The 144,179-nt window shown below is 42.8% G+C and overlaps 1 protein-coding gene across 1 annotated transcript; it reads right to left on the reverse strand.

Annotated features, from left to right (window-relative positions):
* Positions 1–10,566: 10,566 nt before the first annotated feature.
* LOC128823298 (amine oxidase [flavin-containing] A-like) lies at positions 10,567–61,544 on the reverse strand. The gene is made up of 15 exons (XM_054005535.1): positions 61,304–61,544; positions 42,002–42,096; positions 40,965–41,102; positions 26,603–26,707; positions 25,261–25,352; positions 22,271–22,412; positions 21,557–21,706; positions 21,020–21,179; positions 20,106–20,202; positions 17,850–17,903; positions 16,894–16,951; positions 16,357–16,454; positions 14,762–14,873; positions 12,816–12,878; positions 10,567–12,307 (listed from the first exon to the last, which is right to left on the reverse strand). The coding sequence occupies exons 1-15, from the start codon at positions 61,347–61,349 to the stop codon at positions 12,152–12,154; spliced, it is 1,566 nt and encodes a 521-aa protein (XP_053861510.1). The 5' UTR covers positions 61,350–61,544; the 3' UTR covers positions 10,567–12,151.
* Positions 61,545–144,179: the final 82,635 nt, after the last annotated feature.

Here is a 144,179-nt window from a genome sequence, read left to right on the forward strand (position 1 = left end):
CCTTATTTGTTTGCTTAATGTTAATTATATGAGAAGTCCAGTTTCGAACTGGGACCAGGAGGAGAACTAGGCTCCTGTGGACCACTAACAAGTACTCAGCAGACCTTGGTTTGTGAACAGTTGATTTAAGGTGGCAGTGGCTTATTTTAAATTTATGATTTTTTACTTGATAGTGGCCCTTTAAAAAAATACCTCCAAATGCTTCTATAAGTGCCACAAAATTAATAGTAGAATAATTCCAATAATTGACCTTTCAGTTGTGTTATGTAGTGTGCCTTCTGTGAGGATATGCTGGTGTTGTACAGTGTACCTTCTCTGATGGAAGACATTTCTGTGCTATACATAGGGCCCTACCAAATTCACGGTCCATTTTGGTCAATTTCATGGTCATGGGATTTTAAAAATCATAACTTTCATGATTTCAGCTGTTTAAATATGAAACTTCACAGTGTTGTAATTATATTGTTGGGGGGGGGGTCGCAAGGTTATTGTAGGGGAGGTTGCAGTACTGCTACCCTTACTTCTGCGCTGCTGCTGGTGGTGATGCTGCCTTCAGAGCTGGAGAGCGGTGGCTACTGATCCAGAGCCCAGTTCTGAAGGCAGAACCACTGCCAGCAGCACAGAAGTAAGGATGGCCTGGTATGGTATTGCCACCCTTACTTCTGCGCTGCTGCTGGCTGGGCACCCGGCCAACAGCCGCCACTCTCCAGCTGCCCAGCTCTGAAGGCAGCGCAGAAGTAAGGGTGACAATACCGCAACCCTCCCTAAAATAAATTTGTGACACCCCTGCAACTCCCTTTTAGGTCAGGACCCCCACTTTGAGAAATGCTGGTCTCCCCCCATGAAATCAGGTAAAAGCACACAAAAGACCAGATTTCATGGCGGTGGGGGGGGGAGGGGGAGACCAGATTTTACAGTCCGTGACATGTTTTTTTTATGGCCATGAATTTGGTAGGGCCCTAGCTATATAGTGTACCTGCTCTGTGGGAGGATATCTCTGGACTATATAGCATATCTGCTCTGTGGGAGGATATCTCTGGACTATATAGCATATCTGCTCTGTGGGAGGATATCTCTGGACTATATAGCATATCTGCTCTGTGGGAGGATATCTCTGGACTATATAGCATATCTGCTCTGTGGGAGGATATCTCTGGACTATATAGCATATCTGCTCTGTGGGAGGATATCTCTGGACTATATAGCATATCTGCTCTGTGGGAGGATATCTCTGGACTATATAGCGTACCTGCTCTGTGGGAGGATATCTCTGGACTATATAGCGTATCTGCTCTGTGGGAGGATATCTCTGGACTATATAGCATATCTGCTCTGTGGGAGGATATCTCTGGACTATATAGCGTACCTGCTCTGTGGGAGGATATCTCTGGACTATATAGCATATCTGCTCTGTGGGAGGATATCTCTGGACTATATAGCATATCTGCTCTGTGGGAGGATATCTCTGGACTATATAGCATATCTGCTCTGTGGGAGGATATCTCTGGACTATATAGCATATCTGCTCTGTGGGAGGATATCTCTGGACTATATAGCATATCTGCTCTGTGGGAGGGCATGTCAGTGCTATCTAGAATATTTGCTCTGACGGAGGATATGTCTATGCTGCATCGCACACCTGTAGGCGGCAGTGTCTGTGCTATTTAGTACACCTGCTGTGAGGATATGTAGCTGTCTCTGAGCCCTTCAGTCTCTAGAGCTGTCATGCTGGAAGCTTTAGCCACTCCTAACATCTTTCATTCTTTCTTTCATTATTTTGTAAAGACCCTGGGAAGATTTTCACACACTGTGTTTTATTAACTTCTTGTCCTCAAATATTTTAATAATAACAACTGGGATTTTCAAAGGGACCTGAGGAAGATAGCTACCCAATTCCCATTGAATTTCACTGAGATTTAGGCTCTAAATCCCTTTGGTCATCAATGTCATTTCATTTTAGATGAGTAGACCCTTGTTTTTACAAAGAGTGACGCTTTTGTCTGACCTATGCCAAGAAAGAGTTTGAGTGAATAAATGTCAACTTCATTTGCTTAGAAACTTTATTTCATTGAACTTTAATATCAACTCTGTGTGTGGGCTGGTAAACACAATTTCCACACAGCAAATGAAAAGCTGTTAAAGAAATAATGGAGCCAGGGAGTAGCTAATCAGCAGGATACACAACTTTCAGGTGATTAGGTTTGTCAAGTGGATCTGCATGTCCTGTGTTTTGATACCATTAGTCGCTGCACCTTGGATGTAGTTTAATGGTAAGAGGGGGGTGGGAAATCTAAGCATATTCATAATGCACTAAGGCAGTCCTGTCAGCTGTCATGCTGTTGGCTTTCAATTTGCATGGCTCTAAGTTGTAAGAAAACACTTTTCACAGCAGTGGTGCACTTAGCAGAAATGACATTATAATTTTAGATGTGGAAGTTAACATTGCAGAGCTGAAGCATTCAAATGTCCCAATGGATTTTACAGTCGTTATTCTAAACACTTGAAATGCATGATCATGCTTAAACAAAATCAAGTGTGACAGCTATTCTAGCTTATGCTTCCCAGTTCAGTCCAGAGGATAATGAAAATATTAAACTAAAATAGAAAGCATGTTATTTCCTACACATTTCTTTAATAAGTAGCACAGAGTGGAAGCTGGGCGAATCCCAGTTTTGTAAGAGGTGGTGTACTCAAGCAGAAATGACTTTCTGTTCCTGTAACTCAAACATGACATCAGAAGAACTCCTCCCCCCCCAGGAGGATGCACTTAATACACATGAAGGGCCTGATGCTCACTTCCATTTTGGCTGTTTTACATTGCTCCAGTGGCGTAAAGCAGCTAGAAAGGTGGCTTAATTGTATACAGGTGGATTCCTCTGATGTAAGGGGAATCCTTGAGTGGCATAGAGATGGCAGAGCAGCTTTTGAGTTGCTCTAGCTTGCACCAGAGATCAGCTTGTCCCAGAACTCCAAGGTTGCAAAAGTAGTGGACAGCTCCCCTTTCCCTCCTCGATTTACCCAGGCGGTACTGAGTGCACCTTGGACTAGGGTGACCAGACAGCAAATGTGAAAAATTGGGACATGGGGTGGGGGGTGATAGGAGCCTATATAAGAAAAAAAAAACAAAAATCGGGACTGTCCCTATAAAATCGGGACATCTGGTCACCCTACCTTGGACCCAGCTCTGATTTAGGGCCTGAGATGCCAGTCTAGCTCTCCTGCTTCCCACAATTTGCTGCTTCACACCTACAGTTTCTGTTTGTTCTAATTTTATAGGTAGATATTTTGGATACGCAGGAAGGCTGTGAGAACTAGCTCCCCAAGAGTCAGCAGGGAGCGGGGTCACTGTTCTGGTCATCTGAGCTCTCAGCCTTGCTGGGGTTTTGTGAGTGAGCTGGTGAGATGATATTGTCAATTAGCCAGGACATGGTACTTTTATTTCCGTGTTAGACTCTGCTGTGCTGCGTTTTTATACAGAAGTGGGTCTGCAAGAACTGTTTAGTCACAGCTGCTGTCGCTGCGACTAGCATATAAAGAACAGGCTCTTTCGAATTCTAGATGCTGCCTTTTATTATTCCGCTGGACAGCACAGGTTTAGTCAACATTTTTGACCAAGCTGATTATGCCTGAGCTATAATCCAAGGAAATCGGTCCCAAGATGAGGGTCTGACCGTCCAGGTCCAAGCCCTAGCAACAGCAATAATTAAATCCATTGCTTCACTTTCAATACTATTTTGAATGGAAGCCACTATAACACATTATGAGTGAATCAGCTGGGGTGACCGTCTGTATTTTAAGAAAATAAAGGACACCTGCGTGAAAATTACAGGCCAAAGCTTATATTTAAGGGAGAGCATTCCACATGCTTTATGCTTGATAAAAATAATATAAAATGCAAAATTATACATCTGCGTGCCAGTGTAGTGTCGTTTGCATGCTTGCTGCTGGAATACTAGACGGAGTGCATCCCATAGCACCAAGTAAGGGAATCCTATTAAAACAGAGGATGGGCAGTCATTTTAAGACATGGATGACTTTTTCAATGACTCAGTAAATTGCAGGTGTACCCTGCTTAAACTACCTGTCAGTATCGTCATGTTCTCTTACTCATTAATAAAAAACTCCAGCTTTTGATGACCTTTTTATCTTACTGTGCCTGTGTTAGATGGGGGTGGGAAAACATGAAGTAGAACAGAAACTAAAAGAGCGAAGTGCTATGAATAACAGCAGAATGGCGAATACAACCAAAGGCAGGAAAACCAAGATAAATAGTGTAAAGTTGAGGAACTGTGTGAAAAAAAAAAAAATTACAGGGGTCACATTTATGTGCCCTTCCTATTTTCCATTAAATTGAAACTTGGCTTTTGCAGGCAGAAGACAATAATTTTTGCATCAGGTATTTACAAAGCCAAAGCTAGTCATTCTGTACAGAGGAGAAACGGGCGAGGGGGAGGGAGCGGGGGGTGGGGGGGAGAAATGCCACCACAAAACCAAAGTTGATTCCTGTTTCCCTCACTTATATATTTTGGCTGCTGTTATACAGCTTTATTTACTTTGTCCTCTCCTCCAGGATCCAGGTAATGGAAAATGACAGCAGCAACAGAAATACTCCAACCCACACACACTTCATTTTTGGTGTGGTTTCCTGGCTACAGAACAACACTTACATGGTAGTGGCTCGAGCATAGGAATCAGGAGCCTTGAGCGCTGACCTTTGGTCTGCCACGGACCGGCTGGGTGACTTAGCTCAAGTCACTCCATCTCTCTCTGACCTTTGTTTCTTCTTTCTAAATTTGGGTCTGTCTACACTGCAGGCAGAGGGGTGATTGCAGCACGTGTGGCTGTATGTGAGCTAGCGGTGATCTAGCTAGCACAAGTACCAATAGCAGTGAAGCTGGAGTAGCATGGACTTCGATGTGGGATAACCACCCGCATAAGTATCCAGGGTCATGGGTGGGTTTGTATGATCCGCACTGAAGCCCATGCCGAAGTAGCTTCTCTGCTATTGGTACTCATGCTACCTAGATTAAACCTAGTTCAGGTGTGTCTGCATGTGTTGCAATCACACCTCTGAAGTACAGACCTACCCATTGTCTGTCTTGCCTATTTAAATTGAAAGCTCTCCAGGGCAGGGACTGTTTCTCACAATGTGTTCATACAGTGCTGAGGTCAATGGGGCTCTGAAGTCAATGGGTTTATAAGAAGGATGAATTTGACCCTGTGACGTTGCACCCCATAATGCTCTATTTAAATATTCTTATGAATGTATATATGACATAACTGGAATATGCTATATCCTACATATGCCATGTAACATATCTCTGCAAAGATTATGATCTACTGAATATATTCATCCTATTTGTATGCATGTATCATTTTTATATTCGAAGTTATGAATATTGGCTGTGTACTTGTTTGATTTTAAGTAGCCTTAGTAAGGCATTTGGTCAGCTTCTTAAGAAAGGAATTTGCAAGTTAACTGCCCACTCAAGAAACACTTAACAGACAAGTTTCAGAGTAGCAGCCATGTTAGTCTGTATCCGCAAAAAGAACAGGAGTACTTGTGGCACCTTAGAGACTAACAAATTTATTAGAGCATAAGCTTTCGTGGGCTACAGCCCACTTCTTGCATCCAAAGAAGTGGGCTGTAGCCCTCGAAAGCTTATGCTCTAATAAATTTGTTAGTCTCTAAGGTGCCACAAGTACTCCTGTTCTTTTAACAGACAAGGGAACCTTGGAAGACTCCAATCCACATAAGGAGTCTACCTGGGGATGTTCAAGGTAGCATGTGAGCAATGGCTGCCACCTGTAAAGTTCTGAGTCATGCATGGACATGTGACTTGCTCATGTGACTCCAAAACTCCATCTTGTAGCTGGGTTTCTACACAGGGGAAGGGGTGTCCACCCACAAGTGAGGAACTATATAAAGTCCTGGGCAACCCCTCCGTTTTGTCTTCAGCTGGCTCTCCACCCCCAAAGGATACCTGAAAGAAACTGGAACACAGGACAGTGACTACAGGGGTGTGAGTGATTGCTGGACCCAGACTAGAAGGAGGTTAGTCTGTAAAAGAGGCTTATTGGAACATCTCTGAGGGTGAGATTTTATCTGTATTCAGCTTCTTATCGTATTAGGTGTAGACTTGTGTGTTTTGTTTTATTTTGGTTGTAATTCACTTTGTTCTGTCTATTACTTCGAACCACTTAAATCCTTCTTTTTGTATTAAATAAAATCACTTTTTACTTATTAATTAACCCAGAATATGTATTAATACCTGGGGGAGGGGGCGGAAAAAGCTGTGCATATCTCTCTATCAGTGTAAGTTTTATACAGAGTAAAACTTTACTCTGTATTTATTTGGAGTTTGGATCCCATTGGGAACTGGGAATCTGGGTGTTGGAGACAGGAACACTCCTTAAACTGTTTTCAGTTAAGCCTGCAGCTTTTGGGGGACGTAGTTCTGATCTGGGTCTGTGTTTGTAGCAGGCAAGCATGTCTGGCTCAAACCAGGCAGGGCACTGAAGTCCCAAGCTGGCAGGTGAAACAGGCTCAGAGGTAGTCTAAGCACATCAGGTGGCAGTCCCAAAGGGGGTTTCTGTGATCCAACCCATCACAGACCCTTTGGGAAGTGACTAGTAAAGTGAAATCAAAAGTTAGAGAGCACAGCCTGGAAAACATTAATAAAGTTTAGAAAGAATAATAAATACAAATATTTAAAGAAGTAGTTAACAAGATGCTAATAAGTAATTCAGTAAGTTTGTTTATCAGTCTATAGTATTTGGGGTGAACTTGGCCATATGTCTTTATTGTCCAATGGAAATTAAACAATATAAGATGGATGTGATGATTTGTGGGATCTATGTTCAGTTTATGACTTCTGTTTGAGATTATGAATGCTCTGTATATGTCTTTATGAAGCTGCAAACTCCAATTTGATTGTAAGGCTGGTCTTCGCTTTCCTGCATCCTTTACCTTCATATTGGACTAAAATGCCAAGGGTTGGTGGCACAGGGCTAACAATGGAAGGTCATTCAACTTTGCTGATCATCCATTAAATGGAGTACCTTTGGACAAAAAGAGCTGGCTGCCATGCATGGAAAAGCAATTTTTCAAGTCTCAAGTTAACTCTAGGGGCGGTGACTAAGCAACAGGTCCCCTGGTAGGGGATTTTGATGACCTGATGAGGCTGATCAGGGAGTCAGATGACAAGGGGGCTGGTAGTTATGGTATCTGAGATAGACAATAGAAGAGATGTTAGGGATCTGGACACTTTGGCTACTTTTCTTTGTTATTTTAGTTCATTGATAATGTGTAGCTTTTTCTTTTCGCATTTGTTCCCTCAATCCGTGCTTGCGCTGATCTCTGTTTTACTTCAACACATCAAATATCAGTCTTTCTCCTTGATTTCCCTCCCCCATACTTTTAAATGGGATTTTAACCTTAACTGTTCCCTCTTTGGAGATTTTATTTCCCCCTTTTCTCTTAGTCTCTCCTTCACTAGCCCTTATTTTCCTGTGGTGAGCGCATAGCATTCCCTGCCTTTACAAGAGTCTGGGGGCTTGTTCCATCATGTTCCACAGGGGGCTAGACCATGTGGTATGTAGTTGGAGCTAAGTGTTGATGCAGAGACACTTGGCCTTGCTGACTGAGTCAGCTCAGTCTTCTACAAAGACAAACCTCACACGGGCCATTCTGAGGGGCCTAGCGCCAGGCTTAGTGCAGTCACTCCATACTGGTAACTTGATACTGTACTTGTTCTTACAGACAGCACACCGTGGAACCATCTGCGAGGATAACTGTTGAGTGTTTCCTTGGGCTTTCCCAGCGGGTTAGAACATTGTCTCCTTTCTTTTAATCAGGAGATTATGTCCCTGGAGAACTACAGGTCACTCCTGTTACCCATGCATTCCTCAATTCAGTACAATAACCACCTAATTCCACTCCCTCCTTATTGCAGCATTTCCGGGGCCCAGGAGCGTTCTGGGGTGGCCTGAGGGAAAGGCATTAGAGGGAGCGTGGCTGTTCTGAGGCTCTGCACTAGCAACGGGGTGCAACGTAGGGCAGCTCTGAGGCTGCTGTAGTCTGTGCTGGGGGACCACATTAGCACCTGGCAGTCCTTGATAGAGGATGCACAATCCATTTCCCTTCTGTTGTAGTACTGATGCTTGTATTAGAGCAGGGATGAATCTGGCTCAATCTGTCCAGGGGTTTGGGCCTGCAAGATGCTGAGCACTCCAGCTAAATCCAGTGCAGACCTTAAGCACATGCTTAACTTTAAGCATCCATTGACTTCATAGCCTTAAAGTCAAGCATGTGCTTAGGTATGTTACTGAAATGGGCCAGGATGCTCAGCGAGAGCGCCCTGGTGTGGGGATAGTTGCACAGGTGGGCCAGTGCAAGGAAGTGTGTGTTACTGCTGCTTGCCTGTGCTTATCTACTCCTCTTGGCAAACTGACAGCCCTGGAGAGTGAGGGCCTCTTTTGACAGATCTTTCATGAGCGCCAAAGTCATGTGTCAAAATAGCAACAAGAAATAACAGAATATGCACGGCCAACTTCTGATAAAAGGCTCTCAGTGGAAAGAAGTGCTTCCACTTTTGTTTTAACAGTAGTGCTTGTAACGATGGGAATGGCTCAATTTGAGCCCAGGCAGAGATGATAGAATAGGATGGAGTTTATCTTAAAACTGGTTTCAGAATATAATAATATTAAAAACCAAATGTTTAAATAGTAACGTTGTTCTGATCATCAAAAGGGTATTTTACCAGTTTCCCTTCTGCTTCATAATCTCTGCTCCAACCACAACTGCTGTCCTTTTTCAGCAGCAGCATGGTGCCTCAAGGCAGCAGGAGATTCTAAAATGCCAATTTTAATCAAACACTTTTATTTCAAATACCATTTACAGTCTCCAGGGGAGTGGAGAGCACTTTTCACTGTGCTGTTTTGGAGCACTCACTGGGTGATGTTAAATTATTCAGGACAGGTTCCACTGAATTATTCCATCACTGAAGTATGTTGCAAGCATTGCCTGTGTTTAGCTGGAAAAACTAAAAAAGAAAAATGTCCACCCCTAACAATACTGGTGTCTCTTTGCTTTAGTCCCACTTTAGCTATGGGTATCGTTGGGTTATTTCCCTTCACTTCCAGTATGTGCATAAAAGTTGTCTTAAAAGCAAAATGTAGAAATCGATTTCAAATCAACACAGACAGATGCCCTATATACACAAACCAGTGAATGTATTTGAGTGGATAGATATATAATGTATTAAGTCAGTGAAATATTCAACCCCTGGTGCAACTTAGAGCAGATCAAGGGTGCTTTAAGTTATGCCTGTCTGCAGCAGCCCACAGGGCCATTCCTGCAGCCAGGGATTGCCAGAGTGTGGCACCACTCAGGCCCTATTCCCTTCCCCGGGCCATGCCCCTGACATATTGCCCTTGTGAGGCGTGGTGGCATAGGATTTCTCTGCTGCTTCTGTACTACCTCTGCATTGCTGGAGGATTCCCCAGTGCATGGGAATCCTCAGCTGGCCACTGCTGGAGTGGTGTAAAGAAGACTTACCCATGTCTGGCAAATAACATGGGTAGCTGCTGTTCTTCCTTCACTGAACTAAGCAGAACTGAATTCCCAAATGCTCCATTTTAAAATACTTTCTGCAAGGAGACTGCCACAAACTCCGTTTGAATAAGAGTTTGGCACTGCCACTGAGAACATAAGAACAGCCATACTGGGTCAGACCAGAGGTCCATCTAGCCCAGTATCCTGTCTTCCGACAGTGGCCAATGTCAAGTGCCCCAGAGGGAATGAACAGAACAGGTAATCATCAAGTGATCTATTCCCTGCCGCCCATTCCCAGCTTCTGGCAAACAGAGGCTAGGGACACCATCCCTGCCCATCCTGGCTAATAGCCATTGATGGACCTATCCTCCATGAACTTATCTAGTTCTTTTTTTGAGTGTATTAAAAATCCAACATTTCCAAGGGGCTTCCTTGCTGGTATTATTGTGTCCTTCCCCAACAACTAAATTCAAGAGAGAGAATGTGTGCACGCGCCAAATGGATAGGGAAGTTGAAGATGAAAACTCTCCAGATCATCTTATAAATAGTTGGCTGGCTTCTGAGAAAATGGTGCAGCTTGGATGATTCTCATGCAATGGGTTTGAGTGAAGAGGTAAATAGTTTGGTGCTCTCTGCTGAAGAGTACCTTTCTGACTGTGGTAGTTGTGATCATCTGAGTGCTGGCACTAACAGTGCCCACTTTTTATTGGAAGGGGACAGGTAACAAGCTGTCTCTTTGGAAGTAGCTTCCTGCCTTAGTTCACCAGAGCCTACACTGAGTTTACTCCAGGATGAACTACATTCATGTGTTCTATAAGGGTTGGGAGAGAGGCCACATGGGTTGAGAAGACTTCTCTTTCTGTGTCTGGTGATTAAGATCAATTGGATGTGTTTTGGCTTTATTGTATGTGATGTACCGAGAGCTTTAACATAGGTGCAGATGGCAAAGTCTAAAATAAGAAGAACACTGGGCAAACTCACAAAAATGATGCAAGTGAAAGAATCTGAAGAAAGCTTTACAAAATGGATCCTTTTATCAAGATTTGAGGAATACTGAAAGGCACATTTCACTACTGTTGAATTACAATGGAATTCCTGGACATACATGCAATATCCACATTCTTACAAGCAGTTCATAACAATGGCACATTTTGAAATGCATATATTCCATTTCAGTTAATAACAGTGATTATTTGGTTAATACTTTTGGAGAACACACCACACCAACTATAGTCCAGCACCTGCAGAAAACAAGTTGTAAACACAGAATTAATTTAATCAGTGGATGCACTCCAGCTTCTCTGAGCTCATCATTTAGCATGAGAGAACTGCAGAAAGCAGCTGAGTGGTTTTATGCATCCCAGGCTAGAAGACAGCCTTGATTCAGTTTTGCCGAGAGGTGCAGATTCATGTTCATTCAGGGCCTGCATCTGCTCCCCTGGATATCAATGGCTTCCGTGATGTCAGGATCAGGCCTTAAGCACTATTAAATCATTCTGTTTGTACTCTAAATGAACACGCTGAAAAGTGTTTATTTGGCAAACAAACACTCTAAAGTTCCAAGTGCAAGAAGCATTCTTGGAATGTAGCAATAAATGCCTCCTGTACAACAGAGGGACAGGCCGAAGCATCCAATTAATGGCATTTACAAGGCAGTAATTCCAGCCCCACATGTATTTCCCCTGAAAGTAAGAAGGCAGTACAGATTATATGTGAAGGGAAACAGCAAATTAATAGGGAGACAGGAAACTGCCAACATTCTGGAAATAATGTCTTCAGCATCCTAGGTCAGTTGGTCTACAACTTCGCTAATTCACGTCTGTCAATTTTAATAGTAGGCCAAGCAGCATTACATGTGTACGGGACAGAAGGTGACAGATCCATAATGTGTCCACATTATCCATTGCAAATGGACAACTGAGATACAGATCTCCACTGTTAGACAAGTGTGGCCATTTGTTCAATAACATACAGTCAAAAAGTTCACCTGCATTCCTTTTTTCTGGCTATATTGAACTAGTGGGGCCGGGATGCTAATTATCTTTATTCATTCAACTCATGGCTAAGTTCTGTATCTCTAGCTAATAATCAAATATGTTTTTAATTTTTTGCTATTGTAAATCAGATTTGCTGGTCAGTCTTATGCGCAGCAGGGATTTTACAAAAAAGCCCTCTAACCTACTCAGCCTCTGCACAGAGATGGGTTTAAAACAAAGATACATATTAATTTCACTTAAAAAAACCCCCATCAAATGGAAGAAAATATATTATCCAAAGGCATCTTGCCCTTTGCAAAGTTTCTGCTCTGGATTGTCCCCTCCAGATGTTAGGAAATATATGCAATTGATTTTATGCTGTCAATCAAGACAAATTAATGTAGAAGGAAACTAGAAATGCCACTTCTTTCACCACAATTGATCTTTTTGTTGTTGAACTGACCCTGGTTTGAATGGTTTTGGTGTGTTAATGCAGGTGTTCAAAAGAACATCTAAAGGTCTCTTGCCCTTTCCAGCCTTCCATGTGACTCCTCTCCAAAGATAACCCTTGGACTGGGAAGGGGAAAGCAGCAAGTGTGCAATTTCCCATGGACACTCTTTAGTTTTGAGCTAGCAGCCCCTTTTTGTAGGCAAACAGCCCAACGGCAGCCACTGAAGTGAAGAAAGTGGAAAATCCAACGAGCTTCAGCAGTCCTGGTACAGATGGCAAGTTTCTCTCCCAAAAGGTATTAGTGATTGGCTGGGCTGGGACATCCTAGAGGAGCAAACATTCAGTATTAGTGTAGGGTCACCTCTGCCATGAGAGGGGAGTACAGAGCTCACTGATGTATTATATACAGCATAGGCTTCTCTTTCTTTCTAACCAAATGGGGGGTCCCAATATACCTTCTGTTGTAATTTGGTCACAATATGGAAAAGGCTGAGAACCACTGATGTAAATCAGACAACAGGCTAGGCAAGAAGGGTGGTCTTGTGGTTAAGGACCTGGGCTGGGAGTCAGCAGAATCAGGTTCATTTCCTGGCCATTCCAAGACTCCCAGTAGTACCCTGGGCAATTAAATCATTCTCTGTGGGCCTTAGTTATCCATGTGCAAAATAGCGAACAATATTTTCCTCCCTCACAGGGGTATTAGGAAGATGAATTCATTCATAGTGTTAGGTGATCCGAAGCACTCATATGACTATAAGAACTTAGCTAGGGCTAGCAACCAGAATACTGTGTTTAGCTATTGCTCTACAAATACATAGGCGATAAAGCTTGCCTCGGACTCTGGTTCAGGCATCCAGATTTCATCCTTTGAGATCTTTCCCATCTTGAACAATATCTGGAAGAAAAATGAGACCACATGAACATTCATGTTTTCCTTAATAAGCACAGGCTGGTAACATTAAGTAACATGAAGAAAATGAAAGGTCAGAGAGACTTGTGCAGCTTTCCCACTTGAGAGAGTTGTCATAGGTTTCATCCCACCAGGCACAGGCGAAAAGGTTCCCTGACAATCTATTACCCAGCCTGAGGAATATCAAAGTAAGTTTAATCTTGCGTCACTCATGAGATTGAAAATCTATTGGCAGTGATGCTGGCTGGATTGCCGATCACAGGGACAGGGGTGTAAATTTGTACCTCTGAAGGTTCTCGATAGTGGAGTTATCCCTTGGCTTTTTGGGGAATATAAAAATCAGTGTTTTTAAAACAAACAAAAAACCAAAGTGCTGTAACAAGGGCAGAGGTTTGCAAGGGCATAAAGTGTCTGCAGCACAATAGGTAAATGTCTTTGTAGCCACCACTGTTAAGGTGTGTAGCGGGAAAGAGAAGGAGGGGTGATCTGAAACACTTATGATTATTAAAATAATATATTAACACATCAAATGGAAGCCATGGACCCGATTCTCAGTCCCACTACGCCTCCTTTACACTGCTCTGCCAGAATAAAGGAACAGTGTGGATAAAATATAATCTGTGCCCACTTTCAGGTCCTTTTATCCTGGGTATGTCCACACTGCTGCTGTAAGCCAGCCTTCCAGTCTGGGGAGACAGACTCATGCTAACTCTGCTCTAGCTATCACACTAAAAATAGCAGTGAGGATGTTGCGACAAGGATGGTGGCCTGGGCTCGCTAGCTGAGCCCAGACCCAGGGGGTCAGGCGGACTGGGGACTCGAGTGGCTAGTCCATGCTGCCACCCATGCTGCAGGGTCCACACTGCTATTGTTAGTGTGTTAGCTCAAGCAGAGTTAGCGGGAGTCCGTCTATCTGGGCTGGGAGGCTTGCTCCCAGCTGCCGTGCAGACATACCCGGTCTGACTGAGAAGCAAGCCCTGGATGTGCTATTTGTTTGCTTGTGGTTTTTTTTTTTTTTTTTTTTTTTTTAAAAACAGACTGTTCGTTGCCCAGGATGGATCAACAGAACTTAGCTAAGTGTTCCCTGTCAGAGAGAAGCAGAAGGGAGTGATCACTTGTACTAAAAAAGGTCAGATTTTAAGGGTCTATACCTGGAAATAATAGCTAGTGCAACAAATACATAATGAGCTAAACCAAATAATGGACTCTGCTGGAAGTTGCATGGGTATATCTGAGGGCAGAGTTGGGCTTGAGGAATTTATTTTTAGGCAGAAGACAGATTGCACAGGCTTGGATTTAATACTTCAGTGATGAATTTGGTAACATTCTGATTTGTCTGAGACTTCAACTTGTAATGCCTCAAAGGATTTCATAATATACAGAATATAGTTAAACTTTGGCTCATGGTGTTTTGGAATCTTGCCACTGTTCATTCTAGGAGCTCTCTTTCATTAGTACAGTTACCGTAGCTAACGCTCCCAGGGTATGCTCTACACTTTGAGCTGGGCATATGATTCCCAACTCAAGGAGACCCACTTGTGCTAGCTCTCAGTGAGGGAGTAGGCTAAAAACCAAAAGTAGCTGCAGCAGCGTGGGAGGGGCTGCTAGCCCTGAGTACGTACCTAAGGTCTCTGACAGGCATGTACTTGGGGCGGCCCTGTCACTCACGCCAGGACAGTTACACTCTATTTTTAGTGCATTAGCCTCATGATGGCTAGCGTGGATATGTCTCCTCCAGCTGGGAATCTCAGCCCCAGCTCCAAATGCAGACATACTCCAAGTCCGATATTAAGATTGAAACTTCCATGAAACATCTGGCCTCTTTTGGTCTTCAATAGCCACGATCAAGGAAAAGTGGCTATCCGTACCTCTCTTGCTGCTCTCTCTCCTGCCTGCACAGCCCCCTCCATGTACCCGCTCCATTGAGTAGCGGTCTCCGTGCCAGCAAAGTAGATCCTGCCGAGGGGCTGGCGAATGGTCCTTTAAAACAAATGTAAAATGTCAAAGGCCACTAACAGAAGGCTGACAATCATTCTAAAAGCAATTATTGCTCTTGACACTAGAGCTTGTCAAGTTTCTCAAGAATTCCTAAAGGGCTGGTATGGAGAGGGAAAGAAATACATTAGGTTTTCCCTTAGAATAGCATCTTACCTGCTGCTATGTACAACATGTTACCATTAGTCAAGATAGAGCAAATCCAAGACATAAACTGATCTCTCAGAAGATGTCTCCTTTTAGTGCTTGAATAGGGAACAATCCTAAGAGGCTCCAGAAATGCACCGTGGTTAAATGGATTTATTTCCCCTATATGGCTGCTTTGCTTTTATTCTTCCATAACAACTGGGTATGAATGATGCCTTTGCAGGGGTGGGTTGCTCTTACATTTTGAGATTCAGCAGAACTTTCCCATTTGTAGGGCTGCATGCTAAAGGGGGAGAGAGCGAGCGAGCGAGATGCCTCTGTATGCAGAAGGGAAAGCTGCATCTCCCCCCTCAGGACCCTGCGCTGCTATAGTTCAGATGCTAGCTGCAAAAACTCCATAAGCTTTTTGGGCAACACAGCCACAGGAATTGCACTCCCTTTTCATAGAGAGAGAGAGAGAGTCTCTAGTGGTCACAGAGAAAACACTGGGTTAGACTTTAAACAGCTGCCGGAGACTAGCTCAGACTGTGGGAAACCTCCCCCATCACTCCACGGCATTCAGGCTAATAAAATATAGCACCCACATGCTCACGGGATCCCCAGCACCCTGAAACATGGACAGGGTATTCCCCAGACGACTGGCAGCCAGTTTGAGAAAAATCTTAAAAGGGCCACAGAGTGCCCCTGCCAAGGATGTATGGGTTGGGTTGTTCCCATTATGTGCAGGAAGGAGTATCATGTTCGCAGCAAGTACTTCAGTAATAGAACTAGAGACTTTTAATCACTAGTAGCTGAAGTGGACCATATGGAACAAAGCAATTTTCCTGTGCTCCTAGTTAGGTGTAAGAACTGTATGTCGTCGTTTGTGGGGTTATAAATAAGAATTTTACTTATATCCCTATTTATTTCTTCCCTGTGACTAACTGAATTAGCTCTGCCTGAGCCTGACCTTGCAGGTATTGAGTTAATGGCAACTTTCCCATTGATTTCAGTGGTCACAGCATCACTCTTTTAGAAAGAACTGAAGGAACATATTAAACATTTTAAGCAGCAAAAACTGGGCAGTGACCTAGTGAGAAGAGCTCTTGTATTGCTGACATAGGTCCATTAGCCTGTGTGTTCTGTTTCACTGAAGATTGTGGGTGAAATCCTGCTTCCACTGTTGTCAACAGCAAAATTCACGTTGACTTCAGTGGGGCCAGGATTTCACCCATATGCTGTATGTTCAATGTGTTTTGTATGGAAAGAATATTGTAACAATTACAAAGAAGTTACCAAAACAAAAACAAACAAACAAAAAGCACAATGTTATCTGGTTTACCTTCCATATTGAGACATGATGCCTGGTGGGAAGTAGGCTGTATAACATCCCCCTGAATACTGTTCTTCACTCCAGTTCTTTTCTTCATAATGCACTGGCTGTAATAGTTAACAAGACATGAAAGAAAGAACAAGCCCTTGGCTAGGATATTGGAAATAAAATAAGTAAATATTTGGCATTTAGGAAACAAAACTAGAATTATTATTTTTTTACAATACTGATACAGGACTGACACCGCATTCTGTTAATACTATCCAACAGCACAAAATGAGCAGGTTTCTACTTCTCTGGAGCATTGCTCTCCCATATAATATAGACAACTTTGACAATTCTTATCCTCTTTTCTGGTATAGAGAAAGAGTTCTTGTCTCTCTCTAGTGTTTGGGGTTCACCAGCAGCTGGGGAAGTGGGTATCATATGGCATAACCTGCATTGCTTTTGAGAACTAAAATGTAAATGTTGTCCTTGCTTCACCATTCAGAAGAAACAAGTAGTACTACCACCATGTAAATAAAAGAACAGGCAGTGGTTTCTCACATGTAAAGCCTCTTCTGAGCCCATCACTTTGGCATACAGTTCACAGATTTTTCTCTTCCTAAACACAAATATAAACAGTGATCAGAAAACAAGTGAAAGAACCTCATTCTTTGCTGCTGTTCTTAACATTAAAATCTGTTTCAATACACGTTAAAATTATTTTTGTATGTGCAACAGATTCCAAGTTCATACTCTTAGGCCAAATTTTCAAACACCGATGCCTAAGTGTTAAATCCTGATATCACATTTGGGAGGCTCATGCTGGACTGCATGCCATTAAATGAATGTTTGTACAGTTATCTGAGGATGTAGAGTCAAATTATACTCAGGTTCACTGGTATAAGTCTGGAATAGCTCCAATGAAGTCAATGGAATCACTCCAGATTTACAACAGGGTAGCTGAGAGCAGATTTTGACCTGTAAAATACTCAATGGTATTTTATTTATTATGAATAACAAAATAGGCTTCAAACTGGACTCTTCTTTCATATATGGTTGTGGAAACAGTACTGTTGTAGACACAGATGTTTATACATGTATGTAAATAATAATAAATGTTAGAATATTTCTGTCTGGCATGTAGGGGAAGGACACCAAAGGTTATGTACCTCAGCACTCCCTTCATTTCACTAATGGACCAGCTATGTGAAAATGGTCAGGATGGAAGGAAGCATTTTGGAATCTTTGCAGTAACCAGCAGTTGTCACAGACAAAAACAGTGCCCCAAGACTATCTATGAAAGATAATGTGCTAGTGATAACAAGAAAAAACAGATAGCATGTGGACACTTTAAAATATCCTTAAAGTGGATTCACTGTGGGCTGTGCCTGCTTACGCAAGCTGAGTTTGGACCTCGGAGTTTGGGGAATACTATTATTTGTAGTTACTCTATGTGTATATAAAATTACTCGGTGAAGCATCCTAAAGAACAACTCTTTGAAATTGTAAGTTCTTACCTCTCTTCTTTGCTGACCTTTGCAAGTCTATAGGCCTTTCTTGTAAGGATAAAACTAAAGAAAAAGAGGGCATAAATATTGTGCAGTGTCAATACACAGACTGATTTACAAAGCATGGGCATAAAGTCTTTGCTTAAAAAGACTTTACAATGAGTGAGAAAAACACACTACTGGTAAGTCTAATTCTTTTATCATATAAAAAGCGTAATTATCACAGAATACATTTATCCATATTCAATAGCTTCTTGCATTATATCCGGAAACGATCAGCTTGTACAGAGAGCGCAGGAGTAAAGTGCTCCTTGCAGGAAGCTAACAAAACTGATTACCACGTGCTGTGCTAGCTGAAGCTTCCTAATGAGTTGTAGGTGTAACCCCAGGTACAGCACAGTACAACAACTCAATCTTAAGGTGATGGAGGCATGGACTACTGCCAAGGGAAAGTCTGGGGGAGATCTCAGAAAGGGGCCGAGCCCTTTAAAAGCAACTTCATCTACCCCTGTTAGGAACTGGTATCAAAGAGCGCTCACAGTTCTAGAAGACTCAATAGACACCCTGTAGTGGAATTTTCACAATTGCTTTGCATTGGCCGAATTGGTGGGGGGAGGGATAGCTCAGTGGTTTGAGCACTGGCCTGCTAAACCCAGGGTTGTGAGTTCAATCCTTGAGGGGGCCACTTGGGGATCTGGGGCAAAATCAGTACTTGGTCCTGCTAGTGAAGGCAAGGGGCTGGACTTGATGACCTTTCAAGGTCCCTTCCAGTTCTAGGAGATGGGATATCTCCATTAATTATAATTATTATAAAAAAGAATTCTCCTCCCACTGCAGTGGGCAGGACAATGCCCATTGACTTCAGTGGGAACGGAATTAGGCAACGCCCTGATCTTCATCCAGTGTGAGGAGAGAATCAACCAACACAACACGTGCAGCCTCTCTTTCCGTATCGAGATCTAAATCCGAATTGGCTAAGATCGAGACCTGAGTTTCCTTGAACTGGGCTTTAGTTTTCTTGTCCCTCTAAATTCCCAGGCAGCTGCCCCTCCCACAAAGCCAATATAATTTATTTTATTAAAAGATCCATGATTAGGTCAGCTACAGGGCAATTGCAGGGGAGTGAGGCTACAGTATACACAACATATATTTTATGACAAGCAGTTTAGAAGGCTACAGTCACATTCCTATCAGTAATTGCTCTAAGATGTTTTCAGCTAGAGTCAAAATTGATTCCTGGAATAATTCCACTGACTTCCATGGAGATGCACCTCCGGTGAATTTGGCTCCTGGAATCCTTTATATAGTTGTGCATACTAGCAAAGAGATGATCCCAACATTGATTTTAGTAGTAAGAAAAAATATTTACATTCCTGTTGTTGGCAGTAACTTGAGAGGAATGTTAGGGAGTTTCATGGTGTCCAGAACAAGGACATTTTAAAACTTTGTGTCCATAATGTTACACAATTCAAGAGGAGTGTTAGGCTCTCCCTGTATGGTACTGTACATGCAATTATTTGGTGTATATATACACAAGTGTTTTTTCAGCTTGTTTGGAAGGTTCGCCTTGTATTTAAAATGGAAACATTTTGTAAAGTTTTTTTTAAATTTATATTCACTTAATTCACTCTTTTCAAAAGCCACTAAATGCTGTTACACATTTTCCAGCTCTCCTTCCAAAATGAAATGCTAAATATTTGGCAGTTTCTCCAGAATTCTAAATCTGTCACTGAACAGCTGTGCTTTGACCGAATTACAAGATGCTGTGAGGAACAGTTCTTCATCTCTTCAATGCATTGCAGATTCAAAACAAACAATGGCTTGTCAAGTGCATTTTCAGTATTCAGCATGGCCAAAAGAGAAGGCCCAGTATAGCTGGAATAAGATGGTTGGTAAATCTGACTAAGAGAGGTTTAATTTCTATGGGCCCAATTCTGCAAAACCCTTAAATGTGTGCTTAACTTCAACCATGGGAATAGGCACATTGGACAATGTATCTCCCTTCCCACCAGCCTTCTCGGCACTGGCCTACTTACAGCTGGTGCAAAGCCTTGCTCCAAGGAATGCAGAGGCTTGAAGGGGCTGCATACCTACTTTATCCCACACAAGAGGATGCCCAAAGACTGCAGCTGGCCCAGAGTGCCTTGCATGCATCCTCATAATGGGTGAATATCACCTATAGTGATTTGCATGCTTCCCAATCCCCTCTGCAAGTCCTTTCACAAGCATCTATAAATCTAGGAACATGGACTAGGGGTGCCTTACCCTATAATGGCAGGCACAGATCCATCAGGTTTGGAATCATCTAAGGTTATTGAAATTGGAGCTTCTTCGTCCTCAATAAGCATGCAGGCACAGTAATCTGCCAGGAGAAAGGAAACGGATATAACAACTGCTGAGTGCTATTTACTAGTAGTAATGAAAAAACTTCAATAAAAAGTAAATGCATAGCTGTTCTTCATTCACTGATAATACCTAGAAATCTGGAACCTTCTTCTAGCATTCTCTCTCTCCCTGTCAGTACAGTTTCCCAAACTGCGTATAGACACACATCCTAATTTGTTTTTAAATGGGGACTTTGTTGCTTTGTATGAATTTATTTGTGACTTACAGAAAGTTATGGAGACTTACTCTTATCAAATAACAGAAACGGCAAAAAAAAAAAAATTCAGACTCTAATAAAAAAGTAGCTTGCCCAAAACAACACCAGAACCCTATTCTTGGCAAGTCTACTCAGTGGAGACTCAATCTTGTACTCCTTGTGGAATTCTCAATGGGGATTACACAGAAGTAGGGTAGAAACAGAAGGGTAGGACAGAACATAGGAATTGCCATAGTGGATTGGACCCCTGGTCCACCCCAGTCTAGTATCTTGCCTCTGACAGTGATCAGATGCTTCAGAGGTAGGTGCAAGAAACCCTGTGGTGGACAATGGTGGAATGACTTAGTGGCTAGTTGAAGAGATATAAATCCTCATAACATTAAAAAAATCCACCTGTTTAATGCAACAGTGGCTGTTCTGATGTTGGAAATGAAGCATCCTCACACACAAAGTTTAGGAAACAATTTTTTTTGCCCATTCTCAAACACTTAAAGATGATAAACCCACGACTTTGAAGTTAGTGTAGCACTAAACTCCCAAGTTCTTCATTTCCCCCCCGTAGTTGATACCCACGTACCCATCTTCTTCCAGAAGGCCTCTTTATAGTACATCATACATTTAATGACAGAACCCATAGGAAGACGATGAATTAACTGGTTTCTCTCTGATGGTAGTTCTGGGTTGAAATGGATCTTTGTAGTCAGGCCTGGGGGGATGGCACTAATCACATAACTGCCCTGAAACATAAGGCACTGATATATAACACACACACACACACACACACACAACTGCAATCTTAGGTATGAACAGAAATATTATTTTCCTTTATTTAAGATGACCTCTGTGGGTGCTATAATATAAAATAACACAATAAAACAAAGCAGAGAGAAGGTAGACTAATGTCAGGAGCCAATTAACAATATACTAATATGAGACCCAGTCATAAATAGATCAGTAAAGTAGATTCAAAGACTTTCAGGGGAATTGGAGAAGCACAGACACACAAATGTGTGTTGCTGATTACATTTGGCTAAGAGCTGCAGTGGACATTCCCTCCCTCCCCCCCCCCCCCACACACACTAAATGCAAACTACTATTATTTTTATTGAATTACCTCATATATCTCATGGTTTAGAGTCTCCACGATGACATTATCACCTGACTGATCAATGCGAACTACAGGACTCTCCAGTTTAACTCTGCCTTTGAGGATGTCCTTTATCCTTTCTGTAATCTGACTGGAACCCCCAACAAACTTCCGCTCCTGGAAACAAAAAACCCCACCAAGGAATCATCATTAGAGTAGAGTCTATAATAAATTCTATTAACACATGAGAAGATCAGGGTCAGATTTTCAAGTGCACAGAGCCCACAAAAAAGGCCAGATTTTCAAGAGTTGTTTTGAGTTAACTAATCAAGTTATCCAAGTACACTTTTTACTACACTTATATTTAGTTTGAAGTACACTTGCTTTGTATGCTTGAAAGATGCTCATACATTCAATGATAAATGACCATGGAAACCAAAATGGCAGATATTACAACAGCAGCAAAAAAAAAGAACTATGTTGAAGAGATGTGGGGAGGGAAGTTAAATAAATTGTCCTGATTTAACTTGAGGCCTAGATTGATTAGATGCCACATTGTACAGAGCTCCCATAGATGATAATTTGACACCTTCAAACACATATTGAACTCTTGCACCGTGTAAACTGATTATTCATCTTTTCATTAACTGCAGAGAATGTGTTAAGTTTGTGCAATGGAAAGGGAACACCACACTTGTTCATTATGGTCTCAAGAAAGGAAACATGTATGACATTCTGTACCTGCCCCCCATTGGTTACGGAAAATATCCTAGTTGTCCCCCCACACAGCTTCAAGTACCACAGGAACCAGAGAGCCGAGACCTCATGTGGCTCAGAGGTAACATTGATGTTCACAAAGAGAGTAGCAAACTCTCTGGCAGTTCTGTATGCAAAATAAAAGCAAAGACAACAGGGTTAGGAAGTAGATATTAGAACTGGGTAAAAGTTTTTGGATAATTAGTACATTCACCAAAAATGCATTTTTCAGGACCCTGAACCAAATCACAAATTCAGGTTGAACTTAATAGTTTCAGCTGAAAAAAAAACAATTTTTTTTTTTGCAAATGTCAAAATGTTTTGGTTTTGACGTTTTGTTTTGGAACTACACTTTCAAAATGAAATAGGATTTCAAAACAATATTTAAAATATTTAATTGCACCTGAACAAAATGTCTGCATTTTTTTTTTTGTTTTGGTGAGAAAAACCATAACAATTCTGTTTTGGTTCAAAACAGGGTTGTTTGTTGTTAGCCACTGAACTTAAATTCAATTATTCACTAAACTCTAATACATATTACTTTGCTGTTGGCTATTAGTTTTTCATTATTATCTTTAAACAAGGTTATTACCCAAAAGCGCACAGATCATTTTTGCTCAATTCAATTTTTGGCCTGTAGAAAGGACTATTTGAATACGTTTATATGAACCTCCCTACCATTTACCCATTCTTATTTACCCTGCTTCTTAACTAGTTTCCCAGTTGCCACTATTGCCACAAAACAACTATTTTTCTCAACAGGAGATGCATTTGATAGCCAGTTAGTGGAGGTCTTCTGCCTTTCTCCTCCATGGGGAGCTCATCAAGTACACCACTCCCATGGTTTGATACGTCCCTGGTAGTTTAAGGAGTACATTTCCAAGGCCACTCCTTACTCTCCCACATCTCACTGCAATAAATTTTATTGCCTAGTCAAATTTAAGTTCTGCAATGTACAGCAACGGCAGCAATCATAGTAAATATATAAACACAGGGACAAATTCCCTGCTGGTGTAACACCACTGAACACAACATTCACCTGTATTTCACTTGTGATTTGTTAATTAGTATATACTAAGATCATTTATGAAAGATAGTCAAAGTGCTTCCAGATAAAGTTTCATTAACAGAGAGAATCTCTATTGATTTGCTGAGGTAACCAACTTAGCAAGCTATCTCTGATGGAATATGTAACTTTTGAACTTTTACAGCCTTTTCTTCCTTTGGCTCTGAGGGTAGATTTATTTTCTTAGGCATGCACTTTACTTGCCTTTATAAGTTATTGGTGTGGATCTGAAAGCACCCAGCATGCAGAAAGATCAGTTTCCTACTTATAATACTACCATTCTGAACAGCAGCTAGGAAACTTTGATTGGTTTGAAGGGAATAAAGCAGAGAGAGTTTTGAGTTTTTGAACATATCTCAGCTCAACATCCCTATTAAGATTACAAGAATCAGCAATAGAATCAGTTTTGTTCACATTGCACAGAAGCACCGTAGCATACAGATTATTATAAATCTAGTACTGCTTATACATCTGTGAGTTATTGACTTAGAAGCAAGTCCATTTGGTGTAGAAAGGGTTGCTCAGAATTACTTGTATAGACTATAACAGTGGTTCTCAACCCATTATGGGCTGCATAAGCAGCTCTCTGTGGGTTATGTGGGCCACATCCACACGTGTGTGTGTGTGTATACACACACACACACACACACACACTGTATGGCCCTGGGGATATCACATGGGCCGCAGCTGTGTGCTGATTGGGCTGCGGGTTGAGAACCACTGGACGACATGCATGGGCAGACAAGTGGCTTATAAAATTAACTGTATGGAAAATATCATGCAATAATGATCAGGACAGAAACCAAGTGGCCATATTCTGTAAGACTTCGAGCAGGAGAAGGATTCGGAGAAGCACAATACCTTGAGGGAGAAAGTAGTCTGAAATCCTTGATATAGTACTAAAAACTAGTAAGAAAGAAAAGGCAAACAGTGCTGAGCTGCCTAAATAAAAGGTACTGTACTAAATACAGAGGAGGAAGCTATTCTAGTACAGTGTAAGGGAATGGCACAACAAGGTGGGATATGTTTAATACAGTCTACCTGGTTCTGTTTGCTTTATTATAGTGAGGATTCTATGAAATGGGGAAGGAAGAGCAGACCACAACTGGAGGTGTTGACTCCACATCCATGCAGTGGTGTTTTTATTCACATAGCACCTGGAATGTGCATAGCATTTTATAGACAAGGAAAAGACAATGCCCATTCCCACAAAAGCTTACAGTCTAAGATGGTGCTGCCAGGTGCCGAACACCCACAGTTCTCACAGGAGACGCTCAGCTCCTTGCATGTTCAACTCTCTTAACCTGCCCTCATAGACCATCTGCTGTAAAACCCATATATCATTTTTATTTATGATGTTTGGGCTTGCTCTAATTTGTCAATTTTTTTATATACCACACCGCCAAAAACTACCCTAGTTGTGGCCTCACTAATGCTGAACAAAAAGAAACAATCATTTAACTTGTTTTACATGGGGACTTCTGTTGAGACAATCCAGTATCACATTTGCTGCCTTTGTGACAGCACAGCACTCTTAATGCGTTCAATTTATCATCCACTATACCTTTACAACCTTCCCTCTTCCTACTGTCTATCCAATTATCCTCTATTCTTTGCTTGAGCATTCAATTATTTCTTCATAGATTAGCCACCTTGCCTTTGCCCTTACTGAATCTCATTTCAGTGATTTCAGAAACTTCTAATTTGTCAGGCTCATTCTATATTTTTAACTCTCTCCTCTTAAGTGATTACAATCCATTTTCCCCTTGTGTCATCTGCAAAACTGCAGTCTGACCTGACCCACTTGAAGTCAATAGGAGCATGATCAAGACCTCCGTAAGTGCCCTTTACACCCCATCATATAACGTGCCAAGGAAGCTAGAGGATTTTAAAGTAAAATGTTATCTACTTGGTCCAGCAAATTTTGTCAGCCAGCTCTTTCATTGTCATTTTGTCCCATTCTGCAGCATGTGGGGCCGTCCAGGGTGCATCAGCAGGGATCTACAAATGAAGTCAAAATATTAAACTTAGTGCATAGTATATTACTACCTAGTCATATTTAGTTTGCAGCCCCAGGCCTGCTAATATAGTGGGTCAAATTTGCCCCCACCTACTGGTACACTGGTGTAAATCTGGACTTCCTCAATAGATACACTCTTGCAAACCCAGAGTATACGTGAGGGCAGAATGTGGCCTTTTATGAACACTGTAAAACTGAACAACACATTTAATGATGATCTGCTGCCTACAAGTCTCAACATAGGAATGCACTACTGTTTATTTGAATCTTGTCAAAAGAAAGGTATTAGAGATTTCTGGGAGAAAGCATGCAGTATAGGTACATCATAATGCATGTACCTGATCGTGCAAAACCTTACACATGTGAGTAACTTGTCCTTGTGTTAGGAAAGTTATAGATGTGTGTAAGTCTTTGCCAGATTGGCCCCCCGTTCAGTAGTAGGGTTATGGAACAGTTGACAGATATTTGAAAGTTTGGAATCCTCTGCAGGGATTTTTTTGCACAGTGGATGGTCAAGAATTTTAAAAGTTCCATTTCTGAAGCATTTACAAATTTTGATTTTAAAAATATCACCACTCTGAACTAGCCATCTTACGCAGCTGCCCATGAACATCAATATAATCATAACAGGTATTTCTAGGGAGAGATAGTAAGCCTCCACGCCCCTTCCTCCCCGCCCCCAACTCCTGGCATGGCCTTCCTGGATCTTCAGTAGGGATAAGCAAGTGCTAAGCACATCCGCTGCTTTGCCCCATCCTTGAGCATGTGGGCAGAGTCTTGACTTTGCCTCTTTCCCAATACATTGGACAACACAGCTGCGCCACCACAGGAGGTAGTACTCCCCTACTGGTCTGGATTAGTAACATATTGCTCCCCAAGCCAGGCAGGAATCTTACCTCTGTGACGTACAGTGCTTTTCCTGGGGGCCCTGCAGCTATACCTTTTATAAAGGGTAGACTGTCTAAACACAGTCTAGTCTTCCATGGTCCAGGGTTTGACATTTTTAAAAGTCCTTTAGTAAAAGAGCACATTTCAGCCTCCAATCTTTAGCCATAAAATCACTTCTACCCTTTCAGTGTACGTGCCCTGATATTGTTCAGTGTTTGTGGTTGTTGTCTGACATGCCATATGGGAATTCTGAAAGGGTTTTTCTGAACCTATTCCCTATGACACCAAGACCGATGGTGTAATCTCATAATAGATATATATGCAGTCCGCATTTATATCATACCTCTTTCCCCATTTCATTCATTGTCCTCCACAGATTGTTATAATCCAGGTAAATTATGGGATTCCATACTGGAGGGAATGCACCCTGGAATGGGTAGGACTTCCCCTGAAATGCACAAATAAAGGTAACTAACTGAGATACAACACAGAAAATGGATCAAGGCTTCGCGGCAGCACAAATTAAACAGAAATTGCAATTACCAAAGCAATATTATAATTAACTTTCAACCCAAAAATTCTTTGTAAATGAATCCTGGGCAAATTTCTGCTGTGAGAAATGCTGATCAACAAGTAGGTCAGGTGACAAACAAGAAAACCAAGTTGTCTTAATTGGATCCCAAAATTCAGTTTTTGTAGCATCTGGTTTCAGATAATAGAGCAGATTTCAGCCAGGCCTGAGGGTTTGTCTACACATAAAAATAATCTGGAATAAGGTAGGGTGTGACTTTAAAATAGATTAGCGATTCCTGATTAACTCCATGTATGGATGCTCTTACTCCAGAATAAGACTGTCTTAATGCACAAAATAGCCACACACCAGAAATAGCTATTCTGGAATAACTCCTCAGGAAGACAAGTCCTAAATGTTAAGTATTCCTTGCTGCTAAGCCTGTTACTGATGGTTGAAACTGAGACGATTTGGTGGTTCACACTGAGCAAGCAACCAAAAGTTTGGATAAACTCTAACTAAGCTTCAGAACTATCTGAATATCTTTGACTGCAGTCACCAATCATCAGTCACTAGGCTTAGAAACTTGGCCATATTCCTTTGTGATATGATGCATCCTGAGACAACACTAGCATCAAACAAATTCTATACTAAAAACAAACCAACACAAAAAAACACCTCTAGATGTTTTTGGCTTCAGAAAATAATTCTTGTTATGAATACATACAAAAATGGATATGCCAGGAAACTGCTGCAGCTATACAGGCTACTTCAGATGACCCCGGGAAATAATTAAAATGAAAGTACATACAGGAAATGAATTTGAACAGCTGGTTCTCTTGACAGCTCTTATCTGGAGCTGGATCAACAGCCAACATTTTTTCCTCACCAAATCATTTTGAACCTGCTCCTGCTCCTATTGAAATCAATGGCAAAATTCCCACTGACTTTGTGTTGTATGGGTGTGCCCCCTCCTAACACCAAAACCCTACAAAAGGCCATTTCACCATCCGAGTTGGTGAGACTAGTAAAGAAGCCAAACCTCAAGATTTAGGGTCAAATTATGGCTGTCCTAGTGTAGATGTACTGAGATGGGAGGGTACAGGAGGCAGCTATAGTACTGCACAGGGAGGGTGGAGTGAGCTCTCCTGGCATAGCCAGTAGCATTTTATCCCTCAGTAAGGTGTAGCCATGATCCTTCTATCTCCACACAATGACTTGAGGCCAAAAGGCTGCTCTGGGATGGGATGGGGAATGTGGGCTATACCTTTGCCCCAATTGTAGCAAGAGCTGGTTAGTGAACGTGCTCTCACAGCAAATCTAGGAGGTACAGTGCCAGCTCCTGGCCCAGCTAGGTATAATGCCTGGAGCCACTGTCACCTCCTCCCACTCTCAGTGCTGCTCAGGCTCCAAAAGTCCTTAACGTTTTGATTTTTTTTCCAAATTATGTTGAGCAATTGAAACAGGGCTCACTCCCTCTGGGTACTGATATGAAACTTGTTTAGCTCAGAGTTCTTTTGTACACATTCTCAACCATCTGGGCCACAATTTCTCTCCCATCTTTTTTAGGAGCGAGTGGGGTGGGAATTGCTGCCCATAATCTCTTCTCCACATCCCTCCAATGTGGCTGCAGTATGTGCACTTGCTGCTACTAGAATAGAATTAATGCTCCCATGAACCAGCTGCAAGGTAGTTATTCGGATCAAGACAAACTGCTTCCTCCTCTTTGGGCAGCAGCTCTAAAGTGGAATTTGGAAGAGAACAAGCTGTGCTGTAGGATGGAGCAGATACAAATGGATGGAAGCTGAATCATGATGTACTGGCTAGTACAGCAGAAGTCCTAGCTTGGTAAATTTATACTATTCATAATGGATAAATGCGATAGGAAGTATAACCACAGTTATTTGATTTTTTTAAAATCTTTCTCACTGCTTTGTTTAAAAAAAAAGTTATCATATTCTGCATTTGTGGAGCTTAACTATCATTAATCAGGACTCTAGATGCCTCTCACACACATACTCTTACCATAAAACAAAGTGATTGCAACTGAAAGGCAAAGGGCAAGGTCTAAGTTCACTATCTCACTACCTTAAAGATTAATTATTACTGAGGCTACAAAGCCAGGTATTGCAACGCAGAGGTCACAGCGAGGGAACGGGCAGAAATAAACTCTCCCTTCAGAATGAATGACAATATGAAAACTTCCCACAGCTCTATCTGCTGCCCGAATAGAAGGTGGAACAAACCTTACCCAACTCTTAGCTACAGAAAGTCAAGATAGAGACAAGAAGGAGGTACTCTCTCTTTGAAAGAAGCTCAGTTTCTGTTTACCGTGTAATAAAGACCCCTCTTCACACAACCTGGCAATATGGGTACTGAACTTCCATTGGGAATGGATTAGCAAACATACAACACCTCACATTTTAAGCCTATTTTACTCAATCCCAGAAAGTGTGTGTTTGTTTTTTTAAGTGGTAGAGTCACTTTTGTGTTCAAAATAAATCCCTCCCATCCCTTATTTAAACCAAGGCACTCCTTTATCAGTGTCCACTGCAAGAGCCAGATAATACTAGCTCACAGTAACTCTAGTATAGGCCTTTTCCCAAAGCAGCTCTGCCAATGTTAGCTGTTGATTCAATTGAATTAGGCAGCAAAATGCTCAGATACTCCAAAAACCTCTGCTCTGATTTACAGCAGTTAACTCTGAACGTGACAGAGAGAATCTGCACGCTCTCTAGCCATACTGGCTACGTCTACACTAGTGTTCTCCTGCACATTTCCCACGGCTGCACTAGCCCCGGTTCAGCTCCACTGGTAAGCACACTGGTGCTAGAGCTAGTGCTGACCGGCTGCCAGTATTTTAACCACCATGTAATGTTAGCCTGCTCAGAGCAAGTCTAGAAATGTTTAGCGTTATTTCTGACACTCATTTCTTCTTTTATTATCTACTATTATTGGTATTGCAGGATAGTGCCTAGGAGCCGCAGTCTCAGACCAGGACCCCATTGTGTTAGGTGCTGTACAAACACAGAACAAAAGGATAGTAGTCCGTGCCTCACAGAGCTTACAATCCAAACACTGAAATTATTGTGCTTTTATTTATTTTCTGTTGCTAAACTAAGGCAATAGCACTGGCTTAATATTGAACAGCTTTTGGTAACTGATTGGAATTTTAATGGTATTTGGGGGGCCAAATCCTGGGCCCTACAAAGTCAATGACAACATTTCTATTGACATTGGTGGGCTGAGGATTAGACTTTGGGTGAGGTTTTTGATCAGCAGCTCTGAAGACTAACTTCTTCTGCTGACCTACAGCACTGAGAGCCTGAGCAGGGAGGTCCAGCTACACCAGCACAACTAACACCTATGGTGTGTGTGACTTGCCTTTGAATCCAGACAGAGCTCTGGCACAGAAGGAATGCTTCCATGCCCTACCCCAGATGTGACAAACTGGCTCTCTAAAGAAAGTAGCAGAAAGGATCACTGGGGTTCTTTATTTACTTCCTTTCACCTGCTAAACTCTAGCGATTCTAATCACAGGGGCTGGATCTTTCCCTCAGAATTACTCCATTGTTCCCCACAAAGAAAGATAGAGGTGTGGCTGGGTAGGTGTGGTGCTGGTGACTTCTACAGCAATAACCTTCCTGGCCGGCCTGGACCCTGTGGAGAGACCTCAGGGAAGTCTGGGATCTGTAGATGGCGAAATGATGTGCTGTGTTCAGGGCGGGGGGGGAAAGAGTCAAGCGGGATGCACCTATTACTCCCCTCAAACCAATGAATTAGAACAGTGGACAATTAATACAGTGTGAGGCTGCGTTCTTCTGTGCCAGGGAAAGCAAGTTCAGGAGGAGTTAGATCCTGGAGAAAGCAGCAGCTGGGGAAGTCCTTGACTACATGGCTCCAATGGAGCCACACTGCCAGGGATCTAGATGGTAGGGCTGGGATTAGCGGTCCCTAAATCTGGCATGTAGACTCAGGACCTCCATGCAGATGGCCTGGGCCTATTGGAGACCTCAGGAGATCTGTGGAGCATGCGTGACTGGGGGGGGAGGGAAGCTGCTACTTCAACCCAAAGGACTGATGCTAGGAAATCTCCAAGGGGGAAATCATTGATCTATCTCTGCAGATGCTTATCCTGGTGCCCATCACTGTAGTTTCTGAACATCTTCCATCCCCATGCCACCTTCTTGCATGGGTGTTTCCAGGGGAAGGGGGGAATCCAGGCTAAGTGGTTATTGGCCCAAGAGTTTACATAACTGCTTTTAAAATTTGCCACATCCCAAGCAAGGCATCAGTGGAGTCTTTGTTCTTTACAGAAAGGTTCATTGCAGTGAGCAAGGGTTGAAATTCTCATTTTTATACTAGTTATAATGTTCTGGGTGGATTACCTTGAACTACTGTTTCCTTAACTGAAAAGCAAATAACCTACTGGCTTGGCTCCCATGCTAACAGTCTGGCTGCCTGACTAACCCACAGAGTTTATTTAATTTTTCTTTCCCTAGGGTGTTGAGCACTTTCCTACTGACTTTTAATCCTGCTGCCTGCCTGACTTAGCTACCTCACACCAAACAAAAGAAAACAATCTGATGCTCCACAGCTCAGTGCTTAACAAAAGCAATTTAGAGAGAAGGTCTCTGTTAGAGCTGCACTGTGCACATACAGGGCTAAACGGTGGCATTTAGCCCTGGGTAGAATGCACTTTGGAGCCATCTCACCCCAAGCAAAGTTCAGGGAAATGCAATCCCACCCTGAGCTTCAAGATGTGCAAGGGAAGTGCATAGCTGCACCCACCTTGAGGATGGCACGGCCTACTCCTGTCTGCTGATCTTGGGGGGGGGGGGGCGCGAGGGGCGGCGGGCAGAGGTGTGTGTGTTTGTGTGTGTGTTTTGAAACCTGTCTCCTCCCCCACGCCTCCTTTGCGGCAATGTGCACCCCGGTGGTACCTAGAAGGAGCAGCCCCTGTGCTCCCCTGAATGCAGAGACTGAGACTGTCCTTGGGCCTTGCACAATGCAAAACAGGTGGGGCTGGAGGGGTGGCTCCTTACGCCATCATGCCCTTCTTCCCAAGTGCTCATGCATAAGGGACAAGGACATTCAGATTTAGAATGTCTGTCGTTCCCCTTATTGGATCGGATTCTGCAGTTCACAAATCTCTACACAGACTTGCTCACAACCCTCACAGGCTGCACTTTCATCTTTTATTCTTAGGATACATCCACACTGGTAGCATGCTTCCCCGTGTATGGAAACAGACATGCTAGTTCTGCTTGAGCTAGTGCACTAAAAAGTAGCTAGGGCAGTTTGGGCTGCGATTTGAGCAAGCTACCAAAGGATGTACCCAAAAGGTCTGGGAGGGTTTGTATTCAGGCAGCGAGCCTGAGCTGCCACCCATGCTACCCCCAGCTACACGCTATTTTTAACGTGCTAGCTTGAGCAGAGCTAGTGTGTGTCTGCGTACCCGAGTTGGGAAGCATGCTCCCACTGCAGTATAGACGTATCCTTAGTGTGGAGGAAGCAGCTCTATATAAGACACCATGCTTTACATACAAACGATTGCCATTTGCCAGAAGTTCATATGCCTTGAAAATGCTGAGTAAATGCAGCACAACCAAATTTAAAAAAAAACAAAAACAAACCTGATTTTGTATATCAGTGTGAATGCTGCAGACAGACACAAATAAGTTGCACATTTTGTAAGAGGAGCTTCATTTAACACCACAGCAAGGCACCAACTGTTACGATTTCTAGAGGCTCCTGTTCTACTGACATGAAAGTGAAAATAGAGGATAATGGGACTTTCAAGGAAAGTAACAGATATCAGACCAAAAGAAAAAAAAAAAAAAAACACTGTCAACCAAATCTGTGAAGGAAGAAGTCCCCCTATTCCCCCTCATTCCTAAAACACTCTTAATGTCGATGGGGGACAATAAATAAAGAACAATCTTGCTGGAAAGATAGCCTAGTAGCTAAGCAAAATCTACATACCAAAACCAAATATATTTAGTGTTTCAGGATATGAACTGGCTTTTGACTCATGTTGGTTGACATGGTAACAAGTGGCGTTATTTCTATAGAAAAAGGGAGAACAAAAAATGGGAAAAGACAGACAGGTTTGGATTTGGATTTTTCAGGTACACCGTGGCTGCAAAGGAAATCCATCTACCAGTGAAAGCTCATGGTTCTTTAAAACTGCAATTAGTATAATACACTTTAAAAATTCCTCCCCCAGAAAGAAGTTCACAGAATGTCTTGGAGTACTTTAAATCCCTTTAGTTGCTTCCTAGCTAAATTCCCTTGCTTCTAAATTAAATGATTCCAAGCGATATCCTAGAGCAAAGCCTCCTGACTCATGTGGGAAATTACCGAATAAAAAAAATCTCTGAATCTGTGGTGGGGCATGAATGGTTGAAACAAAGTCTAAAGCTGGCTTGGGCTTCTTGAACAATCTGTCCATTCCCCTCTCGGATCTCAGCACAGTTGGAATGTGAACTTCAGAGACAAGCACTTGGGAATAGAGCTCCCTGTTTAACCACAACTAAACAAACAGTGCGACAACCCTTAGCTGATAGAGATACTATATTATAGTTAAAGAGAAATGTTTTCAATCTTTCCTCTGAGTGCTTTCCATTCAAATGTGGAACTTGGTAGCAAACCCACAACTGACAATTAATTAACCTGGTAATTTACATAGCAAATATTTTCCAGATGAATAAAGGAATTTCATGCCCATAATTCTATGTATCAAATAGTCTGCTGACCAACTCTACATTTTCTGGGATTTAGATTCCAGTAGTACCTACAATGTGCTAGGTGCTGTCCACACCCATGAAGACACAGCCCCTACCCTGAAGAGCTCATAATTTAAGAACCCAAGAAACATATGAATGGGAGGGAGAGGGATAAAACATACAAGCAATATATATATATTAGGGTGACCAGACAGCAAGTGTGAAAAAACGGGACAGGGCGTGGGGGGTAATAGGAGCCTATATAAGAAAAAGACCCCCAAATCAGGACTGTCCCTATAAAACCGGGACATCTGGTCACCCTAATATATATTGCCTTGAATGCCCCTCAACCTAGTCAATATTAGGTAGCTAACTTCTTGTACACATCACAGGAGAAATGGATTTTGAGAATGGATTCAAAGGGAGATAGTGTAGGTGCCATCTGAGAATGTGATATAACACAAAATACCAAGGGAATAAAGAAAGAGAGTAATGGATATCCCAGGGGAAAAAGCAAGCAGTTGAGGGCTTGAATTGCGGGGAGGGAGAGAGAAATAGACCAAGCTGTCAGGTTCTGTCCTAGTGTTTATGTGCCTCCCACAAAGACAAGGGGGATATCGGAGATTGATATGTCTACTCTTGGAGCTTGGGGTATGATTCCCAGCTCGAGGAGACATACTTGCACTAGCAGTCATTGAGCTAGTGCACTAAAAATAGAATTCAACCACCGCAGTGCAAGTGGCAGGAGGGGCTAGCCACCCTGATTATGTGCCTGTCAGAGACTCATGGTATGTACTTGGGGTAACTAGCCCATCTTGCCACTCTCACAGCCACAGCTACATTCTACTGTTAGAAAGCTAGCTCGATGAGAGCTAGCACAAATATGTCTCCTTGAGCTGGGAATCACATTCCCAGCTCCAAGTGTAGATGAACCCAAGGTTACATGAGACAACCAGTTATGGGTGGGATCTTTGTGCTACAGTGCAACACTGAATGATGATACACTGAAGGAGGACGAGGAGGAAGGGGAACCACTGATAGAGAAAGGAAGCAGCTTCTGATGGTTTTCTCTTTCCAGCCCCTGGAATAGCAATCCTACTGGAGAAAGGGAGGCTTTATTTATTTAGCACCTAAGGCAGTCGGCATGTTAAGAACTTAATCTGCTTTCTGTTGCTCTGTTCTGAGATTTCAGGAGCCTCACATATAGAAGAAAGGTAGCTCAGCAGGATTGCAAGGCCAAATCCAGGACTAGCCCACAGCATGTAGGATAGTTGACAAACTTGTAATTCTGCTTCTTATTCAGGAACACATTTCTATAACAAAGAAAGCTTATGGGAGAAGCATGGCCATTAGCTAAAGCAAGCATAATGAAACCTGGGATGAAGAAATCTGGATCTAAAGTGTCAAAATGGATTTAAGATATGAATTCATGTATCCTATTAGAGGCTCTTAGCACACAGAGGACAGGCAGAGCCATTTAAGAAGCAAAGGGGCCCATATTTGAGTTTAAATTAAACACAGTAGGCTAGATGGCCAAATAGTGCCATCAGCATAGCTTGATTGAAGTCAGTGGAGCTACACCAATTTACAGAGGCTGAAAATCTGGTCCAATTTATTTTGTAAGCACTGTAACAGAAGTGGAGCTGCTATGTAATAACCTAAGAATATTGAGATGTAATAATGCTATAAATACTGTAGGAACTGATATGTAATAATCTAAGAATATTGAGATGACAGTTTTAGGAACACTGTATGTGAGCTGCTCAGTGAGGGGAAGTTATTGTGCAATTGGGTTAAGACTTTCCTGTATGAATGTACTGAGCTAGCTTAAGTGGGGACTGGGGGGAAAAATAAATAGGAAGAAGACAATGGCCCAGATATGGACACTCCAGCACACACTTGCAAGGCAATGGGCAAAGCTATCTACTTCAAGGACTTTGAATCCTTCTCCAACAAAGTTGCAAGCCTTTTTCTGCCAAGACTAGGAATTAATAGATCAAAGAGCTACAAACAGTTAAAAGATGACTTGGTCTCTGGGACTTGGGGTGATCACAAAGACTAAGCAGCTTTTAAAGGAGACTCTCCATGAAGCAGGGGGAAAGAAATGGATTGAGAGTTAAGGGAACAAATTATGCAAACCCTAGAAGTCTCAGGAGACCTTTAGAAAGCTTAGAAACACCAGCATCCCCTTGGAAAGATGGTAAATGCCTGGTAGGCTAGACATATACGTAGTATGTTTTATAGTTTTTAAGATCTGTTTTTTCTTAAATGCTTTGGTTCTAAATAGGTAATATTTTGCTTTAAGGAAGCTGCCTGGTCATTGTTTACTACTGTCACTGCTCCCAGAGGGAACAGAACTGCAGGGTGTGAGCCTAAGTCAGGCCTGCTGAATTAATCATGGTGGATCACTGGGGACTGCAGCTAAGGCCTGATATGAGAATGAAGGAATCACGTGATTCCACCCCAAGAGAGAGGTGATGGCTAGAGGCTTGAGACCTGAGAGGAGGTGAGCTCAAAGAGATCAGAAGGGGTCAGAAATGCAGTTAGCCTTGTGTCATAACTATAAAGGGAAGGGTAACAGCCCTCCTGTGAACAATACTATAAAATCCCTCCTGGCCAGAGACTCCAAAATCCTTTTCCCTGTAAAGGGTTAAGAAGCTCAGGTAACCTGGCTGACACATGACCCAAAGGACCAATAAGGGGACAAGATACTTTCAAATCTTGGTGGGGGGAAGGCTTTTGTTTGTGCTCTTTGTTTTGGGGGGAGTTCGCTCTTGGGACTAAGAGGGACCAGACATCAATCCATGCTCTCCAAATCTTTCTGAACAAGTCTCTCATATTTCAAACTTGTAAGTACAGCCCGGCAAGGCGTGTTAGTTTTATCTTTGTTTTCTCAACTTGTAAATATACTTTTTGCTAGGGTGTTTACCTCTATTTGCTGTAACTTTGAACCTAAGGCTAGAGGGGGTTCCTCTGGGCTCTTTAAGTTTGATTACCCTGTAAAGTTATTTTCCATCCTGATTTTACAGAGATAATTTTTACCTTTTTCTTTAATTAAAAGCCGTCTTTTTAAGAACCTGATTGATTTTTCCTTTATATCCAAGGGGGTTTGATCTGGATCCACCAGGAGTTGGTGGGAGAAAGGAGGGGGAATGGTTAATTTCTCCTTGTTTTAAGATCCAAGGGGCTGGATCTGTGTTCACCAGGGAGTTGGTGGAAGAGTCTCTCAAGGCTACCCAGGGAAGGGAGTTAGCCCATTTGGGAGTGGTGGCAGCGGACCAGATCTAACCTGGTAGTTAAGCTTAGAAGTTTTCATGCAGGCCCCCACATCTGTACCCTAAAGTTCAGAGTGGGGAAGGAGCCTTGACACCTTGTTACTGTGACAAGCATGTTATATCTGGTAAAAAGAAGAACAGGAGTACTTGTGGCACCTTAGAGACTAACAAATTTATTAGAGCATAAGCTTTCGTGGACTACAGCCCACTTCTTCGGATGCATATAGAATGGAACATATATTGAGGAGATATATATATACACACATACAGAGAGCATAAACAGGTGGGAGTTGTCTTACCAACTCTGAGAGGCCAATTAATTAAGAGAAAAAAAAAAAAACTTTTGAAGTGATAATCAAGCTAGCCCAGTACAGACAGTTTGATAATAAGTGTGAGAGTACTTACAAGGGGAGATAGAGTCAATGTTTGTAATGGCTCAGCCATTCCCAGTCCTTATTCAAACCGGAGTTGATTGTGTCTAGTTTGCATATCAATTCTAGCTCAGCAGTCTCTCTTTGGAGTCTGTCTAATGTGATATATGCCATCATGTGCCAGCAATGCCCCTCTGCCATGTACATTGGCCAAACCGGACAGTCTCTACGCAAAAGAATTAATGGACACAAATCTGACATCAGGAATCAAAATACTCAAAAACCAGTGGGAGAACACTTTAACCTGTCTGGTCATTCAGTGACAGACCTGCGGGTGGCTATATTACAACAGAAAAACTTCAAAAACAGACTCCAAAGAGAGACTGCTGAGCTAGAATTGATATGCAAACTAGACACAATCAACTCCGGTTTGAATAAGGACTGGGAATGGCTGAGCCATTACAAACATTGACTCTATCTCCCCTTGTAAGTACTCTCACGCTTATTATCAAACTGTCTGTACTGGGCTAGCTTGATTATCACTTCAAAAGTTTTTTTTTTTTTTTTCTCTTATTAATTGGCCTCTCAGAGTTGGTAAGACAACTTACACCTGTTTATGCTCTCTGTATGTGTGTATATATATCTCCTCAATATATGTTCCATTCTATATGCATCCGAAGAAGTGGGCTGTAGTCCACGAAAGCTTATGCTCTAATAAATTTGTTAGTCTCTAAGGTGCCACAAGTACTCCTGTTCTTCTTTTTGCGGATACAGACTAACACGGCTGTTACTCTGAAACCTGTCGTTATATCTGGTATTATCCTACATGTTCTTTATAGGATTTTATTTATATAACAATGTTCGGCAAATCATTTACATGTAAGTATTTTCATAAATAGCATATTTTGAGTGCCATTAGAAAAATAAAATGTGTTTTAAAAATAATTTAACACACAAAACTGTTTTTGTGCTTCCATGACTGGGTCTTCCAGGCATTTCATATCAGAAACTCTGTTTCTCAAGGCCCACTTCCAATTTTCAGCTGTTATGTGTTTTTCTTCAGCGAGGAAGAAATAACATTCCATAAAACTGCTGTTTGTTCAATGAAAATGGCCACATGCCCAAGCAGCAGGCAACTTACAGAACGGATCAGCCATTATCTTGGTGTCACTTCATTTAAAGGGAAGAATTTATGCAGAAGTTCAAGGAAATAAAAAAAGTAGGTAGTGTGGCCAAGTAGTCATGGGAACTGTCATTTTGTTTAGATGTGGACATAGCTAAAAATGTAAATTGTTGTCAGAGAAGTAGCTCTTTGTTTGGCATTTACTCTTTGTAGGGCTCTTTGGGGCTCAAAACCTATATGAGCATTCCCCCCCACACACACACACTTTACAAGGTTATATCAGAAGATAAAAAAATTAAAGAGCAAAGAACTTTCACATAATGCTGCTTACAGATGCTATAAATGCTTCTGATTAGATTCACAAGAGTTTCTGAAAGCATGATGCAAAAGATTGGACAGCCATCCAGAAATATTGAAGCTCTATAAAGCATATTTTCAAAAATAATTAAGTACCAAATGTGTCCTGTCTTAAAATTGCAACAGTCTGACTGAATCATGGGTGCTGGAAGGACGTCAAAAGTGGAGAGGCAACATGGGGTAGAAATGCCACTCAAATTTGGCATGGCCATCCCTCTATCATGACAATAGAGGAGGTGTGCCGCCGTTACTACACCCATCTCCAGTCAGGAGCCAAAAGGGGTTGGTGGAGCCCCTGAGCCCTTGCTGAGGTCAGGTTCTCAAAAGTGTGTGTGTGGGAGGCATGGTTCCCCTTGTTTAAAGGGGGGAGGGTGGCAATGGCCATTTGCTCCCCCCCAGCACCTGTGGACTGAATATATTTTACACATATTAAGAACATAATTGATCTCTCTCCTGCCATCCAGCTCCACCCTCTGACAAACAGAGACTAGGGACACCATTCCTTACCCATCCTGGCTAATAGCCATTAATGGACTTAACCTCCATGAATTTATCTAGTTCTCTTTTAAACCCTGTTATAGTCCTAGCCTTCACAACCTCCTCAGGCAAGGAGGTCCACATGTTGACTATGCGCTGCGTGAAGAAGAACTTCCTTTTATTTGTTTTAAACCTGCTGCCCATTAATTTTATTTGGTGGCCCCTAGTTCTTATATTATGGGAACAAGTAAATAACTTTTCCTTATTCACTTTCTCCACACCACTCATGATTTTATATACCTTTATCATATCCCCCCTTAGTCTCCTGTTTTTTAAGCTGAAAAGTCCTAGCCTCTTTAATCTCTCCTCATATGGGACCCATTCCAAACCCGTAATCATTTTAGTTGTCCTTCTCTGAACTTTTTCTAATGCCAGTATAGCTTTTTTGAGATGAGGAGACCACATCTGTATGCAGTATTTAAGATGTGGGTGTACCATGGATTTATATAAGGGCAATAAGATATTCTCCGTCTTATTCTCTATCCCTTTTTTAATGATTCCTAACATCCTGTTTGCTTTTTTGACTGTCGCCGCACACTGCGTGGACATCTTTAGAGAACTATCCACGATGACTTCAAGATCTCTTTCCTGATTAGTTGTAGCTAAATTAGCCCCCATCATATTGTATGTATAGTTGGGGTTATTTTTTCCAATGTGCATTTCTTTACATTTATCCACATTAAATTTAATTTGCCATTTTGTTGCTCAATTACTTAGTTTTGTGAGTTCTTTTTGAAGTTCTTCATAGTCTGCTTTGCTCTTAACTATCTTGAACAGTTTAGTATTGTCTGCAAACTTTGCCACCTCACTGTTTACCCCTTTCTCCAGATCATTTATGAATATGTTGAATAGGATTGGTCCTAGTACTGACCCTTAGGGAAACCACTAGTTACCCCTCTCCATTCTGAAAATTTACCATTTATTCCTACTCTTTGTTCCCTGGCTTTTAACCAGTTCTCAATCCATGAAAGGATCTTCCCTCTTATCCCATGACAACTTAATTTACGTAAAAGCCTTTGGTGAGGGACCTTATTAAAGGCTTTCTGGAAATGTAAGTACACTATGTCCACTGGATCCCCCTTGTTCACATGTTTGTTGACCCCTTCAAAGAACTCTAATAGATTAGTAAGATATGGTTTCTCTTTATAGAAACCATGTTCACTTTTTTTTTAGCTATCTTCCAGTCATTGGGTACCGAGGCTGATTTAAAGGACAGGTTACAAACCATAGTTAGTAGTTCCGCAATTTCACATTTGAGTTCTTTCAGAACTCTTGGGTGAATGCCATCTGGTCCCGGTGACTTGTTACTGTTAAGTTTTTCAATTAATTCCAAAACCTCCTCTAGAGACACCTCAATCTGTGACAATTCCTCAGATTTGTCACCTACAAAGGACGGCTCAGGTTTGGGAATCTTCCTAACATCCTCAGCCGTGAAGACTGAAGCAAATAATTCATTTAGATTCTCCACAATGAATTTATCATCTTTAAGTGCTCCTTTTGTATCTCGATCATCCAGGGGCCCCACTGGGTGCTTAGCAGGCTTCCTGCTTCCGATGTACTTTTGTTATTACCGTCTGAGTTTTTGGCTAGCTGTTCTTCAAACTCCTTTTTAACTTTTCTTATTACATTTTTACACTTAAAAAAGAAAATCTTTGTTTCAATTGCCAATAAATCAAAATGGAAAAGCAATAACTACCAAAGAGGCACTTTAGACAGGACTTTTTTTTTTTTTACAAATGCCAGTACTTTTCAAAGTTCAACATTCTCATTAGCTGTGTGCAGAAAAGAAGCTTTAAATCTTACCTTCACATAATGGATAAGACGCTCTGCTACATTGACTTTATACGTCTCTATACCCAGTTCCTTGGCCAATCGGAGGATCCGGTTTTGTGTAGGTCCTATATACGCTCCACCAACGTCTACATAGTTAACTTGCTTGTTCTGTCAAAAGAAAAATGGCAAGAATTAGAAAGGCTAGAGGATGGCCTGCAACAGAAAACTCTTGGAACTGGAAGGTGGTCTTAGATATTGCAAAATCTCCTCAATGACCTCTGTCCTGCACCCACTGTGGTCAATGACAAAACTCCATTGACTCAAATAGGTACAGGATCGAGTCAACAACAGAATTCAAGAGGCCCTATTGTCTCACTGTTCATTTCCTGCCAGAGCAAAAGAAAGTTAGCGCCTGATTCTCCACTGCGGTCTACATTATGTAATTATTTACACTTGTGCAAAGCTGGTGCAAAGTGAGTGTCAAACACAGCTAAATTAGAATTCTCCACGCCTTAACACAGTCGTGCCCAAATGTCAATGAGTAGACAAGGTGCAAAGCAGTGGAGACCCAAGCATGTAGAAAGAGTGCCCATTTGCCCTAAAACACCACCTTTGGTTCTTCCAAACATACATCTTTCTACAATATGATCCTGGCTGCATACGGCATCTATAGCAACTCTGTATTTTCTGACATCATAACAATACCCAATGAGAACTAGCTATTATTGTATTGGCCTGGCAACTTCCTTCCACCGGCACATGTATATAAAGTAATAATGATTTGACTCTCCTCTGCAATGGACAGAAGTCTAACTTGTATGTGAAGGAGGAAGGGAATATTTTCAAATTCAGTGTCTGATATATGTTAAGCACATTGGCAACCACTGTACATGCCACGTAATCCAAATGAGATGTAGTGTTTAATAAGCAACCTTTACATTTATACCCATTTTGAAGATCCACATTATTCAGAACCTCTTCCCATCCTTAACCCATTTCTTGGCAATGGCAGAAGTGGCACTATGTGCCCACAAAATCAAGTGTTACTGCTGTCAAAAAGCACTTACCCTAACCGTGAAAGTCCGTCCTCCAACTCTGTTACGGGCCTCTAGAACCAAAACACTAAGCCCAGATTCATCCAGCAGCTTGGCTGCTGACATACCTACAGGAAAAAGAGACATCATCATTTTAAAGTATAAGACCTATACAGAGCAAGAAGAGCTTTTTAAAAATAACAAAACTGTGTGGTCAGAACTTTCCATTCGGTCTCCAGAAGCCTTGAAAAGGCCTGCAAGCTTTAGCACCCTATTAAATGTGAAATGCATTTTTACTACAGAATCATCTGGTTAACATTAACTTTGAGTGCTCTGTGTAAAAAACACTGGGAGAGATAAAATCCCAAAGACTCAAGCTTCATTCTCCAAGGTTTTAAAAACTTAAGATTTTAGACAACAAGATATCAGCTATTCAGTGCAGGTACTGTTTCCTTCTATGTGTTTGTACAGTGCCTAAAGAGATAGGCCCCCAGTGTTGGTTGTAGCCACTAGGTGCTACAAATAATATACAATAATGATATATAGAATGACATCTCAGGAAAACAGCCTTTCCTATTTCTTCTCTCTCCCATCAACTCTCTGTCTCACTTCCGGCCACTACCTCCCATCCATAGTCAGAAGTAAACAGTATATTTGATGTAGGGATTTATTTTAATGCAGCAGGTTTTGGCCCTGACAATCGAATTGGCTGAATGTGGATGCTTTGCAAGATAAATTATTTTCTCTTCCAGGTGATCTAATTATGAGAGCACATGATGGAGATCAGAGACACAGAAAAACCAATAGGACAGCAATCCTCTTTACTTTTATGAATGTGAACCAAGATTGTAAAAAACAATCACAAGTTTGTCAAACTAGATTATCCCATTGTTCCTTAGGCCAATTTGGCATAGAGCTTCTTTTTTTTGGAAATATCGGAAAGACAGTCTTAGCTTTCCAAAAAGATACCCTGCAGTAAGGAACAGTAATTTAATATTCATGCTGATCATACTCCTTAGAGATGTGATTTAAAAAACCACTGCTTTTATATATACACACACACACACACACACACACACACACACACACACACACACACCTCTACCTCAAAAGGCCAGATCTCTCTCTCTCTCTCTCTCTCTCTCCAAAAGGCCAGATCATACATCATTCTAAGGCTGTGGACAGCGTAACTGTGTGTTTGCATTTATTCTGAAGACAAAATGGAATAATCCCTATAGCCCTTGTGCAGATGATCCTTTATTACATAGGTAGGAAAAACATTCATAAGAAAAAAAACATCGATCATTCTCAGAAACTGAGAAAGTTAAAATGCCCTGTTGTTGCATATATGAAATACGGGATTACTACAATTTCTTTCTTTCATAAGAATTGTTGGATTACTAGCAGATCATAGGGTGCAGTTAATTCTTTCATTCTCTTTCTATTCAATACTTAAAGTTTTTGAATGTAAGACGTATGCTAGAGGAACAAACATCTTCCAGACCTACTTCATTTCTTTCAACATTTGGTTTTTTTTTTTATAAACCACGTACAGCTTTTCTGCATGTCAGAGATTCCAAAGAACATTTTCATTTTTATTAGGAGCTCCATATTTTAAGTGCCAAAGGCTTTCTTCCTCCCCAACAGAGATACAGAAAACACAGTGTAGTGTTGGAAACAAACTGAATCTTCCTCTGTGTAAATATTTTTTGTATCAAGGGAGAAAGCTGTTCAGTTAAATAGATAATGGCTTCTGGGTTATCAGAAGTGGATTTTTTACATTCATGAAAGAGAAGAGGGAATTAACCTATACACAATGACATTAAAGAATCAAAAAAGTATCAATAATTCTTTTTTGGAGATTTATCCTGTAGTCATAGTTCTGAGAAGAAAAAAATGTGTGCTGTGTTCTTATGTTACTCTATGACATAATAGTACGCAAACACTTGGTATTCGAAGTATTGTGCACCCATCATGTACCTAGAAGTTGTAATAGTTACACATTTATGCCTACAAAGACTTGAAATATTAGGACTTTCTATGTGGTTACATAGTATGTACAGGATAAAAGCAATTGCTAGTTAGGAAGAATTATAGTTAGAGTGGGTTGGCTGCTGTAATTTTGTGGGCTAATTGCGTGACAGGTACAAATCAATAAGGAGTACAAATATTAACCCTCTGTTCAGCAGGGAAGATGGGTAAGTGTGGCTGAGGAACTGTAACTCATTTAATCTTGTTTAATGTTACGCCTTTGCGCGACAGTCTTATATATAAGTTTCACTATTTTTAAAGCATGTGTCTATGTATATTTGAGTCCATTAGATGGTTTCATGAGGCGGTATGGACTGCCCTGCATCCATGTTTCATGGAAACAGTGACATAGATGAGAGCTAACTGGCTGAGACAAAATTCAGATAAAGCCAAGGCAATGCCGATAGGGCATGGGAAGAAGTTGGATAAACAGCAGAGTTTATAGCAGCAGCCAGGGGTTCCCCAAGAGTGGAGGAGGCCCCCGCTTGGCCCTGACCAGAGCTGGGGATTTGGCCTGGCTGCCCCTTCATCATGACAGAGCTGTAGCCAGACGGTGCTACAACCCTGTGTACAAGGTCTCATAGACTCATAGACTTCAAGGTCAGAAGGGACCATTATGATCATCTAGTCTGACCCCCCGCATGATGCAGGCCACAAAAGCTGACCCAACCCCTTTCCTTTGACTCTGCTGTTGAAGTCCCCAAATTCTGTGATTTAAAGACTTCAACACCACGCATTCAGATTTGACCTGGCTGCCCCTCCAGCAGGATGGGGTAAGGGGAGTAGCTGGGCCAAATTTGGGTGACACTGTGACCCCATGCACCTGCTTCCCTCCTCCCCCAAAAAAATCTTTGCAGTTCTTCCGGAGCCCATGGGTCACTGGGCATCCCCAGTCCCCAGAGACAAGCAGAGCAGGGGACACTGGGAACCCCCAGTCACAGGAGGGTGGGGTGATTAGATATGGGTTTTTGGTGCTTCATGGGGAAGCAGAAATAGGATGGGGTCTGGGGCTCCCAGAACTGCCTGGCCCCTGCTGATTCCTAGATTCAAAGGCCAGAAGGTACCATTTTGATCATCTAGCTTTATCTCCTGTATATCACAGGCCACAGAATGTCACCAAAATAATTCCTAGGGCAGATCTTAGGAATTATTGGATGAAAAACATCCAATCTTGGTGGTGGGGATAGTGCTCTTCAGCCTGACCACCTCTCTGGATAACAGCTCCGGACTAGTTGTGGAGTAGGGACAGAAAGGAGAGCTCAGACCTGGTGCAGGGGAAGAGCATGGGGTTGGGTGTGGGATGGGGAGATCGTGGGGCTGTGCGCAATGGGGAAAGCTTGGAGCTGGGCGGGTGGCAGTGGGAGTGGGGGGGGGAAGTGTGTGTGCAGCTGGGTGCAGAGGAGAGTGTGAGCGCTCAGGACTGGATATGGGGAGCAGTAGGTGGAGAGCTCAGGGCTGAGTGTGGGGAAAGCAGCGGAGGTAGTGTGAGGCTGGGAGCATGTGGAGAATGCAGGGGAGAGAGCTTCTGGCTGAGTGCAGGACAGAGGATAGAGAGCTTTGGGCCTCCTCCTTAAGAAAATTCGGGTGGCACCCCGGTAGCAGACATGACTGCATGGGTCTATGCCCATCTTTGGTTACTGAGATTCACAAACGAGGGATTTATATTATTGGTGCTGGACTACTAGGTTGCATCCTTTCCTTTTGGGTTTGGGGAGCCCTGCCGTTGTCACCTAGAGGTGAGCGAAACACCTCTAAGGAGTTCCATACTGCTTCCTTTTTCTCTTTTTCAAGTTAGTCAGAGACAATCCCATCCCACCTTCTCCTTCCACTCCCCAGTCCTGCAGCATGCCTCAGTCAGACAGCTGGCAGAAACTGGGCAAGGGTCAGAGACCCTCTTGGTCAGGGCTGGCTCACTGGCAATGGGCAGAGAGCCCACCGGTGGAACAGAAACAATGCCAAGAATTTCAAGTTTACAAATATTTAACACCTGATGAGAGAGTGAGCAGAGATGACCGATTTAAGCTCCCTCTTGAAGTTTGGGTGAAGAGCCTTCATGTCATGTAAACAGGGGTGCAACCCGAGGTTTCCTAAGGAGGGAATTCAGGTTACCTGCCAAGTAGCAGAAGTCACCGCAAAAAGGTGTGCAGGAGGTGGACAGTGGCCCAGGGGAGCTGAGTCCCAGAAGAAAGAGAAGGCTGGGGGTGGAGAGAGACATGGGGAGGCAGGGGTGAGGGGTAGGGTGCTGGGGTGCAGTGGGGGAAAACTGGGAGACAATAGGGGCAGTGTGAGGCATCCTAGGGGAGCAGGAGGTGACTCCTCACAGAGGCTGTGCCAGTCTCACCTCCCCACACCTTGTGCCCAGTTCTTGCTACCCATGGGAGGCACCGCTATTCAGGAGTCTCTGCTGTCTAGCTCCCAGCATCACCTGACTCTGGCTCTGCCCTGGCTCCTGGTGGCTCCAAGCCCTGACCTCTCAACTGCACTGATCCACCGTCGAGCACTCCCACCCAGGCCTGGCACTTGCCAACTCAGAGGAAGCCCCTCCCGTTCAGGCCTAGCACTAGTACTGGGCACTGGCACTGGGACCCCCAGACAGCAGCCTATTGGGGAGGAGGTTGCCTTGGCCCCATCCCTTTATAGTCCCAAGTTTGCCCCCACTCTGGGCTTGTGCCTCAGAAGCTCAGGGAGCAAAGGGGACCCCCAGCTGCAGAGGTCAGGGCGCAAAGTGCACAGGAATACATAGTGTCTATGGCCAAGGGTGGGGGGGTCTGGGCACTCTGCCTTCCCCTCCCCCTTCATTGTGCCTTTGCATATAACCACAGCATGGGAAATAAAGAGGAATATCCTACAACTTCAAGCAGCAGATTGGTGGATGATTGCCTTCCTGAATAGGTCAAAAATAGACCCCCCCCCATTTGCACTTCTTCTCCTCTTCTGCCCATTTCTTTCTCTTCCCCCGTCCCTTGACATATACTATAGGGCTATACGTTCTCAGCTTAGGGCGCCATGTCTGTGCATGGAGGGGAAATGAATTCTCCCTCTGCAGCCTGCCCCTCTCTTCCCACACTCTATTCTATTGCAGCCCCACCACGCACAGTACAGTTAGAAATCAATTGGGCTTCTCTAGCTTTTTCCCAACATGCAGGGGAAAGCAGCAAAAATGAATACAGCTTCAGTGTTAATTTCAGACAGTTTAAAGAGACATGGTTTCTTTTCACAATATGCAATGGACCTGTAAAGAAAGGAAAAGAAAAACAATCCCCCTTTAAAATATAAGTCAGGGAGAAGACAGCAAAATACTAAACCCAGCTCCTTAGGTCAGCTCCTGGTGCAAATCTGGGGTGCATTAGACAAGAGCGTTATGTAATTCTGCCTTAAATATTCTGCAATATTTGGAAGCGCACTTTTTTATTTATGGGTATAATAATCAAAAGGGATTGAAAAATTTCCCACTATCTTTTCTGTAACTTGAATTTCTCATTTTTTTCTAATATCCTGCATTGAAAATTGGAGAGCGCATTTATTTCAATTTTATTACTCTGCATACTGAGAATGAGAGAGAGGTGTCCTAAAATGAGATCTTTTTTCTTCCAGTGTTTCTCACTTTATCTTAAATTGTTCTATTTCTCAAACCATTCACTGAGCGTCTCACCTTCACTCATCTATTTCTCAAGGGCCAGATTCAAGCTAGGGGCTGTGCATAGGTGCATGCCTTAGAAACCACTTGAGGGATGGGGAGCAACTTTTGTGCCTTGCCTCCAACTCCCCACTTAACTGTGTGGTTCACACTCCAGAGAGCCCATTTTAGAGAAAACTCTGAAATTGGCCCTGTGTATTTTTTTTAGCCTTATGTCTCAAATGCTTCCCTGAACTTGCCGGGGATATAGCTTTGAGTGGTGCAGCATCACACACATTGTGTTAGAGTTGTGCAGCTGCGCCGGTAGAAGACTTGAAATGCTATATAGAAAAAAAATTGTTAGTGAGAAGCTTGCAAAAGTGTCTAACTGTTTTGGAGGCTCACCTGGGTGTCTCCAGTTTTTCCTTTTATATTCCACTTCCCATTGTCACCACATAGTTTCTCATTACTGCTCATAATTTGGCTCATTTGAGAAAATGATGAGAAATGCTAGCCCATTAAAGAGGATACATTTGAGCAACAACAACATTTATTGCATAAGGAAAGTGGTGATATCTGAGTTAAGGAGGAGAAAGAATATTCCCTTCTGGTGTTTCCAATGTATTGTCTCTAAATATCAGCTGTGAGGTTCATCGACACATGTTGTTCCTCGCTCCCCTGGTCAGTGTCAGAATTATGCCGGTTTAGCTCAGTATAAAGGGAAAGAAAAAGGGGAGACCCTACATAGGTGGCAGCTGAATAAAAGGTTTCAAAGTGGTAGCCGTGTTAGTCTGTATCAGCAAAAACAACGAGGAGTCCTTGTGACACCTTAGAGACTAACAAATTTATTTGGGTATAAGCTTTCGTGGGCTAGAACCCACTTCATCAGATGCATGGAATGGAAAATATAGGAGCAGGTATAAATACATGAAAAGATGTGAGTTGCCTTACCAAGTGTGAGGTCAGTCTAACGAGACAATTCAATTGACAGCAGGATACCAAGGGAGGAAAAATAACTTTTGTAATGGTAATGAGAGTGGCCCATTTCAGACAGTTGACAAGAAGGTGTGAGTAACAGTAGGAGGAAATTAGTCCCCAATACTGTTGTTGTTTTAGCTGAATAAAAGGTATCATAGAGCTAAAATGTGCCTTTAATGCACAGCTCTGCAATGGAGGCAGCACAGAGACACTGACTGCCTCACAGGGAGCACTAAGAAAGGGATCTCAGAGATACAGATGTCTCCTTGATCAGCCTGGAGTATGCCTACTGCTAATACCCCTTAACCTGGCATAGCACACTCTGCACTAGACACCTTTGGGGTGCTGTGCTTGGCCCTATATATAAATTGTGTGTAATCTGGCCCATAACGAAAAGCCAACAAGACTGGGTGCAGAACAGGGAAATGGAACACACTGTTTCCGAGTCTGATTCTCCTTACTCATGCTGAGTAGCACCTTCCTTGCACACAAACAGCCTCATAGACTTCAGTGGAAGCACTCCTGTGACTAAGGTACTAGTCTTGCTTCCTTTTGCGCCCTGTAGTGGCTGGTGGCCAGCACAGTGAGGAGCACATGCTGCACCTTTTCCAGGAGAATAGTAGCTGCTGCATCAGTGTGTTCCCCCATCACCCTTGCAGGGATTCTCTCTACTTCTCTCCGCCACAAACAGTACGCCTCCAGCAGCAGGTGCTGGAGCAGTGCACCACTGCATCCTCTACCCCCACTAAACACAGCTGAGAGTATAAAAGCCACCACAGAGACCATAATTTGGACCATATTTTTCTATATGCCACTTTTTGGGGGGTGCCAAGTTTAGAAATTAGCGGTGCATTAGCTGGTCTAATGAGCCTGCCAAGAACATGCCTTGTTTATTGTCTCAAGCTGTAGAAGTCCACTTGTTATTAAATCAGGATAAACAAGGCAAGACAATTTGTACAGCCTCCACAGGGGTTTCTATGGCAACCTGAAATCAAGCTCCATCCATTTGAAGACACTACAAGACAACTGTATTCCAGTTGATTTTTGTAGTGCTACTGGAGGTCCTAAATGACTCCTGTTATTGCCTTCATTTCAGAAGAAATAGCAATAATATCAGCCAAAGCAGTCATCATATGTAAAACACAAGATGTACAGTGAGTACATTGTGCACTAAACAGTAAAACTAGATAAGAGGAAGAGAAATTAACATCAGACTGCAGAATACAAACCAAGTCTAATTGCCAAAAAATACAGCTGCTTAGGAAGTATATAGCTGTCAAGTAACACTGTATTTGGTTTGCAGATAGAAGTCCAGAAAAAGCTATTTGCAAGCACAATAAAATTAACCAGGCCTTTTAGCTCATAGGAAGAATGATCTAGTAGATAGGGCATAAGACTCAGACTCAAGAGATCGGAGTTCAATCCTGGCTTAGCCACAGACTCCCTGTGTGAGTTTGGACAAATTGCTTAGTGCCCTTTGTGCTTCCGCTCCCTGTCTGTAAAATGGAGGTAATACTTTCCTACCTCACAGGACTGTTGTGATGATAAAAATTCATTAATGACTGCAAAGTGCTCAAATGCTATTGTGATGAGGTCCATGTAAGTAGACTATTCAATGTAGCTCTATACGGAAGTATTCATTTGATCTGAAATTTGTATTAGACTGTCGAAATCAGTATATGTTGTGGACATTCCTTTAATACCTTCAGAGTTGCTGGTGCATCAAAGCATCAAGAGTTAACCAGAAGGAATAATTATTATTTTACATACAGACAGCACTTTTTGCCCCGAGAGACCCAAAGCACATCCCAAGTGATATACACAGAGGACCACAAGAATGCAGCCACAGCAAGAACAGACAGCAGCATCCTGGTGGACTATTAGCACACAGCACACTGCAAAAGTTTGAGGAACAGTGGGGGGCAGAGGTAACTATATTTCTAGCTCTGATATCACAGCACCAGGCAAAGTATATATCTGAAACCATACTATCAGATCCAGAATTATTGGAGGACATCCTGACCCTACTGAAATCAATAGGAGTTTTGCCATTGACATGAATGGGGCCAGAATTTCACCCAGTGTTTTCAAGGTTACTTACATCAGGAACAACTGTAAGCCTGGTGACCAGCTATCTGAAGTTAAAGACCCTTAACCTGAAAGAGCAGGCATTGCAAGTGCCTTGCCTCATTGCTAATATGCCAGGAGTGGCCAAACTTACTGGCCTTCCGAGCCACACAGGACAATCTTCAGAAGTTAGAGAGCTCGGGCACACCTGCCAGGAGCCAGGTCTTGGGGCTTCAGCCCCACTCCTGCTGGAGCCTTGAGCCCCAGCAAGTGAGCCCTGCAAGGCTGAAGTCCCGAGTCTCCCTCCTGCTGGAAAGAAGCCCCTACCCCACTACCAGGTAGAGGTCCTGAGCCCTTCCCCACCCAGTCTGGTAGGTCGAGAAGGGTGGGCACTTGGGGGGCTTGCAAGCTGCACTTTAATGGTAAAAGAGACACATGTGGCTCACGAGCCACAGTTTGCCCACCCCTGTAATAGGCTGAGAAGCAAAGTCTTGTCTCAGTCATGAATCTCTTTCTTTCCAATGGCAGTGCAATAGCCTATTGCTGTATGCCCCCATGTCAGACTATTTTCAGCCTAGCTTCTCTGCAACCACTGTGACTGTGAGCTTACATCATTGGAAATCTTTTTTTTTAAATGTTAAGGCAAGACAAGAAATTTAACTACTGTATTTTGGGTGGGAAGGGGCATATGGTTATGGATGTAAATTTTCAAAGAGTACTAATGATTTTAGGTGCCAAACTTGAGGAACTTTAAACAAGTGAGGTTTTCAGAAAATGCTGAGCACCCACCCTCCCAAATCAGGCCCCTTTAAGGTTTTCCAAACTGGGCACCTAAAAATTAAGACACCCAAAATCAATAGTCACTTTTGAAAATTAAGGCTATGTTTTTGTTTTTTAAATACACCAAGATAAATTCTTTCACCTGTCAACCCCTTTGTCTGTTCATTTGTTTACTATAGGCAACAAAGAGACCAGCTAAAAACAAACACTGCAGGATAGTACTTTTTAAAGTACTATCGCAATTCACATATTCTACTTAAAATTAGCTACTAACCCATTATAGCAGTAGCCTGGCTGAATCTGAATGAATAATAAAAGAAAAAAAAACAAATTCTTTAGGGGGCTGTCTCTGCAATTTTTCCTGACCTTAAGGTGTGCATATTTTTCTTTTTTTTATTCTTCTAAGACACATCAGTTAGTAGTAAAGTAAGGCAATTATCAATAAATCTTTATTACATTAAAGTTCTACTATAACAATATGCTATTGCTGTGATTACTTTTACTGCTTCAATGATGGGAAATCTAATTATTTCCACACACAATTGAGAAATTAAATCTGGCAATGGTCACCTTAAACTCAGCTCTCATTAGTCTAACAGGAATCTTTGCCAAGTAAACGTGGATGTGCCAATATGAGCTGAAACACATTTCCACTATAGCCTCAGGGAGAAACTCTTTCTTCCACTCTCCCCACCCTCATTTCCCTTTTAATGGAGATTTGTTAGGTACCACAAATATAAGTTTAAGCAGAGGCGGATTTACGGTAAAACACAGGGTGCCCTGGCATGGGGCGCCCCAACAATACGGGGCCCCAGGGCCGGGCAGCTGTGGGGGCAGAAGCTTGGTCCTGAGGGCTCCTGGGGCTCCTGCTGCAGACTCCGCCCCCATCGGCAGCCAAGATCCCTCCTCCCCGGCCTCCTCCTCAGACCGTGTGGCGTTCCCGCCCTTCCTCCCCCCGCCCCAAGCTTGCCCCGCCGCAGCGCGCTCAGGGGAGGAGACGGAGAAGAGGTGGGGGCAGGGCCTTGGGGAAGGGGATGGAATCGGGGCAGGGCGGAGCAAGGGCGGGGCCCTTGCACTCCCCTTACACATACCCCTCCCCAACCCCCTGCCATGAGCTGCTCAGGGCAGGGGGCTGGGAGCACCCCGATGACCCCAGTCCTGACTCCTGCACCCCCTCACACTCCCTCCAACCCCCTGCCCTCCCTGATTCCTGCACCCCCCCACATACCCACCTGCACCCCTCACAGCAAATGGGAGCCATCCCAAGTAAACGCTCCACAGTCCAACCTCCTGCCCCAACCCTGAGCCTTCTCCCGCATCCTAACTCCTTCCCAGACCCTGTACACCCTGAGCCCTTACTCCTGTACCCCCCTCAAACGCCCCCAGCCCTCCCTGACTCCTTCACCCTCTCAGACATGTCCAACCCCCGCCCTCCCTGACTCCTGCACCCCTCCACATCCCCACCCCCACCCTGAGCACCAAATGGGAGCTCCTGCACCCCTCCCCGCATCCCCACCTATACCCCTCGCACCAAACAGGAGCTGCCCCAGGTAAGCGCTCCACACCCCAACCCCCTGCCCCAGCCTTGAACTCCCTCCTGCACCCAAACTCCTTCCCAGACCCTGTACCCCCAGCCCTGACTCCTGCACCCTTCTCACACACCCCTAGCCCCCTGCCTTCCCTGACTCCTGCACCCCCTCACACACCTATCCCCCTGCCCTTCCTGCCTCCTGCACCCCCCACACATACCCAGCCCCCCCAACCATGCCCTGACTCCTGCACCCCTCCACACCCCCCAGCCTGCTCCTGCACCCTAATTTCCTCCCAGACCATGCGCCCACAGCCTTGATCCCCCTCCTGCACCCTGAGTCTTGGCCAGACCCCGCACCCCAATGTTTTTTTAACTTTTTTTTTTAAATAAAGCGCTCTTATCCAAAGCACTTAACAACAGTTAGCTAACGGTACAAACAATATTTGGAAAGATCATTAAGTGGCCTGCCAAGACCCTCAGTGATTTTCAAGTGGTCTGTCGAAAAATAAGTTAGACTACAAAAACAATCAAGGTACCTCACTTTATTTTCATTTACTTCCTATTACTTATAGAAGGAGGATGAAGAAAAAAAGCATGAAAAACAGGGGTGTGTGGGGGGATAAGAGAGAATGTTCTTTTTCTTGGCTGCATCCCAAGGAGGGCCCCCAAAAATGAAGCTGAGTACAGGGCCCCACTAACTCTAAATCTGCCACTGAGTTTAAGTGTGTTGGGCCTGATGCTCTTCTCAGTTACACTGCTGTAATTTGAGAGCTACTTCACACCAGTCAGGTTACATACAGGGCCGGCTCCAGGCACCAGCTTACCAAGCAGGTGCTTGGGGCGGCCACTTCGGAGAGGGGCGGCATATCCAGCTGTTCGGCGGCAATTCGGCGGATGGTCCCTCACTCCCACTCGGAGTGAAGGACCTCCCGCCGAATTGCCGCCGCAGATCGCGATCGCGGCTGCTTCTTTTGTTTGTTTGTTTGTCTGCTTGGGGCGGCCAAAACCCTGGAGCCGGCCCTGGTTACAGAGGGTATAAAGGATTGCAAATGAGAGGAGAATCAGGCCCATTTTTCTTTTCAGACTGTAAAAGGATCCATTTGAGGTCACTGGAGAAAAATAACTGAAACAAGAATGAAATGAATAAATACATTCATTTCAATCACTAAACCTTTTTCACAAGACAGCAAAGAAATTTAGTAGCAAAAGAAAATAATGCTAACTACCATAACTAGGCTAAATTCATTTCCTCTTTTCAATCTCCCTTCACACAGAATGCTACTAGCTTTCTATTTGTCTAAAACTTTACTTGTTCTTCCTTAGATGCAGTGACAGTCTTTAATATTAAGGACGAGGGTTCATTCAGTTATTTTGTAATTTTAAGATCACTGGTTTCTATGTTTGCCAGTGTTGTTTTCTTGATCAACTCATTTCTCTCAATTAAAAAAACCCACTCTCTAATTGGTTCAAGGCATACTTTTCAGAACAATGCAGAATAAGTGATCTCCATTTCAGGATGCACTTTAACTGGAGGCACTCTACTCCAATAAATTTCAATAGCACTACTGTCTAAACCATTTAAATAGAGGAAGACCCTACTTTGAGTTGGGCAAAGACAGTTTCCCTATGGGCCTCATTAGAAAAATCTCAATGGATAAAGGAAAAAGAGAATTCTATTCCTACAATGCCTTCTTTCTCACATCGTCATCCACTGACATTTAAAGTCCAAATCACCCTACACTAAATACAGTATGTTCCCCTCAGCACAAAAACAAACAGAAATGAATAAACTGATATGAAACTTAGTATGGCAACATGGAGTTAAAATAAAAGTGTTATCAGCCAAAAAAGATATTGGATCTAACACAATGTGGCTTGTGGGATTTTCCAGGGTATTTTGTGGATTTTCTACAGACACTTGCTAAATGTCTTACTGAACACACAGAGTCAATCCTGCATATTAAATGATACCCTTCAGATGAGTATTTATCCAAAAAACTTCTATTGCAACATTAATGATTGAGATCTTAGTTGCAAAAAAATCATGTAAGTCAGAATCCAAACACCCAAAATAATGTGCCTTTGACTGTATGGATTATTCCAGGGGTCGGCAACCTTTCAGAAGTGGTGTGCCGAGCCTTCATTTATTCACTCTAATTTAAGGTTTCGCGCTCCGGTAATACATTTTAACGTTTTTAGAAGGTCTCTTTCTAGAAGTCTATAATATATAACTAAACTATTGTTGTATGTAAAGTAAATAAGGTTTTTAAAATGTTTAAGAAGCTTCATTTAAAATTAAATTAAAATGCAAAGCCCCCCGGACCAGTGGCCAGGACCCAGGCAGTGTGAGTGCCACTGAAAATCAGCTTGCATGCTGCCTTCAGCACGCGTGCCATAGGTTGCCTACCCCTGGATTATTCTATGGTATTTGCGGAATATTTCATAAGCACTGGATACTTAATGTACTGGCTGGGATAAATAATACACAGAGGATTCCTCAGATAGTTAACAGGAATATATATTCCTATGCGGAAATTTAAATAACTTTCAGCTAATACAAAGGTACAGTCCAAAATCCAGAACTCAGGGACATAACATAGGTTTGTGAAATTCTGTTAGGGACTTTGAGTCCATTAACTAATAAATCCAACTCACCCATATGCATAACTTTAATCAATCATATGACAGATTTAATGGGTGCAATAATCTTCATTTATAAGTAATCCAAGATATTTCAAGTTACAAATGCAGGTCAGATGTATTCTCCCTTTTATGTAATTATTTTAGAACAGTGGTTCTCAACCTTTCTGGAGGCTGATTTGTCTTGAGTACCCCCAAGTTTCACCTCACTTAAAAACTACTTGCTTACAAAACCAGACATAAAAAATACAAGTGTCACAGCACACTATTACTGAAAAATTGCTTACTTTCATATTTTTACCATATCATTATAAAATAAATTGATTGGAATATAAATATTGTACTTACATTTCACTTGTCTGAAGCCCGAGCCCCAGGTGGTGGGGCTGAAGCATTTAACTTAGCTTCGTGAGGCCACCTGTTTATGGCCCCAAGCAATTGTCCTGTTTCCACCCCCAAATGCTGGCCCTGCACTTGCGACCCCCCTCAAGCCCATCCCATGACCACCCTGGAGGCTACAACCCCCAAGTTGTGAAACACTGATCTAGATGAGTTGAGTACCACGTGGAAGACCTCTGCATACCCCATGGATATACATACCCCTAGTTGAGAACCACTGTTTTAGAACACCACATGTTAGAGAACGCAATTGCATGAAAACTGCTGTATGAAGAACATTTGGAACATTTCTTTGTCTCTTGTAGGGAAAACCATATCAATGACATTTTCACCAAGGAGTGTATTTTTCTTAACTGAGAAGCATGCCACATGTCACAAAATGCTATAACCAATTTACACTAATTAAATATTATTACTGGGCTTTGCGTAATTTGTGACTACAGCAGTTCTGAATAAGATATGAAAAATGGAATCAAATATTATTAGCACTTCTGCCCATACTGAACATGTGCAATATGTTGGATAGAGCCATTTGATTCTGCAGTTTCTGCACTGTTTTTCATTTTTCCATAATGATAATCATATTGCTAACTGAACACCATCAGAACTAATTTAGAGTGATTATCACCTCTGAACTATTGTCACTTATTTGGGTATCTAAACACAGATTTAAGTGCCTAACTTTAGGTACCTAAATTTGAAAATGTTCACCAATAACTATAAGGATCTATATTCTGTTTAGTAAAGAATGATCTAGGAGCATGAGCTGAATTGAATTGCTACAGCAAAGCACATGTTAGATGGAAAAAAACCCACAGAAGTTGCATGCATCCGGTAATAGGAGTTAAATATTATGGGCTAAATTCTGTGTAAATCCAGAAGTAACTCCAAAGAAGTCAGTGAAGTTAATCCACATTTGCGCAGGTGTAACCAAGAGAAGAATTTCAACCAGTAACTGTGCATCTGACATTAGCATTGACCTAAAATTCCCACCCACAGGCAGGTCTGCATACAAAGATCTGTTAAAACAGACAGACACATATACAGCATTAGTTGTGCTGCCATGATAGCATGCAGGGATACACATACAATTCCCAACTATTCAATATTTCACGCAGAGATCAAAGTTCTTGAATATGTGGTTCCATTGGAAAGTCTGGTGATCATATATATTGGAGTGGAAGCACAGTTAAGTTTCTTCTTTTCTGTAGCACATTGTGTTGAATATTAACCTAAAATATCCATGCATGTGGGTTCATCTCTTTGATTTTTCATATTCCTTCTACAACTTCTGTCTATATTTGTCCATCTCTGATCCATGTCCTCTGTGCAGAATGAAAATCAGCCTTTTCATAATTCTGCATACGTTCTTGTGATAGACTGGGATTCATATGTTAGATATATTTGAATTTCTGGAGAAATATGAAATTACTGAAGTGTGATACTTTTAAAGTAATGATCAAGAGAGAGACTAACTTATGGTCTAACCCTTAAGCAAGAGAAAGCATAGACTCCTAGAGAAAAGGATCATAACTATGCAAACTATCTTTAGTCTGATGTAGGTAGGCTAGCAAAGGCTGTGAATGATTAGAGGGTACCTTCACAAGTTCAAAGACCCTTTTGAAATAATAGGAGGCAGGGTTAAGTCTGTTTGTCCAGGACATCAGATACTTACTCTATGTTCGAAATTTATTGAAAATAGTATTATTCCACAATAAGAGGGCCACAATAATCTTATGTATGGTGTCAGCAATGAGTCTGTCAGAGTTGCTTACCTGCTTGGCATACAAACAAGCACAGTATTACCTTTACTTCAAAAGACTCTCAAGAATATAAAGGCTGTCACCTTGTGACCAAATGCACCTGTATATTCACACCCTACTCACCACTATAATAATCTTTGTACAAAATATGCCTTGTGAGTTATCATTTGAAAACCAGTAACTTGCTGATTGCTAATATCATGGTGAAATGTACATAGCAACACTATATGTAAAGGTATGACATAAGCTGAAATTCTGACTGAAGCGTGTAGTTAAATAAGCTTGTTTTGTTCTTTAATCATAACGAATCCAGCCTGGTGTTTAAACTGAATTGTTTGGTAACTCCAATTAAAGTAGCAAACTTTTGTATATTGATCCCTTACAGGGGCAACAGACCTCTAGTATCTGAATTGTCCAGGAGGCACTTTTGTGAAAATCCGGGACTGGGAGAGAGTTGGAGTCACCTTGCAAGAGGTAACCAAGGCTGGTGGAAGCCAGAGTGTTGACTGGAGTGTTGCTGGCAGGCTGCAGCTGTACACAGACACTCAGGGTGTGACCTGCCTGTGGTCTGTGAAGGGCCCAGGTTGGGGCCAGACAAACAGGCAGTCAAGGCTTGCATCAGATTCATAGTGAAATCCTAACCCTATTGAAGTCGGTGGGAGTTTTGCCACTGAAATCCTGACCCCACTGAAGTCACTCAGAGGCTCTAAAGACACAATGGATCATTACGATCATCTAGTCTGACCTCCTGCATAACACAGGGTATAGAACCAATAATGGAGCACAGGGGGTGAAGAGAGGGTGGTCAAGCAAAAAACCTCAAGAGCGGATAAGAAAGGTGGAGCACAGCTGTGAATGGTCTTGCAATTAATGTACAGTTTCAATGAATGGGACATTATTAGCTCTTCTAACACCACTTTCTTATTTTGATGTTGGTTCAAAATGAAAGTAATAAGAAAGTCAATGAGAAAGTAAACACCAATTCTTATGAAATTGGCACTGCCTGAAGAACAGTTTTCATGGTCAATGAAAGTGTTCTTGTACCCACAGAGTGTCATAGTCTTATGTTTATTCATAATTTTTTTTCATTTCACTGATATGTTTTCAGAGACTATTAACATCTTGATGTTTCCTGATTGGTTCTGTTAGGCTTTAATCCTATGAATAAGCATCTTGAAGCAAGTTATGATTGCTTGTTGTAGTTAAAATGACAAGGAATAATTAAAAACGTTCACCACACTTCAAAACATCTTTATAAATGGAGAAATCAGAACAGCCATGTACAAGTTGAGACCCATTTCCTATAGGGAACTAGTGCTTAGAACTATATCAACTTTATAAAGAATGTCATACCTCCAACTGTACATAATAAGGTTTTTAGTTCCATCAAAGGATTCTGGAGATGAGCTAAACCTTGAGAATGATACTTGAATGGCCCATGTTACCAGAACAACAATCAGGCAACAATCAGGTGGGTCAGCCCTTGTTTTTTTGCAATCTTTAGTATTTTTGTTTAAAAAATACACAAACACTTTTTTCCTATTGGAGGACACTGTATGTAATTTCATATAATAACAACTGAATATTCCTGTGTCTGTGTAGTAACACACCATATCTGGGGTACTTGAAGGAAGCAGGATCATTTTACTGCAAACAAAAATTTAATTTTCATGAAAGTTTCTCAATTCTGGTTGAAATTGTTACTGTATTTGTACGAATACTGCTGTCACTCCTTCACATAATTTCCAGAATTCTCAAATATTTTCATAACAGATATCTGAAAACTCAAGGTACTTTATTCGGCATATAAGTCAGGCTTAAACGATTTATACAAAGCAAACCCAAACATTCTAAAACAGTGTTTAATTATGATCCTGTGCAGCTCTCACTAAAGTAAATGGGAGTCATGCACAGGTACATGGAGCAAGAATTTGCTTTATCGTATAAAAATGTGTGTTCAGAATATTGTAGCAGGTGAAATGTGAAAAGCCCAGAATTCTGAGGGACCCAGGCTTCTAGCAAGGACATCTTTTCTCAAAGAAAAAACCCCTGTTTTAACTGTCACACTGTAATTTGGAAAAAGAACAGGAGTACTTGTGGCACCTTGGAGACTAACAAATTTATTAGAGCATAAGCTTTCGTGGACTACAGCCCACTTCTTCGGAAAGATCAATGTTAATCAAGAAAATATAAACTACATCTGTGCCACAACCATTTAAAAATAGTGTTTGTGTCATGGTTGAATGACAGATTGAATTGAACCCCATCCTAAACCTTGGCCTACACATGTGAAAACAATAACATTAAACAAGAGCAATCTAGTTCACACATACACCGTTTTCTTACTGAGTAACAAAGTGCAAGAGTGAGATATGCATTAAGAAACACCTGAAATGACAATAAGGGCATCTTCTACTTCTCTTCTAACTTCTCAGATGTAAAAGACAAACTCTCCCCATGCTTACGATTCTAGTCCGTTTCAAAAACAAGAAAACCAAGCCAAAACTTTTATCTCCTGGCCCCATTCAGTTTCACTGTACAATGGGGTTTACACTCCATTTTATTACATTGTACCTAACTAGGGTGCTACATTGTTTACTAATATTGACACTGCTGTAACTTTACAGTTCTATGAAAAAGATTCCCAACTTAAAATCAACCGATGGCTGTGGTCAGCCTGTTGGGACATTTGATCATTGGCTCACTGAGTTGCTGCACTGAAAATGACCTCTTTCCTCAAACCAGTACCAAAGATTTCCACATGCACTGTGGCAATCTTCCAAACAGCAGCGTGATAGTGCCAATAGAGACTGTTCCGCTTCCGATGATAGGGGACAACAGGATTATTACTGGTGAGAAGGAAATGGTTGAGACTGTAAAGAAGGAAATAGGAGCCCCAAATGAGAAGTGGAGAGAAAACGTAGAAAGCATCCTGCTCAGACAATCTATTATCTGAGATACTTATTCAAAATAGGTCCCAAGGGTGCTTTACCCAACTCTCCTTATAAAATCAGTTAAGTAAAGAGAAACCTAATCTGGGCTGATTATTGCAAGAACAGACACCGATGCTATAGATCAGTATCAACACAGTTCGGTCAGGAAAACATAACTCCGGACATTGCAACCGTAATAGCTAAAGCGAGACAGCGTGCAAGTTGCAGCATGATAGAGGCAGTTATCTTGCTACCCGACCCACCGGACTGCAATGGGGCAAGGCTTTCACCCACTGCCTTGGGGGACATCACATTTCAGTTTGCACACAAAACTCAAGCCCACCCACAGTGCAGCTGCACCTTTGCTCCTCCGCTGGGCCAGGTCTGAATCAGGGTCAAGGGGCCTATGAGTCTGCGTCGGGCTTGCACTTTCTCGGGTGCTAGACAAGGGCACCCATCAGGTACACAACCCGTTACCCGCCCCGCCCTCCCAGGGCGTGGAACACAGAGGCGGCGGGCGGGGGGGTGTAAATACCAGCTCCAGCCTCTGTAAACGAAGAGCTACAAAGGCAGCGAGCCCCCAGGGGCTGCACTGACCTGAGATGCCGCCCCCAACCACGATCACGTCGCATTTCTGGCTCATGGCGCTGCCTCGGCTCCCGCTCCCGGGCTCTGCGCGGCTGGGGCTCCCGGAGCAGCTGCCGCTCGCGTCTCCCTCGCTGCCCGCCGGAGTCTGACAGCGGCGCTCCCGGCTCCGCCCGCCGCCCCGTCAATCACGGCTCCGGGGAGCCGGGCGCCGCGGAGTTCCGCCCGCTGGAGGGGGAGCCAGCCGGAGGGGTGCGGGGAAGGAGCGCGTAGCTCTGCGTGTCAATCAGGTCCTGGGAAAAGCGGGGCGAGCCTCCCCCGCCCTCTGAAGCGCCACCCCGGCGACCAGTCTCGCTTCCTCTTCCTCCCTGCGGGTTTCTCTGCTAGCGGGGCGCGGCTCGGGTCTCCTGGGGATGAAAAGTCCCTTGCTGCATGTGCCAGGGGAGCGCGCGCCCAGGAGAGCCAGGCCAATGCCCTCCGAGCAGCAGTGCCGGTGAACTGAGCAGATCCTCGGGTGATCCCCAGACACTGCACAGCTTAAGGACTAGACGGGGTGGCCAAACTTACTGACCCTCCCCACCACATGTGACAATCTTCAGAAGTTCCAGAGCCGGGAAGCACCTGCCAGGGCTCACGTGCCCCCGCCCCAGATTTTTGCCAGGGTTTGCTGGCCCTGCTTGGTTACCTGGTGTCCCCGAGCGCCCTCCCCGCACGGCAGCTACTGGAGCCGGCAAGCTGGTAGCTGCGGCCATGGGGAGGGGCAGTGGCAAACAGCTGGGAGCTGCAGGGAGAGCCCCTGCTTTTGCTGCTGCCTCTCCCTAGGGAGCTAATGCAGCAGCACCTCCCTGCCTCTCCATGCAGTGCTAACACCTGGGAGCTGGAGGGAGGGGCTGCTGAGGGTAAAGGGGACCTGCCTTGGGGGTGTGATGGAAGTTGTTGGGGGGGGGGGCAGCAAACCTTTACATTTTGCACACCCCCCCCCATAGCAGATACCAGTTGTATCTGGCAGAAGCCCCAAGCTTCCGCTCTATCCCCCAATTTGCTAAGGGGAGGTGTTCTGCAAGCCGCACTTTAACTGTACAAGAGTCATGTGTGGCTCTGTCAGGGGTTCCTTCCCCACTCTGAACTTTAGGGTACAGATGTGGGGACTCGCATGAAGTTTATTTCTACCAGCTTAGGTTAAATTTTAATACTCTGCCACCACCAAGTGCTTTAACAAGAAACAGGGAAAGGACCACTTGGAGTTCCTCTTCTCCCAAGCGCTTACACCCCTTTTCCTGGGTAGGCTTGAGAAATATCTCCCCAAGCCCCTATACCACTTTCCCTGGGAAGGCTTGGTAATCCCCTCACCAATTAGTCCTGGTGAACACAGATCCAAACCCTTGGATCTTAAACCAATGAAAAATCAATCAGGTTCTTAAAAGAAGAATTTTATTAAAAGAAAAGGTAAACTTCATCTCTGTAAAATCAGGATGGAAAATAACTTTACAGGGTAATCAGATTCAAAGAGCCCAGAGGAACCCCCTCTAGCCTTAGGTTCAAAGTTACAGCAAACAGAGGTATACCCCCTAGCAAAAGGAACATTTACAAGTTGAGAAAACAAGGATAAAACTAACATGCCTTGCCTGGCTGTTACTTACAAGTTTGAAATATGAGAGACTTGTGCAGAAAGATTTGAAGAACATGGATTGATGTCCGGTCCTTCTTAGGCCTGGTCTACACTAACCCCCCAATTCGAACTAAGATACGCAACTTCAGCTATGTGAATAATGTAGCTGAAGTCAACATACCTTAGTTCGAACTTACCGTGGTCCAGATGCGGCAGTCAGGCTCCACCGTCAACTCCACGTACTCCTTGCGCCGAGCAGGATTACCGGAGTCGATGGGGAGCACTTCTGGGTTCGATTTATCGTGTCCAGATAAGACACGATAAATCGAACCCAGAAGTTCGATTGCCTGCCGCCGAGCCAGCGCGTAAGTATAGACAAGCCCTAAGTCCCAAGAGCGAACAACACCAAAACAATGAGCACAAACAAAAGTCCTCTCCCCGCCCCAAGATTTGAAAGTATCTTGTCCCCTTATTGGTCCTTTGGGTCAGGTGTCAGCCAAGTTACCTGAGCTTCTTAACCCTTGACAGGTAAAAGGATTTTGGTGCCTCTGGCCAGGAGGAATTTTATAGTATTGTATACAGGAGGGTTGTTACCCTTCCCTTTATAGTTATGACAGGTTCACATGCTACAGTTTGGCCTCCCTGACCTAGACTAAGAGAGACAGATACTTTGATGTCTTTTCCCGGATAGGCGGGGGTGGCAGGTTTGTAGAAATTTTGGTGGTGCCCAGAACACACAGAGCCCACCCCCCCTCAAACTCTGCCCCCCCGCCTAAGGCTCTGGGAGGGAGTTTGGGTTGGGGAGGAGGTATGGGGTGCAGGCCCCTGGGCTGGGGCAAGGCATTTGGGTTCAGGACGGGTGAGAGGTTGGGCTCTGGGAGGGAATTGTGGTGGGGGAGGGGGTCTGGGGTGCCGGCTCTGGGATGGAGTTTGGGCGCTGGGTATAGACTCTGGGCTGGGGCAGGGGGTAAGGGTGCAGGAGGGGATGAGGGGTGCAGGCTCTGGGAGGGAGTTTGGGCCGGGGGGCCTCTGTGTGCTGCTACCCCCAGGCACTGCCCCTGCAGCTTCCCATTGTTCGCAGGAGCACTTGGGGCGGGACACAGACCCACCCCACCCAGGGGCCACAGGGAGGGGCTGGCAGCTATGTGGAGTGAGCAAGCAGGAAGCCGCTCAGCTCCGCTGCACTGCCGGTGATGAGTGGGGGCCCCGGGCTGTTTTAAATGGCCCGGGGGATACGGGGGTGCCTGGGGCGGAAGGCAGAGCTGAGGGAGAGACCAGTTCTGGAGCCGGCCCATGGTGCCTGGGCACCAGGAATATTCCTGGTGCCCAGGCACCACAGGAGCATAGAACTCGCTGCCCATGCTGATAGGTAACTGGGATCCTGCTGTAATAATCTACAGTTTGGGGGTAAAGATGGCTCTACCTGGATCCTGCTCACTCTTTCCTTCCCACGCCTTCCCCTCTCCCTCCCCCAACTCTAAAAAAATCTTTGTGATTTGAATGGCCTATCAAAATAGTCCAGTTTAAAAAAAAAATTAGTCCCTGACATGTCCTCACAGAAATCTGGATCCAGTACTGGGAACCTACCCATATCCAGATTTTGGCTCTGATCCTCCAAATTCCACTGTCTAAAGGGAAAACCAATACGGCTACTCTGAATTTCACAATAGAAACAGGTTTCAGAGTAGCAGCCGTGTTAGTCTGTATCCGCAAAAAGAAGAACAGGAGTACTTGTGGCACCTTAGAGACTAACAAATTTATTAGTCCACGAAAGCTTATGCTCTAATAAATTTGTTAGTCTCTAAGGTGCCACAAGTACTCCTGTTCTTCTTTTTACAATAGAAACAAAAAATCAAGATTCCAGTTCAAAAGCACCAGAAAAACCTGGATTACCTCCAGGGCCGGCTCTGGCTTTTTTGCCACCCTAGGCAAAAAAGCCTCCCGCCGCCCCCCTCCCCCTCCCAGCGCGGCAGGGGAGAGGGCTGAGCCCGGCCGCGGGCTGCTCTCCCCAACCAGCCAGAGCACAGGGGGGAGGGCGGCGAACCCGCCGCGGCTCCGCTGGTGGCCGGAGCCCCGGGAGGAGGGCGGAGAGCCCGGCCGGGGCTCTGCTCGCCCCGGCGGCCAGAGCACCAGGAGGAGGGCGGAGAGCCCGGCCGGGGCTCCGCTCTCCCCGGCGGCCAGAGCGCCGCGGGGAGGGCGGCGAGCCCGGTCGCGGCCCCGCTCTCCCCAGCAGCGAGCCCACTGCGGCTCTGGCTCTCCCCGGCGGCGGGAGCCGGAGTGCCGCACCGCGCCGCCCCACTCCAGGTGCTGCCCCAAGCACAAGCTTGGTGGGCTGGTGCCTGGAGCCGGCCCTGATTATCTCATGGTATAAGAGAGAAAGTCCTCTCATAGATTGGTTACTGGTTAAAAAATAGGAAACAAAGTGTAGGAATAAATGGTCAGTTTTCAGAATGGAGAGAGGTAAATAGTGGTTTCCCCCAGGGCTCTGTACTAGGACCAGTCCTAATCAGCATATTCATAAATGATCTGGAAAAATGGGTAAACAGCAAAGTGGCAAAATCTGCAGATGATACAAAACTACTCAAGATAGTTAAGTCTCAGGCAGACTGCAAACAGCTACAAAAGGATCTCACAAAACGGAGTGACTGGGCAACAAAATGGCAGATGAAATTCAGTGTTGATAAATGCAATTAATGGACATTGGAAAACATAATCCCAACTATACCTATAAAATGATGGGTTCTAAATTAGCTGTTACCACTCAAGAAGGAGATCTTGGAGTCATTGTGGGTAGTTCTCTGAAAAAGTCCACTCAATGTGCAGCAGCAGTCAAAAAAGCAAACTGAATGTTGGGCATCATTAAAAAAGGGATAGATAATAAGACAGAAAATATATTGCCTCTCTATAAATCCATGGTACACCCACATCTTGAATAGTGCATGCAGATGTGGTTGCCCCCTATCAAAAAAGATATATTGGAATTGGAAAAGGTTCAGAAAAGGACAACAAAATGATTAAGGGTATGGAACGGCTTCCGTCTGAGAAGAGATTAGTAAGACTGGGACTTTTCAGCTTAGAAAAGAGACTAAGGCGGGATATGATAGAGGTCTATAAAATCATGACTGGTGTAGAGAAAGTAAATAAGGAAGTGTTATTTACTCCTTCTCATAACACACGAACTAGGGGTCATCAAATGAAAGTAATAGGCAGCGGGTTTAAAACAAACAATAGGAAGTATTTTTTCACACAACGCACAGTCAACCTGTGGAACTCCTTGCCAGAGAATGTTGTGAAGGCCAAGACTACAACAGGGCTCAAAAAGGAATTAGGTAAGTTCATGGAGGATAGGTGCATCAATAGCTATTAGCCAGGATGGGCAGGGATAATGTCCCTAGCCTCTGTTTGCCAGAAGCTGGGAGTGAGCGACAGGGGCTGGATCACTTGATGATTACCTGTTCTGTTCACTCCGTCTGTGGCACCTGGCACTGGCCACTGTCGGAAGACGGGATACTGGGCTTGATGGACCTTTGGTTTTATTTTCTTATGATTCAGCATCTGTTTTTGTTAAAAATAACTGGTGGTTTGTTTTTGTTAGTTTGTTTTTGAAATACACTGTAATGCAGATGCAGGGCAGAAAAAGGATTTATGCCTTAATTTGAAAAAAAAAAAAGTTAATTGTGTTGACGTTTGCACTGTTGCATAGTAACTTTCTGCATCATGGTCTCCGTGATAGTAAAATTACAGACCAAGTTTTATTAGTCTTTTTATTTAGCTAACTTTTGTTTTCTGTAACATTTTATATAAACCAGTTGGTTAGCCTGACCTTTCTAGTGATGTAAGTGCATAGGAAAAGGACTTAACGGGGACTTTTCTATTGCTATTGATTTTACAAAGAATGTAGGCCATACTTACAGGTTTGTGGGAGGATGGACTCTATCCTGGGAAGCAGTGACTCTGAAAAAGATTTGGGGTTGGGGATGGATAACCCGCTGAACACAAACTCCCAGTGGAACACTATGGCCTAAAGAGCTAATGTGATCCTGGGATGCATAATCAGGGGAGTCTCAAGCTGGAACTAGAGTGACCAGACAGCAAGTGTGAAAAGTTGGGACACGGGCTGGGGACTAATAGGCGACTATATAAGATAAAGTCCCAAATATCGGGACTGTCCCTATAAAATCGGGACATCTGGTCACCCTAGCTGGAACAGAGAGTTTATTTTACCTCTATATTGGTGCGACTGCTGTGGGAATACTGTCAGGGCTGGCTTTAGAGGTGGGCCACCTGGGTGGCCGCTCAGGGTACCCTGTAGTCCAGGGGGTACTATGTGGCAGCGCAGAAGTGCGCGCTGCCCATGTAGTGTCAGAAACTGCTCCCTAGCAGCACAGTGTGGGCAGGTGCCCAGATTTCTCCTTGCTTCCTCCCGGCAGAGGAACATGGGGGTGGTGGTGAACCAGTGACACACAGATACTGCTCACATCCCCATCAGTGTTCCTCCACACCCACCTAGGGAGCTGCGAGTGTGAGGGAGAGCGAGGAGCAACATGAAGTGCTCCGTGCAGCCAGGTCATTTTCCCCACCTGTGCTGTGGTGTGGGGGAGCACCAGGAGCTGCTGCTCTCCACCCTCCCCTTACACAGCCCAGGTGGGGAAAGTGACCTGGATGCAGGGAGCCCTGAGGTTGCTCTTTGCTCTCTCCCTCACAGCCTCCCGGGGAGGGGGGCAGCAATGCCAATGTGCATCCAGGTCAGTTTCCCCATACGGGCACAGGAGGGGGGTTAGGGGTAGGGGGTGCAGAGGTTAGGGGCAAAGGGGACACAGTGCAAGTTTGGGGTGCAGGAAGGGAGCAGGGGTGGGGCACAGGAGGGGGCAGGTGTTGGGGTGAAGAAAGCACAGTGCACGGTTAGGGGTGCAGGAAGGAGGTGCAGGGATTGGGGTGCAGATCAAGATAATTACAGTAAATTCAATCCACAGCATCAGGGAACAGAGGGTAAGGCCTGGAACATTGCTGTAAAATGTGAAAATCTGTTTGTCACTCTTTGGTGCTGTCTAACCTATAGCCACAGTGCCATGCCCAGAACTAAACATAATGTACAGCAGGAAGAGGCAGTTTTCTTGAGCCTTTTGAGCATAAAGGAATGTAGTCTGGCCGTGTGCCCTTTCAGTGTGGCTATGTGGTCTGGCATTGGCTTTTTCAGTGGGGCTATGCCAGCTTTGGCATTTCTGCACGACCAAAGCATGCAGTTGGTGTGCAACAATGCCCTTCTGCCTTGGAAATGAGAAGCATAGCAGCACAGGGTTTTGCAGGTTAACTTGTACCTGTTTGTCCCTAAAAGAGAGCATTGTACACAGTTTCTTCTGCTTTATGCAGCATGCAAGAAATGGGACAATCTCAGTTTGTATACTGTGATTTTGAAATTATTCTTAAAAATTATTTCAGCACTCACACTCTGTATTATGACATCAAACCCTTAATGACCCTAATGAAATCCTATGCATATGTAAGGAGGATTAGAAGAAAACTACCATGGCAACGCAAATTCACTTTTGCTTGCAACTGCAAACAAAAAGTCATAAATCTAGCCTTTGGGACAGCAATAGGACTGGTTTGACTGGCTATAGCAGCTGGCTGTAGTTCGGGAGGAAAGGGCTATGTATATTGTTTCTTACAGGTAAAATTCTCTGCCCATAAAACTAAATCAAAAACTGTTACTGTGAGAGCCAGTATGGATAGGACGCTGTACTGGGTGTCTAAAGCTCTGGTCTCTATTTCTTGCTCTGCCACTTGGACAATCATTTCATTTCTCTGTGCCTTTTCCCTCTTTACCCTGCTTCACCACGAGTTGATAGAGTGCTTAGTACAATGGTACCCTAATCTCAGCTGGGGCCTTTAGGTGTTACAAATCATCATGTTGATTGTACTTTTTCACTCTTATTGTCTAAAATACCTTATTAAAGTAGAGTGTATAGCATGGATATAAACAGGAGTTTGTCACAATAAATAACTGTGTGTGTGGTTTAATATGTACGTTCTGTTCTCAGAACCCTGGGAACCCCCATGAATGTGAGTGATTACACTTAACTAGGGCTCTTTTACCAAAAAAACCTAGTTCTTGTGCTCGTAGAGGTTACAAGACAGGCAGCATTAAATCATCCATTCTGTTCTAAAAGGAGAATTTTCTCTAAAATACAAAGGAACAGGTGTGCAAAGGTCAGTATGAAGTTAGTTTCCAGTTATAAAATGATTCCTGGGAATACATTTCTCTGATGGAGGCAGCTGTCTGTCCTGCAGAAGAGAGGAAATAAATCGGATTACATGAAAGCACTAAAGATAAAGGCAGATACAGTACTTCTAACTTGCTTTTATGGTTAATACCTTTGTTTTTGAGTACTCACAGTCAGAGCTATGGGCTTTTCCATGTACCTTTCTCAGAATATTTAGTCATCACTATCCCACCTTGCCTGAATGTTTTTATGCCAACTGCAACGTTGTTATGGAAGCAAGTTTGTTTTCACCTTAGTAAACATTCTTCTCTAGCTCATGTTTGTGTCTCCAGAGACCTTTTGTCTCTCTGGGGTTTGTAGTTCATATTCTGATCCCTTAGTGAGTAATCTGATTAGAAATAATCCCATCTACTGTATATCCTTCCAGCAGAACTATCCTAGCAATACCCTTTCCCCTTTCTCCCATCCACCTTCCTAAGGAATAATTTTTTTAAACAAAAAATTTCAATTTTCTGTATTTCAATTAATTATTGTGGTGAATTGGGGAGTTTATGTACAATTTATGAATTTTGATTGTTATTAAGGAGCTGTTACTATGAAAATTGCTTTATTTTGAATACCTCTCTCTATATATATTCACCATGAGCGGGCAGGGCTGTGTCCTGTCTCTGCCAGACTAGGGACAAGGGCTGGTCCTTAGAACTCAATTACCACTGTTTCAAGGTAAAGGCCAGGAGCTAATGGGTTTGCTTGAGCTGAGAGAAGATACTTCTCCTCCTGGCTGAAGGGAGGGGGAAGTGGAGAGAGGTAGAAAGTTACCAAGCAAGATAAAGTGACAGGTGTCCAAAGTAAAAAGTTATAAAAGGACTCACATTGGAAGATGCATAGAGATACACACAAGGAGTTTTGGAAGGAGAGATTTTGGAAGAGAGAAAAGTTATGCAGCTGTGCGGGAAGTATCATGGATCCCACAGAGCATGCTGATGCAAGCCCAAAGAATGCTGTGGAGTGGTGAAGAAACTGAGGCAGGGAAATGCTTGTTAGTTAGTTAGTTAGCTTAGTTAGTACCCATTATGCCTCTGGCATTTAGGGCAGTGATGAACCTCTTCCACTCCTGTTTGTTTCTGGCAAGTCTTTCAGTGGTTCCCCAGTTGTGCCCCGATTTATCAGCTCAGTTTCCACAGCTCCTCGCCATGTTGTTTTCAGGCGGCTTCATTTTCACTTGCCTTCAGGTGTCCATCTTATTGCCACTCTGGTGATGGAATCAGTTTCCGTCCAAACCACATGGCCAATCCATCTCCAATGCCTCCTGGCAATGATGCTCATATTTTCTTGGCTGCACTGTGCAAATAAGTCTTGGTTTGAGATTGTTCTGGGATTTTTCTGAGGCAGGTTGAATGGAATAGACAGTTTGGACATGTCATACTTTGTCATTCCCCAGCATTCTGTACTCTAAAATAGTGTTGAAAGTATGCAGCTTTGATAAATCTTGAGTTTGGTTTTGGTGTTATATTTTGGTGTGATTTCCAGACTGTATTTAAGCTCCTGAAGGTGGTCCTGGCTTTATTGATTCTGTTCCGGATGTCCTGGCTTGTTCCACCATCCCAGCTGATGGTGCTGCCCAAGTATGTGAATGTTTTTACATTGGTGAGAACATGATCCTCTATCCATACTGGTGATGGTGAGGCAATATTAAAAGTCATAACATCTGTCTTATTGTGGCTGTTTTTCTGGCTGAATGTGTTGAGTCAGGTAATTTTTTTCTTGCATATGGTGTTGGGCATGTGATAGGAGAGCGACATTATCTGCGAAGTCCAGGTCTTTAAGGGATGAGAAGAGTGTCCATCTAATGCCTCTTGGCATGTGTTCTGTTGTACGCTGCATTACCCAGTCGATGGCAATGTTGAAGAGGATTGCAGATATGACACACTCCTGACATACTCCTGTTTTGATTTCAAAACTGAGCTGTCTGGGCTCAACACTGCATGTAAAGTTGGAATAGAAGCTTTTGATGTTGATTATGCAGAGAGGGACTCCATATGCCCACAAAATGCTCCATAGGCTGGTCCTGTGAATGCTGTTAAAAGCCTTCTCAAAGTCTATGAAGTTTATGTAGAGTTGCCGTTGCCATTCTAAATATTGTTCTATTATGTTTGGTGGAGTGAAGATCTGGTCTGTGCATCCACGCCCTTTCCGAAAACCAGCTTGCTCTTTTCTGAGAATGCCATCTACATGTAGGGAAATGCATGTAGGGTTTATTATTTTGCATAGATCTGTATATTTCTCATGTGATTAAGTAAAGGGCAATAATGTGTTTGCAAGAAATTCTAAGTGTCTCTCTGTTATATCCTACATGTACTACATGGCCCCTTAAATTGGTAGACCAGATGACCTATGGGTAGAGTTCTACGAAAGGATGTGTTTAAGCCAGGGGGATCTGTGGAGTCAGCACTGGTTCCAGAGTCTGGGCAAAGGAGCAGCATGGTCTAAGCTCTCAGGACAAGGTTGCTAGATAGAGTGTCAGCACCTTGAGAGTGTGTGTGCCTAGAGATCCCCAGACTGGGTCAGTGCATGGGCTTTGTTCAGACTCTGGAGGCTTAAAACACATGTGCTCTTCCCTGATGTGAAGGTCATTTCATATATACACTGAGTTTAAAGGTACATACTGTGTGTGTTTCTCCCTCTACCTACACACTCACATATATTATAAACTAGATAATCTTTCCAGACACAAAGTGCCTGTCTATCCTAACAGTTGAAATCAGTGGTCACTGCACATACATAGATGACAGAATAATCAAACCCCAGAATGTACAGTAATGAGGATTGAGTGGCTGTGGCTTTGAGGAACATTTTAGTGCACTGCAGTAGTCCAAAATACAAATGATATATGAATTAGGTATTCTACTTCTTAAAAAAGAAGCATCCCGTCTCCAAAACTGTTGTACAAATCCATAATACACTGAGAAATGGTAATAAATGTATACATGTACACACAAGTATTTAGTTTGCCTTATATTTTTGTTCTATCATTCACTGGATCTGCATGATATAATATAAGAGAGAGGCACTCAAATTAATGTTTATAGTTCCAGGGAGAAAAGGCAATTGACAACAAAGTCTCTGGGCTAGATTCTGATCTCAGTTACATTGCTGTAAATCTGGAATAACTCCAATGACAAAAGGCATTAAGGATACACTGCAGTAAATCTGTAGTAACTGAGATGAGAATCTAGTTTCCTGTGTCACTAGCACCTCCCTGTGGACTTCATCCCATTTTAGTGCTAGATTATGCCTTGTTTACTCACCTTGTTTACTCTGCAAGTAATCCTATTGACCCTCTAACTCAAGAATAGCATATTACTTCTAATGAAGTTGGGGAAAATGCAATTGTCCAGTAGCCAAGGACAACCAAAATATGCTCCAGACAAGTAAAATGAAGATACTGACTCACAGATAAACTGCTGACCTCAGGGTGTGTTAACTGACTAGTCAATCTGACATCAGTACAAAAATGAAAACAGGCCTCCTGCCATCACTACAATTAAGGGGGGGTCATATAATCACAGCTACGGATTAAACAGATGGAGTTCCAAGAACAATAGATCCTATATACAAACAGATGCTGTTCGTTTATAAGTAGGACATCCACAATCCAAGCCAAAGAAATGTGTATAGTAGTTCATTGTCCTGTTCTAACTAGAGGAGGGTGACTTCATTTGTATAAAGTAAGAATCTGCTGGAGCCTTAGTTGAAAACTCAGACCAAACCAAAACTAGATGTATCAGGCTAGAGCCCCACCAGCCGCTGAGTATCGTCTGATGCAGATGAAGAGGGGATAGGTGGGTAAGCAAAGCTGTCCTTGATCTTCCTTGATGCTGGGGCTGCTTTGCATTGGGCTGGGCTAATGAAGGTCAGAGCAGCCTGAGGAGCTGTTACAGTAGCTGGGAATCCTTAGGGAAGAGGAGAGCCCTGGCCACTCCTTCTTCATCCAGTCACATCCTCATATCAGCAGTGTGGAGGGGTGTGGCATGGGAGATGCTAGGGTGGCTTTATGCCAGCTGATGATCTCTTACCCAGGGGTGATCTTTGGGGGATAGATCTGCCAGGTTTAGGGCGACTTTTGGCAGGTGGGGTGGTAAAATTCAGCCAGTTATGATGATCCAGCATTAGACCCTTTGTTCTTATTTTTTATTTTTTGTGTACTTCTGTGCTTCCTAGTTATGGTTGAAATTAGAAGGGGAAATGTACTGTGCTGGATGGCAAAAGTGCACCATTTCAAAGAAAGATTTTCAGCCTCAATTTAATGACCAGATTTGCCCCTACCTACCTCTCAGGCTCCAAGTGATTAAGCTATTTGTGTTTGCTTTGGAAATTCAAAATGATTAGGAAAGACCCATTTTTTGTTACTTGCCTGCATTTACAATAAGTGTTTTAATGAATCAGGCACATATTCATGGAAATGAGGAAGAATTTCAGGTATGGGAACATTTCTTCTGAAGTCTCTGTCACAGCTAACTGCTGCAGGTTTCTGTATTAAGAGGTGCCATAGATGTTAATAAACATTCAGAATTCAGTGACTTTTGACAAATAAAATCACCTTTTAATGGAATGCTGAGCAGTTGCTCAAGTATTTCTATGTCTTGTACTTTTTATTTTTTTAACACCACCATTGCTGCAATCTCAGACAAGAGAAAAACATCTTTATATATATATATATTACAGGTACCTCAAGGATTCTGCTGCTTTATACTATATATCTCCGCTAGATACCCAGAAAATACACTTGTTAATTGGGTGAATATTTTCCTCTTGATGCACTAGTTCATTTTTAATAGATTTTTTCCTCCTTTCCCATTAGAATGTATCCACTGGGAAAGGCTTCCAAGGTTCAGGTTTGGGGCATGGCAAATGAATTCTTGGCATGTGGATTTTGGTTAAATAGATTCTATGGAATCTGTACAGTTGTTTTTTTTAATGTGGGATTGAAAACTTGTGTGTGTAGGTACATGTGTGTGTAGCCCACTGCAAGGCATTTTATGTGCATGTAGCAGCCTGGGAAGTAACAAGATTGCTCTGAAGAGGTTTAGGAGCAGACATCACTGTTAAGAGTCTTATAGGACTGATACCTTATCTGAAAGGCAGCTGTGCTGAGGCAGCTATACATCCCGTGATGAGTGACAGTGTAAAAGTGAAGGTCAGGTAGGTATCCAAAAGACTGGATGGTTATCTGAACCATCCAAATCCCTCAGGTCTGCAAAACTAGACTCTGATCCTGTAGTCCTTTCTCGGGCAAAACTAGTATTGGGTTCAATGGAAATGTTTCCTGAGTAAGGACAGTAAGATCAGGAAATTTTGCTGAAAATATCACAAAAACAGACTTTCTCCTCATGGTATCTTGACATTTTCTCATGCAACTTACAATACTCAGTGCACGTTATGGGGTTCTATTTACAGTATAAACATAGACCAAGGCCCCGATCCTGAAGTGGGATCTTCTAGTTCCTTATGCCACATTGTAGCTGTATGGAGTTATAAGGATCCGTGCTAACAGATACTATGCTGGAGTTAGGAATTTAAGTAATAAGCTTGGGTGAAACAGTTCTGATAAAATAGGAATCACTTTGAATGTTCACCCAGTCAAACTGCCCATGCCACTTCTGTTTAAGACAGGACATAAAGTCCTGGAATACCACAAGAAAGGCCGTTCTCACAGTACGCTGTCCCTACCTCCACAGGCTTAGATGCTTCATGGAACCACAGACCCATGCTGCTGGGGTAGCCACTGAGAAGACCACAGAGTGGGATTCTATATCTCTTTTTGTGGAAGCAAGGATGGGGTATAGAGAGTGGGTTTGAGGTGGGGAAGCAGAACTGCCGTAAATCTGACTATGCAGACACCCCTTGCCATGGAATGTGTGCACAGGGGCTCCAGCCTCTGCTAAACTCAGGGACCAACAGAAATAGCCTCCAAATGCTATGCACTGACCTTCGATCCTATCCATTAGGGCGAGGGCAAGGATTCTCTCCCCTGAAAACCCTTATAAGATCCCTACCACAACAACCATTTACTTGTAAATCACAATTTACTTGAGCTTTGTATAGGGGAGGGAGTGAAGGTACATGGACAATATTTGTCCCAAAATCAGGAAGTACAGGAGTTCTCATGAGAGAGGTTTATTTTTATGAGGTCTATAGTATTCCAAACACAAATATTCAAAAATCATGACTCAGGCTCCCCCCAAAATCCTGAAATTGGCTTAAAAATCAATATTTATTTATGGTGAAGAATTTGGGGTATTTTTATTTATCTTCCCGGTTTTTGAGCCTTTAGAATGTGACATTTTCAACCTTTTCTCTGCAATCACGAGGACTAGAAACTTACTTTTAAAAATGATAGCTGAGATTTTTCACATAATCATAATGTGTCTGGGATCTAGAGCTTTAAAATGCCCCTGACTATCACACGACTCATGATAAAATCATGAGAGTTGGCAATACTGGCTTTCTAGCTCAGCTTTATGCCGCTCTGGAGATTCAGATAAATAGTTCCAATAACTTTCAAAAAAGCACTCAAACATTTGCATGCTTATTGGACAGGAACCTCTGAACTTTCTGAGGCTTCTCTCATTGCTACTTAATGACTCTGATTTTCACTGTGGTTGGAATATAAACTGAGCCAGAACGTGCAGAAATTCCATTTCTTTGTTGCTGCAATAACGGTTCCCTCACATACACCCCCATGAATAATTGTTTAAATAAAAATGCACAACCCCTCAAGGAACAGTTTTCATAAGACATAACATTTTAGAATGATTTTCAAAATGGATCTTCATCAGCACAAGTATACAGAGCTCAGGGTCATAATAGTCATCCCTAATAAATGCTTTCATTCTTTTTTTCTTTCCAAACAGCAAACACAGAGTTACATACAAAACATTTGCAAATACATTTTATAAGACCCATATTATGTAATGTTCTGTACTGACATTATGAGCAGGGTACTATAACATATGCTTTGTCTCCAAGAGAAAGACACATCCAAATTGCTGAAATAAACAGACAAAATACTGTGGTCAAAGTAAGGGCCAAGTCCTCATGCCAGTGACTGGTGTGAGTAGTAGGGCTGGGCACCTGTATGACAATGAATCCTGGCCCTCCGTTCTCCTGTCCTGCCCCTTGCACAGTGCTAGGAAGATAGACCATGTGTGTGGTTCCCCCAAATCTTGCTCACCCTAGAACCTTAGAGAATAGCCCCCTGGAATCAGATCTTTTCCACTACCAGTAGCCCTTCCTCCACAGCTGTGGATGCTGAGGCAGGATTTGTCCCTATGGGAATAGTGGTCTCTGGGGCCGAGATTTAGGGATACCCTAAATGTTACAATGTAATGTCTGATGTGAACTACTATGTTAAAACAATATTACAAGGGGTTGCAGCAGCCCCTCGCTCTCAGGGTCCCTGTGCCATAGCCTCATCAGTCCTGCTTAGAACTCAGGGACAGACTCTCACAGCAGTGGGGTTCCCTTTATCATTGTGCTCTTGTGTTTTGGAGGTGGGCTAGGGGAGGAGAAACAGGAGAAATGCCTTTGGGAAAGAAGGCCAAGAGATGGGATGCTTGAAGTTGCCACGATGCCCTGGATCATGAAGGTGAAACCTGAGCAACACAATTTCTGAGCTTTTGGAATTCGTTCTTTACCACCGCTTACTGCAGCTACTGGGCCATTCCTATGACTCCTTAATCAGAATGACATTCTTAATCTACTCCTGCTCAATGGAGTATAATTGAAACTTTTTGAAAACAGGGGGATGAACAAGAATATGGCACACTGGGCACTCAAATATGCTGGAACGGGATTGTCATTACGGAGATTTAAAGAAGACACAGTCATTGCTCTGAAGAACTGACAGCCTAAATGACACAAACACAGAACATAAAGAGAGACAAAGGAACATGTGTTTATGTGTCAGTGACAGCTGGGAGCCATAACAACTTATATCTTCTGTGGATTGGCACAGTGGGGGGACATGTAGCACACTCCCATCAGTGGGTTTTACTTATTTCTCACAAACTAATAAAAATACCGTTTTCATGATAGACTAAGTAAATATTTGTTACTTTCTATGCCCCTAGGAAATAGTGAAAACCTCAATAATAGTCAGTAGCTAAAAGCAGGTAAAGGGATAGCTGAGGCAAAATTGAATATGTACAAACCAACAGGTCCTGGCAATAATGCATTCAACAGATTTTAAGGGAATTTTTTAATAAACCTACTGAACCTACCAGTAAAATCATTTTTTTTTAAATTCAAGGAGACACGGGGGAGTCCTCAAGGACAAAAAGAAAAAAATAGGCCAAACATTTTTACAAAGGGGAGCATCTGCATCCTGGTAGAAGCATGTCCATCTGTTGTTCCCTTTATACAAATACAGATATATAATATCCTCAAAGACTTCTTAAGTTTGCTCCTTGTGGCTGATACATTGGGGCCAGACTGTGCCTCCCCTACTTAGGCTGAATAGTAGTTTACTCTGCAAGTAGCCCCTTTGAATTCAATGGGATTATTAGAGGAGTAAGGTACCACTCATGTGAGCAAAGATGGCACAGACTGTTCCTTAAAGAGGAAGGCAGCTTCCACGATGTTCTGTAGGTTCTGACTACATGTGGAATGGAGTGGCCTTTTTGCAGAAAAAGTAAAGATTCAGCATTTTAACTAGCTTCTATAGAGCAGAATGCTACTAAGCTCAGTTCTACTATTGACTAGCGCTACTAGCCAAGGGGAAGAATGGAGATGTTTGCTTTCCAGATGATTCACTTCTCAGCTGTAAAAGGTTCGTTCTGGCATTAGAGCACACAGCACCTTGGTTGATGGATAAAGAAAAAGTCTTCATAGTAAGACATTTAAGGAGCCTGTCGCTCACGGTTGCCAGCACACTCTTAGCTACATAGTCTTTTACCTCAAGTTTCCAGGAGATAAACTATGATCCGCCAAAAGCTTCTGATGTGGTTCATAAGAGTGTTATCGTGTCTTTTTGTGGTTGAATGACGGCCAGAAAAGCAGAACTTTACAACTGTTCAGTATCTTTAACGATAGTGATGATCTTGATTCTCTGCGTGATATTTATATCATTAGCAAACATAAAATAAAAGCAATTCTTTTAATTTCTTCCTTGGGTCATTTTTTAAATGATATCCTCTGTTAATTCACTGAAACATCTTCACTGCCTACAGAGGTTCTCCCATCCACCACACCAGAGACACAAAGAGAAACACAAAAGATCAACAGATCTTTGGAAAACAACACTAACATCCAAAGACTGAAAGACTTCCTCATGGCACAAGTCTCCAGGAACCTGCAGTGTGTAGCACCTAGATAATAGAGTGCCACTTCAAGATAGTCAAGACTGCAAAAGACATTAGCTACTAGCATGGGGTAGTATAGTTTCCCACTTGGATTGTGGTTTAACCTGCAGCATCACTAGTAATAATTTGGCTGCAAAGAATCAACTTCTGTAGCCCCTTAATGCACTGACTCAACTCTACTTCATACTAATCAAACATTATTTTCAGTAGAAGAAATGTTTTTGTACACTGGACATTATTGTTCTTCAGTACAATTGGTAATGGAAGAGAAGTAAAGTTCGATGCTAGGGCTTTGATTGAGAGAGGTACCAAAGCATGTGTGTAGCGACCTGCTTGGAGGGAGAAGCACAGGTTGCAGAAGGAAGTGTTTGCTGAAGGCAGTGGAAATTAGTCTGTGTACACATAGCTGGAATGCTAGGGGCAGTTGGAGCAGCTCTATAAAATAGTTCTTTTAATAAAGAACCAGTTTAAATAAGAATGGAGTTCTCATGTTATTACCCAGCAAGCGGTGCATAAAACAATGTGTCTAACTGTAAGCGTGTGTACAGTCCCTTGGGGAAGGGGAGTGTAGTGCACTCAGTCCTTTGCAGTGAGCAGCAATACAGTAAGTCTCTGATTTTTTTTACTTAAAAGTCCACGGTGTAGAGAAAGCGGAGTATGAGCATGTCTAAGAAGACCTGGATGAAATACAATCTGCATCAAGGAGTAACATGACACTGGCTGAGTAATGTTCTTATTAATGCAGGATCAGGTTCGTCTTGCACTTTTTGCCCTCCTCAGCACTTTTACTTAGTGCTTATATATGAAACCCACCACACCTGTGCTGCAGAATAAAACCCTGACAGAATTCATTTTACCACCTCCACAAGAAGTTAACTGATTGCTTTAATGAAGAATACCTAATGTACCTTGTGCTGTATCCTAACTGCGGCTAACGAACTGCAGAACTAAAAAAGGTTTAAGTCCACAAATTGGCTCAATGGAACTATTAATTCATCAGTGGACATTGTTGATGATTGGAAGCTTGATTAGGCATGAAATTGCACTGCTAACCCTTATTTCTCATGAATGTCTTTGACTGCACAAAAAGGGAGTAGTGAAGAGTGGGCACCATCTCTCAGCAAAAAGCTCAAGAATCCTTGTGATAAATTAATGCAGAGATCAATGAGGTTTCCAAACCCAGATAATAGTTTTTACCTTAATGGTCCTTATTTAAGTTTGCCTTCATGGCCTGAATTGAAGGAGTATAGATACTCAGCAGGATTGAAGAACACCTTACATCCCACTCCCACACAACCCTGTCTCAATTAACTCTTTTGTTTTAAAATAATGTATTGGCTTTTCGTATGGATCAAAAAAGAGCAGGAATGAGGGGTAGCTGTCATAGTAGAGCCTCTGGGGTAGATCCTCTACTGGTGTAAAGTTGCATAGCTTCATTGGCTTCAATGGCTCTATGCTGATTGACACCAACTGAGAATCAGGCCCTGAATTTGCCAGCCCTTGCCTTCTGAAGTAGGAAGTCCTTATTTCATTTCCCATGGGTGGAGGTTTTTAATTATTCATCAGAATTTTATTTATTTGCTTCTGATAGTGCTTGTGGCAGATGTGACCGTGTCCTGCAATATCCTGGGCAAACTTTATGGAATTAAGTTAAACCTTATTGAATTACATTTAATACCTTTGGGGTCCATTGTATTGAAAATGCAAATGTTTGTGTGCAATTGTGGGGTTGTATGGAACTTCTTGAGCAGGAAGACCGGATTAATGAAATTTCTGGGAGATATTAGGAACTTCAGAGGAATTTTGGGGACAATACGTGTGAAATGAATTTCCTAGGGAATACAGTAGGGTGGGGGGATATGAGGGGAATGCAAATGACCCACTTTGAATCCATCCTCTTGAAGCTACACCTTGGGGAGAGGAAACCGAGTGTTTACTGATTACACCTCTACCCCGATATAATGTGACCCGATATAACACCAATTCGAATATAATGCGGTGAAGCAGTGCTCCAGGGGGACGGGTCTGCGCACTCCGGTGGATCAAAGCAAGTTTGCTATAACGCGGTTTCACCTATAATGTGGTAAGATTTTTCTGACTCTGGAGGACAGTGTTATATTGGGGTAGAGGTGTACTTGTTTCTGAAAACTCCAGTTCAAAAACCCCCAAACTGCACAAAGGAGAGACTAAACTTTACATGAGTGTGCTAATTCTGAACTGAGGCTTTTGTGAATTTGTGACCACAAAAGAGGCTCCTTTTTAGGACTTACCTGCCAAAGCCCATGTTAGAGACAGTTGGGGGGTGAGGGGGGAGGAGATCTCTGGTAAGCTTATTATCATTGGTGTAGGTTCTTTTATTATTATAATATGTTTTTTCTGAAGGGCTTTTTATTTTAAGAATAAAATAGGCTTGCATAGGATGTGCTGTATGGTAACTTATAGCTGTTGGCAATCACACTGTCATTAGTCTCTGAAGAGAAAGCAAGCAGGCCTGTTTGGGCAGACTGCCTTTTGCTGGGAATAACAGTGAAGGCAGGGAACAGTACAGCCTGGAAATATTGCGGTCGGGAGGGAGAGAGATGTGGCTCTGCGCCCAAGAAAGGCAATAGCTAGGGTGGGCAGATGCCTGAGAGTGGGTGTCCTGGCTGAATCACTAAGGGGAAATACAAGTGCAACTGCCCTGAGCTGTGACGGTGCTCACAATGGGCTAGGCACTGTACAAGCACAAAACATGGCCCAGTCCCTGTCCTTCTGAGCGTAATCTACCCTCTTTGAAGTAGATAAAACCACTGTGTCAAGTGAAGAATGGACTTCTTAATATTCCATTGCTGTCCTGACAAAATATTTAAGGAGCAGACATATCCTAGTGAAGTCCTTTGATAAACAGGTAAAGGCTTTGTTTTTCCGTTTTAACCCACCTTTTGCAACTTACATTGGAGCTCATGGAAGCAGCAAAGATCTTCCATAGAGACCATTATTGGGTCAGGTAAGGTCTCCCAAGTTCTGTCTGCCATCCTTTGAAATGTTGCTATGAATACCTACACATCTCTAAGGTAGGCATTCATCCAGTGCTGCTCAGTGAAACTTGCATGAGTAAAACTGATATTTATATTTCCTAAACTAACTGTTGGTAAAATCAGCTAAATATAAATGTATTAATCTAGGACCAAAGAATTTAGGCCATGCATACAGGATGGGGACTGTATCCTGGGAAGCAGTTTCTCTGAAAAAGATTCGGGGGACATGGTGGATAATCCGTTGAACATGAGCTCCCACTGTGGTGCTGTGTCCAAAAGAACTAATGTGATCCTGGGATGCATAAACAGGGGAATCACAAGTAGGAATAGAGAGGTTCTATAGCTTTTTATTTTATTGAAAGTGAATTTTGTAATGTGGTATTACATCACCGTGGGTTTGGCTCTGGTTGCTACAATTTCAGGCTTAACTGAGTGAAAGTCACCTCTGCTACTTGCTTCAGATTTAGAGTCTCTAGGAACACATAAAGACCCAGGGTAGTGACCACGCATACATTCACACGGACAAGGTCTAGTCTATTTTACACATTTTATTAAAGTTACAATTAAAGTTATGATTACCCAATGTAGTGGGGTGGCTGCCCCACTCCCTGAGAATTTAAGCTGCAGCAGGCCAGTGGGCCTGTGCAGCCAGCCAGCCAGTAGGAAAAGGGCTTATTGGGAGCCAATCAGGGCCCAGATTGGAGACAGCGAATCGGGGCCATGCTCAGCTGTATAAAAAGGCTGCTCAGTGAGGCAGGCAATCTGTCCTAGGTCAGTCTCCAGAGGTGGGAGACTAGAACCGCGGACAGCGCAGTGCTGGCCAGGCTCGGGGAGCAAAAGGAAGCTCTAGCCTGTAGCCTGCCAGGCTGCAGGCCCTGAAGGGAAGGGCCTAGCAGGTGCAAGGGGCCGTAGGGGAAGCGGCCCAGGGAAGCGGACAGACGAGGGGAGAGAAAGAGGACAGCGAGGCTGCCACCAGAGGGTACTTGGGCCAGGACCCAGAGTAAAGGGTGGGCCTGGGTTCCTCCCTTCCCCCCTTTGCAGTACACCCAGCCATCGGCCGTAGGGAGCGGCCATAATAGACTACGCTAGATCCCTGACAAGAGGGATTAGACTTTGGGGTGTGTGGTTGGACATGGTGGCTGGGGCATAGAGAGACTGCTGATCAACCCCCCGTTCCCCGGAAGGGGGTGTGGATGGACTGAGGGCACAGAGGATGCCTCGAGCTGGTGAGCGATGCGGGCTCAGACACCAACCAAGGATGAGGCAACGGGTGGGACACCACCAGGAGAGGGCGCTCCACTGGACTGAGCTAATTCCCGGAGACAACCAGCAGGAGGCGCTGGGTGGCAAGTGATCAACCTTGTCACACCCAAGCACAATTAACAGATACAGTTATACTTACATCCTTAACAATAATATTAGAGTTTGATGGGTCTCCCATGTATTGATCATGAATATAGGGGTGGTTCCTGCTGGAATTTCCCATATGGAGCTCAATTTTCCTAATCTAGGCACCCTCTTTTATAAGGTGATTCTGACTATACCTCAGCATTTCTGCATATCGTGCACCCTATGGTTAGGGCATGTGTTAGAATAATGTGATTACCGGGTATCTTGTAAGCCAAAAATTTCTTTTACTCTTAATCTTTCACAATATTGCTCATTGGTACATCTTTTCCTGTAATCTTAGGGCACTGGATTAGGGCAAATCTTGCAGGCCTCAGCCTGTAGGCCTTGCATTTCAACCCTACTTACTTAGTTACCTAATTCATGATTATTCCCTCTACATACAGAGCAATCTTATACTTCTACAATCCTACAACTTAACTCTATTTAACATACAATGAACATACACACCTCTACCCCGATATAACGCTCTCCTTGGGAGCCAAAAAATCTTACCACATTATAGGTGAAACTGCGTTATATCGAACTTGCTTTGATCCGCCGGAGTGCGCAGCCCCGCCCCCCCGGAGCACTGCTTTACCGCGTTATATCCAAATTCGTGTTATATTGGGTCACGTTATATCGGGGTAGAGGTGTGTATATATATATATGATATAATATATTAGTTAATCATAACATCACACAATAAATGAAAAATGAACTAAAATCGTTGGGTACAGCTCTTTTACTTCTGTCTTTGGCACTGCTGTGACTGCTGATGGAATACTGTGTTCAGTTCTGGTGCCCACAATTCAAGAAGGATGTTGATAAATTTAGAAAGAGTGCAGAGAAGAGCCACAAGAATGATTAAAGGATTAGAGAACATGCCTTAGTGTGTCTTATAGTGATAGACTTAGAGGGCTCAGTTTATTTATCTTAACAAAGAGAAGCTTAAGGGGTGACTTGATTACAGCCTATAAGTATCTATACAGGGAACAAATATTTAATAATAGGCAGAGAAAAGTATAACGAGATCCAATGGCTGGAATTTGAAGCTAGACAAATTCAGAATGGAAATAAGGCATACATTTTTTAAACAGTGAGAATAATTAACCATTAGAACAGTTTACCAAGGGTCGTGGTAGATTTTCCACCACTGACAATTTTTAAATCAAGATTGGATGTTTTTCTAAAAGATGTGCTCTAGGAATTATTTTGGGAAAGTTCTATGGGTTCTGTTATGCAGGAGGTCAGACTAGATAATCCCAGTGGTCCCTTCTGGCCTTGGAATCTCTGGCTTAGACCAATTCACCATAAAACTGGATAAATGAGTGAAATATATATATACGGGTTTATACCCTGAGATGGTTCTAGTAAGGACCTGGTAATTTCCCCTAACTAAAGTACACATGTTAGATATAAATTCTTTTGTGGAAATGAAGGTTGTGACTGCCATGTAATTGTTCATCCAGGAACAAAATCTAAGATCAAAGTCACATTACTTAATATGAGGCGTCTGTCACATGTTTAGTCCTCCATCCAAGGACAGACTGGCCAGGGATCATTAAAATCCTGCACAAGGATTATCAGATCTAATAGCTGACAAGCGTTGATTTATACCATTGCTTAATAAAACCAATTGGTTGGAATGATATTAGTGGTGTTGATGATTTGCATAGCAACAGTGTCTATGGTCAAATATTATTTATTGATTGTATTGCAGTAGAACCTAACATGGTCCTACTGTACTATCGTAGGTGCTGTACAAACAAATAATACATTTAAAAAGTCAGTCCCTGCCACCAAAGAGCTCATGACTGAAGGAATTTCATCACCTTGAATCTGTTCTACTATCCTCTGAGCTAAAATCTTTGCAAGGTCCTTTCACTCGGTGTTAATCAAAGATGCCTTCTTTTGGGTTCAGCTAGATCAAAGGGCCAGTTCAAGAGTGAGAAGGAGGGTCAAGGGCCTCACTAGACATTTGCAATAGAAATGAGGGCAGGTATTCAGAGCAAAATTGGTAGAATTCAGTTAGGAAACAGTCATTCTCTGGGAACTTCTTTATCTTCATCATATCTTCCATTAGCCTCTGGAATATCTTCTTGATGATGTTGAAGTCAACTGAACTACTGATGTGCTTAAAGTTACACTGTGTTAAAGTGATTTGCTGAACTGGGGCCAGCAAGAGTGTTTAGTGCTTATTCAGTATTTCGAGCAACAGCAGAAAGGGAAAGAAAGTACATATCAGAAGGGGCTGACACAGAGCAAGCAGAATATAAGGATTCAAATAAGAAATTGTTAGTTAGTAGCCTGCTGCTTCCTCAGTCATCCAGAAAATAAAAAAGCTGTGAATAATTATTAGATCCTGCTTTTCATCCCCCACGTATATCAAAGTGCTTGACAAACTAGCATACACAGGAATCATTTCACCCATTACAAATTGTGGCTGCCTGTGGGGTGAAATGCGGGAATTGTGTAAATACACACAGCAATGAAGCTACAGGGGAGATGTAGAATAGGTTTGCAGACTTACCCACATTGAACATTGCTTAGGACACTAGAGCTAATATGCCTACACTTGTAAAAATAAAAAGGCCATGGGTTATTTAATGGCCACAAACATCTAGAAGATTGGTTTTAGATCTCTTCCAAAATGTGTCCTCTTCAGCTTGGTTCAGACCCTCTTTCAAAAAATGGATATTGCTCTTAAGCAGAACAAACATCGCTAAGGGAGCAATCCACAAAGCAATTTAGGCACCTAAACTCCAGAGTTAGGTGTCTAAGTCCTCATCCTCAGCACATCTGTGATTCACAAAAGCCCTGCTTGGCTGCCACCTAACCTTGTCATTGCCTAAACTCACTCAGCACCTAACTTTCTGTTGTAAAGTTTCTCTGGACACCTAAGTTTTAGACCTTGGGGCAGAGCCAGTGCTAGGCATAAGCAGACTAAGCAATTGCTTAAGGACCCAAGCAGCTTAAGGGGGCCCTATTCACTTTTTATTATGTGTTGTATGTGGGGCCCCCCCAAATATTCCTGCGTAGGGCCCCCAAAGGGCTAGCACGGCCTTAGGGGCATGTGCACTGCTGCCCTACTCTAGGGATCCAGATGCCTGTCTCCCACATAAGCCTCAGAGCAATTCACAAACTGGGTGAAGGTAGGCATTCGACCTCCTAAATTGTGGGAGGGGCCTGGCGTAGTAAGTAACCCCTGAGCACACCTACCAGACTGGGTCCCATTCAAAATGCAGCCAGAGGAGGTTGTGGTACCCACCTTATGTGCCTACCATGCTTGCTTTTGTGGATCACATTCTGAGGTGCCCATCTCTGCCCATTCATTGTACAGGAAGCTTGGGGCCTAAGTCAGCTTTGTGGATCTCAGTATAATTCCTATGATTTTCTAGGCACTCAAAAGTTAGGCAGTGTGATGCTCAGCATTGCAAAACCTAAGTACCTTTGTGGATCCCACCCTATGTGTTTTTAGTTCCCTGTGGCATTTGTTGAACTGAGCAAAATAAAGGTATAAAGATTCATAAAGATGAAAAAGTGAAATTACTGATGTTGTCAAGGATCTTAGAATTTGAGAAGCAACATTTCTAGGCCCTGGCAGAGCTGTCGGGGAAGCCACATGAAAACACTGCTAAACTTCAACACTGTAAATGATCTATTTATGGAAATGCACAGTGTATAGCAGTATGATGATTCATTCTTCAGTGGGGGCTGGTTATATAAAGACTAGAAAAAGCATTAAGCTTCAACCTCCCTGTCAAACATTGATATTTGTAGGGAGTTTTCAGCACTAGCAAGTGAGCTTGTTTGTACTGGAGTTGCTACAGCTGCCTTTTCTTAGCCTTTTGCCTGTGCCAAATTAACTCAAAGGGGAAAAAACAGCACAGTGCAACTTGAGCACAAAAAACAACACCCGTGCAGTTCCTTGGCTCTTTACTCAAGTCCCTTCCTCTCTTTCCTGAGAGCCCCAGTCTATTGCTCCAAGTCATCATCTTCTTTCTCCCATGGTACCCAAAGAGCCCCTCCTATCAACAAGAGCCCACACTTCTTTCTGTAGCTTTGAAAAACTACACCATTGATTGGCTAAACCCTGACCTTTGTGCAGAGCTCAGGCAAGCCATGCAGGCAGATTGGGGATCAGACAGGAAACCGGGTGCCATTGTTCCGGGGAGCTTTGAGCATACGATAGTGGAAAGGTGAATGATGGAGGAAATAAACGGGGTTTGTCATGGGGATCTCAAGATGGAACATGAGCATCTGTAGTTCCTACACTCCTCCGCCACAAAGGTTTTGGATTCAGGTAGAGGCAGAACTGTTGCCAACTCCTCTGCTTGGCAGTAGTGAGTGAGCCACTGCAAACCTGTGCTCCATGGTGTAGTGGGAGAACCCATCTCACGGCTGAGCCACTCTAGTAGCACTGTCTTTGGAGCCTACTGCAGACTATAGAATGTAGCTTTAAATGCATCGTGGCAAAAATTCACAAATTTAATTTACAGAGAAATGTTGCAATTTTATTCTGTCCGGGCCCAGATACTAAAAGCATGCTGGCCTCTCCAGTGGAGGATCTGTATAGAGAAGTAGCTGCAGTAGGGAGGAAGCTGGCTGAGGGTGTGAAGATATGCTGGGGTGAACCTGCAGGTAGAGTGACCAGATGCCCCGTTTTTATAGGGACAGTCTTGATTTTTGGGTCTTTTTCTTATATAGGCTCCTATTACCCCCTACCCCCATCCCGATTTTTCACACTTGCTGTCTGGTCAACCTACCTGCTGGCCAAGAATGCCCTGAGCAATCATAGGATCAGCCCTACAAAGAAGAAAAGAATAGAACCGTTAGAAAGTTGTGATGGGGAGCAAACCCCAGACTGGTGCTGACAGGAACCTGAGAGCTCAGTTAACCCACCTGGTGGCATCTGGAGGGGTATTAGGTAGGTCAATTAGCAGGTCCACCTGGAAAGGAGTCAGGTTTCCTTACAAGGACTGAGAAAGCTTAGAGGCCCAGGAGAGAGGAGACTGGGAGCTTTTGCTCTCTGAGAATGTTCTGATAGAAATCTTAAGAGAGAGTTGGGAAAAACCACAGAAGGGGAGTTAGCTCCTGTAATGGGTCTTGAAACAGGACAAGACTCCAGAGAGGCAGCCCTGCGTGGTCAATATTCAGCTGAGGAACAAATATTGGGGTGCACTTATGAAGCACTAAAGTTCAAGCCTCAAAAGGGTAGAAGGGGTTTAAATTTGTACTTTTGGTTTGGGATTTGTTGGAGAACTGCAGAGGTAATTCTGCAAGCCATGATGACGCTGAAGGAATACAGGTCCTGGAGACCCTGAGAGGAATACAGGTACACACTGAACTCAGAAATGGGCTGTATGAAAGACCTGTGGACAGGCTGAGGTAGCAGGGAGCCCCGAATAGACAGACTTGGTCTGCTTACTACATAGTTCCTGTGCTGGAACCCAGAGAAGAAGGAGGGCCTGGGTTCCTCTACCAGCCACTGGAAAAAATGGTGCAAAGATCCTGGAGAACAGGGGTGGAAGGACTAGTGAGTCAGGATTGGGTCAAAGTCTTGGCTTGAGGCCATAGGCTGATTGTTTGTTGGCCTTCTGGTTACCCTGGAAGGGGTTTGACTTTAAAGTGACCTAGCCAGAGGGCTGAGTCATGAGCGAAACAGACCACCACAAGGCTGGTTTGGTGGTTGGTAGAGGGCTCTACATGAGGAGAGCTTTCTATGCCATGCACAGCCATGAAAGCCAGTGGCGAGTCTATTCCTCTATCAATGTATAATTAAATCTCTTTACCGTAATAGTATAGATGTGGCTGGCCATGCCATGGTATGAGACTTTATTAAATGTGACCTGTATGCTGGAGGGAGCCTATGTGGCTTTTAAGAAGCTCTAACTTCCTCACAATGGGTCCAATTCTCTACTTATTTAAACCAGTTTGACATCAGTGTTGCTCTGTTGACTCCAATGGACTTACTCCTGTGTTATACCAGGGTGAGTAGAAAATCAGGTGCTTGTGTTTTCTTGGAGTCCAAGACTTACACAATGTGCCTCTTGGGCAAGTCTAAAAGATGATATTCATAGGGATGGGTTGGGGAGCAGCAGGAAATAACTTTTATAAGCTGGTAGTTTTGGGATCATTGGCTCAGCCTATATGATTGTGCACACTTTCCTTAGATGTGACCACAGGATGGGACTGAAATGGCTATTAAGAGAGAGAGAGCAATATTGCTGCCCAAGGTGTTTCACAAACATGGAGCTGATTCTACATGTTCATGTATTTCTTGTCAATGCTCATATTGCTTTCCTAGTGTCTATCAGCTGAGGATATAAATGGAAGTGAAGTGGCTGAGAAAGGGGGTAAGTTGGAAGCACAGGAAGGATAGGGCAGAAGCTAGGTCTGCTGTAAGATTTTTGTGGGGGGGCCGTGGGGAAATTTATGTCCATCCCATGCCAAAATAGTAAGCAGTCCAGGATATCATACTCAGTCTGCAATCCCAGACAGTGATAATGGTTCTTGTGTCACAGTCCGTTTAAGGCTGACCAGGAAAATGTAAACACCCCCCCCCACACGCACACACACTCTGAGGCAGACCTGGCCACAGTGATCTATGCCTTTTGATGCAAACTGACAGAGTGGAGTTTTACAGGGATCCCCTGGGTCAGGTATATTCAGGATAATTCACCAAAGGGTGGCAAGGTGAGATCTCTACAAGAACCAGTAGCCCACTGGTCATCATAATCATTGTGAAGTGTATGTAAAGGTAATATTTAAGGAGTTATATATCTATACTGAAATTGTTCTTAAAGCCTTGCAGTTAAAGGCAGGTCACCAGGAGGTGACATGCTTTGGCCAGGTTTCATCCAGGCAGAGGGTATCAGACATTTCTCTCCTTCTGTCTGGTCATGTGTATATTGTATGTGTCACAGTGGAGACCTGTTTGCGTTACTGAGCCTGATGCTGATTGAGAGATTGCAAAAATCACAGGAAAGGAGCGCTGCAGGAAAAAACAAACAGCAGGGAGGGAGAAGATCCTGTTTACAAGTAAAGACGCAGATTTTGGGGGTATTACTGGGGGACTGAAGTACACCCTGGATCCTTCACCAAGGAGCTGAACTGTTAGCTTGTTCTGCCTTATGAAACAAGGGTCACAGACAACCTGTCTGGAAAATGCTGCAAAAACGTTGGGTGATCTAAACTTCATTAGATAAGAAAATATCTTGTTAGTTAAGTCTAGCATCTAGTATGTGTGCTATGATTTTATTTTACATGTAACCATTTGTTTCCAATGCTATTACTTAAGAATGGCCATACTGGGTCAGGCCAGTGGTCTGTCTAGCCCAGTATCCTGTCTTCCGACAGTGGCTGGCGCCAGATGCTTCCGAGAGAATGAACAGAACAGGGCAATTATCAAGTGATCCATTCCCTGTCATCCAGCTCCAGCTTCTGGCAGTCACAGGCTTACGCACACCTATGGCATGGGGTTGCATTCCTGACTATCTTGGCTAATAGCCATTGATGGACCTATCCTCCAGGAACTTATCTAATTCTTTTTTGAACCCAGCTACACTTTTGGCCTTCACAACATCCCCCGGCAACAAGTTCCACAGGTTAACTACACATTATGTGAAGAAGTACTTGCTTGTTTTAGTTTTAAACCAGCTGCCTGTTAATTTCATTGCATGATCCCATTTTCTTGTGCTATATGAAGGGGTAAATAACACTTCCCTGTCCACTTTCTCCACACCATTCATGATTTTATAGACCTCTCTCGTATCCCCGCTTAGTCTTCTCTTTTCTAAGCTGAGCAGTCCCAGTGTTTTTAATCTCTCCTCAAATGGAAGCTGTTTCATACCCCCAGTCACTTTTGTTGCTCTTCTCTGTACTTTTTCTAATTCAAATATATCTGTTTTGAAATGGGCTGACCAGAACTGCACTCAGTATTCAAGGTGTAGTCATACCATGAATTTAATATAGTGGCATCAAGATATTTCCTGTCTTATCTATTCCTTTCCTAATGGTTCCTAACATTCTGTTTCCTTTTTTTGACTGCCCCTGCACATCGAAATATTTTCAGAGAACTATCCCCAGTGACTTCACAATCTCTTTCAAGAGTGCTGTCATGGGGTAAGTACACTCCATCACAGGGTGTCAAGATGACATCAAGGTGGCTACCCTCTGTTACAGGGCAACATTGTCTAGTGTCCAGAGCCAAGAGGGTGGCCATTCGGTGCCCGGGCCATGAAGCCTGGTGGCCAGAGCCAATAGGATGGGGCAGGAAGCCCTCATTGTCTAGGGTCCCTCAGCTTCCTGGATGAGTCAGCAATAAGCTTGGGCCTTGTGTCCAGAGGGGATCAGGCTGCCACCCAGTGTTGGGGCCCTCCTTATTTCACTGGGTCCCAGCCCAAAGCCCTATCAGTGGCACGCTGACTCTGTTTTCAGTACCACAACCGGATCAATGTCTGGTTTCCCACGGCTACTTCCTACCCTGTCTCCCCGTTCTGTAGTCTGCAGGTCCTCCATCTCCTTGGGTTGCCCATCAGGCAAGGTTTCCAAGGACTCCTTCCCCCTGTGGGCCTCACTGGACATCCAGGTACCCACCGGGGTCTTGGCATGGCAGGTCTCTGTGGCCTGGGGCTCTGGCAGCTTCTGGGCAGGCACCTGCAACTCACATCCACTCTCCTCCAGAGTCAGACCAGAGTGAGCTGGGCTACCCTCTTTTTTATAATCTGCCTCCATTTGGAGTATTCCCAGCAAGGACAAGGGGCGTGGCCTCTTTGGTCCACGGGATGTTAACCCATGCAGGGCCAGTGTGGGGTAAGTACAGCCTATCACAAGTGTTAAGAGCTAATTTAGACCCCATAATTTTGTATATGTTGTTGGGATCATGTTTTCCAATGTGCATTACTTTGCATTTATCAACATCAAATTTTATCTGCTATTTTGTTGTCCAGTCACGCAGTTTTATGAGATCCCTCTGTAACTCTTTGCCATCTCACTGTTCATCCCCTTTTCCAGATGACTTATGAATATTTGAACAGCATAAGTCCCACTATAGATCCTTGGGGGACCCTGTTGTTTACCTCTTTCCCCTGTGAAAGCTGACCTTTTGTTCCTACCATTTGTTTCTTGTCTTTTAACCAGTTACGGAAACATGAGAAGATATTCCCTCTTATCCCATGACTGCTTACTTTGCTTAAGAGCCTTTGGTGTGGGACCTTGTCAAAGGCCTTCTGAGAGTCAAAATTTATTATATTAACTGGATCACACTTGAAGAATTCCAGTAGATTGCTGAGGCATGATTTCCCATAACAAAAGTTTTGTTCATCTATCTGTGTGATAATTCTATTTTTTACTATAGTTTCAACCAATTTGCCTGACACCGATGGTAGGCTTACCTGGCCTCTAATTGACAGGATCACCTCTGGAGCCTTTTTAAAAAATCGTCATTACATTAGCTACCCTCAGTCATCTGGTAGAGAGGCTAATTTAAGAAGTCTTTGCTACTTCTTGATTCTGTTCTCTTAGTTAGAGTTTTACTTATTTTTACTGTAAAATATCTAAGTTCTGTTTAAACGCAGCTGTGATCTAAGGTATAACTAGTAAGCTGGGGGGTACTGTTCCTTCGGGAGCAGCGAATCTGAGAATTCTAAGTGTCCAATGGACCAGGGACTGGACACTCCAGGGGGATGTTCAAGGGTTGGAGCATGCCTTTTGCTAAGCTGCAGAGGGACAGCAGAGCCTGTGTAGGCTAGGAGGGGGAATGCTTGTGTTGCCTGTGGCTGGTGGAGTCAGGGAGCTCATACACTACAGGCAAAGACAAGGCTTCCTCATGCTAAGGCAGATGACAATGAGATGCTTCATAACCCTGGGTGCTCCTGGGAAGTCACATAGTCAAATCAAAGTTGTAGTATTGAAAGGGGCCGTGAAGAAGACCCTTAAGTTACAGCTAGTGCTGAAAGCAGTGAATTACTGCTCCCAGATGGGATGAATAATTGTGAGTACCATCACGGCTCTCCACAGGCTATGTATTTGTTTCTGGATTCAACTGAAAGTGCTGTATGTGGCCTTTAAAGATCTATCTGTCGTTAACATCTATATAGCCCCCATTACATGGTATCTGAATACCTCACAATCTTTAACATAATGCAATGTCCCTGGGAGGTAGGGAAGTGCTGCTATTCCCATTTTACAGATGGGCAACTGAGGAATGCACAAATAAATTGACTTGCTCAGGGTCATATAAAAAGTCTGTGGCAGAGCAAAGACTGCATCCAGGTCTTCCATGTTCCAGACAAGTCCCCTTACCATTGGACTGTCCTTCCTCTAGGGCTGAGCCACCTGAGAGATCACCTCAGTCTATCATGACAGCTAAAATTTGTTGGGTTGCTCTTGCTGATGCTTCTTGAAGTAGCAAAGCCTTCTCATTGGAATTTTCCCATATGTGGACCTCCCTCTCACTCAGTTTCACGCAGCCTGTGCCTGATAACCATTTGGTGACAATGGAAAAGTTGTTTGTTCATGCAGGCCTTTAATTAAACTTTATGGCAAACTAAATGAAAAAAAAAAACCAAAAAAACAAACACCTGTACACTGCTTGTGTCTGACAGACTTTTTAATCTGCTGTAACAGTGGTTCTGACATTCCAGGTCAGGGGAGGTGCATACAAATATGTTTGTAAATATATGAATAAGTGCATAAAAAGGAAGGGAGCAAGATTACACCAAATCTTCAAGCACTAGCCCTTAATATTTTGTTCAGTAAGTGTAGTATATGTTAGGCTGTTGCTCTTTGGTAAAGATAGACAACAGTACAACGTAAATATAAGCTTGTCTACAGCCACCTATTTATACATTGTGAAATTAATTATTAATGCATGCTTTTCAGATGTGCATACAGTAAATTCCACCAGAGGGCAGTAAAGGTTTATAAAAGATTGACTGCAGCTTCTCACACAATGAAAGTTCAAGGGGGGAAAAAAGATTGAGTTAGCATTTTTAAACTAGCTATAATGGAGATCTACAGAATCTCTAATTCCACATGGCACATGCCCAATGATCAGACTGACAGGTTTTTTTAAAATCTGTCACTAGCATACATGAATAAACAATTATGTAAAAAGCAAATATTTGTATAAGGAATGTATTAAAATGACAAATGAGCCATATTGATCTAATTTACACAGAACACTGAAGGTTTCTGTAGAAAGAAATGATTTCAGGACTAAACGGTCTAATTTCCTCGCGACATGCATGCAGAACGCCTATTAATGTCTATAAGAGTTCCACACTTTTGTGGAGAGAAGGTCATACTGTTAAGTGCAACATTAGAGTTGAGAGACTATAAACCTACCCAAGCCAGGGCATCAGGCTTCCATGGCAACCTTGATTTTCTTATTGAGATATACTGTAAAGTCTCTTATTGCATAATCACAATGTGTAAAGCAATATGATATATGCTTTTATGCAAATACCCATTTTCTGGTTTGTAACAGGCTGCAGCTGAGAGCTGGCCCGACCCAGCAGGCCCTTTAAAGCATCTTCATCCAGCTGCATCCCAGGCTAGTGGTGAAGTCTAATAGAAACAAAACTTGCGCTAAAACTGAATAAACTCAAATGTTGCTGGAACCCCTTCCCCTGCTGGGTGGGTGTATTTTGACTCTCCTTTGTGGCAGGGAGGTAGCATCCAAAGAAGTCCAATCTCATTCTCTCTTTCCCTGGAAGAGGAAAAACAGCCAGTCCTCTTCCTACAATCATCTCGCCCTTTATGGCTTGTCTTCACTAGGAAAAAAAGTGTGCTCTTCACTTGAATTCCCTAATAACTTGAGTTCCAATCCTAGAAGACAAGGCAGTTTGTAGTTTTCATGAGCTATCGGTGTGAGTTAAAGCCCGTGGGGGAGCCCAGTCTGCAACCCAAACTGCCTTGTCTTTATTACGATTGTAACTCAAGTTAGTTAACGCTAGTAAAGATCACACTCCAGGCCCCCCCTCTCCTCCACCCCGAGCTGAAGTCAAGACCAATGGGGAAAGAGGCAGATTATTAGCTGCCCTTCTTCTCCGCACCACCACTAGCTGGCTGACAGAGAGGGGAACCCTGCCCCAGTTTACACTACAAGGCTCCTGATCTTGAGCTCTATAGAGAACAATAGGCTGGAGTTTTTCCAGACACCAGCTGCTACCCTTTGACCACTTCATCTCTGTCATTCTTTGGGCCCCAAACTCCTGGAAAGAGGTAGCCTGGCTTCTGACACCTTCTCCTCTGACAAATAAGAGTCAATGCTGAGGTACTCCTTAAAGTCTGTAAAGTATATAAAGCCCTGTTTTTTTCCTTCCATTCTTCTTTTGGCCCAAACCATGTCCCAGCTAAATATGAAAATAACTGACTTCCAGTGTCAGACAAAAAACATGGGTGATCCTGCTGCAAGATATTGCTGTCTCCTTTAGATACCTGATGTTGTGCTCTGTGCATCATGAGCTTGGAGGCAAGCATTGCAGGTGATCCAAGCACTGGGCTCTGTAGGCTTTCCAGGTTGTTGTTAGGACTTGTTACATTAGGCATTGACTTGGAGGTATGTGTATTGTAGAAGAACTTGGATGGCTCCACCATAGCTAAAGTGTCAACATTAAAAAGTGTCACATGTGGGAAGATTCATAGATTCCAAGGCCAGAAGGGACCATTGGGACCATCTAGTCTGTATAACACAGGCCATAGGACTTCCCCAAACTAAAAATAAAACATGTCTTTTTTTAAAAAAAATCCAATTTCGCTTTAAAAATTGCCAGCAACATAGTTATACTGATATAGTCTGTAGTGTAGACTTGGCCTGACTGTGGTGTTGGAATCAGATTCCTCAGTGGAATAAGTGAGTTCATGTGAAGCATGCTGGATTGTCCTTTGAAGGAAGATCAAAATGCAGGACAAAAATTATGTTCACTCTTTTTAGCTGCAGCATTGCATTGGAAACTCAATTGTTTATCTGCCATGATCCCTAATTCTTTTTTTTAGAGTCACTGCTTTCCGTAATATAACCAGCCATCTTATAAGTGTGACATTCTTTATCCCTATATGTATGACCTTGCATTTGGTTTTATTAAAACACATGTTCAAATTAGCCCAGTTTATCAAGTGATTCAAATGAGTCTATATAAAGTCTAGTGATGGCTTTATATTTAATTCTTGACCATTTAAAAGGATATTTAATAACGTTGGGCCCCATTGGAGGATGAGTCCCCATTTACAATTACTTTTTCCAATCTACCAGTTAACCAGTTTTTAATCCATTTAATTTGAGCTACATTGATTTTTCTATAATGTAATTACTAACGTTTTTTTATCAGAATGTCATGCAAACTAGGTCAAATGCCAGACAACCAAACCTGGGTTAGCACAAAAAAAAATTATTTGACCAGACCTATTGTCTGTAAACCATGTTGATTGGCATTAATTATGCCACTATCTTTTTAATCTTTACTGATTGCATCACCATATCAGCTTTTTCCATTATCTTGCTCAGGATTGATGTCAGGCCAACTCGCTTATATCTTCCCAAGGCATCCCATAGATGCACTCTTTAAATACTGGCACAACATTAGCACACTAGCTTTTTTTGTAGTCCTAAACTTCCTCAATGTTTCAACATTTATTACAAATCAACATGAATGGTTCAGAATGCTCCTTGGCCACTTCTTTTAATACTCTTGACTGCAAGTTATCTGCTCCTGCAGGCTTAAAAATGTTTAGCTTCCTCTCTAGCTACTGATGAAATAGAAAGTATTTCATTATAACTGTGAGATATGAATACATCTTGTTGCTTTCAAAATGCAGAACAAATATATCTATTGAATATATTTCTGCCTTTTCTGCATCATGATTGATAACTTCACCATTCTTGTGGGGGGCATGGATCAGTGTTCATGTCACACTCCCCATCAATACCTGGCCCAAGCTAGAGAAGCTAATGATCCAACCAGTGGACCAAATTCGGTGATGAATCCTGGTCACATGCCGCCTGAGGCATGTTGCACATATGCTAAGAAGAACCATTCTTGTCTGGTATCAGACCAATAACATGGCCATTAAAAGAAGGTTTCTAACAACCTCCTAATAGGAGTTTTGGGGGCAATCAATGTAATTAGTTTTAAGAGAGAGCTGAACAAACTTAAGAGTGCAGTTGTATGACAGGGTTGCTTGTAATGGTGGGGGGCAGGACTTAACAAACACTTATGGTTTGTCTTGTGTTCCTAAAACTCAAGCTTCAGGGTTTCAGCTGCCCACCTGCAGGGGTCAAGAAGGGATGTTTTTTTCTTCCTAGTGTATTCTGGGATGTTTATTTTTTTAATTTCTGTCCTCTGAAGCAGTGGTTCTCAAAGCTGGTCCGCTGCTTGTCCAGGGAAAGCCCCTGGCGGACCGGGCCGGTTTGTTTACCTGCCACGTCCTCAGGTTCGGCCGATTGCGGCTCCCAGTTCATCGCTCCAGGCCAATGGGGGCTGCGGGAAGTGGCACGGGCCGAGGGATGTGCTGGCTGCCCTTCCTGCAGCACAGATGGCCACGTCTGGAAATGGGGCACTAGGTGGGTTAGGCCAGAGATCTGAGGTGGCATTGAACTTTCTCTCTCTCTCTCTCAGGTGCTTAGCTGGCTGGTTCTTGCTCACAGGCTCTGGGTCGCTTGCCAGGGTTATCTGGGCATATCCCGTTTAACTTCCCTGCCATAACAGGGGTCTCAAGCAATGGTACAACTCGGTCCCTCCTAGTCTGTGCCTGTGACATACAATAGTCTAGTCTCCTGTGGGCTGTAATACTTTGGCCTAATTTTGGTTGCTGCTTTTAGTGTGCAGGTGCTGGGTGGTGCGGTTGGCCTGTGGCATACAGGTCAGACTAGATGATCTAGAGTGGTCCCTTCTGGCCTTAACCTCTGAGTCTAATCTTCCAATAGTTCTACACTTGATATATCATGTATGATACATAAGCAGCATCTGCCTGAGTAAGAGGACCTATCCTTTTTACAGACCAATAGTGTTTGCCATTGGCCCAGTGTGCTAGTACGCAGATCACGTAATTTTGTACTGTCTGAATAATCAAGTGACATTTCATCAGCAAAGTTTTGTCTGCTCCTGGATGCCGCTGCAAGGCAGAGGCATCCATCTCCTCCGCTGGCTCCGGCACAACTGAGCTGCAGAGCCTTCCTTTTATACTTTGGGCTGGCGGGTTTGGCTCCACCCACCAAGGGGAGTGTAGTGCTCCCTCACTCTCCAGTCCAGAGGGAGGCCACTCTGCCTCACTACAGACTGCTTTAAAGTTCTATTTCATCTGAACATTTTCAAGTATAAAAGCAACTAAAGCCCTGATCTTGCTCCCATGGTAGCTAATGGTAAATATTCTCATTGACTTTAATAGTTTAGGGTTGGGCCCCAAAACAGCCCTTTGAATGATTTAGTTTCTCTTATCTCCAAACTGTATCTCACAGATGATAATGAGGATGAAGTGCAGTTGCACCAAAACATTGCCACGCTGAAATGCCTGCAATGAAATGTACTGAAATTACATAGATAATTGCTAGTACTGATATTGATCTTAATTGAACTAATTCTGCAGTGCAATGAAAGTTGTAGTGTAAACCGTCTATCCAAATCTTTTGGGATACCTCCAAACAGAGATCATTAAACTCTTGTATTTTTGAGGTCATCTGAATTCCTACATTGTTTCTGTAATTTTTTTTTAGTGAAGATTATCACATTTAGTTATGCTAAAGAAAAAATATAAAGCCAACACCAGCCAGAACTGGCATACAGTGCCAAACTCTGGTGTTGGTTATGCTAGTGTAACCCAGCATAATTCCTCAGGAATCAATAAAATTAATTCAGACTTGTGCTAGTGTAACTGAGAGCAGTGTATAACTAGCAGTGAATACATGCAGGTAAGATTAAAGCATCTCTGACATTTTTAAATGATGTTATATTGCTACATATCCCATATTTGGTGGTGGTATCCATGTAATAAACTGCAGGGGCATCATGAGAATTTACAGTGCACCTTTAACTCCGTCACATGCTTGCTACCTTCCAATTCATTCTTGTGGAGACAACTTCTAGCATGTCCAACTTCTAAGCAGCTTCTCAGAGACATTTAAACAACCTGGCAGAAAAAAATGTTCTCTTCTTTCTCCTCAAAGCTTGGCTATTCTCCACTAAACTTGCACTGACTGCTTCAAGGCTCAGGATTGGCAATATTTAGTCCAGTGCAAATGACAAGTTTAAATTGTGATATCTCAGGACCCACTGAAAGCTCTCTAGCATTAGAAAGCCAGGAGTTCCCCCCTGCTTTGGCATTTTTTACTAACCAAAATAGATAATGAGATATCAGATGTTTAAAATATGATATTGTGTATGGAAAAGCCATTTTATGTCACCTTTCAGACATATTTAAATACAATAGTTGTTTTTCTTCTCCCTCTGAGTCCTGTGCAGCTGGATTCATAATACTAAAATAGGCTGGCATTACAGATGAAGAGATAGAAAGAAAAATGATACATGTCACTAAAGATACATTTTTTGCACTCTCATCTAGATTTTTTTCCACCAAACTGCGGAGCAGTGAGCGACGAGCACGGCGAGTGATTTCACCAGGACATTGCAACAATGGAGAAACGCTATCAGGGCAAATGGAGCCCATCAATGCTTGCAGACTATTGCTGGACAGTGACAAGAGATGCTCCATTTAATGAATATAAGAGGCAAGCCAAGAAGTGCCGAGTAGACACTGAATAGGACTAAACTATGTACAGAATAGTTTTTTTGCCTTTTGTTTCATAATACATTTTATTTATATAACCCTTTTGCTGATTTTTAAAGTGTTACATAAACAGGACAGGTGAAATATCATGTAAAGCAACCATAAACACATGAAAAGACCTAGGTTTGCAATTTATGATTAAAACTCTACTATCTACACAATATACATAGACATAAAATGTAAAAACTTAAATATCTTAGAAACAGTAGCCAATCAGTTGTTTTAATTGTCATATTTGAATTCAGCACATCAAAATACATAATAAATAGCACATTTTATCTCTGAAGCAGACGACTTCTCAAAAATTGTAGACCAGTGTAATTGGTGGGGGGAGGTGAATCTTGAGGTCCTCCTGTGGCAGAATTGGTTCCCAGCTGGTTAAGCCCTAGTTACCTGTTTATATGAGTTTATATTGGTTTATATTTCAAGGTTAGTTTTGCAATGTAAAGGGCTAGAAAATTAGGACTGGATGCTGCCATCTGTGCTCACACTGAGTAGTACCTGATGCCTTGAGTAGTTCCATCCCTCTCGGTGACACTACACATGGAGTAAGATACTACACAATGTGAATGAAGGAGACAGAGGGCTTGTCTTCACTACCGGGGAGATTGACGCTGCTGCAATCAATGCAGCGGGTGTCGATTTAGCGGGTCTAATGAAGACCCGCTAAATCGACAGCAGAGTGCTCTCCAGTCGACTCCAGTACTCCAGCTCCCCAAGAAGAGTAAGGTAAGTCAACAGGAGAGGATCTCCCATTTACACAGCGCAGTGAAGACACTGGAGTAAGGCGACCTAGCCTATGTTGACTCAAGCTACGTGAATAACATAGTTGGAGTTGACGTAGTGTAGGTTGACTTACCCCAGTAGTGAAGACAAGCCCAGAGTCTGGCCCTTTTATGTGTTAAACAGGGAAAGTGAGACTGCGCTTCAAGTGTGTAGTTCCCCCAAATGAGGAAGGCTCATGGAACCCCTGGCTTCATCGGGCTCAAAGACTGATTCTATGAGGGCTGTTTTCTAGGACTGGGAGCACAGTCCATTCTGTTTTTCCACCTCAAGAAAAATTACTTGGATCAACTTATTAATGGTGAAGAATGCTTTTTTCATCCTAGCTTGTAAGCTTTCTTCTCTCAGCTCTGCTGTCCTAATATATAAAACAGATAGATGGAAGTTCAAATGCCAATGTTAACAGTGAATAGCAATGATGTGTACAGCAGATTCGGATTTCATTACCTTGACCTTATCAGACGGAGGAGAGCAAGTGAGTATGTATGTGCCTCTGAACTTTAGGAAAATAGGAGATACACAGATCAGTAACACCAGCATGTTACTTTCACACACTTTTTTCCTTAAGATTTTATAAAAGAAATGTATCTAAATGAACAAAAAGTCAGATTTTCAAACAGATGCCTCACCTGGGAAATAGACAATTTTGTGAATGCAAATACCTGCATACTTTTCAAGAATTCTGTCACTTCTACAGGAGAGTTGATTTTCATATGCAAAACCAATTTGGATAAATAAGATTGGCCTTTGACTGTTAGCTGTACACAGGGCTGTTAGTGGTCAAAATGTGCACATACAAATATGGAGGCCGGAGACCTCTGCCACATTCAGACTTTTAATGCCCGTGTCAGAATATTCATTCACAACTGACACCCATTTCAACTCCACAATCTGAGAACCATTTAGACTAAAGCAACATTGTTTCCAAAATGAACTACTGTCTCCCCTGCCCTATTCACTTCTTGAAAACGTTACTGGCATGTCTAAGAGTTGGATCATTAACTGGAACACTGGTGCTTCATAAGAGCTGCTTTATCAAAAGTTCCCATTTCTCTTCAGTGCACAAGGAATGTAAGTTATTTGTATGGGGGAAAGATGATCTGGTGAATCATGGAATATCAGGGTTGGAAGGGACCCTCAGGAGGTCATCTAGTCCAGCCCTCTGCTCAAAGCAGGACCAATCCCCAGACAGATTTTTGGCCCAGATCCCTATATGGCCCCCTCGAGGATTGAGCTCACAACCCTGGGTTTAAGAGGCCAATGCTCAAACCACTGAGCTATCCCTCCTCCCCCATGTGAAGAAACATGACTGGGTGTCAGGAGACCTAGGTTCTATTCCTGGCTCTGCCACATCTTCTAATATGTGCTAATACCTTAGCCAAGTCATTTACAGTGATTGTTCTGCTTAGTTTCCCTGTCTGTAAACTGGAGAGTAGTATTATCTCCCTACTGAAGCAAAGACATGAATGTTTATGTTGCATATTCAGATCCCGAGATGAAAGATGCTATACGAATTAGAATGTATTACATTTTTTTGAGCTAATGCATTTCAAATGAATCCGCACATAATTCAGCAAAACTTACTCATGCTGCACACTGTGGAACTACTGTGGGCAGGACATTACAGTCTGAGGAAGGATTGCAGAATTTGTCCTAAATTTTAAAAAATAAAATAAAATAAAAAATTGCCATCAGACAGGGCTAGGGAACCTCAGCCCAGATGGCAAACTTCTGAACGCAAGGGCTTGTGGAGTCAGAGCATGATTCTAAAGCATTTTTTGCACATCAATGATTTAGTTTATTCTTATTTTCATGTTTTTAAAATATTTGTAGGATTTTTCATGTATAGTAACTCTAATCATAGAAAGACAGGGCTGCAAGGGACCTCAAGAGGTCACCTAGTCTGCCCCTCGTGTAATGTCAGGGTTAGAGTGGATATAATCTTGCAGAAAATAAAAGCTATTAGATCTTTCCAACAAAAATACCTTATGTCATATACTATCTTTTTATATTGTAGTACTCTAAAATATACCCTCTATTTAAACATCCCTATATGAAATGGTCCTTCACATTGATGAGACTACACAGGCACTGAAAGCAGGGATGGATTTAGACATGTGTCTAATGTTACTTCTGCGCTTAAGTGCTCTGCTGAATTGGGGCCTAAGGGAAGAGGCCTACTCTGGGCTAAACTTGGACCAGGTGGAACACAGTACAACTCCTTTGACTTAAACGGTATGTTATGCTTTTATGCCAGGTCTAAGCTTGGCCTCCAGTGTTCATTTTAATTTCAAATACTTCAGGCTGTAATTGGATGGCAAACCCTAGCTGGTGAGCATTTCAGCAAATAATGCTAATTCCCTGAAAACCTGTCAAATATGTGGTTTTGAGTTAAGTGGCTTTTGTCGGTGTGTGTGTATATAATCTGGGCGAGAGCTGGTGAGGTGCCGAGCGCCCCTCGCACTCTACAAGCAATGAGAGCTACGCGTGCTCAGCACCGGGGGGGGGTACCTAGTGCCTCATTGGACTGGGCCTCTTGTTTACTATTTCCTAAGCTAAGCTATTTCACATAGAATTATCAGATGGTAAAATATCCCTCCCACAGCATTTCTATAGTTTAGTTTCGGTGGGGGCAAGGATGCACAGATCCGTTTATATTCGAACTAGTGCTCTAACCCAGTATATGGCTGAGGTTGGTGGTCCTTGTGGTGATACTGCTTTTGTAATTTGTAGCATTTGAACATTTTCTCTCGCCCCACTAGAACAAATACACAATAACAGTCCAACTTGCCAATAAAGGTCTTATAGCTCCTACTAGGCTCATTCTATCTGACACCTCTTTGCTAAACAGTGTTCCACATAAATGCTGTTTGTTTGGTGTTTTTTGTTTTTTGTTTTTAATTTGGGGAATTGGGAGACTGTTTTGTTGCAAAATCCTTCCTGTAACCATCTGCCTACAAATCTACAAAAATGAAATGAGTGTTAGCTGTTGAGCAGCTGGGTCTAGGGTAGTGTTTTAATCATTCACAACTCATCGACTGAACTGGTCACATAGAATATTGCCACTCGGGAAAGCTCTGAAAGCCATTTTTTTATGATGATGCAGTGAAACAGTCCTTCCAGTCTACTGACGCCACAGCTGGTTTGCAAGTGACGCTTCTGAGCCTTCCAGGTCATGGGAACATTCAGTTGCAATGAATGACTCAACCCTTTCTTCCTTCTATGTTGGCACAGTATTTTGGTTTGCCAGTTGGGAAGGGAATTGAACAAATTTACCTCTAAGGCATTGAGCATCAGTGTCCAGACCCTCAGCTTGTGTAAATAAGCAAAGTTCTAGTGACTTCAATGGAGGGCCATCAATTTATATCAGTTCAGAATCTGGCCAAGGAATTCATATTTACTATATTTCAGGTGTAGGGGTCACCTCAACAATAATAGGCACTGCCATGGAGGTCTTTCAAGCAGTAACCTTATTGACCAAGAGCTGAGTAATAGAAAATTAAATCCAAAAGAAAATATTATGTAATCTGTCAACAATCAATGCTTTAATGAATAGCAGTTGAGCTTCACTCTGTCGTCAGTAAAGGGGGAGAAAAGGCTGTCTTTTTTTTTTTTTAACTGATCCCTATTGTTCGAATCTTCTCTACTCTTTCAGCATAGGTAGGGTACAACCTGAGTATATAAAGAAGTCTTGTTCATGAAACAGGCTGCACCCTTTATGTTTTCCCTTTCTCCAGCTCCTAGGCTTGCTGTCTCAATTTTACCCATCATTTAGTAAACTGCAACTTATCACCAAGTTTTCCTTGATTTCTTAGATTTCTTTAGTTTGTTCTATTTTCTAATGATATTAAAATTAAAACAGTCGCTGGAATAATTCTCCTTTGTTAGCCCATATCTCTGTTTTCTCTTTGCCTTTCCTATATAGTCCTGAACTGAATATTCTTGTTTAATGGCTCTTAGGACTTTGGTCAACTGTAACAGGTTAGCCAGACTAGAGCCCAAATCCAGCAATGTACTTAAGGATATGCGCAGTGTAACCATAGGTAGACCCTTTGAAGTCATGGGATTACTCAGGGGTTTAAAGCAACCCATGTGCTTACGTGCTTTTCTGGACCTGAGGTCACATAACAGGATCTGCAACAAAGTCTCCTAAAAAGGAGAGTGAGAGGACTTGGCTGAATGGCATAGTAGAAATCGAAGGTGCTTAATAATGTTCCACAAACACTGTCACATTGAAAGCCAGGTTGCTCCTGGTCTTACATGACAGTATATATAGGGGAGATTACAGGTACTGTTCCCCTACTGTGTATGGCCTGCATAAATGCCAGCCACAATTGCAGTTTTTGGGCTTAGGAAAGGGAAGCAATTGCTTCCTCCTAGCTCTCGCTGGGATACAAAACACCCCAAAAGGGTGGGGACCATGGTCTGCTCTGCTACACTGCCACATTGTCCCACAGAATGAGACCAGTGCACAGTGGGGGATATTCTGTACCCCACAAAAGGGTGTAGTAGCGTGTGACGCTCTGTACCTCAAAGCAGCACCCTGGAACCCCCATATTCACCACTACCATATAATTAAGGTATGTTTTGTACAAAGTATGCCTTGTGAAGTATCATTTTAAAAGTCTTGATATGCTGAACGCTAATATCCTGTTGGATTGTATGTGTTATCATGGTATGGAAAGTTATGAAAAGTTTTTCTATGTGTTACTGAAATATGTTGTGAGGTTGAGAACCCACACAACCAACCTTTCAGTTACAACAAAGGAATATCCATCAATAGCCAGATGTCATTAATGGCTCATCAATGCCCAATCCACTGTCCCAGAGACTTCTCGGAGAAGGCACATACATCATGGGGGCAAACTAACCCATGTCACAGCAAAGATCTTTCCAGCAAGCTGGAAGTAAGTATAAAAGAGAGACTGACATCACCATTTGGCCTCTCCCCCATGCTCCCCTCCCCATCTCAATACCTGGAAGAAGGTGTGGAAGACAAAGACTTTGAAATGGGGAACTTGGTCCCAGGCTGGAAAAGGTCCAGTCTATGTATTGAGGAACTGTATCCTGCTTGTAACATCTGTCATGGGGAGAAAAGATAACTAGCTCTGACCTTTATGTTTACCACTTATAATCACTTTAAAATCTATCTTTCTGTAATTAATATAGCTGTTTTATATTTTACCTAAAATGGTATGTTTTGGCGGAAATGCTTGGGTAATCTCAGTTTAAATTACAAAGGTTGGTGCATGTCCACTTTCCTATGAAGAAATGGCAAACTAGGTAATGAGCTTACACTGGTACAGTTCTGGCATGCAAGACTGGGGAGCTGTGGGGAATTGGCTGGAGCCTCCCTACTGAGGGTTCATGAGTGGCTGGGAAATCATTCATGTAACTCAGTTAGGTGTGTCGCTGCCTGAGGATGGCTGTGTGAGTGCAGTGCCTGTCAGAGGCTTGGAGTGTGACATCAGCATCACGATGTGAGAGGCAGATCAGGTTAGGGAGGGATAGCTCAGTGGTTTGAGCATTAGCTTGCTAAACCCACGGTTGTGAGCTCAATCCTTGAGGGGGCCATTTAGGGATCTGAGGCAAAAATCTGTCAGGGATGGTACTTGGTCCTGCTGTGAAGGCAGGGGACTGGACTTGATGACCTTTCAAGGTCCGTTCCAATTCTATGAGATAGGTATATTTCCAGGGCTCAGTGGTCCCACAGTCCATGTTACATCCTGGGGACCCTGTCACATAGGCTACTGGAGCTCCACCCAAGGCAGAGTAGCTTTGCATCACACCTAATGTAGGGGCTGTTCCTCCACTGTTGAACTGATCCCTAAATCTCAGGGTTCAATGTCATTTAAATAAAGACTCAGTGGGAATTGGGCTTTGACCCACTGCTCTAGCAGGGTCATGGGTCCTGAGGGCTTGCTGACCTAAGTCAGACTGATTTGTGTGTGGATAATGGGGGGCTTGGGCTAAAACCCGAGTCAGACCCTGGGCTTAGTATATAGTGTAGACATATCCTGTGAGAGAGAACAAGGAGGTGGGAGTGGGGGGAATGGTACAAACAGCTGGGAAGAAAACATGTGGTCATCTGTTCTGACCTGCTATACAATGCAGGCAACAGAAGTTCCTTTTGGGTCAGGACCTTTGTTTTCCCCAGTAAGCATGCCACAGATACAGGTAAAAGTATTTGCAATTGATCGTGCTCTAATGGAGAGACTCAAGTACGGTTAACTGAAAGAGACCCAAAAGCTGCAATGGCAGGTGCTCTGGATGTTAAGGAATCAGAGGTTTGCTGAGTACTGAGCTAGCTGCTGAGAGAGAATCTGAGATCTGACCAGGGGCGGCTCTAGCTTTTTTGCCACCCCAAGCACGGCAGGCAGGCTTCCTTCGGCGGCATGCCTGTGGGAGGTCCGCAGGTCTCACGGCTTCGGCGTACCCGCCGTCAAATTGCCACCGAATCCGCGGGACCGGGGACCTCCCACAGGCATGCCACCAAAGGCTGCCTGACTGCCGCCCTCACAGGGACCAGCACGCTGCTCCCCATGGCTTGCTGCCCCAGGCACGCGCTTGGAGTGCTGGTGCGTGGAGCTGCCGCTGGATCTGACATACCAGAGCAGAGCAAGTCACAATGGGAGGATTGATACTGGGCAGATGAAGGAAGAAAGAGCCTGGAATCCTGTTTTGAAAATGATGTACAAGCAGAACTTGTGGGGCTAACTTTCTTACCCTAGTTCAGGATCTAAAATCTTTTAATCAGCTCTTTGATCTATACTACCAATGAATTAATTTCAAACTACATCTTGCCAAATCATATCCAGCCACTAGACAAAAGATGGTCTCTCTCTCTCTCTCTCTCTCTCTCATTCACATATGGGCTATTAAACAGAAAGGTTGTTAGGTCAGCCAAGAAGTATTTTTGTGGTCAGTTTTTGTGTGAAAAATGTACTGTCAAACACATCAGACTAATTAAAGAGGTGCCCATTACTACCAAGATAATTAACAGTTTATTTCTATTTTTTTCAACTGTAAAAACTCACTTTGATGTAAAACTTGGTAAGAAAGATCTAGGACTAGGAGTGAGATTTTTAAAACAGTTTTTTAAAAGCTGGTTTGGATATTTGTACACTAAAAGAGCTAGTTATTCCATGTATGGGATCCAACAATAATTAGATGTGGACATAAAAAGAAAAACCTTCAGTGCAAGCATCTAGGTGTCAGACCCATATTCAAAAGCAGCTCAGATCTGCTCAGACAGACTCGCACGACTGAATCAAATTCAATAAAATACTAAGTAGAAAGCAGACAGACTTCAGCTATGTTGTGACTCCTATTGTTCCCATCTTAATGTAGGTTGGAAGCTATTAACTGTGTGTTTATATAGCCCTCAGCACAATGGGGGGCTCTGACCCTGCAACACTACAAGTAAATAATAATAGAAAAAAGTGGACCTTGAATTGGCAGGGTTTTTGCTTTTTTTCCTAGAAAGAAGCATGGAATTTTTCTGCCAATTGAGCAATCTGCCTGCCTTGACATTCTTACATACTAACATGGCATGACAATAAAAGGCCACTTGGGGTATCCAGGCTCACCCCTACATTTTGGAGCATTATGATTTGCCAGTCTATTTATATATATATATATATATTTTAAAACAGTCTAAATTTAAGCACTCTTTTCCCCTTTTCATCTTCTGGTCAAGCTTTTCAATACAAAAATGTAAGTGCTCTCACCCCTCAGCCAGGCATACAGTAACAACAGGTTCAGGGCAATTTCCTTCCAATTTACAAGCAGACAGAGAGACTTCCATTGTTGACCAGAAGGCCATTTACAAGTCAGAACCAATCTTTCAGAGCCATTTACAAGAAGATAAACTCAGATATTTTGCTCCCTGCCTGGAGAACTGAATAAGTTAAAGAGCATGAGTTTCATTTGTATTAATCATCCCCTGCTATCAAGTTTGGCAGCGTAACCTGCTTTTATATAATTGAACTAATAACTATGGTTTATTAACATCATTAAATCAATGTTGTCTTGTAAACTCTCCTTTTATCTCAGCACATAATCTTGCCTGCCCTGAAGGGGAAAAAGTTGTTCCCTGGAAGTGGGGAAGAATGCATGCACAAATCAGGCTATGTGCATTGACACAATCCCATTCGTGACCAAATACTGATGTTCTTAATGGTGATTGAGAAACACAGATCATTGCTGTAACTTTACCATAATAATAATAATAATAATTGCTTGCAGCTGTTGCTAACCATACAGAAAGAAGCGTAGGAGCATGGCGATCTCCCACTTGGACAGAAATCTCAAGTCACAGTAATGCTTATTAATCTTGCAGAGAGGGGACAACAGTGATAACTGAAGAACAGAGCAGCTTGATCTACCTTGCCATAGGGTGTCTCATAGAAATGAAGATTTTCTACTTACTGACTTGTTTGTAGGTAAAGGATTACAAGGGGAATATACCTAGTTGTATTCTGCACCTGCCACTCTGATGGATCTGCAGTTTGTGAGGCTGCAGTTTGTTCAGATTGGGTTATTAAGGGAAATGCTACCTTGGGAAAGAATGCTGTATGTAAGTGGAAGCAACACAAGACAAGCAAGAGGTAAACAAGCAAAGAAAAAAGCAAAGAAAACATAACCTAAACTGTGCTGTTCCAATTCCATTTCTTTTGGGTTTGATGGATTCCCCCTCCCCCCCAATCTCTGTAATCGCCTTGTGACGGGCTGGACCCCCCCTTCTGGGATGCCATCTGATGTGCTGAGGTCCCACTCAGCCCTCTGACCCAGCCAGCCTGGGTTTCCATTATACTGGGTTTCTGTGCCAGGCTCTCAAGCCTCTTTCCAGCATGCAACCAGGCAAGACCACACCCAGGTGCAGACACAGACTGCAGTCAGATCTGTGTGAGAGGATTCACCCAGCACTCAGGTGCACACCCACTGTGGAGGGATAAACCCCAGATAATATTGTCTTGTGCTGTATAGAAAGCCCTGCACAGTACAAGCTCATAAAAAATCACCCTCTCCCTCAATGTGAAGATAGATATGCACAGCTTCTTGACCCTCCAGTTATAAATTGAACAATCTGGGTTATGCTATAAACAAGAAATAAATTTATTAAGTATAAAGATAAATTGTAAGTGATCATAAGGGATAGTAAATAAAACAAAGCAGATCACTAAGCAAATGAAACAAAACACGCAAACTAAGCTTGATTCACTAAAGAAACAGGTTACAAAATGTAATTTCTCACCCTAAATGTTATTTTTAGGCAAGTTGCAGAGTTTCTGTGGCTTAGCATTCCATTTATATCTGTTTACAGACTAGACACCTCTGTCTTAGTTGGGACTCAGCCCTTGCCTTTCCCACAGCTCAGTTCCTTTGTCTCTTCAGGTACATTCAGCAGTCTTTCTTCTTGGGCAGGAAGACAATGGAGAAGAGTCCTGTTTGCCTTACTCTCCAGCCTTAAATAGAATTTACATAAGGTGGGAACCCTTTGTTTCCAGTGGAAAAGTACCAGCAGTGTCCAAGATGGCACTTTGCATCAGGTGATATTATCATCTGACCTTGCAGTGTTGATGCAACCATGAAACCAGGTTTATTTGCAATGTCCACAGGAAGGAACTCCAGGAAGATGGGAGATCCACATCTTCAAAGACTCATCGTCTTTTTCTAATGACCCATCAAGGCTGATTGCTTATTGTCTGGTGGGTGTCCCCAAGTGTAACCACAATTGTAATTGTTACATAGTCAATATTCCTAACTTCAGATACAGATATGATACATGCATACAGATTGGACAATCACATTCAGTAAATCATAACCTTTCCAATGATACCTTACAAGACCCATCTTGCATAAAATATATGTTAGTTAGGCCATATTCAGATCATAACCATATTTCTATGAAGAATATGGGGTGTAATGTCACACACCTCTATTTATTTCCAAAGCAGCAGTAGATAGAGAGAATTCTCCAGTACCAACTTGATACACATTCCTCCACTGCTACCTGCACTGCTCATCCAAGGAGACTGTGGTGCCTAGATATTCTCTTCCATACACACCATGGCTAACATGAGTTCCACTTCCAAAGGGTCCCTTCTAACTAACTGGAAGCAGCAATATCCATGTGGAATTCCTAGGGAGGGGATGGAAGCTGAAAAGGTTGTTGTACTGACAAATTAGAGAACCTGACAATGAATAAAAATGGTTACACAAACCGTAAAACTTGGATAGGAAAATGAGGAAATACATTTCCTGACTTGAAAGTCTTGAGGTCCAAATTAAAATGAGGCCCAAAGGCTGGGAGCTAAATTCTCATCTGCTCAGACATAGTTGGTGGGTTTTTCTGTGAGTGGGGGGAGGCGCTAGAGAGGGATACATTAGGGAGAAACTAGTTGTGGCCTCCTGATTCTGCACCACCCACGCCAGTGTAAGATAGAGCTGCTGATTACCCTCAGCGGCCCCTCCCTGCAGCTCCCAGCTGTTTGCTGCTGCCTCTCCCCACAGCCACATCCGGCTCCAGCAGTTGCTGTGCAGGGAAGGGCGCCCGGCCACACCATGTGACTGAGCGGAGCCAGCAAACCCTGTCAAACATTTGGAGGGCACATGACACCCCCCACCCCCGAGCCCCGGCAGGCACGCCCTGCGCAACTGAAGCCCCGAGCCCCAGCAGGAGCACCCCGGCTCTCGAATTTCTGAAGATTGTCATATGCGGCTCGGAGGGTCGGTAAATTTGGCCACCCCTGGTCTATTGAGGGCTGGAAGTGAACGGTGATCATCACTGGAATGCTTACACTTACAGCTGCCAAACGAGATGAACCTCTCTGCTTCTGCCCCTAATGATTCCCAAAGCATCAGGACATAAATCACTCCTTAGGACAACTCACATGTTTAAAGCCCTGATTCAGGAAGGTATTCAATTTCTAAATTTACACCGCACTTTATATTTGTGTCAGTGCCAGGATTTCACAGATTATAAGGCCAGAAGGGACTATTGTGATTCTGATCTCGTGTGTAACAAAAGACCTCAGAACTGGGCCTACTAGGCATTACACACTTGATGCTTACACCAATTAGCTATTCCCTTCTACTGACTCATCTTGGTTTCATAGGGATAGCTATCATAACCCTTCATTCTCTCAATCCAGGAATATTTCCTTGAAATATTTGATTTACACCCACAGAAGACTGAAAAATATAAACAAAATGTCCTCACCTACCAAATTAGATGTGTAAATACCCCAAATCATCAACTATTATATTCATCTCTCCATCATGTATGTTTTCTTCTTTAATAAGTTTTGCACTGATTTTTATTGATTGTTTTTCTGTACTATGGAAGCAGATTCTCTTTTCCCATTTGTTTTTCTATTCCTTTTCCAATTTGATATGAATGTATCAATTCTGGCAAAAGCTTTGTGTGCATGTGTCTAGACAGTTGCGTGTTGTTACGTAAGTGTGTTTTATTAATAAAGCTGTGGTGAATAGGTAACCAATTTAGGAAAGTGTCTTTCTTAGCCTGGAAGTCCCAGCCCCAAGGTTTTTGTTTGTTTTTTTGTACTCCTTTGTCATTGTGCTCTTAATGTGCCAGCAGCAGAATGAATGTGATTGATCTCTATTTATTATTTGTATTACCCTAGCACCAAGAAGGCCTAGTCATGGACCAGAACGCATCTCTAACACACCAGCACTATCATAGGCCTTGTCTAAACACACAAGTTGCACAGGTTTCACTTCTTTAAAAGCCTGTTAGTTAAACCAGTGTACACTACTCTCTCATTTCAGCTCAAGTCAATTTCTAATCAACTTAAAGTAAACAGAAAGAAGCCACTCTTAAGCTGAAATAAGAGTGGAGACACAAGGGTTTGCAGTGGTTTAACTAAATTGATTTAAAATAACACCTTTAGTTGAACTAGTGTAGTTTTCCTATGTAGACAAGCCCAACTCTTGTCAGTAGGGCCCAGATCCTCAAAAGGTATTTAGGTGCCTAAATACCTTTTGACAATCTGGGCCTTACAGTTATCGAATCATTTTCTCTCGGCTGTTATAAATATTCTAAGGGAGCAGAGTCCCAGGGTAGTCCCAGACTTTAATCTTGTCTACACTAGGTGTTGCACTGATTTAAATTATGATATAATTTTAAACTGATTTAGTCAAACCAATTTACTTCCATTATTTTGGCTTAACCCAAACTTATTTCAGTTTCACTTAAGTCAATTAGGAAAAGTTTTAAGAAAAATGAAATAATTATGCTTAATCCACTGGAATAAACCATGGAAACAAGAGTGTCTACGCAATCACTTGTACCAGTTTAAAAAAAGTGGTTTAATTAATCCAGAGCTATTTGTCTAGACAAGGTCTTAGAGCTGAATGTATTATGTGTTCGATTCATTTTTTTTTCTGTATCAGAATCAATTGGAGTGGAAGTGCAGGCCCTCAGTTTCAAATTAGTCTCCAGATTGAATGAATCCCATAGTCAGATATCATTGCAAAATTTAGGCAAGATTCAGGTTCACACACTGCGTATTTGCAAGGCTTTGTTGGTTTGTCAGCAAGGGACATGAGTTGAGTAGCCATATGGGAAAATTACTATAGGCTAGAGCCACAAAGGGACTTAGCAACAGTAAGTCTAACATTAGCTTCCAATAAACATGATGCAGGAGGGCAGCAGAGAAACAGAGTGATTTAATTGCCAAGTCGACACAGGAAAGTAGGATGTGGGAGGAGAAGGACGTGTCCCTGGATACTTTGGTGATTGTGGGGGAATTGGGAGCTCTCCTCCTTATTTTAAACTACAATGCCACCATGATCACAATACCATGGGGGACAAAGGTGAATGAGTCAAGGGAATTTTCAATATGATGTACATTGAGGGACATGACCCTGTTTTCAGTAATAGAGAGCTTCAGATAATGAACATTCAACTTTATTTGACTGTCAGAACAGAAAGTCTTGTTTGCGAATGCACTTGTTGCCATCTATCTGGTGTATGAAAAACTCATTGTGGTAGCTGTAGTCATTGCAGACTAGAGAGAGATGTTATCTATTGAGTGGGCAATAGGCATCCACATTTTGACAGTGCATATTCTTTAAGTGTGTCATAAGTGGTCCCTTTTTAGCCCCTTATTGCTAAAGGCATTAGCAAGTCAATTTGCTACAGTGAGCTGCTGCATGGGCAACACATTCTTTAATGCTGTCAGACAGAGAAGGTATTGCAAAACAAAGGTGAATTTCAGTCTAATTTGTTCTAACAATTTTACTGTCATGTAACAAAAGTCAAGCCAAAAGTTAACTCTGAATGCTTAAGTGTTTACAATTATCTCCTCAGGGATGTGTAAACTATGAATATATGTTTCCTTTCCAGGTTACATATTTAACTATAATTGGTCTGCCTGCAAATAGATCTGCCTGTTAAGGAAGCAAAGACATGTGTGAACCCTAAATGGATAATCAAGGGACTCAGACTGCTGGAAATAACAACACCTGACAGTTCTAGGCTAGGGCATCACTTAAAGTAGGCAAAGTCAGTCAGACTTGCTTAAACAGCATAATATGCCTTGACTGTCCGAGCATTTGACGTACTTTTCATTGTTCCACCAACCCCTTCAAGGATCTCTGTTAGAAAAGTACTTTTCCATGGCTTTCATTTCTCTTGAGCTCTTGCGGTGGTGTCATATCTCTGATGCTTCAGAATTGTCCTTTTTCTAGTGTCATCACTATGAATTACATAAGTACTCGAGCATGACGGGGTTATAAGGTAGCCCCCATGATGAGTACTTGAACTGAAGTCCAGTGGCATAACAAGTCACCAGAGGGCCCTGGTGCAAGAATAAGCTAAGGGCCCCTGTCCCACTTCAGAGAAATCTAAATTTTTGCTTAGCTTTATCCTCTTGGAAAATCAGAACATATCCATCTTATCCATAACTACACAAACACGATAGACAGGCTACCTACAAACAGAAAAGCTATGTACACATTTAGACAAAATTTCACTTTTCTTGCTCATTTATTTTCTACTGAGAGAACCGTTAGCTCTAGCTGTTCTTGTTTCCTTGTAGAATGAATAAAGTTTTAAATCAATTTTAGCTTTAAAAACAGAAAAGATCATTCACTAGTGGCTAGAATAACAGGAATGGTTAGAAACAGCAGGCATGCAGTACAAGCATCAGGAAAACTGGATCAGAATTTTTTGGTTTGTTTGTTTTTGTGATTCTCAGCATTGGTGTTGGCTCTTTCACTGCTGGCAATTTCTTTCTTTCTTTCTTTCTTTTTTTTTTTTATTTCAAGGACAATCTAAGTGATAACCTGATCTGTGAAATGTGGAGGCAGTTCTGCAGGCTCTCTCAAAGCCAAAGCCACTTCAGCAGCATGGACATCGTCTTCAGAAGATTTGAAACAAGAAACTGGAGCTGAATAGAGGGAAAGACATGCACAATTAATTTCAGGCTTTGGAATAATGGTTGAGCTGTGCTATTACTATGTCTATACTTTAGTAAAAGAACCATTTACTTTGAACTGACTTTCTGGATCTGTTAATCTCCAGTTAGCTGATAGTTCATCAAAATGATGCTTAGCTTTTGGTGCTTGCTTAGATTTGAACTTACTTTGTACTCCCCATGTATGTGCAAGTTTGATGGCTGATTGTCTGATATAAGAAAAACTATTTCTGAGACTTTCCATTACATTATATGCATTTTATAGCATTTCTGCAGCTTTGCCCAGTTCCTGAGTTTCCAACTGCAACATCTTGCACACAACATTTATTGCTTCCAGAACTTCAGTCTGAAAAACAGTGATAAGTGTCTTAACAATAACTTGAGATACGGGGACTTTAAGTATATCTCTGTATCAATATCACAAAGAAACCAAAAATCATAACGAGAAGGCCAACGTGTAGGCCAAATTCTGTTCAGAGTTAGGTCAGATTTGCTTACAAAAGAAGAGAGCAAAGCCCCTTGGTTAAAACTAGAATCAAAAATTTATCTAATGGCACAACTAAATCATAAAAGTTTGAAGTTCTGTGATTGTCCATACTGGATGGTTTAACACCAGATTCAAATTGTGTGCAGCACAGTGCACATACCTTGCATTTGGTTCTTTTGCAGCAATTCTTATGCACCAGAATAATTCCACTCATATTTGCAGCACCATCATATCCCTGTCCTTGTAGCTTCGATAGATCTAGACTTGTTGTCTTCAATATGCTTGATGATATCACTTTCAAGATTAGCACCTGATTGACCACTTACTTCATGTATCAGGGCGTAGCCGTGTTAGTCTGTATCTACAAAAACAACAAGGAGTCTGGTGGCACCTTAAAGACTAACAGATTTATTTGGGCATAAGCTTTCGTGGTTAAAAACCTCACTTCCTAGAAAACTCTCATTCATATTTATTTTGGCAGGATTGCATTTTCATATTTTCTATAGTAACATACTGAAAAACTGACTTAGCTGCTCAATTTTAGATAAGTCCTGGGTTCTGTCTATTATCCCTGAGTAAAACAGAACATTCATGGGTGTCACTAACAATATAATTTGGTCTGACAGTAACTATATGACCTAATTTTGAATTTCCTGGCTGAGATACATTGGCGAGCCTTTGGCTTCCTTTTGAGTTCTTCAAGAACGGGATTGTGTTTGGCCAATAGTTCTACAATAGACAAGAAACTGCTACTGTTTCCTTCACCAATAATCTCTCTATAACCTGCAAATGGAAGATTAGACATAGCTAAAGTAAGGCTGATATTAACGATATGATCAAGGACCTGCCGTCAGTAAATGGCCTGTTTCCTTATTTTTAATTTGAGATCTTTATCAATGCTACTATGCAAGTACAACGAATCAAGTACTAAGCAAGCACTGACATGACAATCAGATGTTTTGTTTATTGCTCTATTTTGAGATAAATGCTGCCAGTATCTCGTTCCACTTACCCATGCTAAGTCATATGAATTTTTTTTTCCAACCCCCCCAAAAAGCCAATAGCATTGGCGGTAACTTTTGTCTAGCACGGGGGAATAGCATAACCAGGTTAGTTGAAGTTTGATTTCAGCCTTTGACATAGTTTCATAAAAAGATGCTGAAAAGCATCAATTTGTCTTAGAGTGACAAGGGAATGCTCCTTAGCCTGACATGGGCCGTGTTTTACAATAAAACATTTCTGTTCTGAACTTAAAGTTTCTGCACTAAATTTTGACTTGTCAGTGGAATTTTCTCTAAATAACTCAGTTTGAACTTCACTGGAATCAGTCATTAATATATCACTGGTTGCTGTGGGGTTATTAATATTTTCATGCTGAACATTAATATTTTCATGCATCACTCTTTGAGCACTATTGAGTTTGAATGTCTTGGGGCTATCAGGATTAAAATAATTTTCAACACAGACACTGCCAAAATATTTGGTGATTTTGTCATTGGTGACTGACAGTGTTGTGGGCACATCAATGTTGTGACAGGTGGTTTTTTTTAATCAATTTTTGGCAACTTGGCAATTTTCTCACTAGTCTCCTTTTGTTTCCATGTTTAGCAGCTCTGGCATCAATGTTTTAAAACAGTACATACATTTCTACCAATACAAACAAATACATTTCTCAATAGCAATAATGTAGTGCTTAATTTTATAATGCAAGAGCCCTGCAGAAATTATCTCAAGTGCTAATTCTGTCACAAGTTGTTAATTCTGATAATTCTAAAAAAAAATCAATCTTGTGTGTGATATCACCATAAGACAGAGCACCCATACTCAAAATCAACTAACAATTTACCAGTAAATTTTTTCTAACTGAAAATCTGTGCAACAACATTTACAAGACTTCACACAGAAGTAATAAATACACCTATCATATCGACTTGAAACACACACAATGTGGCTTTTATATGCGTAACTTTAAACTTAACAGCAAGGCACATCCAAAGCACGCATGTAGTTAGTCAAAAAGCCCAAGGGTTACTCCAGTTTCAAGTTGGCATAACTCTACTGGAACTAAATGAATGGAGTTGCACTGCTGTAAAAGGGTGTAATGTAATGGGTAATGCAAAGCCCCAAATCTTTACAGCGGAACCCACAATTTTGCCCATGGGAACACCTTGCAATTTGAGCACAAATAGCATTTGTTTTGCATTCAACAATCAAACTGCATGCACCAAATGCAAACAAGTGTTGACAAAATTATACAGAGCATTCTTGAAAATGTGGTCGCTGTCAAAAAAATCCATACTGCTATGCAATAGAAACAAGTAAACAAACCTTTTAAAGCAACTACATTCTCAGCACTTTTCAAAGATCACAATACTTCGTCTATTTTACATTACTAAGTCAGGTATGTCTGCTTCCATATCAGAGAATTTTTGCCTGATCTAGATTGTCATAAATATACACAGGGCAGCTGCACTGAATTGCCTTATCTGTAAGGGGTTAATCAGTTCAATTAACCTAGTTGGCACCTGACCAGAAGGACCAATGGGGAAAGAAGATACTTTCAAATCTGGGGAGGTGGGGAGGTTTTGTTTGTGCTCTCTTTGTTTGTTCCCTCTCTGGACGGAGAGAGAAACCAAGCAGTTAAAACATCTTCTAAAAACATACCTGAAATGATACATCTAAAATTACAGAAATTGTAAGTAAAGACAAGGAAATGCATTAGATTATCTTTTGTTTTAGCTTGTGAATTTTCCCTATGCTAAGAGGTAGTTTATTCCTGTTTTTAAAACTGTGAAGCTAAATCCAGAGGGGAGTCCTCTGTGTTTTAAATCTTTTTATCACCCTGTAAAGTTACCTTCCTTCTTGATTTTACAGAGGTGCTTCTTTTACTTTTTTCTTTATTATAAAGTTCTTCTTTTAAGAACCTGATTGATTTTAGTGTCCTAAAGGGTCTGGTCTGTACTTATACCAACCAATTGCCTTTAATATATTATTCTCAAGCCTCCCGAGGAAAGGGGGTGAAGCGGCTTGGGGGGATATTTTGGGGAAATAGGGACTCCAAGTGATCCTTTACCTGAATTTTTGTCTAAATCACTTGGTGGTGGCAGCAATACCATCCAGGGACAACGAAAGGACTTGTGCCTTGGGGAAGTTTTTAACCTAAGCTGGTTGAAATAAGCTTAGAGGTCTTTCATGCAGGTCCCCACATCTGTACCCCAGAGTTCAGAGTGGGGAGGGAACCCTGACATAGATAAAGGGCCAGGCCTCACCGTCATCTGTAATATCTTCTAAGTACCTCTAAAATACACAAACTATTTGGATAAGTTTTGATGCTACCCCATATGGGGCAAGACTGACTGGTATGCTCCAGCTACTTCTTAGCCACTTCATAAATCCAGTTTAACTGGCTGATAAGCGCTGGTTGACAATGACTTTCCATTGTCAAAACATAGCATAGGAGCCAGAGTGTGCCAGTACATCTAGCCTAGTTAGGGGAAACACAGTTTAACAGAGTAACGAGATTCATTCTCACCAGGGGCTAATCAGCCAAATGTCCTCACCCCATACATATCCCTCTCCACACCTACCCCATCCCACAAACAGACCCCTAAATGGCCCTTGCACCCCACATATACCCCAACAACCATCCACCAGCTGCCACTTCTGTTGACAGCCCCCACAAGTGTCCTGTTCATGGCAGCCTCTAATGCCCCAAGCCCACCTACCACAGCCCCCAACATCCTCCTCTCGTCCTTAACATCCTGGTCCCCAAGCTACCCCACTGGATCCCAACTTCCTCCATTCCCTTCACAGCCCCACAACTCACCCCCAACATTTCCCTCTTACCCACAACTCCTCACCCCACAGGCTCCCAACACTCTCTGTGACATTGCAACCCATATTCTTCATAGTTGTTGTGATGGGTTCAGTCACAGAGACCCCCTTGGGACTGTCACCTGATGTGCCGAGACTACCTCTGAGCCCATTTTCCCTGACAACTTGGGACTTCAGAACCCTGTCTTGTTGAGCCAGGCATGCTAGCCTGCTGCAAACACAGACCCAGGTCTGAACCACATCCACCCAAAACTGCAGACTAACTGAAAACAGCTTAGAAAGTGCTCCTGTCTCTAGCACCCAGATGCCCAGTTCCCAATGGGATCCAAACCCCAAATAAATCTGTTTTACTCTATATAAAGCTTATACAGGGTAAACACATAAATTGTCCACCCTCTATAACACTGATAGAGAGAGATGCACAGCTGTTTGCTCCCCCAGGTATTACTTACTTACTCTGGGTTAATTGATAAGCAAAAGTGATTTTATTAAATATAAAAAGTAGGATTTAAGTGGTTCCAAGTGATAACAGACAGAACAAAGTAAGTTACCAAGCAAAATCAAACAAAACAAAAGTCTAAGCCTAATACATTAAGAAACTGATTACAGATAAAATCTCACCCTCAGAGATGTTACAATAAGCTTCTTTCACAGACTGGACTCCTTCCTAGTTTGGGCCCAATCCTTTCCCCTGGACCTTGTTAGCTCCAGCTCAGGTGGTAACTAGGGGATTTCTCATGACTGTAACCTCCTTTGTTTACTTCCACCCCCTTATATAGCTTTGGCACAAGGCGGAAATCTTTTGTCTCTCTGGGTTCCCACCCCTCCTTCTAAATGGAAAAGCACCAGTTTTAAGATGGATTCCAGTACCAGGTGACATTGTCACATGTCCTGTGAGACCCAAGCCTTCATTATTCCTGGGGGAAGGCTTGCAAGTAAACAGAGCTATTTTACAACCAATTGTCCTAGCTGGGAGCCATCAAGATTCCAAACCACTATTAATGGCCCACACTTTGCATAATTACAATAGGACCTCAGAGTTATATTTCATATTTCTAGTTTCAGATACAAGAATGATACATTTATACAAGTAGAATGACCCACTCAGTAGATTATAAGCTTTGTAATAATACCTTACAAGAAACCATTTGCGTGAAGCATAATCCAATTACATTATATTCACACTCATTAGCATATTTTCATAAAATCATATGGAGTGCAACATCACAGCTGTATGATTATAATATAATTAGGACATAATTATGATGAATTTTGTACAAGATGGGGCATGTAAGGTGTCATTGGAAAAGTTATGATTTGCTGAATATGATTATCCGATTTATATGCATGTATCATTTTTGTATCTTAAGTTATGAATATTGACTAGGGATCTGTATTTCAAATGGGCTTACTCTGGAAAACACCCACAGCCAGCCATTCATGAAGAACAATGAAGAAGCCAGATTGGCCTGATGGCCCATAAGCAAAGACAATACATTGTGGAATAGCTTAACCTTCCTGTGGGATCTGTTTGCTATCACTTAAAATTTATCTTTTGTAGTTAATAAACTTGTTTTTTCTTTATCTAAACCAGCAAGTTGGAGTGAAGTTCATGGGACATTGAAGCTCAAAGATCAAAGGCTGTTGCATAGTCCTCTCCATGTTGACGGGAGGGCGAACTCTATGAATGTACGCTGTACAGTTTCCTGTGCAGCACAAGATGGTATAATTTTAGGTTTATGCTCCAGAGCATGCCTGGGGAGCTGATAGTTACCTTGGCTTTAGCCTTTCTACTGTTGGTTCGTGCAGTGGCTAGTCATAGAGCCTGCATGTAACCGCAGCTGGGTGTGTCCCTACCTGTGTGAATGCTGGTGAAGGTGTAGGACTGGGAGCGTGTCTGCAGCTTGATACAGCAGCACAGTGAGAGAGGGAGCCCAGGCTGGTAGGTCAGAGAGCTCAGTGGTACCTTAATACAGATGTGCAAAAATGTCACAATGTCGCAATGAAACCCTACCCCAGGAAAAATTTGCCTGTTTTCAGGTCCGGGTACAAACTGGAAAATGGCGTAAAGGTTGCCAAGGTTTGTGAACCTTCAGTTTGAGCAAAGCTGTGATGATGCATTGGCTTTAATTAGTCCTGCAACCATACTAAACTGAACTGAAGGGTACAATGAAACTAGAGAAAGAGAGTTCATATGAAACATCTGAAAAACTTGGCATCTGTGCCATGAGACACACAAACACACTGAGCTCAATCTTCCCTGTGTTGGGTGCAGCATCATTGAGAACAAAGTGCCCACTGCCTGACACCAGAATTCTTAGAATTTAAAGTTGCAGTATGCACACTGAAGGTATCCCAGCTGCGTACGTTATGGGAGGTTATGGAAGTAGATCTGGCTCTGAACTTCTTGGCTTAGTTTCATCTCAGGGTTGAGTCAGTGTGACAAAAACGGTGACCGAGGTTGTTCTTTTTTAATTTGAAATGAAAAGGTTAAAAGAAGTAAAATGTGAAATTTGAAAAGAGGTAAATGAAAGAAGTATGGAAAGAGAACAATTATACGTACTGGATCCATTCTGCAGCACTCACTAATAAATCCCTAGTGCACTGCTCTGAGCTGCACTGCAGCATGAATTCACCCGCTTAGTTCTCCGCCCCTTCACTGAGAACTGCAGGTTCCAAAGTATTAAGGTACCACTTATCTCTTGGGGCCGTACAACGTGGGTAGGTGCTGAATTGGTAGGTACCTGATTCATACATTTAAAAAACAAACAAAAAAACCAATCCCTCCATTACCTGCTAGAAATTATGCATGCTTCCAGACAGGCTTTGTAAAGCCATGATCCCATCAGGGAGCTGCAGGTAGAACAGCCTCGGAAGTGTTGCTGACCTGATTGCAAAGTATTACATTAACAAAACAAGACTTTGTTTTCCCCCCTGTGCTCAGCTCATCAGCAGGGTTTCTAAAACTGCTTGTATTTGTGTGGGAGAAAGAGTCAGCCACTGCTGAATCACACACTGGCCTGATTAAAGAGATCACTAAGCATTTTGATGTGTCCATCAACAAAATTCTGTCCAAAAAACAAGGGAAAAATTAAACAGAAAGCCATTTCTTCCTCTGATACACACATATATATATAATCAATCAATATTACCAGCCAGATTCTGATATTATAGCAGTTGCTCTAAATTTACGGCAGTGTAAAGAGGTCAGAATTGGGCCCTGTGCATCATAGGGGAAAATGGATTTTAGTTTACTGATACATAATTTTTCCTTGGGTTTTCAGAAAGAATTCTTTGATGGACACATCAACCCTGCTAGGAGATTGTTAACTTGACAGTAACACACATACCAAACCTAATGAGGCTTGAAGGTATTATTTCAGGCTTTATTCTTTTTCTCCCTCCTTCATTTAGATAAAAAATTATTGTTGTGTTTATTCATGGCCTGTTTTATTAACTTATAATCCTTGATGCCTGAGCTTTAAAAACTGTCAGCTCACATATACACAGTTATCTTTAATACAAAACAAGCATTATGTGCTCTAAATGGATGCTTGTTTTATTGCTTTTAATCGGTTTGAATTAAGCAATAACACATGACAGCCAGTGCATTTCTCAGCGATTATAACATGCCTGGGGCAGAAGGATTTTTAACCATGTGAGAAGCACAGTCGTCACCTTCAAGTGCACTCAGTGTCATATCTTATCGATACTACACAATGAAATTCAGAAAACTAAGAAATGCTCAACAATGGGCACCATTATGGACTTTGGGAATGACATCACTGGCAGTTTCAGTTGTATCCAGACTCAGAATTCAGAAGCCCTTTGATAACACTGTCTATTAAGGGGTAAGGAGCCACCCGAATTGGTAACAAAAGAACACGAGACTCACAGGTCAGGACCGGTCAGAACTCATTAGTGGCCATATAGCAAGCTGTCCAGATCAATGCCAAACTAATTAATAAGATCTGGAGCCAAGCTATAAGTCTCCTGCCTTTAAAGTATCCATGGCTGAGGGTGAAGTAGCTCTTGGCAGAGAGAACCGTAGTTTAAAAGAGACGTTCCAAAACTGTGTGGTCTGGAAAGCCCTTCCTGGTGAGCTGAGGAGAGCGGGGCAGCCACATGCTGCTACTGGCTTTTCTCCCTTGTGTGCAGCTCTAGTCAGGATGCTTGAAAATGCTTAGTTGCTTTCTTCACCTCCCCTGAACCCAGAACTGCCAGACAGAGTATCCTGGATACAGGGGAACCACCATGCAGGGAGGGAACAAGAACCACTGAGGAACCTGATCCCACTGGAAGAGGTTTTTTTTTCTGGACCTGCCCCCACTGTGGAGAGCCACCCAGGAACCACTATCAAGTGAGTGTGGGATTACCTAGTCTGTCCCTTTAAGAGGAGTGATGCCTAGCGGTCGGTCCACTCTCATCATGTGGCCTGGTCCTTTAAGATTTTGGGAGGCTTGATATGTACAATAATGTGGTAGAGAGGAAGCAGTCCTGGGAATAAATAGTGTTTGGGAGGAAATCCTGTCACCCTCTGTTTAAGGACCAGGAGTGGGTGGGGAAAGCTCCCCTCTCTCCCAGCCAATTGGGATGAGCTTTAGGAGGGACACCAGCCTATATGCTGCTTCATCCCTCACAGCAGTGGTAATAGCAGTAGGGGGAGGTTCATAGAATATCAGGGTTGGAAGGGACCTCAGAAGGTCATCTAGTCCAACCCCCTGCTCAAAGCAGGACGAATTCCCAACTAAATCATTCCAGCCTGGGCTTTGTCAAGCCTGACCTTAAAAACCTCTAAGGAAGGAGATTCCACCACTTCCCTAGGTAACCCATTCCAGTGCTTCACCACCCTCCTAGTGACAAAGTTTATCCTAATATCCAACTAAACCTCCCCACTGCAACTTGAGACCATTACTCCTTGTTCTGTCATCAGGTATCACTGAGAACAGTCTAGATCCATCCTCTTTGGAACCCCCTTTCAGGTAGTTGAAAGCAGCTATCAAATCCCCCCTCATTCTTCTCTTCTGCAGACTAAACAATCCCAGTTCCCTCAGCCTCTCCTCATAAGTCATGTGCTCCAGACCCCTAATCATTTTTGTTGCCCTCCGCTGGACTCTTTCCAATTTTTCCACATCCTTCTTGTAGTGTGGGGCCCAAAACTGGACACAGTACTCCAGATAAGGCCTCACCAATGTCGAATAGAGGGGAATGATCATGTCCCTCGATCTGCTGGCAATGCCCCTACTTATACATCCCAAAATGCCGTTAGCCTTCTTGGCAACAAGGGCACACTGTTGACTCATATCCAGCTTCTCGTCCACTGTAACCCCTAGGTCCTTTTCTACAGAACTGATAGGTTTGTGTGGTGAACCTATCACCTCAGAACTAATTGGAGGAAAGGCTTCAGCTGAAGCTGGCTAAGGCCCTCCAGCTGGCAGGAGTTACAAATCCAGCTCCAAGGAGGAAGGGTGTGGGGACTTCTGCCTTCAGGAGTGAGAGTGTCTGTGTGAAGCATACGCTTGCTGCTATCAATGAGGCTGGGACCACCCTTGAAGGAGCTCCTTAGCAGTGGGCTGGAAAGAAGCTGCTTGAGGAGACAGAACTTCAGAGCAGGAGTAGTGGAGGCTGTTGTCCTGTGAGAGATGTGCAGAAACAGGGAAAAGGTAGAACATCAGTATGGGACTGTAAGGAGCAGTCCTTAGCTGCCTAACACACCGTCCTTGGGCTGAAACCCAGAGGAAAGGGTAGGCCTAGGTTCCACTACCACTCCCGCAGCAAGAGGGGAGGTATAAGCCTTGGAACTGAAAGAGACAAAGACAGATGAGTACCAAATGGGGGCTGACGGCCTGGCATAAAGGCCATTAGACTTTGGGTTTTCTGTTTGTACTCTTGTTACCTCTGGAAAGGGACTAGGGTGACCAGACAGCAAATGAACTGAAAGATGATCTAGCCAGAGGGCTAGGCCACAGAATCTGGAGAACCAGAATGTCAGACAAGGCGGCCCTAGAGTAGAGGAACCCCTACAAAGCTGTGTTCTGCCATGAGGAGTTGTTTCATCAGTGAGTTTGCCTTGTAACAGGGTGCTGTTGCCACTACCTGTGGAGCCAGCACTGAAGAACCAGAAGGAGCCAATGAGGAATCTGCTGCCCAGAGAACCATGTGAAGATCCATGCCAAGGAGATGCTGCCAGAGAAGCCAAGCCAGGGCAGGAAGGAGCCAGGGTGATAGAGTGGAAGGGGAAGGCTACAGCAAGGCTGCTGGATCAGGCAACAGAGACCCCTCATTAAGAAGGTGAGGAAGAAGGAGAACAGAGCAGGGCAGTGGATGGGGTAGAGGAAGATGAAGGCAAGATTATGGACCCTGCATGGGAAAAGGGGAGGAGGATGCAAGAGATTGGAGTTAGGACTTTAGAAAGGGCAGTGAGATGAAGAGGAAGTTGGAGCTGGGACCCTGAAGAGGATGGGATGAAGAAAGCAGCAAGTCTAAGAAAGCCAGAGCCCTGGAATGAGCTGCTGATAGGAGGTTGTCAAGGAATCTGAAGGGGCAACAAACTTGTCAAAGAGAAGTGTGAGCGTCAGGGATGGAGGAAATCTATTTTGATTGGGGGGAGTAATCCCTGGGAGCCTGAGGGCTGGAACTGATTTTGACTGGTGGCAGGGGACAGATTAATTTGATTTGTCTATGGGTGAGGGGAACTGATCAGTGGAGAATTGATTATGATGGGAAGTTGTTTTGAATTTAGGGGAGAGGGAAAGTGACTTTCACTATTGGGAAAACTAGGAATGTTGGGAGGGGGCAACTGATTTGGGGGAGGACTGATTTGATTGCGTGGGGCAGGGTGAGTTTTGACTTTTGAGGGAATTCATTGGGAGGACATGGCTTTGCAGTCGGGAGTGTATTTGAAAGGCTCTTCCTTGGAAGCAGCTCCAGTAGTTGCCATGGTTGATGTTTATGATTGCCAATCTGAGTATGACTGGGAGGTTGAGAGGGAAGCAGACCTTGAAATGGCCTCAGTGGTGTGCCGCATTACTGAACATGTTTGTGAATCTCTGCTTTCAAAAATGCTTCAAATTTAACTCTATTTGGGCATTTGGGGGCAGTGGTTGCTTGTCTGTATGTAAGGCAAGGACCCTACCCTTGTGTTTATTTAAAATGCACCTAGTATACTGTGAATGCTACAATAAACTAATAATAACTAACACGGGCCTGAACCAGTTTTAACCCATTCCTTATTACTGAGGCAAAACTCCCAAGACCAAGATGTTGCCTGGTGAGAAAGGAGCGAGTGAAAATTGGATAAGGACCTCAGGATCTGGACCATTATTGATTACTTACACCAGAGGTTCTCAAACAGTGGTCTGCAAGCTCCATTCAGGTGATCCGCGGATAGTTCCCTCTGGGCGGCCGCACACAAGAGAATGAAGGGCCACCCATCTAATTAGTGGAGCCGTGCAGGCGTGGCTCCATTAATTAGGTGCCTGGACCCTGAAGAAGGTGCATGTGTAAGGTGAGGTGTGGCCTTGGGGGGAAAAGGAGATCGGTGGGAGGGAGCAGTGGGGTGAGAAGAGGGGGTCGGGGGAATTTGGGATCTGCAGGGCTGCAGTGGCCAGAGAAAGAGTTGACTTTCCCCAGCTCCAGGGCTGCGGCTGCCAGGGAGAGATGGCCCTCCTTTCCAGCCCCAGCTCAGGGGCTACTCTGGTAGGGAAGAGAGGGAGAGACCCCCACTCCTTCCCAGCCCCAGCTTGGGGGTTGCTGCAGCAGGGGGGAGAGAGAGACCCCCCTCCTTCCCAGCCCCTGCTTGGGGGCTGCTGCGGTGGGGGAGAGAGGGCACATCCATTGGATTAGAAAGGTAAAACTACTGAGATTAAAATATGAGTTGTGTGCTTTTATTTGTAGAACAAAAAAAAAGTTAATTATTATTAAGGTTTTTTTTTATATAGTGCTTTTATCCAAAGCTCTTTACAACAGTTAGCTAATGGTACAAACAACATTTGGAAAAAATCATTAAGTGGTCCACCGAGATCCTCAGCAATTTTCAAGTGGTCCGCGAAAAAAAAAAAAGTTTGAGAACCACTGACTTACACTATGCCACTGATCTGCATGGTGCTATATAACACCAGAAGTGAGGCCTAATCTGAGATTACCCAGAGCAGTGAGGTTTGAGGATCTGGATCTAAATGTCACTGGAGTTCAAAGGATGTTGGATTGGGTGTTCCAGTTCTACATCTTATTACAAAAAATTTTAAATCACCTAGTGTCACTTTGAGCTCTCATTTGTACTTCAGAACAGTAAATGCCAAGGAGAAGACTGTGGCATATTTTTCCTTTTAGGAAGGAACCCCTCAGAATAGAAATGCTGGCATTTTTATTAACAAATGGACTGTTAAGTTTTGGGGGTTTTAGTAGTCCAAGAGATCTGCTGGTGTAGAAGGGATAGGAAGGCAAGACCTGCATCATCCCTCTCAGACAATCAGAAGTCAATCTGCCAAAAAGTGAATGTAGCCAAAAGCTACTATTCCTCTGTGCTCTTTGAATGGGCTCCAGGACAGCAGTGGGCAGCGATTCAATTGAGTCACACTGTTAGGGTGTCCAGGAGAGAAGTGGGTAGAAGTCTTCTCTGTTATAGAGTTCCTGGTCCTCCAGAGTTACCAGAGAGAACCAGGATGCATTGCACCAGGGAGCTTAATGTAGAAACTTCCCGCTTAGGGAGTTCTCTAGCTGCTGCTTAAAGCATGGTTCCTTGTGTTTGTCCTCACACTACATGGTATCAGAGGTGAGTGAATTTCTTTGTCTAAAGAAGGAGTAAAGCAAAGAGACCTCTTCCCTCCTCTCTCCCCCGACCCTCCCGACGGCCAGTGTGGTGAATGAGTGGGAAAAGTTGGAAATCAGGGAGGAGGTGGAACCCTGTCTCAATGCAACAATGGAGCCCATAGAACAGAAGTCTCTGTTAGAGAAGTTTGATTTTTGGCAATTCAGGCAACTGGCTTTGCTGGATCAGCAGACTTGAGCAATTTTGGATGCCTTCTGGTTTAAATGAGAAAGCACAAGAATACTGGGTAAATGCACTGTTATTTGCCATCGGTGGTGTTGCTGATGACATCCTATATGCCCTACCCTTCTCTGATGAGGAAGAGAGAGAATACTCCAAAGTGAAAAGAAACTTCTGAAGCCCATTTCATAAGCAGACAGAATATTATATGTGCCATGGCCAAATTCAGAGGTGCCAGGAACAAGGGGAAACAAGGGAAGACTTATTACTGCAGATCATAGTCTTACTGAACATTGCAAATACCCAAGGTTAAACAAAGAGCTAAGAGTAGTTGGTATAAGAGACACCTTTTTATCAACACGGCTTCAGTTAGATGTAGATCACTCACTAACAAAAATGAGAATGAACGAAACAGTAAGAGCTTACATCAGAAAATATTGACACAGGAAAAAGAAAAGATGTAAATGTGAAAGGAGCAAGTTTACAACATAAGAACAGTGCACAACTAGACAGTGGGAGACCAAAGAACCTTAAGAGGAGGAAAGCTTGGAAAAACTATGGAAGATGTGGCAAGATACCAAGCCAGAGCTGGCAACAATATCCAGCAAAAGAGGCAGAATGTACAAGGTGCCACAGAAGAGACACTTTGCAAGAGTAGGCAGGTCCCCAAGAGTAGTGCAAACAATCGAAGTAGGAGTGTTGTCAGATGATAATGAGTCCATACTTCTGGGAGTAATTCTCAAGAGCACAGACAACAGCTTGGTATATAAGTATGAATCTAAAAGGTCACTGCAATTTAAAATAGATAGATAGATAGATAGATAGATAGATCTCAGGATGTAGAGCTACAAAGACCTGCTTAGGAAAGTCAAAAGAGAATTAAAGAAAATGGAAGATTGGTGTGTGGGAATGACTGTGGTATCAAAGCCGAGTGGCAAAATCCAGATTTATGTGCACAGAGAAAGACATTTGCTTCCTACAGATGACCAGATGTTAGCTCAGTTATCAGAAGGCAAAGTCTTCTTGAAATTAGATGATACAGCAGGCGTCTGGCAAATACCCATTGCTAAATAATCTATATAATTAAGTATGTTCATTACACTCTTTGGAAAGTACTGTTTCAGTCACCTTTCATTTGTCATATCTTCAGTACCAGAACATTTTCAAAAGAATCTCTCAGACTGTGTCAGGTTTTCCTGGCATTCTTTGCCATGCAGATGATGTGTTGGTATATGGCAGAGATTAAAATGAACATGATGAGCAACTACATGCAGTTTTGAGACAATTCCAACAAGGCATTACTTGCCTCACCTGAACCCAAACATGTTTCTGCTGTCAGAAGATTCCTGGCATGACAAGCTGTATGGGGAAATTCTTACCAGATTAGCTCATTGAACAAAACCCTTAAGAGACTCCTTAATGAACACAATATGTGGATTTGGGACAGTCTACAACAAAATGCATTTAATAAAATAAAAACTACTGACATCTCCACAATATTTGGTAAACTATCCAATAACTGTAGCAGCGAACACATCTTCATACAGTTTAGAAGCAGTGCTCACACAAAGGAGGAGACCAGAGACCTGTTGCATTCATATAAAAAAAGTCTCTCAGAAACTGAGCAGCAATACATTCAAGTGGAAAATGAGGTTCTAGCAGTCACTTGAGCCTGTGAATAGCTCAGTGTAGATCTGTTTGGCTTGAATTTTAACAGACCATAAGCCCATAATGGTATTATTGGGCTCAAAACCACTGGATGACCTTCCACCATGAATTAAAATATGGTTCTGGTGATTGTTACTCTCTAAAAAGCTGACAGACACTGGCAGTGGATAGCCACAGATTCCTTTTACTGCAAAGGACACACGTACATAAATACATTATTGCAGTCAACTATTTCTCCAGATATATTGACTTGGCTATACTTTCACAGACTTAAAGTCACAGAAACTAGTTAATATTTGCAAGATATGGAGTTATTGAAATCCTCATACCTGATAATACCTCTGAAACATTCTTAGCATTTGCAGAGGACTTTGATTTTGAACATCATGTTAGTAGTCCATGTTACTCCCTTCTCCCCCGAGCAATGGGGAGATAGATAGAAAGCAGGGCAGACTTTAAAAAGACTTCTGCAAAAATCAGTGGACCCATATAAGTCACTTGTGGCATATCAGTTAACACTGCTTGCATCTGGATTATCTTCAGCAGAATTTCTGATGGGAAGATGACTAAGGACACCTTTACGGTGGCCGTGATACAGCTTAAACCTAAGTGGCCTAACCTGAAGGAATTTCAAAAACAGAAATAAAAACTTCCTTCAATGTTTGGCCCAGAACAAAAGCACTGCCTGAACTGAGACCAGGGAACAACATTTGGATCAGAAGCTTTTAGCACTGTTTGGAACTTGGCAGAAATTCCTAGACCCTAACTAGTGGCGATTCCAAAAGACCTTCTCCGGAGGTATTGAGATCATCTTAAATATTTCCCAATGCAATGAAGAGAGGATTTAGACCTACAGGTATGCTGTCAGGAAGTGAGCCCCTTCCACAGGGCACTCCATGCACAAACTCAACAGACGTGAGAACATGGTCTGGAAGACTGATCAGACCCCCTCAATGACTTGATGTTTAGAATATGGCCCAGCACTATTTAAAAATGCAATTGATAATGTAAATAATTTTTAAGGAATCTGACATTTATTTCAAACTGCGTGTGTATTGATTTATAACCTAAGTTTTAATTTCTTATTTTAAAGAAAGGGAGAGCTGGAGTGGTTAGAGTTCCTGGTCCTCCATATTTACCAGAGAGGACAAGTATGTGTTGCAACGGGGGGCTTAAGTAATGTAGGAACTTTCCTGGTTAGGGAGTTCTCTCATTGCTGCTTAAAGCATATCTTTTATGTCCTCATGCTATCTTCCACACTACCATCCCTGTAATAGTAGGGGATTACATGTAACCAGTTAGGGATTTAAAAAAAAAAAAAAAAGGAACAGTGAAGATTTTAGACTCAGTCACAGAGCTGTTTATAGGTTAAATTCTGCTGTTGAAAAGCAGAACAAAGGGGGAGGGGAGCGAGACCTAAAACAAAAACCAGCAAATAGGAATATACACAGCCAGACATGGCAATAAAATAAACAGCTTCATACTTTTGTGATTAAAATGAACACTTGAGCAATGGAAACAATTGGGAGTGTAGGGGGGAGGTATTCTGCTCTGTTTTACACGATCTGTTTTTATTCCATACTACCACATCTGACCCTAAGTATGTGACACGGTCAGCCATAAAAGAAAGGATAACCATAGAACTAGAGCACAGTAAAGAAAACAGAAGTTAGAATTTAAAATGTGGAGATTATGAAATAGCTGCTTCATCAGCTTCTTCTAAGATCTGTCTTTTTTTTTTGTAATTACATAAGGAGTTAATGAGGCCTATTAATGTAAAACCAAAAATCAACATTCGTTGGTCAGGTTGTATTAAACCTGCAATATTTTATATACAAATCATGGCTACAGATTTTATGCATAATTAGGTTTTGAAGCGTTCCAATTACTGGCCATCTTGGCGGTTAACCACATCATAGAGCAACCAGCGTTTTAGAGAGAATCCCTTAGAGCCCAGTTCATATACAGCCAAGGATTCTGGGGGTGCCTTGTGGACATAATTACTCACAGGCATCTTAATTTTGCTATCTTGGCAGAAGACTAATAGAATAATGCCCAGCTCTTATGTGCTCTTTTCAGCAGTAGATCTTAAGGTGCTTTACAAAGGAGGTGAGTGTCATAGCCCTCATTTTACAGATGGGGAAACTGAGGCACAGAGAGGGGACACGACTTGCCCAGGGTTATCCAGGAGGCCAGTAGCAGAGCTAGGAATGGAATCCAAGTCTCCTGAGTTCAGGTCCAGTGATCTGTCCACTAGGCAACACTGCCTCAAGGCAATGGGCCTACACATATTAGTAAAGTTTTCTCACATAAGTTCAGACCGCAGGATCTGGCCCTAGTGGAATAGTATTCTGATGTTGGTGATCAGCTCTGGAGGGCTGATAAATAATAAATAATAAAGGGTCTGGTTCAAAGTCCACTGAAGTCAACAGAAATCTTTCCATTGACTTCAGTGGGCTTTGGGCCAGGTTAAAACAGCAATTTGGTGTATGTGCTTTGATAAGTCTCTGTACATCTTTGCACTTTTATTTGATGCTTCTTACATTTTTCAGGAAATTATTTTAAAATGGATATTTGTCACCCTCTCTGGTTAGTTCTCTTTCTCTCTCTCACCCTCTCCTTAGCAGAGAGGAACAGTTCCAGGGCCAGCTCGGGCTCATGCTGAAGTCAGTGAGAGTTTAACTTTGATGAGAGCAGAGATGGGCCCACAGTTCTATGGCTGGTTTCAGAGCAGAGCCAGAAAGTGACTAGAAGGGCACAAGCAGGCTGTCCGTACTCAGAATCATTCATCGCTACTTTGAAATAAAGCTCCGGGGGAGGGGAAGAGAAAAGAGATTCCTAAGCAATTTTGTTCTGTTGCTAAAGGAAAATAACTACATAATGAATAATTAATAATCTGTAATACCATCCTGTAAAAACAGCAGCTGACGTCTGAGCTTCCTCATAGCATTGTTCTGCAGTGTCATAAGCTTTTCATTTAGTCCCAGATTCTCAAAAGTTATTTAGGTGCCTAATTCCCCTTGCGTGCCTAAATACCATTTGGGGATCTGGGCCTTACTCACTGAATTGTGAAATTCACTTTTCTCAATGCAATGCTCATAACTGTTTCTTCAGTTCTAATCAGAATCCTCCCAATGGAATAATTAACACTAGGGGATTAGTATTAAAAAAGGAGCCAGGAATATTATGAATGCCGGACTTTCGCTGTTTCCTTAGGTTTCTACATCTGCATCCTCAGTTAATAAAGCTAGAGGTGAAATTGCCTCTTTCGATGAGGAAGACGGTAGCAATGTTACTTCTACAGGAGAAGACTTTTTTTTTTCCTGAATGAAATTTTACAAAGCTGTTAAGTATGTCAAAGCAATTTCATATACATATCCTCATCAGTGCCACTAACAATGTTTTCCAGAATCAGGCTCTCTTTCTTTGAGATATCCCAGCAATGACAGTGCCAGTACCAATATCCTTCCAAGAAGGATGAATGTTACATTACACTTACCTATGGCAGAAAGGTGTTGTAGGGATAGTTTCATAACACTTATGTACCCCAAAGGAGGGTTGTGGGGTTTAATTTTGTAACGTTTGTAAAGTAATCGGCCTTCCCCATTTGAAAGATTCCGCCAGAGTACAAAGTGTGAGGTGCCTCCTGCTGCCCTTCCCTGTTGAGTAATACAGAAAATAAAGTTCTAAATTTATTACATCCAATTTCTATGTTTTATCTGTCACCAAAAGTGTGTATTTAATCCCTTCTGGAAAAAAAGGGTTTGTTGACTTGAAGATAGCTGTGAGAAACAGAGCATTTACTGTTCTCTATGTTGATGTTTCATGCCTGGGTAGGGAAGTGATGATAAAACTGCCACAAGGTTACATTTTACATACGGTATAAAAAACAGTGGAAAGGTTTCATTATTACTGTTCTTTAGAAGCTCACTCTAGTGCCGCTTCAGTGTATATCAAATCATCTAAAAATAAGAGTTGTGTTATTTAACAGATGGGATAGGGCTACAGACCAGGAAATTATTAAAATAAGAGACTACACAAACACCTCTTTATTGGAGAGGGATACTCCGTCCAATAGTTAAACTACCACAAACAAACTGGTAGTGTTACAGAAGTTGGGGCCTGTTTGCACCGACTAGATCTGCACAGAGGGGACTCAGCAATTGGACCTTCCCTTTCTTGAGCTGAAGGAGGTCTGGGCTATTTGTACAGCACCGTCCATGGAACTACAGAGACTTGTACATGGGGTGCGAGCAGGTCAGGATTAAAGATGGACCTGAGATCACATCCCCCTCCAACTAAAGTGAACATTCGGGCCATGTCTACACTTACGAATATCGATGCTGCTGTGATCGATGCAGCGGGAGTCAATTTAGCGAGTCTAGTGAAGACCCGCTAATGCAGAGCTGGCCCCCACGTCCTCTCTCGGTAACTGGTGGAATCTTGGCAGGGTTCGTTCCCAATGGATGTGTACTGTTTGTAATATCTAATTTTATTTATGGATTTTCTTTTAAGGTTATTTCAGTTTACTTGAGTGATAAAATAACAGGATTTCTAATCCAGTTTTTATTATTGCCATCTGTGATAACAGGCAGTTGCTAATGAGTTAAAAACATCTTTCAATGGGTCACTATTTCATTCATTACAGAAAACATGTGCAAGAACAGATACCTCTTATCAATCACTGAACATAATTGGAACATAAGCACCTCTTATCAATTACCCAATCTTGTTTATTATAACATACTTCTATTGGCCTCTTTCGTTAGTTTCAAGGGGTCTTTTTCCTGGACGTGAACTCCCGCAGACTGAGAGGGGCTGAGGATAATTACGTACAGCCCCAAACTTAAATATATACATTCTTGAACACTGGACCCACACTAGGTTCAGGCTAAGAACAAATACTCTGAGGCCTTAGAATTCAGACACACTTTTTGCAAATATTGCAAGGATTCTGGGAGAAGAGCTAATATGCAAATAATTATGAGAGTTTAACATATTAAAATATTAATATTTACTAACAATTTGTTTTTAAAAAAATGCACAGCAGGAGAAAAAGGTGTTTCTGTGCGTCAATAGTTTTCACCTGGAGGCCAAGGGTATATGTGTTGCCCAGTGTCAAATTTATAAGTATGACATTTATAACCCACAGGTGGCTTATGTTGCCTAAGCATACACCAGAGACAGAACACTGAGTAGCCATTTCTAAAACTTTTTCAGACATATGTTTCTTCCCTTCCCCCATTAGCAATGAATCCTCATTGCAGTGCATGTAAGTTAAATCTTCTGCTTTCAGACTATTGCCAGTGCATTTTCAAAGTAGGATTTATTGGTGCTTTTGTGGAGAGTGTACGTGCATTCAATGTTGATATTACCTGGTAAAAGACTGAATGCAATAACGAAAAGAGAAAGCTATAGAAAACATACAAAATCACCACCTTGAGAGAGACTAGATGGAAATGTGAGAAGAGAGCTCTGGAGCCACTGAAACATCTACCTGCTTGTCTATCTGTCACCACAGAAATGCACCTAGAGTTCAGAATCTATAAAAATTGCTCATCTTCACTCAGGAGTGGATTTTTCTGTGTAACTTGTTTCTGGTATTCACTAATGCCCCAATACTTCTCACTATCTCTCATTAGGAGAGAGCGACAAAGAGTCCTGTGGCACCTTATAGACTTATTGGAGCCTAAGCTTTCGTGGGTGAATACCCACTTTGTCAGATGCATGTAATGGAAATTTCCATTACATGCGTCTGACGAGGTGGGTATTCACCCACAAAAGCTTAGGCTCCAATACGTTTGTTTGTCTATAAGGTGCCACAGGACTCTTTGTCGCTTTTTACAGATCCAGACTAACACAGCTACCCCTCTGATACTTCTCATTAGGAGGAGTGTCCTTCAATGTAGACCCTAATTCATCTGAATCTCACCAAACCTGGTGTTATCACATTTTTATTTCAGTAATATACTGAACAGTCAAAGTGCCAAATCATAAAAATTTAGCTGTAGGAAAATTTTATCTAGAGTAATCTAGCATCATTAAGATTTCTACACCTCTCCCACCCACATATTCAATCTTGTACCAGGGCATGTGGGGGCTTCAGGGTGATCTCCCATCTCAATGCAGCCAGTAGCCCATGGTCCCCACTGCCATGCTGGAGCCAACATTTATTTATTGACAAATAACATTTGCAGAATTTTAAAATATTGTGTGCAGAATTTTTAATGTTTTGACACAGAATTTCCTCAGGAGTAACCTAGAGGATAATATGGTTGTATGTAATAGCCAACATAGATTTGTCCAGAACAAAATCAGGCAAAACCATCCTACTTTCCTTCTTTGACAGGGTTACTGTCCTAGTGGATGGGAGGCTACTGTAGATGGGGGGATAGCTCAGTGGTTTGAGCATTGGCCTCCTAAACCCAGGGGTGTGAGCTCAATCCTTGAGGGAGCCACTTAGGGATCTGGGGCAAAATCAGTACTTGGTCCTGCTAGTGAAGGCAGGGGGCTGGACTCCATGGTTCTTCAGGATCCCTTCCAGTTCTATGAAATAGGTATATCTCCATATAACTTCATTTTAGCACAGCTTTTGAAACAGTATCACATAACATTCTCATATACAAATTAGGGAAATTCCTATAAAGTGGGTGCAAATTGGTTGAAAGACAGTACTAAAATAGTTGTTAACATTGGTTCACTGTCAAACAGGGAGGATGAATCTAGTGGAGTCCCCAGAGGTTTGTTCTGGGTACAGCACTATTCAATATTTTCATTAATGACTTGAATAATGGAATGGGGAATATACTTATAAAATGTATGGATGACACCCAGCTTGGAGGGGTGGCTAGCACTTTGGAGGTCAGGATTAAGATTCAAAATGACCTTGACAAATTGGAGCATTGATCTGAGAAAAAAATCAAACACATAACTACAAAACAGGGACTAACCGGCTAGGTGGTAGTACTGCTGAACAGGATCTGAGAGTTCTAGTGGATCACAAATTCAATACAAGTCAACAATGTGATGCAGTTGTGAAAAAAAGCTAATATCATTCTGAGTTGTAACAGGAGCGTTCATGTAAGATATAGGATGTAACTGTCACACTCTAGTTGGCAGTGGTGAGGCTTCAGCTGAGGTACTGTGTCCAGTTCTGGGCACCACACTTTAAGAAAGATATTGGCATGCTGGAGAACATCCAGAGGAGAGCAACAAAAATGATAAAAGTTTTAGAAAACTTGACCTATGAGGAAAGGTTAAAAAAAACTGGGCAAGTTTATTCTTGGAACAGAAGACTGAGGGGAGAACTAAGTAAGGCTAGAATTTGGTCATGGAGGTCGCAGAAGTCACAGAATCCATGACTTCCGCAAACCTCCATGACTTCACCCCTCAGTGGCTGGGAACTGTAGGATACCCCCACTGCCCACGGTGGCCGGGAGCTGCGGGGTGCCCCTGCTGCCTAGAGAGGTGGGGGCCCCAGAGCTCCCCAGTCCCCATGGGTGCAGGGGAGAATCTCCTGAAGTTCCCCAGCCGCAGCACCCCAGTCCCCACGGGTGGAGGAAATCCCCTGGAACTCCCCAGTCCCTGCAGGAAGGGAGGGGGAATCCCCCAAAGCTCCCAGCCACAGCAGGGCAGGGTGCTGAACCCTCCTCCCTCCCCATTTGTCATGGACATTTTTAGTAAAAGTTAGGAACGGGTCACTGTTTCTGTGAATTTTTGTTTATTGCCTGTGATCGGTCCATGACTTTTACTAAAAATGCGCTTAATCTTCAGCAAGGAAGACTTAGTTAGATATTAGGAAAAACTTTCCAACTATAAGAATAGTTAAGCCCTGGAAGCTTAACTTCCAAGCTTCCTATGCTTCTAAGGGAGATTGTGGAATCCCTATCACTGGAGGTTTAAAGGTTGGACAGATACCCGTGAGAGATGGCCTAGGTTTATTTGGTCCTGTGACAGTGCTGGGTGCTAGACTAGATGACCTCTCTAGGTCCCTTCCAGCCCTATATTTCTATGAGTCTATAAACTGAACTCCTTTTTTGTATTTGTAAATTGTTTGAGAATAGTCATAATTACTTGAGTCTATTCCATGAAAAGAAGTAAAAAGAGTATTGTGACAAAACAGAAAAACTGCCACCTGGCACCGCAGGGGTTAAAAAAAACCTTTGGGTTCCACCAGCCCCATCCCGCTATACCTGCAGCAAATGCCAGGCCTGGACGGGGAGAAAAGAAGGGAGCTTGGCTCAGTTGGGGGCTGACTGTCAAGGACACAGGAGCACCCTGTCTGCCTGAAGGGACAGATCAGTGACCGGCCAGCCAGCGCAGCCACTTGAGGCAAGGAAGGGGACCCCATCCAAGGGGAGGCTGCAAATAAACCCCAGCACTTGGGGCAACTGCACTATCAGGGCCACACCCCAAAGTGAAGAGAAGTGTAGGAAGTAGCCCAGGGAAGTGTGTCTTACCTCCCCATTGGGAGGGAGACCCCATCTCCTTTTTTTAGGAGTTGATCTACACAGGGCCCTGGGCTGGGACCTGTTAGACAGGGAGGGCCTTGTGGCCTTACAGACTGATCTAGCCACTAGGTCGCCCAGCCATGAAAGACCCTATCAGAAGGGTAGAGAAGCTGAAAGACTTGAGTCAAGGGTGAGCCACCTACAGGGGCCAGGAGGTAGATTTAAGGCCCTCCCTGTTGTGAGGACATTGAACTTTATATTTTTCTTTGGACTCTGTTTTCCCAGAAGAGGGTGAACTAAATTTGTGACCTGATCTGTGGGCCAAGTCACTGCCTACCAAGAGGAGGGCCATCACAGCATTGGAGTTGCCGGTGAGAGGCACGGAAGATAGGGGAAGTGGAGACCCAGCAACCAAACCACTGGGCATCACCACCAGTAAACCCAGCCCCCACCCCAGAAAACTTTATTCATCAGAGTATTCGCAAATACTTCCCCCCCCTCCCTGTATTTACCCAGCTTTAGCAGAGGATGAGTGTGTAATAAGCAATGCAGCCATCTAGAGTTGAAATTGTAACTTAACATTTTTACAAGCTGAACACCAACTAAACATTTGAATACACCACCGTAAATAATTTCCAAGTTCCATTTTAAGGACAAATAGCCCTGGCTGTAGTTGCAGATCCTGCAAATATCCACAGGAAAGTAGGGTCTGGCTCTTTTTAAAGTTTTATCGTTGCCTTTATGAAGCCCAGAGGAAGGTGGACAAATTAGAGGATCCTTTCAGATCTGATGAAAGCTCCTTGAGTTTTAATAGTATTCTGCTTGAAACTTCAAGTCTCATCTCTTCTCCCCTTTCATTTCTTCTCTGGCTGAGGTTGTAAAATTCATTCTCTGGTTTTAGTTTGGCAATGTAGCATCAAGAGGATGCTTTTGACTCAAGTAAAATCAGTCTCTCTCTTGTAAAAATCCAGATCTCCACCTCCTAAAATTACAGTTCTATATCCTGCAGTAATGTACTAGCAACGGATTCAAATAATTCAGTGTCTGATCCTGAGTGGAAGCACTTGTTCTTCTATAGATTATAGTTCAGCTGGTGGTTCTTGTATTACACAGAAGAGTCCTTATGTCTTCCATGAAAAGTCTTAACTCTAGATTTTTTTTGCTCTGTTTTTATGTATTATCCAGACCCTGAGCTGGTCTATAAAAACTGTTTACTGCTAACGTGTGTGTGTGTTTAAAATTCAATCTATTTATATGACTCTCACCCTCTTCAGATGAGTGGAATTAATTGATTTAAGAAGTTAGGATTCTCATCCCACCTACTGTTTAAAGAAGAAATATACTTCAAAGGGGTTTCTAAAATGGACCCTTTCTCTACCTGGTGTCCATTGGTGCATCCCTCGAGCTCCTAGGTGCTACAGCCATACAAACAATACATAACATAATAATATAAGACACGCCTCTGAAAGGCTTCCCCACAGAGCGCCTCCTATTGGGACCAACCTAGCATAAAAACAACCACCGTCTGTCTTCCTAAATGGACATTTATTTCAAAAGAAGTTTGTTGCTGATCTTGCTAAAGCCATGCTCAGTGCTGCCTTGCACCACTTTCTCCTTTCTTCTATTTCTCCCTTCTGATGTTGCCATTGAAGGGAATAGAACTGGAGGGCATACCACCTGTCTGATAGTGCTGGGTACCACACTGCTTTTAGCAGTCAGGGGCAAACCAGATAGCACAGTGCCACTGTGATGGAGCAAGACTCACCACCGTGACGCCTCCTGCTGGCTGTTCTGGAATTAGCTCATGTCCTACTTCAGGGCACCCTCCTCCAGTGGTGTCTCGCTCGCCGTTACTCCCGTTTTGCTGTCTCCACCACTCTGTGACCTGCCTTGCTCTCCGGACTGTGGTATCCTCCTCTGGGCCCCACTCTGCTGTCTCCCCCACTTTCAGGGGAACTGGCAGTCTATAGTCCAGCCACTTGCCTCGGTGGCCTGCTGCAGTCACTAGTCTAGTCCCCTGCCCCAGGGACAAACTTTAGTCTGTGCTGGCCACCTCTCTTGGGGCCAGTGGGGGCATCCCTAGCACCTTATCTGCCCTTCCTCCAGGGCCTCAGTGGTCAGCCAGAAACTCCTTCTGCTTTGCTACCTTGCCCAGCACTGCTCTAGCCATGGTGCTTCTAAGCAGCTAGTCCTTCTCCCTAGCAGGCCAGGAGAGACTGCCCTCTGCTCTGTTGAGCAGCCCTTTATATATGGCCCCTGCTAGCCCTGATTGGCTGCTGCAGCAAGCCATCTCCTGATTGGCTCGCTTCTAATTGGAGGGTTCTGCGCAGGCTGCCTCTGGCCTGCTTTAACCCTTCCTCTTCCTGAAATGGGGCAACTGTCTCACTACAGCCACCACAACTCCATGCCTGTGCTGGTGGTATGTGCAGGACACATTACTGCGGCTGAGATTCATATGAGAAGCTCATGGTACAAAGGTAGCAGTTCTGCTAGGTGAGTCGCAAGGCAGCGTCTGCAGACCAGGTGATTCGGAATGGTGTTAAGCTTGTCTCAGCTAATAGTTGGTCTTGGGGGCAATATGGGATGTGTCAGTTGCTCAAATTGGATAGCGTGTAATTCTTCAGGAAGTGACCCCTTAGGGCCAAGTTCTACTCTGGGCTGAGCATGCTCACACCACTCACTGAAAATAACTGAATATCCTACATATCTGAAGGCACAATTTCACCTATCATATAACTTACACATCCATCAGTGATGCCATAGGGCACTTGCTCTTGTTTGTTTTCCTCTCTTCTCCTGCCCCATTTTATTAACATTTTGCAAAGGTTTAAGATTTCCCCCTAGGAACGCTTGCATGAGAGGAGTAAATGCTGGCGTTGCCACTTTTCATCTGTTTATTTTGGCTCGTTGCTTTTGCCTTTTTTTCCCCTTTTTCTTTTTGGAGTTATTGTGATGAGTAAACAAGCTATGATCTGTCACCCTGGAGGGAGGAAGAGAGAGACAAAGTGCAAGGAATCTGTTCTCTGCTTTTTCTCGCTGTAATTTCTATAACAACATCACTTCAAATGATTGGGCTTTTCCAGAAATAGTGCTGTGTATTTTTCTTTTAATCATTCAAGGTCTGATGTGCTTATGTCCTCACACTGAACTGGAAAATAGTTCTTAATATATATTTTAAATCCTTCAAGATCCATACCATACCATACCCCTTTAAAACAACCAATTAAGTTGTAAGCTCACTGTGTCTTTCAGATACAAGGCAATCACTGTCTCTTGCAGAGCTGATAAGGACTACAGCAACAAAAGTTCACGCTCACAGTAGTAATTTAAAGAGAGAGAAAGCAGGTGAAAGTAAAAGATTTTTTTCCCTTGAAAACTGAACAATTACAAACCTACAGCTGCTGTTACCTGCTGTGACAACTATTGATTTAAAAACATAGATGGGAGATTTCCTTAATCTTTGGGGTTTTATTTTTTTTAGTTTTAGGGTAAATGGTTTTTAGGGTTTTTGTTTTTGTTGTGCTCACTGACATTAAGGGAGGAAGAATAACAGCAGGGACAGAAGATCTACACACAGTAGATGCTTTCCTGCTTTCTGCCCTGTCGATTATCTTAGCACTGACCTCTAAGAACTCTCCTCTCGAGGGAAGGATGCAATTCAGACTATATTAACTTATCCTTGAGCTTCTCCATAGCAGAGGCTCTGCTATCAGGCTTCTAACACATGTGGTTAAGCAGAGTGTGTGGTGTATGATGGCTTCATGACTCATATTGCTATCAGTGAGAAGCTAAGCTGAAAATTATTTATTTCACAGAGGATGGGGAACTGGGCAGGGATAGAGATGAAGTTAATCATTAGAGGTAATTCAATAAATTCAAGTGCGAGCAACTCCATTAACTTCAACAGAGTTGCATCTGATTATAACAAAGGCTAAATTTGGACTTAACTTCCCATACCAAGTGGAAAGACCACTCTCTGTGGGTGTAAGATCAGTGCTGTATTCGCTAACCTCCTCTTTTCTTGGGTGATTTAATTAATTAGATATGGGCCAAATTCTGCCTTCAGTTACACCAGTGTAAATTTTTTCTTTTCAGTAGTGTAACTCCAGATTACTCCACATCTACCACTGAGCGCATAGAGATACACACAAGGAGAACTTCTGGAAGACTTTAAGACAGGGATCATCAACCTTTGGCACGTGGCCTGCCAGGGTAAGCACCCTGGTGGGCCGTGCTGGTTTGTTTACCTTCTGCATCCGCAGGTTCGGCCGATCGCGGCTCCTACTGGCCGCGGTTCACCGTTCCAGGCCAATGGGGGAGGTGGGAAGTGGCAGCCAGCACATCCTTCGGCCCGCACCGCTTCCCGCAGCCCCCAATGGCCTGGACCGTGAACCTCAGCCAGTGGGAGCCGCGATCGGCCGAGTCTGTGGATGCAGCAGGTAAACAAACCAGCCTGGCCCGCTAGGGGGCTTACCCTGGCAGGCCGTGGGCCAAAGGTTGCCAATCCCTGCTTTAAGAGATCAGTCTTTATTCCTCTATCAATGATTAATAATGCTAGAGAATGTGAACTACACCAACCCATAAGCCAGATAAGCCACACACTTAAAGTTTTGTTGAATACATCAACATCTTGAGACAAGAATGAGCAGAAGTCAGTTTGGTTTCTACCCAGGAATATGCCCAAGGGAGGCAAGCTTTTCCCTGATGATGTTAGGCGAGTGTGAGATAGAAATACAAAGACAAATTTAAATGCGTTCTATGGATTATGAGAAGGGATTTGATAAAATCCAACAGGACAAAATGGTACATATTCTTGAAAACTATTGACTCTCAAGATATGCTATTAATTAAAAGCCTGTATTAGGGACAGAAAGCAGCAATCTGAACGAACTATGAACTATCATCAAAAAGGTGTGTACATCAAGTTTGCATTCTATCTCCACAGCTATCCAATACATATCTAGAAGGTATGATAAGGCAAAGTTTAGAAGACACCAACCAGGGCATACAGGTCAAGGGCATATACATCAATAACATAAGATACATCAGTGACCTAGTTTGCATCACTTCAACCAGGAAAGAACTTCAGAATGTTTTTATTGCTGTGAACAATGTGCGTAAGAAATATGGAAAGACAATCAACATTAAGAAGATAAAAAGTATTGGTAAGCACAGTGACAAACAAGGTAAGCAACACCAATACCTTGATGGTTGAATGGTGGAACAAGTGAATGGGTTCCCCTATTTAGGGAGTCTAATAACATGAGTTGGAAGATGTGATGAAGAAATCAAGAGAAGAATACGCTTGCAAAAAATGTATTCAACAGCTTCCAAAGACTTCCAACAACTTGTCAAAGGTTAAAACTGCGTATCCATGCTAGACTGCTGAACTGCTACACATCATGGACTCTCCTGTATAGATGTGAGAGCTGGACTCTGAGAGCAGGCTCAGAGCATTCAAGTTTTGATGTTACAGACGAATGTTGAAAATTAGCTGGATCACAAAACCTACAAATAAAGAGGTGATGAGAAGAATGAATTTAAAAAGTGCACAATTACTTGAGACCCTAGATAAAAGAATAACATATTCTTATGGAGACATAGCTCAACGATCGCGGAGTGACTTGCTTCCAGCACTCTTACTATCAGGCAAGATTGCTGGCAAACCAGAAAGAGAGACAGTTACATCAGAAATATCATCAGGGAGACTGGTATCCAAAAGAGAGTGGAAGTTTTACAACTTTGTCACGATTGTGAAAGATGGAAGTTGGCTGTTGACAACCTCCGCATCAGAGACATCACTTGCAGAAGAAGAAACTCCAAAGCTGGGGTTACAACACTGAAAAG

This window comes from Malaclemys terrapin, chromosome 1 (genome assembly GCF_027887155.1).
Source record: "Malaclemys terrapin pileata isolate rMalTer1 chromosome 1, rMalTer1.hap1, whole genome shotgun sequence".
NCBI lineage: Eukaryota > Metazoa > Chordata > Testudines > Emydidae > Malaclemys > Malaclemys terrapin.

What these genes read in the sequence shown, in the direction of transcription:
- LOC128823298 (XM_054005535.1), bottom strand. Translation starts at nt 61,349, where the DNA reads ATGAGCCAGAAATGCGACGTGATCGTGGTTGGGGGCGGCATCTCAG. An exon ending in GACAAAATTTGCTGGACCAA is followed by an intron (nt 22,413 to 25,260) that starts GTAGATAACATT and finishes TTTTGCATACAG; the next exon opens with AACTGCCAGAGAGTTTGCTA. An exon ending in ATCATGTCTCAATATGGAAG is followed by an intron (nt 14,874 to 16,356) that starts GTAAACCAGATA and finishes TTTGTTTTAAAG; the next exon opens with GACCATTCGCCAGCCCCTCG.